The sequence below is a fragment of the Salmo salar genome, chromosome ssa28 (assembly GCF_905237065.1).
Source record: "Salmo salar chromosome ssa28, Ssal_v3.1, whole genome shotgun sequence".
NCBI lineage: Eukaryota > Metazoa > Chordata > Actinopteri > Salmoniformes > Salmonidae > Salmo > Salmo salar.
Window position 1 is genome coordinate 16,205,491 of NC_059469.1, and position 133,457 is coordinate 16,338,947.

The 133,457-nt window shown below is 44.9% G+C and overlaps 2 protein-coding genes across 2 annotated transcripts; one reads left to right on the forward strand and one right to left on the reverse strand.

Moving 5' to 3' along the window:
- Nucleotides 1-25,476: 25,476 nt before the first annotated feature.
- Nucleotides 25,477-102,400, reverse strand: bahcc1b (BAH domain and coiled-coil containing 1b). Its single transcript, XM_014179744.2, is given in 24 exon segments — nucleotides 25,477-28,194; nucleotides 28,353-28,589; nucleotides 30,964-32,381; nucleotides 34,294-34,428; nucleotides 35,171-35,472; nucleotides 35,682-35,799; nucleotides 36,010-36,145; nucleotides 39,370-39,444; nucleotides 39,643-40,043; nucleotides 41,917-42,099; nucleotides 42,239-42,474; nucleotides 47,509-47,750; nucleotides 48,297-48,463; nucleotides 52,494-53,408; nucleotides 54,499-54,838; nucleotides 58,188-58,381; nucleotides 59,402-59,551; nucleotides 59,717-60,013; nucleotides 60,246-60,288; nucleotides 60,290-62,448; nucleotides 62,654-62,770; nucleotides 67,061-67,210; nucleotides 86,966-87,294; nucleotides 101,644-102,400. Coding segments are annotated over 23 exon segments (8,505 nt in total). The 5' UTR covers nucleotides 87,246-87,294; nucleotides 101,644-102,400; the 3' UTR covers nucleotides 25,477-27,984.
- Nucleotides 102,401-105,521: 3,121 nt separating this feature from the next.
- LOC123731416 (extensin-like) lies at nucleotides 105,522-108,460 on the forward strand. Its single transcript, XM_045709983.1, has 2 exons — nucleotides 105,522-105,597; nucleotides 107,649-108,460. Exons 1-2 carry the CDS (start codon nucleotides 105,522-105,524, stop codon nucleotides 108,458-108,460), a joined length of 888 nt encoding a protein of 295 aa, XP_045565939.1.
- Nucleotides 108,461-133,457: the final 24,997 nt, after the last annotated feature.

The window sequence follows — 133,457 nt, forward strand, 5'->3', positions numbered from 1 at the left end:
ATGTTGTTTGCCGTGCTTTCCTGTCAGCAGAGTGAATTAGAGCTAGCTTGTCTGTGTCTGCATGTGTGTCCCTGTGTGTGTGAGTGTGCGTGTCTCTTTGTATGTATGTGTGTGTGTGTGCATGTGTGTCTCTGTGTGTCAGTGTGCGTGTCTCTTTGTATGTATGTGTGTGTGTGTGCATGTGTGTCTCTGTGTGTCAGTGTGCGTGTCTCTTTGTATGTGTGCGTGCGTGCGCTTGTCACTGCGTGCACGTGTGTGTGAGAGTGATCATCTTATCGGCTCTTAGTACAGTAATGAAACACTGTTATAAATGGCTGCAATCCTGTTAACAAAACAGAACCTAAGTGCTGGCCGATAGATAAATCAAAATCAGGAGATTCCGACCCGGCGACAGTTGCTAAGGCGGGGAATCAGAAGTCACGCGAGACAGATTAATCACTTGCCCCATTGAAAACCCAGGTCTTAACCGATACACACACACATGCTCATGCACGCACAGACATGCACATATGCATACACACACACACACACACACACACACACACACACACACACACACACACACACACACACACACACACACACACACACACACACACACACACACAGACAGTGTGTATGTAAGTGCGTGGTGCCTGAAAGATGAAACAAGCATGCATAGCTAGTTTAAGCAGGACTGAGTTAGGATTATTCATAGTCACGCTTCCATTGAGAGATTGTTGAGAGATTGTTGAGAGATTGCATGTTTTTCTACTGGTGTGTGTGTGTTTTCTAGGTTGAGAGAGGAGTGTTTTGCAAGTAAAAAAAGCCATCTGTGGACTCTCATTTTGAAACAAGTTTGCAACACCGTGGCTCCTATCTCAGATTGGATCACATCGCAGTATTTTACTGTCGCTCTGAAATGGTGAACTCTGTAAATGTTTCGTAACTCTTCTCCCCACACTCTCACCAGGCCCCAGAGCATGAGACAACGTTACAGGAGTAAGAAAATAGAAATGTGCTGAACATAACTCACTCAACCAGATCAGAGTAACGTCCCTGACTGTCTCCTGTCTGTCCTCACCTCATAGATGGAGCCAATAGTCACACACACACACACTTTTTTCACACACTAGCTTGACTGTGTACAACATTCTTGCAGCAAGCCATACAATTTCACTATCAATTGCGAAGGCCAATAAAATTATACTGAATAAAAATATAAACTTGTCATGTAAAGTGCTGGTCCCATGTTTCATGAACTGAAAACACATTTGTGCACAAATTTGTTTACATCCCTGTTAGTGAGCATTTCTTCTTTGCCAAGATAATCCATCCACCTGACAGGTGTGGCATATCAAGAAGCTTATTAAACAGCATTATCATTATACAGGTGCACCTTGTGCTGGGGACAATAAAAGGCCACTCTAAAATGTGCAGTTTTGTCACAGAGCACAATGCCACAGATTTGAGGGAGCGTGCAATTGGCAATCTGACTGCAGGAATGTCCACCGAAGCTGTTGCCAGAGAATTTAATGTTAATTTCTCTACCATAAGCCGCCTCCAAGGTCGTTTTAGAGAAGTCCAACGGCCTCACAACCGCAGACCACGTGTAACCACTCCAGCCCAGGACCTCCTCCTCCAGCTTCTTCACCTGCGGGATCGTCTGAGACCAGCCACCCGGACAGCTGATTGAACTGTAGGATTGCACAACCAAAGAATTTCTACACAAACTGTCAGAAACCGTCTCAGGGAAGCTCATCTACTTGCTCGTTGTCCTCACCGGGGTCTTGACCTGACTGCAGTTCGGTGTCGTATCAACTTCAGTGGGCAAATACTCACCTTCGATGGCCACTGGCATGTTGGAGAAGTGTGCTCTTCACGGATGAATCCCGGTTACAACTGTACCGGGCAGTTGGCGTCGTGTGGGCCGAGTGGTTTGCTGATGTCAACATTGTGAACAGAGTGCCCCATGGTGGCGGTGGGGTTATGGTATGGGCAGATATAAGCTACGACAACGAACACAATTGCATTTTATTGGAAAGAGAAACCGTGACAAGATCCTGAGGCCCATTGTCGTGCCATTCATCTGCCACCATCACCTCATGTTTCAGCATGATAATGCACAGCCCCATGTCACAAGGATCTATACACAATTCCTGGAAGCTGAAAATGTCCCAGTTCTTCCATGGCCTACATACTCACCAGACATGTCATCCATTGAGCATGTTTGGGATGCTCTGGATTGATGTGTATGACAGTGTTTTCCAGTTCTCGCCAATATCCAGCAACTTCACATAGCCATTTGAAGAGGAGTGGGACAACATTCCACAGGCCACAATCAACAGCCTGATCAACTCTATGCAATAGAGATGAGTCACACCGCATGAGGCAAATGGTGGTCACACCAGATACTGATTGATTTTGTGATCCTACATTTTTTTAAGTATCTGTGACCAACAGATGCATATCTGTATTCCCAGTCATGTGAAATCCATAGATTAGGGCCTAATACATTTATTTCAATTGATTGATGTAACCTTTATTTAACTAGGCAAGTCAGTTAAGAACAAATTCTTATTTACAATGACGGCCTACTCCAGCCAAACCCGGACGACGCTGGGCCAATTGTGCACCGCCCTATAGGACTCCCAATCACAGCCGGATGTGATACAGCCTGGATTTGAACCAGGGACTGTAGTGACACATCTTGCACTGAGATGCAGTGCCTTAGGCCGCTGCGCAACTCACGAGCCATATATGATTTCCATATATGAACTGTAACTCAGTAAAATCTTTGACATTTTTGCATGTTGCGTTTATATTTTTGTTCAGTGTAGTTAAACTATTTTACTATATGTTCCAATGACCATGGACACACACCAGGTGGACACAAAAAAAAGAGATCACTGTTTTCGCACAAACATGATCGGTTACTGAAGCAATATATCACAGGTCCATATTTCATAGGAACTATCACTGGTGTCATATTTGGAAGCAGCAAACACTGAGTGGATATTTACCCTCTTTCCAACTGCCATGGAAGTTCCATAACATGTTTGTTGGCATGGCTGTTTGAGCATCTGTTTAACTGAAGACTGAAGCATTTTGCATATTCTGGAGATTAGACAATTCAGCACTTATTTTACCATCTATTGCAACTGCCGAAACGCCTCAATTGTGAGTAAGTGTATGTATGTGTGTGTGTGTGTCTTTAACAAACAGTATCCACGTCAAAGGTCAGTAACTGACAATTACAGCTGAACGGAAAGGAAGAATAAGAGGAAAGAGAGAATAGTGTGTTCGCGCGGGTTTGCCTCTGAGGTAGGCTACAAGGACACCACTGGTATGTGATATCTCCAGACTTTTGGGTTGGGCTTTGTATATCGACTCTATAGAAAGAGACAGACAGAGAGAGAGAGAAATCAGACCACAAACCAGACCAGAAAGCAGAATTATCAAAATAGGATCCATTGATGTGTTTAATATGAGCAGCACCCAGATCAGAACATAGCCCTAAACAGACGTAATGAGCAGTGCTCTGTTGTGTCTACCTGGAAATATGTGCACTCCTTAATGTGTGTGTGTGTGCGTGCATGTGGTTGTGTGTATGTGTTTGTGTGTTTTCGTTCGTGTGTGTGTGTTCGTTCGTGTGTGTGTGTGTTCGTTCGCGTGTTCTTGGGTTAAACGTCAGTGCTGTGATGTTGCATTAATTGCCTGCCTGCGTCCTCCCTGACTTCCCGTTAATGAAGAAACAGCGGAGGGAAAGATCCAGAACGGTGCTTCAGTCACATGTCACACACACACAAACACACACACACACACACACACACACATACCTCCCACCAGCACTCCTCTGTGGCCTGCTCTGCATTTAAACACTTTAATTTGTCTTTTATAATGAAATAAACGTGTCTGCTGGATTATTGTTATGATTATTCCTCCCTCTCCAGACTCCATGCTGTGATTGGATAATGACTTTGTGCTGACTGGCAGCCGTCCTATCGTGTCGTCCGGAGAGAAGGGGGCCAATGGACAGTTTTTCTAATGTAACACAATTATAATACCGCTGTTATAGCTAACTTTCCGATGTGAGCTACATGTGACGCAAATCAATTAAATTCAATCTTTATTGTCCCAGTAGGGACATTCAATAGATTAAAATGATGAAGGTCAGTGTTTGAGGTTAGGCGACAGTTTGGCCACCCGATCTCATCTGAAGCCAAGCAGGGTCTGACCAGGTTAGTTCTAAGATTGGAAGGCATCAGTGATGTCCACTTGTTACTCCCATCCACTCTCTCCATCTCTCCATTCCCTTCCTCTATTCTTTACTCTCTACCTCCTCTCATTCTCTTTTACCATCCCCCTCCGTCTCTCTCCCTCAATTCTCTGATCGCCCCCCCCCCCCCTCTGCTCCCTTTCTCCTTCTCCCACATGACTCTGTTGTTGTTCATGACTCTTTTCACTCCTTCTCTCTCTCTCTCTCTCTCTCTCTCTTTCCTTCTCTATAAACGTCCCACTGTACTTATCCTTTTCTCTCCATCTCTGCCCCCCGTGCTACCTCTCTGCCTTTCAATGCTCCCCTTTGTCTCTCCTTTTATAGTTCTTTAAGTGTTCAGGGCTCCACCTCCCCAGATACAAACATACAAAACACGCACACACACTTACCACACGCACACACACCTGACTATAGGGTATATGACTTAGCCTCTCGCTCAGACCACAGGCAGTTAACATAAGATATGTTCTAATATACATAACATACGCTAAAACATTTGGGTTCCTCAAGGGTTCATTGGCAAGGGTGATGGTTCTATGTGGAACCATACTTACCCAAAGAACCCTTTGAGCCCTTCAATGGTTATTTGCAGTCCAAAAAAAGGGTTTTTTCCTCTTTTAGTGAAAATTCAAATACAGTGGCGGCAGTTCATTCAAATATTTAGGGGCGTGGTTTGCGCACAGCTCTTTTTGTGCAACCGTGAGTGAGAGTGTCATTCCAGTTGGTCTAATCTGTTGTGTTGTCATGTTATATATGACTGTGGTCAATGACGCTGTCTTGTGAAAGACTCACATATGGCCTTTCATCAATTGAGAAAGGTTGACTAAGTCTATAGTTTTCCTGTCTCTCCTCAGGGATCCCCAGCTGTTCCAGAGCTAATTCAACTTGTTAATAAATACAATAATAACACCTATGGAATTTTAACAATATAATATGGCTATTAAACCAGGATAAAAACAAACTGTATCCTTCTAGCCTAGTGGTTAGAGCATTAGACCAGTAACCGAAAGGTTGCTGGATCGAATCCCTGAGCTGACAAGGTAAAAATCTGAAATTCTGCCCTTGAGTAAGGCAGTTAACTCCCTGGGCGCTGAAGACGTGGATGTCGATTAAGGCAGCCCCCCGCACCTCTCTGATTCAGAGGGGTTGGGTTAAATGTGGAAGACATCTCAGTTCAATGTGTTCAACTGACTAGGTATCCCCCTTTCCATTCTATAAATAACCTTTGAGATTGAGAAAGGTTCTTTATAGAACCACTTTCCATTAAGGTTACATAAAGAACCATAAAAAAGGGTTCTATATAGCCCCAAAATGCGTTGTAACGCTGGCGTAACCCTTTTTTGGTGCTATGTAGAACCTTTTTTTAAGGGTTCTTTATAGCACCATACAGGTTCCATTTATCTTACCTTCAAAAAAAGGTTCCATATAACACCAAAAAGGGTTCCGCTATGGTTACAAGCCGAATAACCCTAATTTGGCGCTATATATAACCATTTGTTTTTAGTGTGTATATGTTAGTTAACTTCCCAGCAGGTGGACGGACGTTATGGGAGGTGGTCAGATACCGCAGTTCGTATGGTTGGATGTCATAGGCCTGTATCGAAGCAGAGGAGATATTTAGAGAGAGCGAAGGGTCATATAAAATATAGGTCATAAAGACAGGAGAGGTTGATTTCAACATGTTGAATAGCCTTGGCAAAGACAGTAGCCTTGGTTTCTGTGGTCGCTGCGGGATAGATGATTGTGTGTGTGTGTGTGGCATCCGAAAGACAACTTATTAAAAAATGTCCTTATAAAACCGAAGAACAACTTGTTCTACATGCCATACGCGGGAGGGGGTCGGTAGGACAGTATTTATTAGGAGTGGAACACTCGAGATTTTGGCAGTACTAACATGAAATGTTACTACATTCCTAACCTTTGACCAAATTGCATTGAATACTTTCTGGTTACACAGCATATGTCGAATAGTGTGTGGAAATGCCACAGTGGCCTTCACTTTAATTTTGCAATAGTCAGTTATTAAATTAGATTTCCTGTCATAAAGATTTCTCTTCATACCAGGTGTGGGTTGGGTTTTTCCCCATTGTGTGCGTGTGTGTGTGCATGCGTGTGTTAATCTCAGCAGAGCCCAACATGCAGAGAGGAAGTGAGTCACAGGAAGTCAAATCAAATCAAATTGTATTTGTCACACTTTGTAAACAACAGATGGTAGGCCAACAGTGAAATGCTTACTTACGGGTCCTTTCCAACAATGCAGAGTTAAAGATAAAGATTAAAACATAAAAATACATTTGAAATAGTGACACAGGGAATAAATACACAGTGAATAACGAACACATTGAGACGCAAACATGAGTCACTGAGACACTTTGTAACATGGACCAATGCAGTAGAGTTCTTGTGCAGCTTGTTGTTTGCTCTTTGCATGCACATATATCACTGAATCATCTACAGACATTTGAACTTCAGACCCAGTACAGACAGAGACAGAGGGCAGATCATTAATGTACAGGCTGAACAGGAGGGGCCCCAGTATTGACCCTTGGGGCATGCACACATCTTAGCTAAGAGTGGGAGACATCTCATTGCTCACTCTGACACACAGGGTTTTGCCTTCAAGGTATGATTTCATCCATCTCAAGGCATCGGGGGAAAAGTTGAACTTCGACAGTTTTGTAATGAGAATCTCATGGTTAACAGTATTAAAGGCTTTCCTTAGGTCTAGAACACAGCCCCAACAACGCCCCCTTTGTCCATTTCGGACCTCACATTTTCCAGAAGAAAGCAGTTGGCCGTTTCTGTGGAGCATTTTACGCTGAAGCCAAACTGCATGGAGTGTAATGTGAAGGGGCTGTTGTTGAGGTGGGCAATCATTCTCTGCCATACACTTTTCAGCAGCCTTCGACACCACAGGTAGTAAACCAATGGGTCTGTAGTTACTCACGTCAGCAAGGTCACTTGATTTAAAGATGGGCGTTATTATGGCGACTTCCAGATCCTTGGAAACACCCCCTGGCAAATAGATGTGTTGGTGACCTTAGTAATGGGGCCTGTGAGTGACTCTTTGTCGTTTTTAAGAAAGGTAGAGTCCAGCCCAAACACATCTTTGGCTTTAGAGTTCTTTAGTGAGCCAAAGAAACCAGTGGAGGGGTTCTATGTCAGTACCCTGACAGAGTCAACAAAGTAGAAATTGAAGGCTGTTGTTTCGACTGCATTCTGTGTTAGACTGTCATTCACATTGATTTATTTCTAGTCTTTTTGCAGTGTTGCTATGGTCTTTCCCTGTTAACTTTTTTCGATTCTCCCAGATCATTTTTGAATTTCCCTTGGCTTCACCAATTATGTTGATTAAAACGTTTTCCTTGGCCTGTCTGATTTATTTCATCACCTTATTTCTCAACATGGTAAACCTACATCTGTCATGCTCCAATTTGGGACTTCAGGGCTGTTTTTAGAGCATGATCTCGTTCTTTCATCAGTTTCCAGATTTCTCCATTTAGCCAAGGAAATGGCTCTTTTGGCCAGGTTTGGATTTCGTTTTCTTTAGGAAGCCATTTACTGTAGTCAGGATTGTGGATAGAAAAACATGACTGTCAGCTTCCACATTTGTATAGGACAGAAGATCATTCCAGTTAATTCCCTTAATTGCATTTTCAAAATCATTTAAATTCAGCCTTAGGTATTCTGAGCTTATCGGGCATTTTAACAGTGGAGAGGTTAAACCTGTTCTTAGAAAGCTTTCTGGCTATGAGTGTCAGATTATGGTCAGACAGCCCAGTAACCATACTGAATGATTTAGTCACTCTCTCTGGTTTATTACTGAACACCAAATCAATATGTGTTTTAGAAGAACAAGTCACCCTGGTTGGCCCTTTAACTAGCTGTGTAAGGCATTAGTGATACGTTTGAGGGTTTTCCTACAAGACTTGTCTTCATAATTAATGTTAAGATCTCCCATTAAGATGACCTCTTTCCCAAAACCACATTTCCTAAGTATATTATTAAACCGATTTTTTTTTTTTTTACTTTTGGTGTTAGGTGGTCTGTACATTTCAATGAGGGTAAAAGACATTTGGGGAGACAGTGCAACATTTAGGCCAATACATTCTAGTTCATTATCACATGACCACTCAATTTGTTTACATCGATATGTTCTTTAATGTAGACCCCCTCCTCTTCCTTCAATCCTGTCTCTCCTGAAAACTTTGTAGCTGGGTACAATCAAAGCAGCAGATGGAGAGTTTTTATGGAGCCATGTCTCTGAAAGGCAGAGGAAGTCAAGGTTGGAGTCTGTGAGAAGATGTTGAATTTGAACACTTGTTGGAATGACAATGCGAATGTTCAAGTTCCCCCTAGTAGTCCCTTGAGCTTAGCTCGTGGGTCCCAGATGACTCCAGCGTGATTGACACACTGGTGTTATCTGACTGCTGGGTTTAGACCGTTTTGTTTAGTTTTGATTAGGGGCAGTTCGTTAGTGCAATTAACTATCCCTTGCGCTTGCACTGGATGTGGGGAACTAATTAAAACAGCTTGCGTGCCAGAAGCAGAGTCGGGGATCGAGTATAGCGACTTTGATATGTTTGGAGAGTCAAATTTCATCTAGGAGTCGGGTGACTCAAGAGAAATCATGGGACCATAACGCTCACCCACCTCAGCGGCGGCGATGATTTGAGGACACAGCCCTCCACTGCTTTCCACTCTGGTGAGTATTTTGGGTTCAGTGGAGTTAGGCCCAGGGTTGAGGTGCATCTCCCCAGAGAGCAGGAGGGTAGTGAATAGGTAGCTTAGCAGTTTCCTGTAGGTGTTGGACTTGTGTTTGTTACTCCCAAGTGATTCAGTCGAATAGGGAGCGAGGTAGACTTGGCCATTATTCAGAACATTCTGGTATGATGTGTACTATCCGCTCGTGTGGAACGGTGAACCAAGGTGTTTGTCTGGGGAGTTTGCATTTCCCGACAGTAGATTGATTGTCATCCCAGCAAGGACGCACTGAGACTATCAGTAGAGCAGCTACATAGCTGACAATCGTGGCAATGTACTGGAGATAAAAACGTATAACTGCGCTTTAAATCTTTGCAAGAGTTACTTAGCTGGGGTCGGCATACACCTGATCTTTAGATAAAATAACAGCATCTGGAGGAGAAGCAGCACCTGCCGCACTGCCCTCTCTTCGATCCGCCATCTTTTTCTGTGTGAGGGAGAGAGGGATATCGAAAGACAAAGTTTTAGTGTATATTAGTGAATGCAAGTGTAGACTAACAGTGAAATGCTTACGAGCCCTTCCCAACAATGCAGAGACAAAAAAATAGAGAAATGATAGAAAAGTACAACTAATAATAAAGGTAATTATAAATAACAATGAGTAACGATAACTTGGCTATATACACAGGGTACCAGTACCGCGTCGATGTGCAGGGGTAAGAGGTCATTTAGGTTCATATTTACATATAACTTGTAATAAAGCGACAGATAATAAACAGTAGCAGCAGCGTATGTGATGAGTCAAAAAGGTTAGTGCAAAAAGGGTCAATGCAGATAGTCTGGGTAGCTATTTAGTTAACTAGCTAACTACTTAGCAGTCTTATGGCTTGGGGGATAGAAGCTGTTCAGGGTTCTGTTGGTTTCAGACTTGGTGCACTGGTACCGCTTGCCGTGCGGTAGCAGAGAGAACAGTCTACGGCTTGGGTGGCTGGATTCTTTGACTATTTTTTGGGCCTTCCTCTGACATCGTCTCTTATAGAGGTCCTGGATGGCAGGGAGCAAGGTCCCGGTGATGTACTGGGCTTTACTCACCACCCTCTGTAGCGCCTTGCGGTCGGGTGCCCTGCAGTTGCCGTACCAAGCGGTGAGGAAGCTAGTCAAGATGCTCTCAATGGTGCAGCTGTAGAACATTTTGAGGATCTGATGGCCCACGGCACATTTTTTCAGCCTCCTAAGTGCGAAGAGGTGCTGTCTTGCCATCTTCACAACTGTGTGGGTGTGTGTGGACAATGTTAATTCCTTAGTGATGTGGACACTGAGGAACTTGAAGATCTTGATCCGCTCCACCACAGCCCAATCGATGTGGATTGGGGGATGCTCGGCCATGCAGTCGTGGGTGAACAGTAATACAGGAAGGGACTAAGCACACACCCCTAAGGGGCCCTCGTGTTGATGGTCAGTGTGGCGGATGTGTTGTTGCCAATCCTCACCGCCTGGGGACGGCCCGTCTGGAAGTCCAGGATCCACTTGCAGAGGGCGGTGTTCAGTCTCAGGGTCCTGAGCTTGGAGGGGACTATGGTGTTAAATGCTGAGCTGTAGTCAATGAATGGCATTCTTACATAGGTATTCCTTTTGTCCAGGTGGGTGAGGGCAATGTGGAGTGCAAGAGATTGCGTTATCTGTGGATCTGTTGGGGTGGTATGAGAATTGGAATGGGTCCAGGGTGTCTGGGATTAAAGTGTTGATGTGAGCCATGACCAGCCTTTCAAAGCATTTCATAACAATACATGTGAGTGCTAAGGGACGTTAGACATTTAGGCAGGTTAGCTTGGCGTTCTTTGGCATGGGGGCTATGGTGGTCTGCTTGAAACTAACCTAACGTAGCAGGCGTAAAAGAAACACCTGAAACTAGATCCCCTACCTACTGGTCTTGATGAAAAAACTGTCTGGGGAGGTTCTCTTCTTCACTGTTCAACCACTCCAGTAAATGTGGAAGAGGAATTAAGATGGAGTGTCATCTCATTAACCTGTTGGGGCTAGAGGGCAGTATTTGCACGGCCGGATGAAAAAACGTACCCGATTTAAACTGGTTACTACTCTTGCCCAGAAACGAGAATATGCATATAATTAGTAGATTTGGATAGAAAACACTCTAAAGTTTCTAAAACTGTTTGAATGGTGTCTGTGAGTATAACAGAACTCATATGGCAGGCCAAAATCTGAGAAGATTCCATACAGGAAGTGCCCTGTCTGACAATTTGTTCTCCTTCATTGGCATCTCTATCAAAAATACAGCATCTCTGCTGTAATGTGACATTTTCTAAGGCTTCCATTGGCTCTCAGAAGGTGCAAGAAAGTGGAATGACGTCTCCCCAGTCTCTGGGCGAAAAACAGCAGGAGATTATGTGAGTGGTCAGGCTGAGAACAGTGACACTGGAGATGCGCGTTCAGGTGAATTCTCCATGTTTTTCTTTCTCTCTTTGAATGAATACAACGTCGCCCGGTTGGAATATTATAGCTATTTTACGAGAAAAATCGCATAAAAATTTATTTTAAACAGTGTTTGACATGCTTCGAAGTACGGTAATGGAATATTTTGAATTTTTTTGTCACGAAATGCGCTCGCGCATCACCCTTCGGATAGTTACCTGAACGCATGAACAAAACGGAGCTATTTCAATATAACTATGGATTATTTCGAACCAAAACAACATTTGTTGTTGAAATAGAAGTCCTGGGAGTGCATTCTGACGAAGAACAGCAAAGGTAATCCAATTTTTCTTATAGTAAATCTGAGTTTGGTGAGGGCCAAACTTGGTGGGTGTCAAATTAAAAGCTATTTTAAAATCTGGCACCGCGATTGCATAAAGGACTTTTGTATCTATAATTCTTAAAATAATTGTTATGTATTTTGTGAATGTTAATCGTGAGTAATGAAGTAAATTCACCGGAAGTTTGCGGTGAGTATGCTAGTTCTGAACATCACATGCTAATGTAAAAAGCTGGTTTTTGATATAAATATGAACTTGATTGAACAAAACATGCATGTATTGTATAACATAATGTCCTAGGAGTGTCATCTGATGAAGATCATCAAAGGTTAGTGCTGCATTTAGCTGTGGTTTTGGTTTTTGTGACATATAGGCTTGCTTTGAAAATGGCTGTGTGATTATTTTTGGCAGGGTACTCTCCTGACATAATCTAATATTTTGCTTTCGCTGTAAAACCTTTTTGAAATCGGAGAGTGTGGTTAGATTAATGAGAGTCTTGTCTTTAAAATGGTGTAAAATAGTCATATCATCAGATGACACTCCTAGGACATTATGTTATACAATACATGCATGTTTTGTTCAATCAAGTTCATATTTATATAAAAAAACATATTTTTACATTGGCATGTGCCATTCAGAACATGCATTCCCACCCAACACTTCCAGTGAATTTACTAAATAACTCATCATAAACGTTGACAAAATACATAACAATTATTTTAAGAATTATAGATACAGACCTCCTTTATGGAATCGCTATGTCAGAATTTAAAATAGCTTTTCGGCGAAAGCACATTTTGCAATATTCTGAATACATAGCTCAGCCATCATGGCTAGCTATTTTGACACCCGCCAAGTTCGGGGCTCACTAAACTCAGAATTACTATTAGAAAAATGGTATTACCTTTGCTGATCTTCGTCAGAATGCACTCCCAGGACTGCTACTTCCACAATATTTTTTTTTTTATTCCAAATAATCCATAGTTATGTCCAAATACCTCAGTTTTGTTCGTGCGTTCAGGTCACTATCCAAAGGGTAACGCGCGAGCGCATTTCGAGACAAAAAAAATCTAAATGTTCCTTTACCGTACTTAGAAGCATGTCAAACTCTGTTTAAAATCCATTTTTATGGTATTTTTCTCGTAAAATTACAACTGGACAATAGTGTATTCATTCAAAGAGAAAAAGAAAAAACAGCATGGTCGCGGGACTGCGCATATCCAATCTCTTTGTCACCAGGCAGACCACTGACAAACTGAGCTCCTCTACTCTGCCCAGAGACAGAAAATGCCTCAATCTGCTTTCTGAAGACTTTAGAGAGCCAATGGAAGCTTTAGAAAGTGCTACGTAACAGCACAGATACTGTTTCGAAAGGGACTAGAAAGAAGAACTACAAATTCTCAGACAGGCCACTTCCTGCTTGGAATCTTCTCAGGTTTTTGCCTGGCATATGAGTTCTGTTATACTCACAGACACCATTCAAACAGTTTTAGAAACTCCAGAGTGTTTTCTATCCAAATCTACTAATAATATGCATATTCTCGTTTCTGGGCAAGAGTAGTAACCAGTTTAATTTGGGTCCGTTTTTTTCATCCAGCCGTGAAAATACTGCCCCCTATCCCAAACAGGTTAAAGGTTCTTACTCACACCAGCTATGGAGAGCGAGACTCACACAGTCATCGGGAACAGCTGGTGTTCTCATGTATAGTTCAGTGTTGCTTGCCTCAAAGCAAGAATAGAAGGAATTAGCTCGCCTGGTGGGCTCGCGTCGCTGGGCAGCTCCCGGCTTGGTTTCCCTTTGTAATCCGTGATAGTTCGCAAGCCCTGGCACATCCGTCGCGCTTCAGAGCTGGCGTAGTAAAATTCCATTTTAGTCCTCTATTGACACTTTGCCTGTTTGATGGCTCGTCGGTGGTCGTAGTGGGATTACTTATAAACACCAGATTAGTGTCCTGCTCCTTGAAAGTGGCAGCTCTAGCCTTTAGCTCAGTGTGGATGTTGCCTGTAATCCATGGCTTCTGGTTGGGGTATGTATGCACGGTCACTGTGGGGATGACGTTGTTTCTGAACTTATTAATGAAGCCGGTGATTGATGTGGTAATCTCTTCCATGTTATTGTATGAATCCCGCCTATTCCAGTCTGGGCAAGGGAAACAATCCTGTAGCTTAGCATCCTCTTCATCGGACCACTTCTGTATTGAGCGCGTCACTGGTACTTCCTGTTTGAGTACCTCATTGTAAGCAGGAAGCAGGAGGATAGAGTTATGGTCTGATTTGCCAAAGGGGGGGTGAGGGAGGGCCTTGTATGCATTTCTATGTGTAGATTTTTAGTGATCTATTGTTTTGTTGCCTGTAGTTGCACATGCTGGTAAATATGAGGTAAAACGGATTTCAGTTTACCTGCATTACAATCACCGGCCACGAGAAATGCCACCTCTGGATTTGCATTTTCTTGTTTGCTTTTGGCCCTATACAGCTTGTTGAGTGCGGTCTAAGTGCCAGCATCGGTTTGTGGTGGTAAATAGAAGGCTATGAAAAATATAGATGAACTCTCTTGGTAAATAGTTTGGTCTGCAGCTTATAATGACGTAGTCTAACTCAGGCGATCAAAAAGTCAAGAATACCTTAAGATTAGAGATTGCACAACAGCTGTTGTTAACAAAGAGACACCCCTCCTCCCTTCGTCTTACCCGAGTCTGCCGTCCGGTCTTGACGATGCATAGAAAAACCAGCGAGATGTATATTATTCATGTCCTCGTTCAAATCAAATCAAATGATGAGAATATGTCCAGATAAGTATATAGATGAGCGATGGCCGAGCGGCATAGGCAAGATGCAATAGATGGTAAAAAATACAGTATATACATGTGATATGAGTAATGTAAGATATGTAAACATTATTTAAGTAGCATTATTTAAAGTGACATTGTTTAAAGTGACAAGTGATCCATTTATTAAAGTGTCCAGTGATTGGGCCTCATTGTAGGCAGCAGCCTCTCTGAGTTAGTGATTGATGTTTAGCAGTCTTGAGATAGAAGCTGTTTTTAAATCTCTTGGTCCCAGCTTTGATGCACATGTACTGACCTCGCCATCTGGATGATAGCGGTGTGAACGGGCAGTGGCTTGGGTGGTTGTTGTCCTTGATGATCTTTTTTGCCTTCCTGTGACATCGGGAGCTGTAGGTGTCATGGAGGGCAGATAATTTGCCCCCGGTGATGCGTTGTGCAGACCGCAGTTGTGGAGAGCCTTGCAGTTGAGGGCGGGGCTGTTGCCGTACCAGGCTGTGATACAGCCCGACAGGATGCTCTCGATTGTGCATCTGTAAAAGTTTATCAGGGTTTTGGGTGACAAGCCAAATTTCTTCAGCCTCCTGAGGTTGAAGAGGTGCTGTTGTGCCTTCTTCACCACATTGTCTGTGTGGGTGGACCATTTCAGTTTGTCTGTGATGTGTACGCCCACCAACTTAAAACGTTCCACCTTCTCCACTGCTGTCCCTTCGATGTGGATAGGGGGGTGCTCCCTCTGCTGTTTCCTGAAGTCCACGATCATCTTCTTTGTTTTCAGCCACGACTCTGCGAAACATAGAAATGAACAGTTTTTCAGGTCCTGTTGATAGGATAGTCTCAATGCTCCAAACGTAAAATGTTTTTTTTAAATGACACCCTGGATTGCTCCTCCTGCTCCACATCATTCCAAATGGTTAAGTTAAGGGTTCAAGATTTTGGATAGGGTTACAACATTTTTTTAAGTCAATCTTGAGCAATCTGGCTCAATCTCTGGATGAAAAACAAACAGAATGTGACAACTCCTCTTTTCACAATCACAAAAATACACCCCTTCTTCCCCATCCTTCCCTCCCTCCATCTGTCACGCCATCCATGTTTCCCGTAAGGCTACAGTCATGAAGGAGAGGCACCATTCAACCAGAACCAGCCTGACAAGTCAACCCAAACTGATGAATGTGTCATTTTCATACAGAATGCCAAACAATGTAACACTGTTGATCAAGGGCTGAATCTTAATGCAAATTCCCATTGACATTCAAGTTAAGCACGTTTTTGAAGGATTTACAGCATCTCCAAGTCAGTTAAAAGCCTAGGGCTGATAGTCTCGACCGCTTGTGTATTAGGGTTATGGTGGAGTTGGAGGTATGGTGGAGTTGGAGGTATGTCTGTGTGTGTGTGTGTGTGTGTGTGTGTGTGTGTGTGTGTGTGTGTGTGTGTGTGTGTGTGTGTGTGTGTGTGTGTGTGTGTGTGTGTGTGTGTGTGCGTGCGTGCGTGTGTGTGTGTGCATGCGTGCGTGTTCCTCCCTCTCTTGTCATCACTAAAGGAAAGAGATGGAGAGATGGACAAAGGAGATGCCGCAAGGGACTCTCTACTCATCCAGCATGGCTGCCTATCTGTCGCCATGGAAACTGTGTGTGTGTATGTCCATTGATTTCGAGTGTGATGGAGGGGGGAGTAATGGGACTGTGGTGGGTAAGGTATACGTATATACCCTCTACCGTGTCAGAATACCTCCACTATACACTATACCGCAATGATTACATTGTGCGTGTGTGTCTGTGTGTGTGTGTGTGCGCGTGGGGGTGTATGCGCTTGTGTGTTTTCTAGGGGTGGAGAGATCCTATCGTTTAAATACAGGCCCCCTCTGTTGATGATGGATCAACAGAACAGAATGATTGATGAGGGATGGAGTGATGGGACGCTTGACGGGATGAAAGACGAGAGCTATCGGGACGCAAATGCAAACACACACACACAAACGTGCACATGCACGAACGTCGAAAGTACGAGCACAGTCACACATACACAGTCTCAAGCGTGAAAGATGAAGAGATGATTACAGGTGAAAAGTTGAGGCGACAGAGACGTGAAGAGAATAACACAGTTTAGACTATAATACCACAAACACACACAGACACGCCACACACACACACACAGGAGGAGGAGTTAAAAGCAGACATAACATACAAGCTGGGTGACCAAACAAGATCTCACGGTCTCATGCATGATCATACATTTGTCCATAAATGTCAAATTTCGAAAGTTAAGTTTAGGCATTCATTCTTAATGTTTAAGTTAAGGGTTAAGGTTTGGTATAGGGTTAAGATTAGGCATTCATTCTGAGTGGTTAAGTTTAGACATTCATTCTGAGTGGTTAAGTTTAGGCGTTCATTCTGAGTGGTTAAGATTAGGCATTCATTCTGAGTGGTTAAGTTTAGGCATTCATTCTGAGTGGTTAAGATTAGGCATTCATTCTGAGTGGTTAAGTTTAGGCATTCATTCTGAGTGGTTAAGTTTAGGCATTAATTCTGAGTGGTTAAGATTAGGTATTCATTCTGAGTGGTTAAGTTTAGGCATTCATTCTGAGTGGTTAAGTTTAGGCATTAATTCTGAGTGGTTAAGTTACGGGTGCCTAGCGACTTACGCCCATCCACCATCCCCGTCCACAATGCCCTAGCAAAACCCAACTTGCTACTTGATAGTAATAGTCCCCACCACTGCCCCTAGTGGCCACTTTTGAAGTCTAATTTCGCAGTGGATCTTGAGCAAGCTGGCTGGGGTGACGCAGTGGTGATAAAGTCCACTTTGAACGAATTGTTTTCCTCTTTCGTTGTCCCGTTTGAAGATAGAGAGAGAAGGCTAGGGAGAAAGAAAGAGAGAGGGAGAGAGAGAGAGAGAGAGAGAGAGAGAGAGAGAAGGCGAGGGAGAAAGAGAAAGTGAGAGAGAGGAAAGAGTGAGAGTAGCGAGAGAGAGAGAGAGAAAAAGAGAGATTTTTCTGCCGTCTGGAGGCTATTTCAGAATGCAGTTCCCCTCCGCCCCCTCGCCTTGTTGAACAGGCCCACCCAGCCCCCTGGCGCACGCAAGGCACGCACACCCACGCACACCCACCAAGCACACACACACACGCACGCACACACGCACGCACGCACGCACGCACACACACACACACACCCTTGGCACCTGAGGAGTGTGTCCCGGTGCCAGGCTGTGCCAACATGTGGGAGCAGTTACAGCACTCACCCCCATGCCAAAACAACTCTGAGTAGGGCATATTGCTGCCAGACACACACACACACACACACACACACACACACACACACACACACACACACCGCATATGCATATTGCACACACACACACAAGTGAACACACTTGATCACAGGTACATCCACTTTGACATGGCAAAAATAAACACACACACGGGCACACAAACATCTGTTACATAGTCACTCCCTGGCAACACCTTTCTCTCGCTCTATCTTTTTCTGCTCATTCACTTTCTCTCACTTTTTCTCTCAGTCCCACACATACACACACAGAATATTAGAAAGTGCTGACTCATACTAAGAAACAGTGGGTGATAATATGATCGCAATAGTGGAGGCTCCTCAGAGGAGGAAGGGGAAGGACCATCCTCCTCAGTGAATTTCATAAACATTTAAATTGTAAAACAAAAAGAAGTTATCCTTTTAGATAAAACTATGCTAAATATATTCACGTTACCAAATAATTGAAAACACACTGTGTCTCTGATCAAAGGATCAGAGAATGAATCTAATACTGAAAGCATACATTACAGCTTGCTAGCACTGCAGTGCATAACATGTGGTGAGTAGTTGACTCAAAGAGAAAGACAATAGTTGAACAGTTTTGAACAAATTCATTTCTTATAAAATGAAGGAGAAGCAAGAAAGATAGAGAGATTGTCACTTTTTTCAGTTTCAGTTTCACTTAGTTAGCAAATGCAGCTAACTAGTTTAGCCTACTCAAACACCCTGCTCGAACGGAGAGATGCTATGTTAGCTAGCTGGCTATGACTATCCAACACTACACTGTCACTCTTCCAAGTCAAGGTAAGCTTTTGGTTTAACTAATTTATTGCCACCGTAGCCCACCGGTGTAAGTCCTAAACTGCTTACTTGACTGTACACTGTAACTTTACTGCATGATTGTATTGGGTTTACTAATGCGTTAGTTCTATTAGCTATGTTGACTATGACGTTATTTTAGCGAATATGGTGACAACTATGTAGGCTGTGTGTAGTGGTTATGATATGGTTTGGCTTGGATAGGTTTTTTCGTCTGGTCCCATACAGCTAGCTGATGGCTGCTATGGACGTGAACCATGTTTACGCGGGATCACGGGTGTATTCATTCCGCCGATTCTGTAGAAAAAAAAGTTTCTTAAACCGAAGCAAATGGAACAGAACAGAGATAAACATACCTGAATTTGTCCAATAGAAACTCACATTTGCAACTGTTGGACTAATGATTACACCCTAGATCAGCTAGATGCAGGCAAGAGTGTGCAAGGCGGTATTGAATGTGTCATTGTCTGTCCATGTGTCACTGTCTGTCACCTCAAATCTTTCTTGCGACCTGTGTGCACCTATGTTATAAACTTTCATTCACAGGCTAGGTTGTAGAAACCTCATGATGGGTATAGGGAACGTTTGAGTATCATGTAGTAGCCTAAACCAATCGCTGTTACATTGAACTGGGTGAATGGAATATGAATGACAGTCATCCAATATGCTGTAATAGAAATAAGCTATGCTCATGAAAAATAAAACAATTCCCCCCTCATCTCAAATGGCACCGATCCGCCACTGGATCCCAACAGCAAAATGTATTGAAATCTGAAAATATTTCATATTGACTGAAAGTGACATGCACAGATACAGCTACCTGCCAAAAGAATGGAAACACTGAGTAAATAGGGGAGACAAAGTACATTGAAAGCAGGTGCTTCCACACAGGAGTGATTCCTGAGTTAATTAAGCAATTAATATCCCATCATGCTAGTGTCATGTTAGTGGTCACTGAATGGTTTGATGAGCATGAAAACAATGTAAACCATATGCTATGGCCGTCTCAGTCACCAGATCTCAACCCAATTGAACACTTATGGGAGATTCTGAAGTGGCGCCTGAGACAGCGGTTTCCACCAGCATCAGCAGAACACAAAATTATGACATTTCTTGTGGAAGAATGGTGTCGCATCCCTCCAATAGAGTTACAGACACTTGTAGAAACTATGTAGAGGTGCGTTGAAGCTTTTTGGTTTGTGGTGGCCCAACACCCTATTAAGACACTTTATGTTGATGTTTCCTTTATTTTGGCTGTTTCTTTTAGGTTTCCATACAGGGTTAACTGTCCATGTATTTTTAGATCCTATGCCAGGGTACGTGGGTAACCGTGTGTTGGCATTTTAAGAAATCTGACAATCCCTTAGGTGGATCGGAGAAGTTTATGTTACATTCACACAGCGTGTGTGTGTGTTTATGAAATATTGATAAGCCATGAGGGAGCTGGGTCTCATCCTCATTAGTTGTTCCGTTGTCTTGTCAGCACTGGAAAGAGGAAGCTTGTCACTGGCCAGAGGGCAAACACACACACACACACACACATTCCTCATCTCACTGCCCAAGTCCTCCCGGATTCCCTACAGAGTGGATTTGGGTATCCCTGCATAACTCTGTGGTCTAGCATGGGACTGGTAGGCAGGTCATCATGCCCAATAAGATCTCACAGTTTGACCAATTTGACTTCAGATTCCAACTTTTGTTCACATTTCTCCAAACATCGAATGTTGAAGTTGCACCAAAAGTCACATTTCTAGGTGTTTTGGACACCCTGGGTTGCTCCCCTGCTGCAGTTGCACCCCGGGTTGCACTGCTGCTTTTGCCAGTGCCTCACGGCTTGTTAAGTTCAGGCATTCATTCCGAATGGTTAAGTTAAGGGTTTAGGTTTGAGATAGGGTTAAAACAACGAAATACAAAATTAGTGTCTTTCTTGGGATTGAATAAGCGACCCTCAGAGCCGGAGGTCACGTCTTACGCCCATCCCCCCGTTAACAATGCCCTAGCAAAACCCTACTTGATGGTAATAGCGTTTAACGTTGCCCGTGGTGGCTGGTCTTGAAGGCATCTCTCGATGTCCTGGGTACCTGGACGGACGTCGGATTTAGAAGTGGATCTTGAGCGACCTGGACGACCATGCCGCACATAGACCAGCCATGTTAGTTTGACATAGACCGAGAGCAGAATGTGACATAGATACTGTGGGGGCATTGATTACGATGAGATGCGCATTACCCTGAGATGGTCCGTGGCAAGGAGAGCAGGGGAGAGGGGGCCATGGAGGGGCTAGAGACAGAAATGGACACCGCCAGACAGGGAAGGGGATTTCTTAACTGTAGATATATGATGGCTAATATTTTATCTCTGCAATGTGGCTACAGACACGATCTTAGGAAAGAACACACTGAGCGTGGAGAGGAATGGCGGATGGGGCAGGATGAAGAGAGGTCAGGGGAGGAATGGGGTTCTCTAGTTTCTGATGGATACCATACATTTACAGTACATTAACATTTTTGTCATTTAGCAGACACTCTTATCCAGAGCGATTTACAGGAGCAATTACGTTTAAGTGCCTTGCTCAAGGGCATATCAACAGGTTTTTCACCTAGTCGGCTCGGGGATTCATCTCAGCGACCTTTCAGTTACTGGCCCAACATTCTTAACCGCTAGGCTAACTGCAGCCCATACAGGTGAAACGGAACGAGGGTCTCACAAATTAAAACAGTGTGTGTGTGTGTGTTGTGGGGGTGTTAGCTTGCCCTGTAACAGAGTTGCAATGCCTGGTTGGGTCTTATATAAATATATGTCCTGTCACCTACTGTCTCTAGGGCAGACTAGAACAGCTTGGCACTGTCTGCCGCCTTACGCAGTTACTGTACACACACACACACACACACACACACACACACACACACACACACACACACACACACACACACACACACACACACACACACACACACGCGCGCAAGCATTCCGCACTGACGCACACACACACACACTTCAACCACATCCAGATCATATCCCAAATATCACACACATTCCCAAACAACCTCAGATCGTATCACTCATATCAGCTGCATCCAGTAAAAATGAACACGATGTTTGACCTACACGATCCATTAAAACTCCAATGCCAGTTGGAGAAGTCCCCAGAGTTGGAACAGTCAACCACCGCCAGTATCCAAGGCCTTAAATCTTCTCAGGGGATCCAGTTCCATCTCAGTATGTAGTGCTACGCCAAATTTCAGCCGGGTGAATCAGCACTAACTGGGAGTATTACCCGGGCTCTGTGCATGATATCCCTTTCAACATTAACATTGGTCAATCGTGGGTACAGTTGGTACAGCTGGGGCACACGATGAAGTTATTTTGAGTGCTGTGTGCTATCCCATAACTGGAACCACTTACAAAGAAGTAGGAAGATTACTTGGACTTCTCTAGCATAACCTTCAAAAACTAATTGGTGGTACCACAGTATTTGTTACTCCCCCCCTTACCCTCCTCCGGAAATCACGCTTGTGACCCTGTGCAGAGTTCATAGCTCTCACTGCACAGCCATTGGCCAGTATCCAGGAAGAGGTTAGCAGGATCCACCAATCAATCACTCAGGCCTGAATGGGTATTCAGGAGACGAGACAAGAAGGGTTGGGGTTGAGCCGGGGATGTAAACATGAAGCTATGGTTAGGGATATGGTTAAGGTTGAGCCAGAGTGTGAACATGAAACTAGGGTTAGGGTTAAGCTTAGCCCGCTCTCAGGATAGGAAAATTAAGACTGCAACTCAGCTCCACCTGTTACTACTGCCAGCTATATTCACAGACACAGGTATGCACCCATGCACATGAACACACACACACACACACACACACACACACACACACACACACACACACACACACACACACACACACACACACACACACACTTATCCATAAGCAGACGGATCACACAGGATATCAAGTGGACGATGGATGAGGCGAGTCGGAGTAGTGGTGATCTCCTTATACTCTCTCCCAACCCATGTTCCCAAAATACCCCAACCACATACACGTAAGCACACACACACACACACGCACACACACAGACACACGCACGGGTTTTGAATACTGTGTTCTGTCTTTGTATCTGAAAGCCCTTGTCCCATTAACCCCAAGGTCATCCCTAGATCCGCCCCTGGCCTCCTATTGTACCTCTATCTCCCTCGGCATGCTGGGTAAAGTAGTTTAACAATGTCAACAAGATAAGCCCAATGCAAACGTGCAGATAAGCAGTCAAAGACTGCTCTTAATGTCTGTGTTTTTTCAAGGCGTTGGTTGGATGAGAGGGCGAGTGGGGGGATGTAGTAGGAGATATTAAAAGTAAGCAGTGTGTGTGTTCTCTGTGTGTACCTGTGTGAGTGTGTGTGTTTGTGTGTGTGAGAGTGGGTGCGTATGTGTATGTTCAGACTGGCAGGCACACAGCTTCATATCTCTGTGTTTCCGCCATAAAGAGGTAAACCGCCCACACATCCAGCTCTGAGAGCAAAAGAGGAAAAACACACACGTACCACAGGATAATGTATGGGTGCCAAACACACAGAAGTGGAACTAAACATACCGACCAGTGGAGGCTCATTAGCTCGGATGTTCATTAATCTGATCCTCCTCAGTGAATTTCATTAATGTAAAACTTTTAAAACATAAAAAAATTATCATTTTCAGATTAAACTATACTAAATACAGTGCATTTGAAAAGTATTCAGACCCCTTGACTTTTTACACATTGTGTTACGTTACAGCCTTATTCTAAAATGTATTTAATTGTTTTTTTTCCCTCATCAATCTACACACAATACCCTATTATGAAAAACTGAAACATCACGTTTACATACACTACCAGTCAAAACTTTGGACACACCTACTTATTCAAGGGGTTTTCTTTATTTGTACTATTTTCTACATTGTAGAATAATAGTGAAGACATCAAAACTATGAAATAACACATATTGACCTTCAACGATGCAGAAATGTTATGTTACCCTTCCCAGATCTGTGCCTCGACACAATCCTGTCTCGGGGCTCTACGGACAATTCCTTTGACTTTATGGTTTAGTTTTTGCTCTGATATGCACTGTATTGTGTGTAGATTGATGAGGATTTTAAAAAATGTAATCAATTTTAGAATAAGGCTGTAACGTAACAAAATGGGGAAAAAGTGAAGGGGTCTGAATACTTTCCAAATGCACTTTTTTTGCAATGAAGGTCTACAGTAGCCTCAACAGTACTCTGTAGGGTAGCACCATGGTGTAGCCGGAGGACAGCTAGCTTCCATCCTCCTCTGGGTACATTGACTTCAATAAAAAACCTAGGAGGCTCATGGTTCTCACCCCCTTCCGTAGACTTACACAGAAATGATGACATCTTCCGGAGGATGTCCTCCAACCTATCAGAGCTCTTGCAGCATGAACTGACATGTTGTCCACCCAATCAAAGGATCAGATAATGAATCTAGTACTGAAAGCAGAAGCTATAGCTAGCTAGCACTGCAGTGCATAAAATATGGTGAGTAGTTGACTCAAAGAGAGAGAAAGACAACAATTGAACAGTTTTGAACAAATTCATTTCTTCCAAAATGAAGGAGAAGCAAGAGTGAGATAGAGATTGTCATTTTTTTTCACTTTCAGTTTCACTTAGTTAGCAAGAAAATGCAGCTAACTAGTTTAGCCTACTGAAACACCCTGCTCAAACAGAGAAATGCTATGTTAGCTAGTTGGCTATGACTATCCAACACAATACTGTCACTCTTCCAAGTCAAGGTAAGCTTTTGGTTTAACTAATTTATTGCCACCGGGGCTAGCCGGTGTAGTGCTAAACTGCTTACTGACTGTACACTGTAACGTTACTGCATGATTGTAGCGGGTTTACTAACTCGTTAGTTCTATTAGCTATGTTGACTAAAAAAACTAAATCGTCCTCCGTCATCTGAAATGGCACCGACCGCCACTGGTACCGACAAGGATCATTAGGACAGTCACTCAGGAAAGGAATGATTCAACTTTTCCAGTTTTAACCAGTCAAAAACACACCATAGGGGGCAGCACAGAAGCCATTTTGAATTTAAGAGCAGATCAACTTACATTCCCCAAATTGTGACCTAAAACATTACAGAGGAAAACAAAAGTGACCTTAGATCAGTGTTGAGATCCTCTACTCGTCCTCTGTAAGTTGCCATGAACCGACTACAGTAACATGAGGCTTTAGGCAGGGTATGGCAGAAATCCATGTGACAAAGGATACTGTCATAATGTAATAAACGGTATGAATGTATCATGGGAAGTATCAAATAATATAATTCTCAAAGATATACACTTTGTCCTAGAAACTCTATACACTACAGGGGATTGTATAGGCTTTACACTCACACACACTGCGTGCTGCACCAACGCACACACACAACGCACACAGGTTTTAAATGAGTGTGCTCTTGCATGGGTAATGTGATATGGCTGCATTGTAGTCTTAATGGTTCTGTTCCGTTTGTATTATTCTAAATACCTGACCCACCTGTACTGCTTGGAAAGTCTACCAGTAAACCACACTGTACTGCGTGCACACACACACACACACACACACACACACACACACACACACACACACACACACACACACACACACACACACACACACACACACACACACACACCATAGCTCTATCACTCTCACTCTTTCACTCAAACATGGTATAAAGTTTCAGTTTACGGTTCCCCTGCTTATTTATCTTTCTGTTTCCTTCTTTCTGCACCTAACAGTGGATTGTGAAGGAATTGTAACTTCTAAACTAAATTCAGGAACTTGTATATGTACTATAAAAATACATTTAAAAACTTTGCTGATATCATTTTTAGTGTTTTTTTTAATGAAACGCAACACAAAGGCAATAAAATTAAGATAAATAACTTTTCTTTTTTGTTTGTTTTTTACACAGGGGAAATATTTGAGTCATGTTTCCAACATTGACTGAGACAAATGTTACAAAGTATATATCAACCCTACAAAGTAAATTGTTTCCAGTGGGCCTCAAAAACAGGTTGCGCAAGGAAGATGACACTTTACCCAATGTGATGTTTAGAACTGAATCCAGTGTTTCTTTAAGAAAATACAGCTTTTAAAAAATTGTTTAAAGACCTACAAAAAGTAACATAATATGGATGTTCACATTAGATTTCTTTTAAAGCTTTTGCTTCGCAGTGTAACAGCAACAATGTTTAAAAAAGTTGATGTATGTTGCAAACGAAAAGGCATTCATGTTCTCCTTGTAAAAACCTCGACACTGAAAACAGTCATCCCAGGCTTGCATAACAGTCAGGAAAAAGACAATGGCAAAATAAAAATATTAAAAACAGAAAGAGACATTTTTGGCAATGCAGGAACAAGATTAAGCACAATTTTGATTTGATCTTTTTTTTAAAATATATATTACCCTCTTTTGATTGGCTCTGATTGTCCTTTACTTTCATGTGATGTCATATACGGTTGTCATGGAGCCTTCAAGTGCAACAGCCGGGCAATGTGCAGAAAGAAAACATTGCTCCCATGGCAACATGGTGGTGAAGCGATGTTCTATGCCAACAGGTATGAGGGAACACAGGTATTTTACTTCAATATGATTGCAGGATCCCGGAATTTTGATTAGATTGAATATTTTCATATTTGTATATTTCTTCATATTGTATTCTAATGTGATCAAGCGTAAACATAGATGCGCTTTGGTTTTGTTTTTTTGAGGCCAGATAAATACCTACATAGATCTCCTCTAGGAATATAATATAGATATAGAACATCTAGAACTCTCCGGTCTAGATCTTTAAGGATCAGCAAATAGAAGAAACTCGGTTTCTGTCCAGTATTTCTATTCTGTTAAACCCCCTCAGGAGAATAAGCACATAACAATAGACACAATAAAAACCTATATGAAAAATATACAAAACAGACCAATGATGATGTCGACACAAAAAGCCTTTTCCACTTTTCTTATAAAAACATCCCCTTCCTTCCCAAGTCACCAAATCCCCCCAATCCCAAAAATGGGACTTGAACCCTTCCCTTGTAGCATATTTACAGCTTTACCCCTCATGGACCCCATACCATCCCATCCCCACCACATACTCAGTGCAGGAAGAGAGGACTAACCTCCTCCTCCCAAGCCAAAAGAACAACAAAGAAAAGTCTTTGAAAAATAACACAACCTAAAGAGCAACAAAGAGGGATATATTTCTCTCTTCATGTATATTATATATGTATACTATGTACAGTTTAATCATAACGTCTTTATACATAATGCTGTACAACACACAGAGATAGACAAATCATTAAGCTGTACATCTATGCACCTGAATAGGAGGTTATGAGAGGTATTGAAGTGTATGGCTTGACTGGAGAAATAATCATCCTTTTTGTCTTTTTTTTTGTCTAGAGAAGAAGCTGTTAGTAAATCGATCTATATATTAATTAATATTTATAGATTTACGTTTAGTAGGTTTACTTTCTGAGTGTTAAAGACATTGAGGGTTTTCCATGGTGAGGTCTAGACTAGAGACCAATGCACGCACAGACAAGCAAACACACACGCTAAAGCACTATTTACTCTGAGCTCTTCAAGTACCAAATGCATCCATTACAACCACTCAGCACACAAACACACTCATACTCTCACTCTCTCACACACACACACACACTTCAGAACTACAGTGTTTTTGGTCCTGTTGGGATTTCTCACCGTTGTTCATTTATCATCAGACCAGTGTGGCCACCAGTAAGACCATTAAACCCTGAAGGGGGAGAGAAAAGTCTCTGCTCTCCTCATCCCCTCCTTACGTTCTCTGTCTCTCCCAGTCTCTTTCATGTATTCTATATAACCAGATCTATAGGCTGAGAAGTGAAAACAACATATTCTCACTTACAGCAACAACCTGGTGAGAGTCTCTCTTTGTCAGATTGCCTGAGAGTCAGTCTATGACAGCCTTTGACTCTATGACAGACTGTAAAACAACTATTGGAGACAGAGTGTAGAGTGGGCACTGTTTGTCTTTGTTTTAGGTCAGTAGAGTACTGAAGTCCCTCTTCAGGTCAGATGACTCCAGTGCTGATAATAGAATCCACTGCGGTCCAAAGTGCTGTTATCCCTGTTGGGGTTTGGGATCGTCCACACCCAAATAAGACCAAGAACCAAGATCCAGAACCAGCAAGAACTAGAACCAGACCAAGGAAGATCCTCCTTTACGGACTCTTCTAGTTCTGGACAGAACCATGCTTCACTGACACCAGCGCCAGTAGCTCGGCCCAGCCCTATGAGATGAGGTAGCCATCTTGAAGGCTTTGTTTTGTTTACACTCCATAGTTGTTGCTAGGGGACGATGGCCACGCCTTCGGCGCTGACTAGCTGGCCTGTGGTTGGTTCGTAGGTACCGGCCAGGTAGAACAGGTCCTGAGCTCCGCCCCCTGACTTGCGTCTGCGAATCAGGTGCTCGTACTCGGCACGGTTGACCACCTGACAGCGGTGTGAGATGGTCTGGACGTCATTCTCATCCTCGTGGCTTGATTGGTACAAAGCATGCTGGGTAGAGGAGGGATAAATTGAAAATCAAAAGATAAATAAAGAGCCACTTCCTTAATCCCATGGAGAAATAGATTTAAGTTGATTATTTGTTGATCAAATAGTTGATACATTTGATCAAAAAGTTGATCAAGTTGTTGAATGATTATCCATCGTACCTTTCCATCGTGGTGCCTCTTCCCCAGGCGTGTTTCCTCGGGATGGTAGAACCACTTGACCCTGACCACCATACTGGAGGACCAGGACTCCCAGAGGCTCTCCACTCTCCCCACATAGGGTAGCTGGGGCCGACCGGGGGACAGGAATACAGCACAGTCCCCCACATGCACCGTCTCACCACCACGCACGATCGCCTTGTAGAACAACTTACGGGCCTTACCCTTCAGACCACGCCTCTGTAGGGGGAGAAAGAGGGAAGTTAGGAGGGAGTCCAGGTAAGAACATGGAACCAAACTTCTATGGTGGCATAATGGTTATGGCCAAAGCCTTTAAAGCAGTGGTACTAAAACCTTTTCAGCAGGAATCACGTTTTTTTACCAGAATTTCTGGGACCCCACCCCACCCCAAATCTAATGACAAAACCTTAAAATTGGTAAACTTTGATTTTCACATCAACAAATAACCTTTAATTCATTACATTTTCATCTCTCCTATCAAAATTAAGAAAACCAAAAAATACAAATAAAAAAATACAATAAATACAATAAAATTGAGATCATTTGTCACATAAAATTTTGTCACATAAAATTATATAAATCTGTACTCTTGATTTTGAGTTCCCCCTCAAAATTTAAATATTTTTACATTTGGCGAAACCACTGCAATTCCTCCCGACCCCGACTTTGAATAGCACTGCTTTAGAGTATTTAGAGGGCCCTGGCTTTTCTGTAGCTTGTATCTATAATGTGACCCATTTCAGGAAGCTAGGCGTATGTCACACATCACTACTTCACAGGAGAGGCATTTGAATGTTTTTTTAAATTCATTTTTATCAAAATGAGTTTTTGGCCAGGAATGCCTTCTGGAACACGTGAACGTTCATGTGCCTTAATAACAAACTTGTATGCCCTCTGTAAATATGAATACAATTGTTAAATTACGAGCCTAGTTGGTTTAGCCACAGAAAAAGACAGGAACCTTCCCGCTAGCCATGATTGTCTGAGATAATGGATGGGCTGGACATGCGTTCGGATTGGTCTGCCATGTAGCACGCTCCTGTATATAAAATGAGCTGCTCAGTATGTGTAGACAATCCTTGCTACCGCTGCTTTCTTGGAAGATATAACGTTAGCCATGGAGAGCTACAAAAGTGTTGCTACTGCTCTCAACAACATTGCTGCCCAGAATTTAGCAGGAGCTATCAACAAAGATCAGTGGGAAAATGTTGTGATGGAATACTTTCTGCACACGGTCAGTGTGAACCGGAGTGACTTGACACAACAATGGGCCAAACAAACTGTAGCTAGCTACAAGCCAAATGAAACAGACACTCTGCCATGAAGCATTCATCCATGTATACGGGTAAGAGTCTAGCTACATTTTCAGATATCATAAGTTTCTAATTTTGTCAGAAAGTAGTTAACATTGCAAGTTAAAGCATACTGTTAGCTAGCTAGCGGTCGTTAGCTTGCTGGTATGATCTATATAGTAATATTATTCACATCTCAGAAATCCATTTGCATTGCTAGTTACAGCCTAATGTTAGCTAGCTAGCTAATATTGAACCTAGTTGGTTAGCTTTAGCTACTTGCAGATTCATACTCCAGCATGTCATGCTTGGTGGCTAGCTATGACAATCCGTTTGTACTGTAGCTATGGGTTGGGATTATGGTTAATTGTTTAGCTAGCAAGCTACATGTCTAAACAAAAGACTCCACTTCGCAAAATAATAATTGCATGACCCATCAAGTTAGCCAGGTGTGTCTGGGGGTGATTACGGCCATCTATTGTATTTCCTGGACATCTAGACAATAGTGACCATCCACTTAGTTAGATGTGGTTATAGGATGACCCATCAATTGAGACAAGTGTCTGGGTAAGCATCATCTAATAATTATAAAATAATTTATAAAATATTTTTATCTGAAAGTCAGATTAGGATACAGGCCAAGGACTAGACAAGGTGTATTTTTACATGGAGTTTTTCCCTTATTGTAGGCGACTACTTAAACCACTTTTAGTCTTGAAATCTTTGGTTGTTTACTACGCTACCTTACTCACCCTGTTTAGCACATGACCTCACATGTGAATCCTTAAAAAGATGGGTGGGGCTAAGGCTTAAGAGGGTGTGAACGATCCTGAATGGGTGTAGACAAAGGAGAGCTCTCCAGTAGGTGTACCAAAACACCAAAGGCCATTTTCTCAAAAGTTGGGTTATAAGTTTATGAATCTTCAAAGCAGAATTACTTTCCCATTGTTCATCAACCACAGTGTATGATATACCATTTTGTAGCTCAGAGTCTGTACTTTTTTCCAATGTAAAAAACACCATTTAACAGGTAGGCCGTCATTGTAAATAAGAATTTGTTCTTAACTGACTTGCCTAGTTAAATAAAGGTTAAATTAAAAAAAGTTAAATGTAAAATGTTGCCACGTAAAACCGAATCGAGGCAGTCGGCCACAAATGTAGTGATCTTACTCAAAAAGTCAATTTAATAAGACCTTGCTCAATAAGTCTATTTCAGACTGTGTTAACCATCAAGCCTCCCACATACCAGCTTACAGGACAGGTTATAATGGCCTCTACTCTGACTCTGTGTGTCCTCTCACCTGCGTGGGGTTTCCAGACCACTTCCACAGCTGGCGACCCGGCAGGAGGGCGGACATATTGGGAAGGGGGTCCGGTGACAACATCCTCTGCCTCTTGGCTGCTGGGTGGTCCTTGGGAGGTTTGGGCTGGGAGGCTGGGGTGTTGGGGGTCGAAGTGTGTGTGTTGGGAATCGCAATGTGTGTATTGGAGCCGGGACCATCTCTCCTCTTGGTTTGGCTTTTGGCTGCGCTACTGCTACTATTAGTCCTTCCCTTTGATGTGTACTCTTTCCTGTCCTCTCCTCTGTCACTTCCTCTCACCTTTGAACCTCCAGTGATGGCCATGGCTGCCTTGGCAACATAGGCGTGTGGTTGGGCAGAGGCTGAGGAGGCGGCGTTAGGTTTGGGGTTAGTGGAGGGGTCAGGGGTTAAGCGGTTAGAGGTCAAGCTCTGCCTGTGTTTGTGTTTCTGCTGCTGGAGCAGCGCTCTGTGGAGAAGGAGGGATGAAGACCCTTCTTCATCTGAGGAGTATGAGGAGTCATTGTCGGAAGAACAGAGGGAGGAGGAAGAGAGGGAGCCGGAGGAGGAGGAAGAGGAGGAGGACGAGGAGCAGACGGAGAGACGGGAGAGGAAACGTCCCGCACCCGCTGCTGCTGCTCTCCTCCGAGCTACGTCTTCATCTCCATCATCATCATCATCCTCATCCAGCTCAGAGTAAGAGCTGGGGCAGTCGCTGGGGCAGTCCAGAGCTCCAAACTCTCCCCCCAGACCTCCTAAACCAGATGAGGGGAGCCCTTTTCTGAGGGCTGGAGCCCCCGTCAGGAGCAGCTCAGACCTGGACACTCCACTCTCTCCTCCTCCTTTCTTCCTGTCCTTCACTACCAGAGCAGGGTGGATGTACCTCAGGGGTGCACCCGCCACCCCTGGAGAGGGACCCTTGTGCCCCCTGCCACCCCCCAGACGCAGCAGAGCTTTCCCATTCTTGGTTTTGGGCGACGTCACTCCCTCGTGATCCAGCTTCACCAGGAACTGTTTTCTGTCCCTGTCACTCGACTTCCTGTTGGAGGGTCCTGTTGTCATGGTGACAGAGTCCCTCAGCCCCAGAGGCATAACTGTGGTTACAGGCCGTTGGGTTCCGGTTCCGAAGGCTCCAGCGTAACCGTTGGCGATGCTACTGAAGGAGTCGATCTCGAATGGGGAACGGAAGATGCCCTTGAGGGGCGCAGGAGGGGCGAAGGGGTGTGTGGCGGGGCGGTGGAACACCCCCAAGTCTCGCTGGTGACCCACTCGGTGGGTTTTACGGGACGTCCCGTTGAACAGGAAGAAATCCGCTGGAAGTCTCTTTGCTGGCCAGCTTAACGAGGAAGTGTTGCCACTGGTTACACTCTCTGATGTTGTGGAACTATTGGCCCCTGGCTTGACCTTTTTGGGTCGTCCTACTGGAAGAAGAAACAGAATAAAGAGAAAGGGTGGGAGTGAGAGTGAGAAAGAAAGGTAGACAGCGAGAGAGAGATTTATAAACAAGATTGATCAACCTAACCTTCCTTTAAAGCAGGTATGTCAATAAGAACAAATTCTTCATAACCATAAAACACAGCCCTTACTGTAGAGCTGGAGGCAACTTGTCACATTTAGTCTGTGTTGAGTTATGAGAATGCTGTTTGACTGGAGGGCATTCAGACCAGTGACAGTTGAAACAGTGATGACGTTAGACATGAGGGGAGTTCCATTGAGAAGGAAGAAGTGTTGAGGTAAAATCATATTATATATGTGTATTATACATGAGTAAAGCTGGTCTGAATAGTAAGTTGGCTAGGCGGGCCTATGAAGCAGTTTGTCGGTGGGCTACAGTGACTGATTGGGGCTGGGATGGTGAGTGATGAGATGACTGATGCCTGGTTGTTTATGCTATCTATCTCACTGGTGCTGTAAGCCACAATTTTAAACAAATGGGAGGAACTGGCACCATCTACACGGAAGAAAAATATAAACGCAACACCCAACAACTGAAAAGATTTTACTGAGTTACAGTTCATATAAGGAAATTAGTCATTTGAAATAAATTAATTAGGCCCTAATCTATGTATTTCACATGATTTGAAATACAGATCTACTGGTCACAGATACTTTTTAAAAAAAGGTAGGGGCGTGGATTAGAAAACCAGTCAGTAGCTGGTGTTACCACCATCTGCCTCATGCAGTGTGACACATCTCCTTCATGTAGAGTTGAACAGGCTGTTGATTGTGGCCTGTGGAATGTTGTCCCACTCCTCTTCAATGGCTGTGCGAAGTTGCTGGATATTGGCGGGAACTGGAACACGCTGTCGTACAAGTCGATCCAGAGCATCCCAAACATGCTCAATGGGTGACATATCTGGTGAGTATGCAGGCCATGGAAGAACTGGGACATTTTCAGCTTCCAGGAATTTGTTATCCGTAGCTTATACCTGCCCATACATACCGTAACCCCACCAACACCATGGGGCACTGTTCACAATGTTGACATTAGTAAACCACTCGCCCACACAACGCCATACATGCATGCTGTCTGTCATCTGCTTGGTACAGTTGAAACCGTGATTCATCGGTGAAGAGCACACCTCTCTGTCAGTGGCCATCAAAGGTGAGCATTTGTCCACTGAAGTTGGTTACGACGCCAAACTGCAGTCAGGTCAAGACCCTGGTGAGGACACAGATGAGCTTCCCTGAGATGGTTTCTGACAGTCTGTGCAGAAATTATTTTGTTGTGCAAATTCACAGTTTCATCAGCTGTCCAGGTGGCTGGTCTCAGATGTTCCCGCAGGTGAAGAAGCCGGATGTGGAGGTCCTGGGCTGGCGTGGTTACACGTGGTCTGCGATTGTAAGGCCCTTTGAACATACTGCCAAATTCTCTAAAAATGACTTCGGAGGCAGTTTATCGTAGAGAAATTAACATTCAATTGGGAACAGGTGGCAACAGGTGGACATTCCTGCATTCAGCATGCCAATTACACATTCCCTTAAAACTTGAGACATCTGTGGCATAGTGTTGTATGACAAAACTGCACATTTTAGAGTTGCCTGTTATTGTCCCCAGCACAAGGTGCACCTTTGTAATGATCATGCTGTTGAATCAGCTTCTTGACATGCCACACCTGTCAAGTGGATGGATTATCTTGGCAAAGGAGAAATGCTCACTAACAGGGATGTAGATACATTTGTGAACAAAATTTGAGAGAAAAATGTTTTTTGTGCGTATGGAAAATTTCTGGGATGTTTTATTTCAGCTCATGAAACATGGGACCAACACTACATGTAGCGTTTCTGTTTTTGTTCAGTGAAATACCATGGAATTATGCTCTGAGCCATTACCTGGTCTCCGCTCCTGGCTCCTCTCTCCTGCCTCCCCATTGGTTGGTCTCTCTGTGGGCTTGTCTCTACTGTCCTGGGTGGAGCTTCTGCGACCACGACGACCAGGTGAGAGCAGGGCTGGAGATGGCTCCGCACCTGAGAGAGAGAGAGAGAGAGAGAGAGAAAGGGAGAGATTATTTGTTAGCCATTCTTTCTTTTTCTTTTTTCAAATTTTCTTTTGATTTAATTAAATGTATCGACCAAAGATTACACAATACAACAGCAGTAGTGTTGTACCTGAATACATGATTATATGTACTATTACTACTGAATTTAACTGTATTTCATTATCCTCATTGCATTGTACTGTATTTACTGAAATGCTGTACCACTATACTGCTTTGGCAATATTTAGAAATTGTACTTCATGCAATCTACATTTGACTTTGTGAGAGAGAGAGAGAGAGAGAGAGAGAGAGAGAGAGAGAGATGGACAGAGCGAGAGAGAAAGAGATGGAGCAAAAGAGAGAGGGGGAGCGAGACGGGAGGGAGGTAGGACAAAAAATACTTATAGAGTGAAGCTGGATTGAATGTTGACAGACTCCAGTTTTCTCCATACCATGTATTTACCCTCCAGGAATGTGTATATATATGAATATATGAGAGAGAGAGAGAGAGAGAGAGAGAGAGAGAGAGAGAGAGAGAGAGAGAGAGAGAGAGAGAGAGAGAGAGAGAGAGAGAGAGAGAGAGAGAGAGAGAGAGAGAGAGAGAGAGAGAGAGAGAGAGAGAGAGAGACCAGTTTTCTCCAGACCATGTATTTACCCTCCAGGAATGTGTATATATATGAATATATGAGAGAGAGAGAGAGAGAGAGAGACAGAGAGCACAGTGTACTCACAGTGTATCTGGTAACCTGGGGGCAGCAGGCGTATGTTGGGCAGAGAGATTCTTCCTCTGTCTCCGTCATCAAACTCCACCATCACACTGCCCTCCTTCTCCTCCTCTCCTAGACCCCCTCTGTGGACGTATCCAGGGTAGAGGCAGCGGGAGCGTTCGCTCCAGTAGGCACAAACACGCATCCCGGCAGTCAAGATGGCTTCCGTCTGCGGCCGCACATCCAACACCGCTTCCTCTAATAGCTGTTCTAGAGAGTAGATCCTAGGTCTGTTCCCCCTCTCTCCCTCGATCACTACACGGAATCTAGGAGAGAGAGAGAGCGAGACGGAGAGAGAGAGAGAGACAGAGAAAGAGAGAGAGAGACAGAGACAGAGAGACAGAGAGAGAGTGAGACAGAGACAGAGATTGTATTAAATGTATTACAAGCCAGTCAGCCAGTCCTTTGCATCAACATGTCTATCTGTGATTAAGCAGGCCATATGAGTAGGTATCAGTAGGTGTCAGTGCCTTACATGTCAGGCAGGTCCAGAGTGTGTAGTCGAGCAGCATACAGCAGCTCATCCTCCTTAGATATCAACACCTTCAGACCATCCACCAGCATCTCCCTGCTCAACACACAGTTAAGCACTGCTGCGGAGAGAGAGGGAGGCAGAATAGAGAGCGAGAAAGAACGAGAGAGAAAAATATGAACATTTAGACTGATTTGTGACCCTGTGGTGTGTGTGTGTGTGTGTGTGTGTGTGTGTGTGTGTGTGTGTGTGTGTGTGTGTGTGTGTGTGTGTGTGTGTGTGTGTGTGTGTGTGTGTGTGTGTGTGTGTGTGTGTGTTTGTTTGTTCTCACCTGGTGCTCTGCGTGTGTGAGATATATGCTGCATGTCTTCCTCCTCCCCCTCGGAGAAGCTGCTCTCCTCATCCAATCGGAATCCTTCATCAGCCGCAAAGCTCTCCAGCAGCCGGCTCACTGCACGCCCTTTAGCCTGCGACAGGAAATTACATCATTAGACTATATACATCTTTAAACTCATAAACCAGTGGTCACCCTTCCACGTTCCTGGACAGCTACAGAGTGTGCAGGCTTTTGTTCCATCGCAGCACTAATTCAAATGATGTTTTATTTTTAGTTATTTTTATTTCACCTTTATTTAACCTGGTAGGCCAGTTGAGAACAAGTTCTCATTTACAACTGTGACCTGGCCAAGAAAAAGCAAAGCAGTGCGACACAAACAACAACACAGAGTTACACAAACAAACGTAATGTCAATAACACAATAGAAAAGTCTATATACAGTGTGTGCAAATGTAGTAAGGTTAGGGAGGTAAGGCAATAAATAGGCCATAGTGGTGAAGTAATTACAATTTTAGCATTAACACTGGAGTGATAGATGATGATGATGTGCAAGTAGAGATACTGGGGTACAAAAGAGCAAGAGGAAAAAAAACAATATGGGGATGAGGTAGTTGGGTGGGCTATTTACAGATGGCTGTGTACAGGTACAGTGATCGGTAAGATGCTCTGACAGCTGATGCTTAAAGTTAGTGAGGGAGATATAAGTCTCCAGCTTCAGTGATTTTTGCAATTCGTTCCAGTCATTGGCAGCAGAGAACTGAAAGGAAAGGCAGCCAAAGAGGTGTTGGCTTTGGGGGTGACCAGTGAAATATACCTACTGGAGCGCGTGCTACGGGTGGGTGTTGCCATGGTGACCAGTGACCTGAGATAAGGCGGGGCTTTACCTAGCAAAGACTTATAGATGACCTGGAGCCAGTGGGTTTGGCAACGAATATGTAGTGAGGGCCAGCCAACGAGAGCATACAGGTCGCAGTGGTGTGCAGTATATGGGGCTTTGGTGACAAAACGGATGGTACTGTGATAGACTACATCCAGTTTGCTGAGTAGAGTGTTGGAGGATATTTCTAAAATGACATCGCCGAAGTCAAGGATCGGTAGGATAGTCAGTTTTACGAGGGTATGTTTGGCAGCATGAGTGAAGGAGGCTTTGTTGTGAAATAGGAAGCCGATTCTAGATTTCATTTTGGATTGGAGATGTTTAATATGAGTCTGGAAGGAGAGTTTACGGTCTAGCCAGACACCTAGGTATTTGTAGTTGTCCACATATTCTAAGTCAGAACAGTCCAGAGTAGTGATGCTAGTCGGGTGGGCAGGTGCGGGCAACAATCGGTTGAAGAGCATGCATTCATTTTTACTAGCATTTAAAAGCAGTTGGAGACCACGGAAGGAGTGTTGTATGGCATTGAAGCTTGTTTGGAGGTTTGTTAACACAGTGTCCAAAGAAGGGCCAGATGTATACAGAATGGTGTTGTCTGCTTAGAGGTGGATCAGAGAATCACCAGCAGCAAGAGCGACATCATTGATATATACAGAGAAAAGAGTCGGCCCGAGAATTGAACCCTGTGGCACCCCCATAGAGACTGCCAGAGGTCTGGACAACAGGCCCTCCGATTTGACACACTGAACTCTATCTGAGAAGTAGTTGGTGAACAAGGCGAGGCAGTCATTTGAGAAACTAAGGCTATTGAGTATGCCGATAAGAATGTGCTGATTGACAGAGTCGAAAGCCTTGGCCAGGTCGATGAAGACGGCTGCACAGTACTGTCTTTTATCGATGGCGATTATGATATTGTTTAGGACCTTGAGCGTGGCTGAGGTGCACCCATGACCAGCTCAGAAACGAGATTGCATAGTGGAGAAGGTACGGTTGGATTCAAAATGGTCGGGGATCTGTTTGTTAACTTGGCTTTCGAAGATTTTAGAAAGGCAGGGCAAGATGGATATAGGTCTATAACAGTTTGGGTCTAGAGAGTCTCTCAGACCATACGAAAGAGAGGTTGAACAGGCTAGTAATAGGGGTTGCAACAATTTCGGCAAATAATTTTAGAAAGAGAGGGTCCAGATTGTATAGCCCAGCTGATTTGTAGGGATCCATATTTTGTAGGTCTTTCAGAACATCAGCTATCTGGATTTGGGTGAAGGAGAAGCGGGGGAAGGGGGGGGGGGAGGGGGGGCTTGGGCAAGTTGCTGCAGGGGGTGCTGAGCTGTTGGTCGGGGTTAGAGTAGCCAGGTGGAAAGCGTGGCCAGCCGTAGAACAATTCTTATTAAAATGATCGATTATCGTAAATTCATTGCTCATCGATTAATTTGGTATTTTAGTGCAGGCCTAGAACAAAAGCATGCACACCCTGTAACCTCTACCATACACTGCTGTCAGAACTACCCCTGTCCACCAACACACACACACACCTCTTCACCGACACATGCCCGCCCGCCCAAAACACACACACACACACACACACACACACACACACACACACCAGCCCCTGTCCTATTCCGGTTTAAGCTGGTTTCCTAATGATGACTGATGACTGATGATGGAGCTGTAAAATCAGCCTGTTCAACAGGTTTCTGCCTGTATCTGGGCTTTCCAAAGAAAGGACCATATATTACTGCCTGAAAGATGTGTGTGTGTGTGTGTGTGTGTGTGTGTGTGTGTGTGTGTGTGTGTGTGTGTGTGTGTGTGTGGGTGTTTTCCACATGAAGGGACAATATATTACAGTGACAGAGGTTTCATCACCAGAGGGTATGGAATATTACTCACCTCTCTGGGTTGGTGTGTGTGTATAGTGTGTATGCGCACATGAACGAGTGTAGGTATTTAGTACGCGTGCGCGCATGTGTGTGCGTTTAATAAGTATGTGTGTGTAGATTGGGGTTTTTGTTCTGTGCTGTTTGCTTAGAGTCATGTGTTTGTCACATTCCCTCCGTATGACTATGATAAAGATCAGTCAGAGGCACCCACCTCAGGGCTGTTCTCACCAAAACACACACACACACGACATCCCCCTTATTCATCAGTCATATATGTCACCAGCTGACAGATTCACGGTTGTTTAAAACTGATCAGCTCATGCAGTTTGGTAATAATAAGATATGTCATGCAATAGCTTCTGACTTAAATTCGCCAAAGCACATTTATATCACCTTTACAGTTACATTAAGTACATTTTCCCCATTCCTTCATGCCCACTCATCCTCTCTCTTCTACTCTACCTGTTGTTCTTGTTCAGGACTATCTCTCCACCAACTGCCATTTCCTGTTCCACACTGCCTTTTTTTGTTTGCCCCTATCCCTCCTTCTCTCATTGACCACCCTCCGTCCCCCTCCCCCATGTTGACCCTCATCCTCACCTGTTTCTTCCTGGTCTTCCTGCCCCGGGTGGTGTCCTCACTCTGGGTCTCAGTCTCCAGCCAGCAGCCTCTCCTCTGGAACAACCAAACCCGTCAGGACAGGTTAGCATTATAGACAATGATCATAATCACCATGTAGCTAGAGAGAAACCGTAACACGTGCATTTTAACATTCTCACGTAGTTGAGGGAGATTTTAACAGAGGAAGCTGTTTTTGATGAACTTAGAGACCCACAGTCACTCCCCCCAGGTCCTCTCATTCCCCCTCCTCACCTGTCCCAGAATGCTTTGGGGTCCTGAGCTCTTCATCTCGGCCTCCGCCAGAGGTCCCTGGATCCCCCTGCTGTCCTGGAGGCTGTTGCCCACTGATGAGGCCCTCCAGCTAGGTACAGGTCCTCTCCTAGCCCCCTGTGGCTCCTGGAGCTCTGGGCGTCTCCGGTCTGCAGTAGCAGGACGCGGCGTGCAGGGGGCTCCTCTCATCCTCAGCTCCGCACTGGGCATGCTTACATCATCACCTTGCCTCTCCTTCTTGCTCCTGGCTTTCTGATTGGCTTGAAGCTTAGCGGCTGGACCAATCGCAGCAGTGTTTATTGGCGTGTCTTTGGAGGATGGTGGCGTCGTCTTGACGTCATTGGTTCCTTTGTCGCTGTCATAGCTCCCCTCATCTTCCTCCTCTGTGGAAGTAAGGGATCAATAATATCGATTAGAAACTGTCTGGAGATCAGTTGTGACACAACCATCTCAAGCTCAGGCTCTAGTGAAAGACCGTGTAGAGAAGCTACAGTGGAGTCCAAAATTATTGACACCCTTGATAAAGATGAGCAAAAATGACTGTATAAAATAAATAATGCAAATACTGAGGTATATTGTATGTTCCATTTTTGGGGGGTACATTATTGTCTTTTATACTAATACAATTGCTCAGAGAAAGAGATTTTGTTTAACAAGTAATAAATGTTTCTCTCAAAAAGGTAGGGGTAAAAATGATTGACCTCACCTTCCGAGGATAACGGCACTGAGCCTTTTTCTAGAAGGTTTTATGAGTTGGAGAACACATTGGGAGGGATCTTAGACCATTCCTCCATACAGAATCCTTTCAGATCCTCGATATCCTTAGTCTGCCCTTATGAACAGCCCTCTTCAATTCAAACCACAGGTTTTCAATGGGTTTCAAGTCCGAAGACAGATGGCCATTGCAAAATGTTGATTTTTGTGGTCAATTAATCATTTCTTTGTGGATTTTGATGTGTGTTTGGGGTTATTGTCTTGCTGGAAGATCCACTTGCGGCCAAGTTTCAGCCTCCTGGCAGAGCCAACCAGGTTTTTGGCTAAAATATCCTGGTACTGAGTAAAGTTCATGATGCCGGTGACCTTTAAAAGGGCCCATCAAAGCTCCACCACCATGTTGTACTGTATGTATGGGGTTATTTTCTTCTCATGCATTCTCACCTGGACACCCAAACCCACCACTGGTGTCCATGGCCAAATACCTCTATTTTCATGTCATCCAACAAATGTAAACACCTGGAGTTTGCTCAACAGTATTGGCACTTGGATTGGAATCAGTGCTTTGGTCAGATGATATGAAAATAGAGATCTTTGGCCACGCACACCAGTGTGGGTTTGGTGTCAAAATGAGAATGCATGAGCAGAAAAGAACCCCTAGGTATTGAAAGGTATTGAAAGATATTGAAAACAGTGGTGCCAATAAACAAAAAAAGTATTACTTGTTAAACAAAATCTCTTTCTCTTAGCAATTATATTAGTATAAAATAATATAACTTCCCAATTTTTTTTACCATATATCGCGGTATTTGAACTATTTATTTTATACAGTAATTTTTGCGGTCAAGGAAACCCAATAGCTATCTCTCTTTCTCATGCACAGACAAGCATAAGCACACACACACACGTACTGTGCACACAAATAATCACGCACGCACCCATGCAAACACGCAATCCCACATGCACATATACACACACAGATCAGATCTTTATTGGCAGCTGTGGGTGGCTTACTGGGGGTCGTGTCGGGTGTCGACACGCTGCTGACACACTTGTCACTTACTCAGTGTTCTCGTCAACACTCTCTCACACACACACACATCACAAACACTTCGCTGCCTGCGAGGGGACAGGCAGATAGTGGCAAAAACACACACACACACACACACACACACATACACACACACAGGACCTAATCAAATGACAGACATTGGGACACTTCCCTTTATTTCTATGAAATGTTCATTTGAGATTATTGAGGAAAGGGGGACATTGTGTCTCTACTGGTTGGATTGAGGGGGGGGGTGTGACATTCTAAAAGAGGCGATAGCGAGGGTCACGTTACAGCGCGGGTTTGGGGCCCGCATGCCAGTGGGCAGCCGTTAACGGTTTTAATGGTGTGACAGACGAGCCGGGAAGTGAGAGGAGGCCACCGTGATGGGAGACATCTCACTCACTTACACACACTCTCACACACACTCACACATTCACACACACTCACACACACACAGCTGGGAGACATCTCACTGAGACGTAACTCACCCTGGCCGGAGGTCTCGCTGTTGCTCTTCCCCTCGTTCACTTCCTGGTTCACAGAGGCCTCGCCCACTCTGCGGAGGACTCTGGTCGATGGTCCGCCCAGTTTGACCTTTGGCCGACCTCTCCTCCTCCTCCTCACCCCCTGATTGGGCACCCAGTCCTGCTTGGCACTGGATGTATTGGCTGCTGGGTGGACATGGAGACATGGGTGTGTTAGTGTCAGGGAGAGTATGAGGTACAAGGTACAAGGTTTACCTGTGTGTGTGTGCCTGTGTGTATGTGTACATACATGTGTGCATGTGTGGAGTGCATGTGTGTGTTTTACCTGTGTCACTCTCTCTGCAGTTTGCGTGGGCTCCAGGTCTGGGGTCCACTCTGTGGCGGTGCATGCCCCCTGATGGTGCACCTCTCTGGGCCACAGCCTTCTGCTTCAGCTGGGTCACCCTCCGTGCTAGTCTGGAGCTCAGGCTGGGACGACCTCTCCTCCTCTTGAGGAAGCCATGATTGGTCATCCTCTTCCTCCGTTTCTCTCCACCCCCTTCTGCTTCCTCATCCGCCGCCCTAAAACAAATGAAGAAGAGAGAGAGATGGATTCTATAAAAGGGGGAAAGATGGAGAGGTGCAAACAGAAAGGCTAAAGAAGATCAAAGAAAAGGTAACAGGTCATGTCTTCCTGCCCTCTCTCTCACGCTCTCTCTCTCTCTTTTTCCCTTCTGCTTTCTCTTTCTTTCACCCTTTTTTCCCTTCTCTCTCCTTTGATGAGTAGAGAGAGGGGGAGGGGGGGTTATTTTCCCGTACGGAGGCTGTTTGGAAGAGAAAGCATTCTGTCGGTAAACTCTGAAATATCCAAGAGGAGTGTGAATATGAGACCCTGCTGAATCACACCAAGAAAGTGGGAGAAATAGCTGGCGAGACAGCTACTGAAGAAAAACAGAGCGAGAGAGAGAGGGGGGATGGGGAGAGTTGGAGGGAGCAAAAGAGAGAGAGCTAACAAAAGAGAGCACACAGAGCGAGAGTATGAGAAAGCGAGAGAGAGAGAGAGAGAGAGAGAGAGAGAGAGAGAGAGGGAGAGGGAGAGGCGAGGCAGTCTCAGGGGAGTCTGTCCATTGACCTGCGCTCCAGGGCTGGATCGATAAACACTAACCTCTATTGAACACCACTCTTCTCTCTACCTCTTTTCTCTCTCTCTCTCTTCATCTCCTCTCTCTCTCTCTCCCCAGTCTCTCTCTTTCTCTTTCTGTCTCCGTTTCTCTCTCTTTATCTCTCAAAGTGCACACACACACACGCACACGCACACACACACACAACACACACACACACACACACACAACACACACATACACACACACACACACACACACATACACATACACACACACACAACACACACATACACACACACACACACACACACACCGCTGTGAGCAGCTGGTGTCTGAGGCAGGTGAATCCTATATTCCCACAGAGTGCTCAGCATCTCCCTTCACGAAAAGGAGAGGGAGGGAGGAGGGAGATAGATTTGGGGAAGGAGCGGAGTAAAGAGAGAAGGGAGGGAGAGGAGAGGAAAAGAGAGGGAGGGAGGAGGGAGATAGATTTGGTGAAGGAGCGAAGTAAAGGGAGAAGGGAGGGAGAGGAGAGGAAAAGAGAGGGAGATTTTAGAAGATAAAGCAGGGAATGAGTGGAGGAAAGGAGGAGCATGAAAAAGAGGAGGGGAAGATAGGATTTGTAATGTGAAACCTGAGAGAAATACGAGGTGGTCTAGTTGGTCATTTCAGACAAATACAAAACTTTTCTGCTGAAGTTAAGATCTACAGAGAAGCCATCCACTGGGCTCAGTCATCAATTTAACACCTATTCCAAGTTGGTTTAACGTAATTTCATTATAATTACTTGGAAACAATGTTGATTCAACCAGTGTGTGCCCAGTGGGCAGCTTCCTGAAAACCCCTAAACTGCCCCTAACAAACTCCCACGTCCCCCATACCCATCTCCCACATCAACCCTCCATGGCCCAGCCTTAACCTGTCTGTCACCATCACCCCTTACCACTCCTTTCAACCTTTGACCTTTTGACCTCCAGTCAGCTCTAAGCCCCAGCGTTAGCCCCCCTGTCAGTGTGTAACGGCAGTCAGTTGATGTAGAATAACGTAAATCCACAGAGAATAGTAATTGGAGAAAAAAATCATTACAGTTACATATCGGGATATTCTTTTTGACGATATATCGCATCATATCGTTTTGACAATATTGCAATATTATTTTTGTTCTGGTTGGCTGTACCTGCACCAAAACTCCAGTATTTTTCCTTCATAGCTTGTTCTCCATTTTCTTTTTAAATATAGCTTGCCAGCTTGTAGTCCTAAAAATCTGAAATGAGTTACATCTTGTTCGTTCAGCTATTCCTATGGGAAAATGAATGGGAAAAGAATATGGTTTTGGGGTAAACGCCGAAAATAAGGTCTGAGGTTAACACAGGCTTAAGATATCTTCTACGTTTTATTCTGTGGGATATTATCAGTCAGTTAACATGACCTTTATGAATTAGGAAGCCTTTATGTCCTCGTTTTGATTACATAAATCCTTCAAAATTAACTTAAAGTGACGTAGCTGGTGAAGATTATCTCATAGAACAAAACGTATAAGATCTCCTAAACCTGTGTTAACCACAGACCTTTTTTTTCAGCGTTTATCCAAAAACCCAATAGAAACTCCATTCATTTTCCCATAGGCTTTGTTCAACGAACCATGGCGGAGTTAGTGCCTTCAAAAAGACGCCATTACTATTGCTCTCTATAGGGAGACAATTTGTTTTCAGCACTTTTATTTCCATGACTGATCAAAACTAGTTTTCTCCTGCTCTCTCTCGTCCCTCTGCAGCAGACATACGGTGAGCAATATGTTTGGAACATCAAATCGCAATAAAATCACATATAGAATCACAATGCATATCGTAATAGCACCAAAGCATGGAGATGATATCATAACGTGAGGTCCCAGCCCTAACAGAGTATTAAATGACAATAACAGCACCCTTCCCCCCTTTCCTCTCTCCAACACCTCTGTCAACAGGTACTGCCCCCAACAGACCAGTCGCTAGAGACATTTCTACCTCTTGCAGCTCTCCCTCACTCCCCCCCTGTCTCTCTGAGATGAAGGAATACACTATTGATACCACGTTCATTAATTAAGACAGAAAAAACACCCTGTCACATACCAGCCAGCTCCAGTAATTAAACGAATATGTCTGTGTGTGTGTCGTCTATGCATTTATCTGTGCAGCATGTAAAATCATGCAATGTGTGGATGTGTTTTTGTGAGTGTGTGTGTGTGTGTGTGTTTTGTCATTTTTCATTAGTTCGTTGTAATCAGTGTGGTAACCGTGATAAACCTTGAGTTTGTTTAATCAGTTTATCAGAGCGAGGGGAACTCGCACTATCAGAGGTGGAGCACAGCCAGAAAACACATTCATCAATATGATGACTTAACACTGGAATGTAACACTGTGTGTGTGTGTGTGTGTGTGTGTGTGTGTGTGTGTGTGTGTGTGTGTGTGTGTGTGTGTGTGTGTGTGTGTGTGTGTGTGTGTGTGTGTGTGTGTGTGTGTGTGTGTGTGTGTTTGAGAGAGAGCATGTGTAGGGCATTAGGGGGTTTGCTTTGTAATCGTGTGTGTGTGTGTGTGTGTGTGTGTGTGTGTGTGTGTGTGTGTGTGTGTGTGTGTGTGTGTGTGTGTGTGTGTGTGTGTGTGTGTGTGTGTGTGTGTGTGTGTGTGTGTGTGTGTGTGCGTGCATGCCTTTGTGAATGCCTGCCTGCCTGCGTGCTCAAGTGTATGTGTTAGAAGAAGAGGTTGGTGAGTCATTCATCACTGTGATAAGTTTACATGGGGACTTTGTCCAGCCATATTAATATGTGCTGAGGGTGAGAGGGAGTCAGGACATAATCAATGGTGGTGATAAATATGATTAAATGTGATTAATGATGATTAATGAGTCTCTCCTCTGAGCTGATTAATCTATTAACTCCTCTCATTTAGAAACCACACCGGGTTTACTACCAGGTTCACACACACACACACACACACACACACACACACACACACACACACACACACACACACACACACACACACACACACACACACACACACACACACACACGTACTGAGCATGTGTGTGTGTGTGTGTGTGTGTGTGTGTGTGTGTGTGTGTGTGTGTGTGTGTGTGTGTGTGTGTGTGTGTGCGAGCGAGAGAGAGATAGCAGTTCCTCCACTCAGCAGTAGCAGTTCCTCTCATAAAGATTCTCAACAAGGTTCATCTCAGGGAACAATACTTTATTGAAAACCATATAAGTACAGTAAATATACACTATATATGCAAAGGTTTGTGGACACCCCTTCAAATTAGTGGATTCGGCTTTTCCAGCCACACCCGTTGCTGACAGGCATATAAAATCGAGCACACTGCCATGCAATCTCCCTAGACAAACATTGGCAGTATAATGGTCTTACTGAAGAGCTCAGTGACTTTCAACGTGGCACCGTCATAGGATGACACCTTTCCAAGTCAGTTCATCAAATTTCTGCCATGCTAGAGCTGCCACGGTCAACTGTACGTGCTGTTATTGTGAAGTGGAAACGTCTAGGGGCAACAACGGCTCAGCCATGAAGTGGTAGACCACACAAACTCACAGAACGGGACTGCTGAATGCTGAAACGTGTAGCACATAAAAATAATCTGTCCTCGGTTGCAACACTCACTACTGAATTTCAAACTGCCTCTGGAAGCAACGTCAGAACAAGAACTGTTTGTCTGGAGCTTCATGAAATGGGTTTCCATGGCCGAGCAGCCGCACACAAGCCTAAGATCACCATGCGCAATGCCAAGCGTCGGCTGGAGCAGTGTAAAGCTCACCACCATTGAACTGGAGCAGTGGAAACACGTTCTCTGGAGTGGTGAATCACGCTTCACCATCTGGCAGTCCGATGGACGAATCTGGGTTTGGCAGATGCCAGGAGAACGCTACCTGCCCGAATGCATTGTGCCAACTTAAAAGTTTGGTGGAGGAGGAATAATGGTCTAGGGCTGTTTTTCATGGTTCCAGTGAAGGGATAGCTTAATGCTGCAGCATACAATGACATTTTAGACGATTCTGTGCTTGCAACTTTGTGGCAACAGTTTGGGGAAGGCCGTTTCCTGTTTCAGCATGACAATGCTCCAGTGCACAAAGCGAGGTCCACACAGAAATGGTTTGTCGAGAAAGGTGTGGACGAACTTGACTGGCCTGCACAGAGCCCTGACTTCAACCCCATAGAACACCGTTGGGATGAATTGGAACGCCGACTGCGAGCCAGGCCTAATCGCCCAACATCAGTGCCCGACCTCACTAATGCTCGTGGCTGAATGGAAGCAAGTCCACGCAGCAATATTCTAATGTCTAGTGGAAAGCCTTCCCAGAAGAGTGGAGGCTGTTATGGCAGCAAAAGGGAGACCAACTGAATGTTAATGCCCATGATTTTGGAATGAGATGTTCGACGAGGTGTCCACATACTTTTGGTCATGTAGTGTATCTGGATAGAAGAACCCCTGCGGAGACACTCACCTGAGTCTCTTGGGACCATCTGAGGCGCTGGGACCGGGGGTAGACTTGCGTTTCCGGGGGCGACCAGGTCGTCTGCGAACAGGGCTGTGAGAGGTGTCTGCTTTCTGGTGGTCATGTTTTCTCTGCAGCTTGGCTAACTCTCTCTGTTTCTCTTTGTAACGTCTCTGGATCTCCGCTAGCTGCACTCGCATCGCTAGCTCCGCCTCATCCATCGTCTCCATGGCAGCCTTCACTGGACACACCTGCAATACAGACAGACATTAAATATATAGTAGACTGTAAATGGACTGTACCGTGTGTCGTTCAGAGAGATCACTTCAGATTCAAGTTGAAATATTACGTTTTTGCAGGTCCCTAGGACGTCGGGAGACGCCGTCAAAACCATCCACTAAGGGCAAAAATATAGCTCATGTGCCTAAATACAGGACGTCGCCACTAGGGGCAACGGTGAGTGCTATTACAATCAAGTAGGCATGGGTTTTGCTGGGGTTTGTGGACATGGGTGGTGGATGGGTGTAATCTGCGAGCTCCGGCGGTTGCGTGTTCAATCCCAGTGATAAGCACTCATGTTTGCAACTTCGAAATTTGACGTTTGGAGCAACTTTGAAATTTGACGTTTGGAGAAACGTGGAAAAACGTCTCATTCTGCAGTGAAACTGTGCGAGCTTGTTGGTGTTGTGTATCTGTGTGTATGTATATACCGTTCATACTGTGCATTATAAGTATAAGTGTGTTCAGTTCTATGTGAATGTATACAGTTCTATGTATGTTTTGGCATACACACATACCGGCTCGTGGCGAGGCATCCAGCTGCATTTCCGTCGCAGGTTGAGGGTCCTTCTGACGCTACACTGCTGCCCCTCCCCCGTCCCTGTAGCTCCTCCCCCCAGCTCCAGACTGCGGGCCGCAGCCAGGGTCGCCAGGCTATGCAGGTCAAAGGTCAAAACATCCTCACCTAAAAAAGAGAGAGGAAAAACATTACTTCTTTCTGGTGTGAAAATAAAAAATAAAAAAAAGTGGTGTGAAAATAATATGACATGATTTGTCCTATTGCTGCCCCCTAAACAAGTGATTTACAAGCTAACTTATAGCCTTCACACCCACACCCACACCCACACCCATGCACGCAGGACCACACACTCACTCATCGGCTGAGTGAGAGGGAAAGAGGTAGACGGACAGAGAAAAAGAAGGAGGGAGAGTGCTAAAGGAGTGCTGTCTCTCCATCTATCACTGTCATTAACTCTGTCATTGTCACCGCCTGCAGATCAACTAGAATATTCATGAGGGACGAGCCACCCCAGACACACACACACACACACACACACACACACACACACACACACACACACACACACACACACACACACACACACACACACAGGCTGAGCTGCACAGACACAGTCATATTGCTGCGTGCAAGAGAAAAGAAGAGAGAGAAGAAGGAGAGAGACGATGATAAAGACAAAGGGAGGGAGGTAAGGAGGGGGTGAAGGGAGGATGAGGCAGAGGAGGGAGGGAGGTAAGGAGGGGGTGAAGGGAGGATGAGGCAGAGGAGGGAGGGAGGTAAGGAGGGGGTGAAGGGAGGACGAGGTAGAGGAGGGAGGGAGGTAAGGAGGGGGTGAAGGGAGGACGAGGTAGAGGAGGGAGGGAGGTAAGGAGGGGGTGAAGGGAGGACGAGGTAGAGGAGGAAGGGAGGTAAGGAGGGGGTGAAGGGAGGATGAGGCAGAGGAGGGAGGGAGGTAAGGAGGGGGTGAAGGGAGGACGAGGTAGAGGAGGGAGGGAGGTAAGGAGGGGGTGAAGGGAGGACGAGGTAGAGGAGGGAGGGAGGTAAGGAGGGGGTGAAGGGAGGACGAGGTAGAGGAGGGAGGGAGGTAAGGAGGGGGTGAAGGGAGGATGAGGCAGAGGAGGGAGGGAGGTAAGGAGGGGGTGAAGGGAGGACGAGGCAGAGGAGGGAGGGAGGTAAGGAGGGGGGTGAAGGGAGGACGAGGCAGAGGAGGGAGGGAGGTAAGGAGGGGGTGAAGGGAGGACGAGGCAGAGGAGGGAGGGAGGGAGGTAAGGAGGGGGTGAAGGGAGGACGAGGCAGAGGAGGGAGGGAGGTAAGGAGGGGGTGAAGGGAGGGAGGTAAGGAGGGGGTGAAGGGAGGACGAGGTAGAGGAGGGAGGGAGGTAAGGAGGGGGTGAAGGGAGGACGAGGTAGAGGAGGGAGGGAGGTAAGGAGGGGGTGAAGGGAGGACGAGGTAGAGGAGGAAGGGAGGTAAGGAGGGGGTGAAGGGAGGATGAGGCAGAGGAGGGAGGGGAGGTAAGGAGGGGGTGAAGGGAGGACGAGGTAGAGGAGGGAGGGAGGTAAGGAGGGGGTGAAGGGAGGACGAGGTAGAGGAGGGAGGGAGGTAAGGAGGGGGTGAAGGGAGGACGAGGTAGAGGAGGGAGGGAGGTAAGGAGGGGGTGAAGGGAGGATGAGGCAGAGGAGGGAGGGAGGTAAGGAGGGGGGGTGAAGGGAGGACGAGGCAGAGGAGGGAGGGAGGTAAGGAGGGGGTGAAGGGAGGACGAGGCAGAGGAGGGAGGGAGGTAAGGAGGGGGTGAAGGGAGGACGAGGCAGAGGAGGGAGGGAGGGAGGTAAGGAGGGGGTGAAGGGAGGACGAGGCAGAGGAGGGAGGGAGGTAAGGAGGGGGGTGAAGGGAGGGAGGTAAGGAGGGGGTGAAGGGAGGACGAGGCAGAGGAGGGAGGGAGGGAGGTAAGGAGGGGGTGAAGGGAGGACGAGGCAGAGGAGGGAGGGAGGTAAGGAGGGGGTGAAGGGAGGGAGGTAAGGAGGGGGTGAAGGGAGGACGAGGCAGAGGAGGGAGGGAGGTAAGGAGGGGGTGAAGGGAGGACGAGGCAGAGGAGGGAGGGAGGTAAGGAGGGGGTGAAGGGAGGACGAGGCAGAGGAGAAGCAATAAGAGGCAAGGTGTTTATTGAGATATCTATTTATTCTCCTACATCTCCTCATTACCGACATGGACACAATCCAATTTACCCTACAGGAGGAGAGAGGAGGAGGGCGAGAAAGGGGACTGAAGTCTTCTGAGAAGGAGAACGAGAGAGAAGGGGAAGACGGAGAGGGAGCGAGAGATCGAGAGAGAGAGTAAGAGGGGAAGAGAGGGTGGCATTGCAAGAGAAAGAAGGAGAAGATAGAGGGAGGGAAGGCGAGTGAGGCTAGACGACAGAGCAGAAGAGAAGAGAGATGGGCAATAGAGGAGAAAGAGAGAGAAAGGGATCGGTCTGCTAGGCCAAAAGGAAGCAGTGTCTGGTTTTACTACAGACCCACTCAGAGCTGGACCACTGGAGCTGAACGGCTATTCACTGACAATATTAAAAACCTGTGTGTGTGTACCTGAGCTCAAACCATAGAACAGGCAGGGTACACAGAATATATTAAAAGAGAGGAAGGCAGGGAGAAATAATAGAAAGGAAGGGATGGATGGATGGATGGAGAGAAAGAGTGTGAATGAAAGAATGAGCAAATGCATAAATATATAAATGAATGAACCATTCCCAGAGAGAGAGAGAGAGACAGAGAGAGAGAGAGAGAGAGAGAGAGAGAGAGAGAGAGAGAGAGAGAGAGAGAGAGGAAGGGTGTAAGAGGCAGAGAACGAAAGGGAGTGAGGGATAGGAGAGAGGAGTAGAGGGATGTATCTCTCCTGTCCTGGAGTGGAGTCTCGTCTGTCAGACCTCTGGGCCAATGAGAGGCTCTGGTTACCCCTGACTGGATGACATCACAGGCCTAGTTTAGCCTCCCCAAGGGCGGCAGCCACAGATAGATGCCTTGCGCCTGCCCGCCACACACACACACACACACACACACACACACACACACACACACACACACACACACACACACACACACACACACACACACACACACACACACACACACACACAAGCAGGTGTAAACACACACAGACACGCACATGAAATCACACATACACACAGCTGTGCTGCGCGTTATAATTTTTTGCACTTATTAATTCTGTCATCAGGGCTTGCTAAGGAAGGATTTACACAGAAGATTACATCGCTTTTTATAAATGAAAAAAAAGGGGGGGGCGGCAAATGGAGAAAAGCGCAGCCAGTGTGGTGAAGAGAAACACAGATGCTGATGGAGTGTAACAGGGATTCATCTGGGATTACTTAACAGCTTACACACACACACACACACACAAACACGCACGCACACGTAAATAAAAACACGTTCTCTCAGAGGGAAAAGAGGAATGGTTTAAAGAAGAAGTGTTTTAAACAAGAGCTTCTAATTAGCCAAGCCACACTCCAGAGCCTGAGGGAGGGAGGGAGGGAGGGAGGGAGGGAGGGAGGGAGGGAGGGAGGGAGGGAGGGAGGGAGGGAGGGAGGGAGGGAGGAGGGAGGGAGGAGGGAGGGAGGGAGGGAGGGAGGGATGAGACACTTATACTTTTGTATTGTGTTTCTTTCTTTCTCCTATCTATCCCTTTCCCCTCTCCTCCTCCCTCCTTTTGCCCCCTACCACTCCAAACTCCTCTCCCTCACCACCACATCTCCTCCCCCAGGGAAACATTTGATCTTTGGACTTGAACAGAGGCTCTAAGAGAACAGAGGAAGGAAGCTGGACAGTCAGTGGGGACGTTTTGTGTGTGTGTGTGTGTGTGTGTGTGTGTGTGTGTGTGTGTGTGTGTGTGTGTGTGTGTGTGTGTGTGTGTGTGTGGCATGCACATCTGGGTTCCACACTCAGTTCTCCCATCTCTGTTTCTCTCTTTGCTCCTCTGTATTTCTGTCTCTGCATGTCTGTGTGTGTGTGTGTGTGTGTGTGTGTGTGTGTGTGTGTGTGTGTGTGTGTGTGTGTGTGTGTGTGTGTGTGTGTGTGTGTGTGTGTGTGTGTGTGTGTGTGTGTGTGTGTGTGTGTGTGTGTGTGTGTGTGTGTGTGGTGTGTGTGTGTGTGTGAATGTGTGTGCTCTCACACATTCTCTATCCACTCACTTCCTGTCTCTCTCTCCTTCTCCCTGTTCCTCTGCAGTATCCCCAGCTCAGCCAACTCTCCCAGGATCTCCATGCCTCGGTGTGGGAGTGGGCACGGGGCGGGCAGGAGTGTATTGGAGGGGGGCACAGGGGGGTAGCAGGCATCCCGGGTGGCACACAACGCTGCGGCAATAAGAAGCTCCAGACTCCAGATGCAGGGATCATCACTGAGGGTGAGGGTGGAGGCTGGGGTTGGGGCTGGAGAGGTCCGTGGGCTGCTTAGTATCTCCACAGAGGCTTCACTCGTACTCATCCTACCTTCCTCCTTCTCTTCCACATCCTTACCCTTCTCTCTCTCCTCCTTCTCCCCATGTCCAGTTAGCTCAAGAGGCAGGGAAACAGTACAATCTGGTAGGTGGTTATTTTTCAACTCTGCTGAACTTTCCTCCTTCTCATCTTTCTTCGCCTGTGCTGGTTGTGGGTCCTTCAAGCCAGCTGGCTGGACCAGGCCGCCCACAGAGACCTCTCCTTTCTGGGCATCCTCAGAAGCAGAGACTGGGGCTAGAGATGGAGCTGGAAGTGTGTCTGGGGATGTGGCTGAGGTTGAAACTTGGGCAGGACACGGCGCCATTTCAGGAGTCTTCACTCCACTGCCAAATAGTGGGGGCTCAGATACTGATTGCCCCTCCACCTCTGCTCCTTCTCGTTCCCTTTCTACAACTCCACTAGATTCTACAACTTTACACCCGTTCTCCTTCTTCTCTGTTTTCGCCTCCTCATCCTCCACAATCCTCACGGTGTGTGGACGGGGCTTAGGGCAGGGCTCAGCTGGCTCCACCTCCAGATCAGCATGTTCAGTCAATCGGGCCTCCTCTGGGGAAGGACCAGCCTTGTAACCCATGGTGATTTCTGGATAGGTGTAACTTGGCGGTAGATCTGAGAGACAGAAAGAAAAGAAACTCCTTTAGTCAAGAGTGACTAATAATCAATCAATCATTCAATCAATAAGGCAACAGAGCTTTAGTTGAGGAAGCATTGATACAGCAAGTGGAGTCTATAGGCAGTAAGAAATAGGGCATCCCAGCAGCAGCAGTGTGCGCATCTAGGCTATATGTCCGTGTGTATGTGTAGAGGATATTGATGACACCCTGCTGCCTGGCTGGGATTGCAGTGCCGACCCTGTCACCCCACAACTCTGTTATTGATGGTATCCCTCCGCCCCCTGACAACGCCGCCAGATGAATGCATATCCTTCCGCCTGCTGTCTTTCAAGGACCTCTGAAGGATAAGGAGGGACTATCAGAAATGTTTCTGACCTCGCTCATATATAGTACACACACACACGCACCACACACATTCAACACACACATGCACAAACACGCACACACACACACTCAAAGACACAGACTAGGGTCCATCCTTGCTTCAAACGTTCTTTGCAGAATCAAAGAATAACAGGCTTCACAGACCAAGTATTCTTATCTTTCCTGCAGCATCTTCATCTCTCAACGTCTCTGGTACTATCTGTTCTTCTTCTTTTCCATATCCTTCTTTCACCAATTCTATATAAATGTTTCTTTCTCCCTCTACTCCTCTCGCTCTCTTGCTTTCTCTCTCACACACATTCTCGCTCTATCTCCTCCTATTTCCCTCTCCCTCCCTCCTCCTCCTCAATCTCAGTAGTAAATGGAGGCTGGTACAGACTCTAACCTTGGGAACTGATGAAATGTTCCAGTGCTTCTCCTCTCTCCACCACAGAGCAGAGGGAATCAGGGATAAGGCCGCTATGTGTCTCTCGGTTTATTAGTTGGTGTTGATGAATACTATATCAGAAATAAAGACACAGTGCAAGAGAACGTGCCAGAGACTAAAGCTCAAGTGTTTGTCACAGTGTGGTGCATATTTGTGAGTAGAATGAAGAATGGGAGAGAGTGGGGATAAAGTTCGTAGGCTACTTGCGTGTGACAGGGTCAGAGTGCACCAGGAAACATACAGCTCAGACATCAGTCCATCAATCCAAACTCACCTGGCTCTAAGGATTGTGGGTAATCCTGAGGCGGCTGCCCCTCTCCTCTTTCCCCTCTTTCCGCTCCTTTCAACAGGTGTGAGGGGGCGGGGCTTAGAGCTGGGGATCTCGGGGCTGCAGCCGCAGGGCTGGGGGCGGGATTTAAACGGTTCTGGGGGTGTGTTCTCCTGGAAGGGGAGTTGCAGCAGGGTGCTTGGCGACTGCTGGGACACACCCCCTGGGAGGGAGGGGTGGTCTTGGAGGGAGGGGTATGGGAGAAGGGCTTAGCAGCACGGGAGGTTCTCGAAGTGTCGTGGAGAGGAGGGTCGTCGATGGTGATAGTGGTGTCCTCTGCCTTCCTCTGTAGGGGCGGGGGGACGAAAGGGGGGGGGACAGAGAGGGGAAAGAAGTTCAATCTATTTTGAGCCTTAAAGAATAGCCACATACTGTATTCCTTAAAAACCCTGACCATTTGTGATGTGTGTGTCAGCTGTTTATTCACCCACACGCAATTGCTAATAATCCACGATTTTGCCCTAGAACAGGGCCGTTGTCCTAGAACAGGGTCGTTGCCCTAGAACAGGGTCGTTGTCCTAGAACAGGGTCGTTGCCCTAGAACAGGGTTGTTGCCCTAGAACAGTATTTTTTTGCCCTAGTACTACACAGCTGACTCAAATAATCAACTCATTATCAAGTTTTGATTATATGTATCAGCTGTGTAGTGCTAGGGCAAAAACCAAAACGTGCACCCAGGGGGAACCCCAGGACCCAGTTTGGGAAACACTGCCCTAAAAGACAAAATAATGTAATAAATCGATAGAATAAATGATTCAATCTAATTGACATCGGTAAAGTATGTTTTGTCTTTCCTCTTTCCTCTCTGCTTCCCTCGTGCAGCAAAGACGTTTAGGGACCAGGGAGAAAATGCAATAACCCTCCAGAAAGCTCCTGTTCCAGAGTAAAAATTCACATTCGTTGTATAATTATTCTGCAAGAGTTAATATTATATTAGGTTATGTGAAAGGTTATAGACCTACAGTCAGTGTCCAGATTTCAGTTAGGCTATTATTCCATCCATTTAACCCATCTGAACAGTAGCCTACAGTTCCCTTGATGTGCCATTTTAAAGTCCTGTCTTATGACTTTGAATTTGTATTGTGCCTCACAATCATCCCACATAACATAGCCGGCACTGTTTTCATCCTCTTTTGCCACTCCACCAAATCTTTCCCAAGCATTAGAATACTGTTCTGGCCCTCCTTCTATTTATTTTCAACTCTCCATTTCGCAGCTTTCCTCTTATTGAATTAAACTCCAACATTGTACTTTTTACCTTAGTGGATCGACGTTAACATTTTCTGCCCACGTTCCCAAAAGCATTTTGGCAATTGCCGTGTATTTGGAGCACTACAGCTAGGCTCTATAGTTTAGGCTTGGGCTACGTACTAACACCAGATACAAATAATGAAAGAAGAACCTCAATGCACAAGAATTATATACAATACCAGTCAAAAGTTTGGACACACCTACTCATTCAAGGATTTTTCTTTATTTTTGCTATTTTCTATATTGTATAATAATTGTGAAGACATCAACACTATGAAATAACACATATGGAATCATGTAGTAACCAACAATTTTTTTAACCAATTCCAATATATTTTTGATTTTAGATTCTTCAAAGTAGCCTCCCTTTGCCTTGATGACTGCTTTGCACACTCTTGGCATTCTCTCAACCAGCTTCACCTGGAATAGTTTACCAACAGTCTTGAAGGAGTTCCCACATATGCTGAGCACTTGTTGGCTGCTTTTCCTTCACTCTGCAGTTCAACTCATCCCAAACCATCTCAATTGGTTTGATGTCGGGTGATTGCGGAGGCCAGGTCATCTGAATCAGCACTCCATCACTCTCCTTCTTGGTCAAATAGCCCTTACACAGCCTGGAGGTGTGTTGGGCCATTGAAAAACAGATGGGATAGCATATCGCTGCAGAATGCTGTGGTAGCCATGCTGATTACGTGTGCCTTAAATTTTAAATAAATCACTGACAGTGTCACCAGCAAAGCACCCCCACACCATCAAATCTCCTCCTCCATGCTTCACGGTGGGAACCACACATGCAGAGATCATCCCTTTACCTACTCTGCATCTCCCAAAGACATGTCGGTTGGAACCAAAAATCTCTAATTTGGACTCATCAGATCAAAGGACAGATTTCCACCGGTCTAATGTCCATTGCTCATGTTTCTTGACCCAAGCAAGTCTTCTTCTTATTGGTGTCCTTTAGTAGTGGTTTCTTTGCAGCAATTCAACCATGAAGGCCTGATTCAGGAAGTCTCCTCTGAACAGTTGATGTTGAGATATGTCTGTTACTTGAACACTGTGAAGCATTTATTTGAGCTGCAATTTCTGAGGCTGGTAACTCTAATAAACTTATCCTCTGCAGCAGAGGTAACTCTGGGTCTTCCTTTCCTGTGGCGGTCCTCATGAGAGCCAGTTTCACTATAGTGCTTGATGTTTTTGCGATGGCACATGAAATTCTTGAAACTTTCTACATTGTCTGACCTTCATGTCTTATAGTAATGATGGACTGTCGTTTCTCTTTGCCTATTTGAGCTGTTCTTGGGTCTTTTACCAAATAGGGCTATCTTCTGTATACCACCCCTACCTTGTCACAACACAACTGATTGGCTCAAACACATTAAGAAGGAAATAATTTACACAAAGGACCTGTTACCAAGACACAGCTGTTAATTGAAATGTATTCCAGGAACAGTGGGTTAACTGCCTGTTCAGGGGCAGAACAACAGATTTGTACCTTGTCAGCTCAGGGATTTGAACTTGCAACTTTTTGGTTACTAGCCCAATGCTCTAACCACTAGGCTACCCTGCCACCCCTGCTGCTCATGAAGCTGGTTGAGAGAATGCCAAGAGTTTACAAAGCTGTCATCAAGGCAAAGGGTGGCTACTTTGAAGAATCTCAAATATAAAATATATTTTGATTTGTTGAACACTTTTTTGGTTACTACATGATTCCCTGTGTGTTATTTCATAGTTTTGATGTCTTCCCTTTTATTCTACAATGTAGAAAATAGTAAAAATGAAGAAAAACCCTGGAATGAGACTGGTAATGTATTTATGCATTTTTCATGTTTTTTCCCGCTCTTTATTCAACCCGCACACCACCCACCCGACCTTTATCCACACAATATCTCATGACCCACGTGGACTGCGGGTTATGAGTCAGCCCGTGCATCACTACAGACCATCATGTTAGGAACACAATGGGGTTTATTGGGTGAATGCCACAAGCTAGTACAGACATTTCCAGCCAACCAAAGGTCACTGGCAGTCTGCTAGGATCCTTTGTCTCTTGACAAAACGCTTTCTCTTTAAAAATGGCCTGGTTTCCCCCTTTCTCTGTGTTGAAACATCTCTGGCTCTTGTGGTTGAGAATCAACAGTCTACAACTGAATATGCTGAAAATGGTGAAAGCATGAACTCTGGGTTTGTTTCAGCATGTTGTTTCCTAACATCCTGATCTATGTGGGCGTACTGTTAAACAATACGAGTGTTGATCATGGTCAAGGGGGAAACTGCAGTGTAAAAAGCTCATTTGGGCTACTGTAAATGGGAGCAAAAGTCACTGTGTTAAAGAGTATTCTCTCCATTAAAAGTTACACACGAGTGCTGAGAGCGTGTGTGTTTACCTGTGAGAGTGTGTGTTGCCGGTGCATGTGCTCCATGGCCCTGTGTTGTTGCTGGTGGTGCTGATGCTGCAGGGCGTAGAGCTCCTGTTGCCGTAGGAACGGCGAACGGGAGTAAACAGCGTGATGCTGCATGTGGGGGGAGGGACCTCGTGCTGCGTAGACCGAGGGCCACAGAGCTGACTGGTCCATCACATCTAAAGAGAGAGAAAGAGAGAGAGATAGTGGTATTGATGGTGGTATTTTCGGTCTGTTCTGTTCAAATCGATAAAGCGTGATTGAATTTTACTTTCAGAAAGGGACTGAGGGTGTGAGAGAAAGAGAGCGCAAGTAAGAGAGTGTGTGAGTGAGAGCAAGAGAGAGAGAGTAAGGGTGTGTGGAAGCAGCTGTGTTATTTCTGTCAGTGTGGCCTCAGACATCACTCTCTCCCTCTCTCTTTCTCTTTATCTCTCAATTTCTCATGGTGGTGTCTTTATGTGCATGGCAAGACATACATTCCCATATGCCCCACCCCTTCGTGGCTGCCACTGCCGTCGCTGGGAACCTTTGTTCTGTGAGATTAGCCTGAGTGGGCTTATGTTTCCCTGGGGAAGGGTTCAGTGGATGCACTTCCCCTCTCTGTAGGAACTCCTAAGGAGCGAGGCAAGGGAGCAGGCAGATAATTACATTTCACAGCCTGTTTGCAAAAGAGCAGTAACACACACACACACACACACACACACACACACACACACACACACACACACACACACACACAACACAAACATCTGACTCCACCACACCACACACACACACCGCCAAGCTCCACCACATAGGAACACACCAACACACACTCATCCCACACACTGCATCTTTCTCTCTGTGGCTGAACCATGAGAAGCGGTGCCATCTCTCTCCCTGAATTTTAGTATCATTAGCTAATCATAGTAAAATGGTTGGCTAAGTCCCTCTGTCAGAGACTCTGTGTTTTATGGCTCTGTTAATGGGAGAAGATATTCTAATGCCTCCTCTCTGAGTGTAAAGCATTATGCAAGCCATTCTAATGGAGGTTCATCTTTAGCGCTGGCTAACTGGCTGAGTGTGTGTGTGTGTGTGTGTGTGTGTGTGTGTGTGTGTGTGTGTGTGTGTGTGTGTGTGTGTGTGTGTGTGTGTGTGTGTGTGTGTGTGTGTGTGTGTGTGTGTGTGTCGTGGCCTGCATGTGTGTTTGTGTGTCTTACCCAGGTGGTGGTGTGCTCCAGGCTCTGAGGGTAGGACCACCAGGGAGCCAGAGGGGTCCTGGGACAGAGGCAGCACAGGCTGCAGGGGGCTGGGCAGGCCAGGGCCAAACCCTGGGCCCATACTCTGGTGCAGGGCAGCATGGCTCAGACCTGAGAGAGAGAAAACAGAAGATTAGAACATGAACTTTGAGTTTGTTTCAACATGTTATTTCCACACTTCCTGATCCATGTGTAAAAACAGTTTTACAACAATACAAGTGTTTGTCATGGTCTGTGGGGATACTGTATTGAGGAAAACAAGAATGCTCAGCTCACCATATGAATGGCCCATCCAAAGGGAGGGACTTCCAGTCCGCTGCATCCAATGGTGGTGGGCATGAGCAGAAGGGTCTCCACCTAATTGGCTGGCCCCGCCGGGCACCAGAAGGTGAGAGGTCAGGTCACCATGGCAACTGCTGGATGGGTGGATCCTGGCAAACTCCCCTCTCTCCTTGTTTTCCCTGATGAGGAGTTCTCTGTCTCGGTCGAGGTGATGAAGGCTCAGCTGCTCCTCTGTCATCCTCTTTCTCTCTTCTGCCTCCCGGCCCAGCGGGTACACAGAGCGAGACATACCTGGCAACACACACAGTGGGAGAGAGAGGGTTTAGAAAGCAGATCTGGTAACCCTTAAACAAAGCTAGCCTAGCAATGCCATAATTCTTAATAAGTCATGCCAGATTTCTAAACACAACGCAGCTGTTGAAAGAGTTGAAAAAACATTAAAAAAAACATTCCAATACTGAAGCTAAGACTAACATGCGTGCATAAATACAGAGATATACAGATACATAGATCCAGCTCTCACCTTTGATGCTGGGCAGCACCCTGCCCTGTCGGCTGTGTCCTGGGGGGGGTATCAGACGGGCATTGGGGGGGCTCTCTCTGCCGGGCAACCGCCACAGCTATACCCACAGGGGGCTGTCGCACCTCCCCCTCCCCGTGTGTCTCCCCCGCCTCCCTCCCGCCTCTTCCCCCTCCGTCCGTCCTTTCCCCCTCGCTGGTGGACCCTCTCCTAGGGGGTAGGGGCTGTTTGGGGGGATCCTGAGGGGCGCTGGGTCTACCCCCCTTCACTCCCCTCTCGCCCCCTTGCTTCAGGCAGCCCAGCCCCCCGAAGGGACTCCTCTGGGAGAGCAGCAAAGGCTGCTGCGAACTGTAGTTCATTAGGTTCTTCATGGCGCTGCTCTCTCCCTCTGGGTTGGGGGAGGAGTGGGGGTGAGAGGGGTGAGGCGCTGTCATAGACTGCTGTTGGTCATGGGGGTTTTGAGTCCTCTTATCGGGGTAGGACTCTGTGTGGGGGGACATCCTCCTCTCGTCCTCTTGAGGACCTCTCAGTACCCCCCAAGGGTGCAGTGTCGGGGGCGTTTGAACCCCGTACCCCATGACAACACCACCCTCACCATTCTGATTCTGACTCTGCCTACCCCCCTCTCTCCCCCTCTCAGTCCCTGATCCATCAGAACCCGACCCGCTGCCATGACTACTGTGCTGCTGGTGCTTTATCCTAGCAACCTTCTGCCCCACTCTTTGGGCTCTCCCCCCTGACCCACCCTTTCCCTCAGGAGGAGCTGAGTGGGAACAGTCCTGGAAGGGCGGGGTGCTGGCGTAGGGCCCAGTCTTGGTGGCATGGTGCCCAACCCCGGGGTAAGCGCTCTGGGCTTCAAGAGGCAGGGAGGGCCGGTAGACCTCTAGGACCTCCAAGTCTCCCCTGGAAGAAGAGGCCTCTAGGCTGCAGGTGCGAGGCCCGGGCTTGGGGTTAGGGTGGTGGGACTGGGGGTTAGAGGTATGGGGCTGAGGCTGGGATTTGGGCTGGTTGTTCTGGCTGTGGTGGTGTTGGTTGTATTTGTGGTTCTGGTTCCAGTCTGGGGGCTTGTCTGCCTTTCCGTAGCCCAGCTGCTGTTGATGGGGCTGGGGCTGCTGCGTCTGGGACGACGGCTTCCTCTGGCAGTTAGTAGACTGAGGATGATGAGGATTAAGAAGAGAATGAAGACTTTCACTAGACCCTCCTCCTCTTCCTCCTCCTCCGCTCTTCTCTGCCCCTTTTACATCCTTAGCTCCGCTTCCACCCACTCCTCCTCCAGCCCCACGGCAGTCAGGGGACCCCATGTCCCCAAAAGGCCCGACCGAGGGGACGTACGTTGGACCAGAGCCTTTCGCCTCCCTCCCTGATCCTCTGTCTTTAGGGGGGGGGTGAGGGTAAGGGGGGCAGGGGGGAGGGGGGCAGTAGAACTCAGGGTGGGGGTGATGGGGGTGGTGAGGATGGTGGAGCCAGCCCCCTCCCACAGCAGGCCCCATATGTAGTGGTGGAGGAGGGGGCGGGGGCATGGAGTAGGAAGCCATGGCATGGGGGTTGTGGGGTCCCATCATGGCTGCTCGACGCAGGCAGTCTGACGAGGAGGAGGGGACAGTTTCACTTATCCTCATTTCCCCGCTCACGCCCCCTTCCTTGGAGCATCGTCTCGCCCCCCCACTACCACTCCCTTGGGGTCTGTTACCCCCTTCACCTCCACCCCCACAGCTGTTCAGGGACCCGCCCTTGGACCCAGACCCAGAGTCTCCATTGGATAGTTTACTTAGTTGCGCACAGTTAGTCATGTGTTTGGCGCCCTGGTTTAAGGGGTCGTTTCCATGCTTTGCGGGGTCGTCCCTGTATTCTGTGGGCAGGTTGGGGGTTTTGTGTCGGTGGTCCTCCTCACCAATGTGAGTGGGGAGGAAGTGGGGGTGAGAAAGCGCATGAGGCTGATGTTGATGGTGGTGATGATGATGTCGCTCTTTGCTCTCCTGGTGTCTCTCTTTGCTGCTGGATCTCTCTCTCGACACACTCTTTTCCACCATCCCCGGTTCCTTGGAGCTCTTTTGGGATCCCCCTCCCCCTCCTCCTTCCCCAGAGTCTGTTTCTCTGCTGCAGGACCCCAGAGGATGTCCAGGGGCGGTCCTAGACAGTGGCGGAAGGCTGTGATTGGTTGAGAGAAGAGGGGGCTGGGACGGCAGACTTCTCAGATAGAAATGATCTGAAAAGAGAGAAAAATGAATAAAAAATATGTATAAGGTTGCAAAATGTTGAAAATAAAAATAGGAAAATAAAAATGGATTTAAATTTGGCTGATGTCATTTCACTACAAAATTACAAAATAGCAAAACACAGAAAGTGGTTCTGTGGCAACAAAAACACACACGCACGCACGCATACACAAACACACACACACACACACACACCTTTCTGAGTGTCGTAGAATCGGTGCTGTCCGTAGAGAACGCTGCTGTTGCTATGGTGATCCAAGTGGCTCATGGGAAGAAAGGGGGAGGTCAGACCTCCTGAATAACGGGGATACCCTGAGAGAGAAAGAGAGAGAAAGAGGAGTGGAGAGAGCGAGAGCAAGGACATAGAGAACAAGAGATAAAGAGAGAGAGAGATCGAGGAAGAGAGAGAGACAGGATGGAAGAGAGACAGGGGAGGGAGAGGGGAGAGAGAAGTTCAATGAAATTCAATGTCATTTTGACCACAAGACCTCTATTAAATGCCCCCAACATGATTATCCCCATCATTTACAGTGGACACAGCGGTGACAACAACCATAACAGAGTGTAACTGCCAAGAACTGAGTATTTTTCAGGATGAACTTTGCTTATACAAAACAAGCCTGTGTTTTTCTCTTCAGTACGCTCATCCAAGACAAATAGTGGTGCCCATAACCCATTTCAACCCGCCTTTACACACACGCACACGCACGCACGCAAACACGCACACACGCACACACGCACACACACACACACACACACACACACACACACACACACACACACACACACACACACACACACACACACACACAGTTCTTCCCAGGGGGTCAGCGGGAGGTAAATAGTCGTTCTGCTCAACTCCACGCCTCCAAGAACATTGAACTGCATCCTGGGATAGCGGAGGCCTCAACGGGGGGTGAGAGGATATTTATGTGAAAACTAAATATTTCTGTCACCATGAAGCAGACAAAACACACAAACCAGACACACACACACACACACACACACACACACACATACACACACACACACACACACACACATACACACACACACACACACACACACACACACACACACACACACACACACACACACACACACACACACACACACACACACACACACACACACACACACACACACACACACACACACACACACACACACACACACACACACACACACACACATCAAACACATACAAACATGTAGTGCTGCACACGCACAAACACACATTGCACACACCGGGCCTACTACACACACCGGGCCTACCACACACACCGGGCCTACTACACACAGTGAGAGTTACCAAAAGGCTTGATGTGTGTGTGTGTGTGTGTGTGTGTGTGTGTGTGTGTGTGTGTGTGTGTGTGTGTGTGTGTGTGTGTGCGTGTGTGCGTGTGTGCGTGTGTGCGTGTGTGTGTGTGTGTGTGCGTGTGTGTGCGTGTGTGTTTGTGCCCTTTCCCAAACTGGTTTCCCAGCTGGTTTCAAGCCCCACAGTGTCCTTGCCGGCGGTTAATTGACAGCAGTTAGCAGTTTAACGGTGGTGGCCAAAGTAAACAGCACTCCATAAAACTCATCCTCCACATTCCTCAGACGCACACAACCACCAACACCCCTGACATGCTGGTCCCTCAGTGTGTCTGTGTGAGTGTGTCTGTGTGAGTGTGTCTGTGTGTGTGTGTGTGTGCATATCTGTGTTTTTTAACAACCAGTTCATCTAAATTTCAACAATTAACCAAAAGGCTCCATCGGCCATCTAGAGGCAGTCAAAGGCTAATGGTGAGGGAAAAACCTCACAGAGAGAGGGGGGAGAGAGAGAGAGAGAGAGAGAGAGAGAGAGAGAGAGAGAGAGAGAGAAAGGAAGGGGGAGGAGAGAAGGGGATCAGAGAGAGATGGAGGAGAAGGAGAGAGAGAGAGAGAGAGCGAGAGGGAGAGAGAGAGAGGGAAAGGAAGGGGAGGAGAGAAGGGGATCAGAGAGAGATGGAGGAGAAGGAGACAGGGGACAAGAATGGGGGGATACGGAGTGAGAACATTCACACACCAAAACAGTTTGAGAACTCTGTCAATAAAAAATCTAATCTGTAGGGTAGGGAGTTGGAGTAGAGGAGTGAGAGAATAAGGAAAGAGGGAATAGAGATGTAGAGAGGATGGAAGATGAAGGACAAAATGAACGGGAGTGGAGAGCTTTAAGATAAGAAAAGAAGAAAGGGAGCAAAAGCAAGAACACATGGGAAACAGGGAAGACAAGAACAGGTGTTTCACAGAGTGTGTGTGTGTGTGTGTGTGTCCAGGCTCTCCTCTCTGTACTGGCTGTGCTTCACTCTCTGGACTGAGGCCAGCTGGCAGTCTGCCTACTGGTGCTCCCTGGCTTGGATTCTTCAAAACAATCATTTGTAGTGTGTGTGTGCATGCGTGCGTGCGAGCGTGCGTGTTCATACACACACATCAAAGGTGAGCCACACAGAGAGGAATCCGTCTGATACTCACAAACGTTTTCGCTCGCTCTCTTTTTCTCCTCTCTCTCGCCCCCTCGCTCTCTCCCCCTATCTTTTTCTCCTCTCTCTCCCTCTCGCGCTCTCCCCCTCTCTTTTTCTCCTCTCTCTCTCCCCTCGCTCTCTCCCCTCTCTCTCTCCCCCCCTCTCTCTCCCCCCTCTCTTTTTCTCCTCTCTCTCCCCCCTCGCTCTCTCCCCCTATCTTTTTCTCCTCTCTCTCCCTCTCGCTCTCCCCCTCTCTTTTCTCCTCTCTCTTTCTCCTCTCTCTCTCCCCTCGCTCTCTCCCCTCTCTCTCTCCCCCCTCTCTCTCCCCCCTCTCTTTTTCTCCTCTCTCTCCCCCCTCGCTCTCTCCCCCTATCTTTTTCTCCTCTCTCCCTCTCACGCTCTCCCCCTCTCTTTTTCTCCTTTCTCTCTCCCCTCGCTCTCTCCCCCCTCTCTTTTTCTCCTCTCTCTCCCCCTCTCTCTCTCTCCCCCTCTTTTCTCCTCTCTCTCATCCCCTTGCTCTCTCTCTCCCCCTCTCTGTTTCTCCCACCCTCTCTTTTCTCCTCTCTCTCACCCCTCGCTCTCTCCCCCTCTGTTTTTCTCCACTCTCCCCCTCACTCTCTTGTCCCCTCTCTTGTTCTCCCCACTCCCTCTCCCTGTATATCTCCTGCTCTCACTGTCTTGCTCTCACAATTCAACACTTCTGCTCTCTTTTACTCTTTCTATGAATTAAATTCAATCCAAATAAGCTCCAGGCAGTCTTACATTGACAACAAGGAAACATTAGCAACTCTCCCTCTCTCTGACTAGTATGCTGCCTTCACTGTATATATCTGCACCTACCTACACTAACATGCATAAACAGATACACAAACATACCTTTACACACATATACACGCATGCAGTGAGTATTCCAAACCGTCGTTGATTAGTTGAGAAATGCTGAAAACAGCATTCTGCTTTGTGTTATCTGTTTTAGCTCATCTCCCCTTGAAACTGCACACACACACACACACACACACACACACACACACACACACACACACACACACACACACACACACACACACACACACACACACACATACACACACACACACACACACACACACACACACACATAGACACACACACACACCTGACTGGGGTAGATAACTGAGACAACCTCTCTTTCTGACCGCAAACAGTTAACAGCCAAAAGAAGACATGGTGCACCCTTCCAAAAGACACAGAACACGTGTATGTAGCAGGAAGGGGCCGTTGGAGGTCGGTTAGCCCAGAGGGGCCCTGAGGGCGGGGCTGCGGTCTGAGAGAGGGGGGCGACGGGGTATAGGGGCTCCCGAAACCTGAAGCTACACTCCTGATACCCACAAGAAGGGCGGGGGGTAAGTGAGGAGAGACGGGGCTGAGAGAAGAGATGAGAGGGGAGGGGAAAGACTATGAGAGAGCGGGAGAGAGAAGAGATGAGAGGGGAGGGGAAAGACTATGAGAGAGTGGGAGAGAGAAGAGATGAGAGGGGAAAGACTATGAGAGAGGGGGAGAGAGAAGAGATGAGAGGGGAGGGGAAAGACTATGAGAGAGGGGGAGAGAGAAGAGATGAGAGGGGAAAGACTATGTGAGAGGGGGAGAGAGAAGAGATGAGAGGGGAGGGGAAAGACTATGAGGGGGGGAGATGAGAGGGGAGGGGAAAGACTATGAGAGAGGGGGAGAGAGAAGAGATGAGAGGGGAGGGGAAAGACTATGAGAGAGGGGGAGAGAGAAGAGATGAGAGGGGAGGGGAAAGACTATGTGAGAGGGGGAGAGAGAAGAGATGAGAGGGGAGGGGAAAGACTATGAGGGGGGGAAGAGATGAGAGGGGAGGGGAAAGACTATGAGAGAGAGGGAGAGAGAAAGGAGTGGGGCAACAGAGAGAGTGAGCAAGCATGCGCACACACATCCACACACACGGCCTCCCATTCCCTGTTCCCAGAGAGTGTAATCCCAGGTCTGATAGATAGAGACAGAGTCATTATGTGCCTTAAAGAAGCTCTGAGCTGAAACAGGGACCAGTCACGTTTCTGTTTACACAGCAACACTCCAAGGCTTACATAGCCTGGTGTGTGTGTGTTTGTTCCTGTCTTACCTTCATGTGAGTGGGGGAACCAGATGGGAGAGGCACTGGAGTGAGGTACTCCCCTGTAGGAGGGCGAGGAAGGGGAGGCAGGGGGGCCGGATGGGTGAGACTGGGGAGAGCCCAAACTGCTGGCCAGGAATGAGCCCATGAACGATGCACCTGAGAGAAAGAGGGAGAAAGAGGGAGAAAGAGAGAGAGAGAGAGAGAGAGAGAGAGAGAGAGAGAGAGAGAGAGAGAGAGAGAAATGTAAGTTATTTCACTTGTAAAGCTTCTTGTGTTGAGAGAGAGAGAGACAGATAAAGACTGTTTAACCTTGCTCAAAACCGTCGACAGACAAAATAGCCACAACAGTCTGTGGCACACAATGCCTTCAAACACACACGCGCACAGGCACGCACGCACGCACGGGCGCGCTCACATACACACACAGTCACACACAGTCACACCCTTGACAGTCAGACCACTACAAAACACCCAAACAACCACACGAACTCTCAACTGCTTTTAATCTGAGCTGCTGTCTGTACACACACACACACACACACACACACACACACACACACACACACACACACACACACACACACACACACACACACACACACACACACACACACACACACACACACACACACACACACACACACACACACACACACACACACACACACACACACACACACACACACACACACACACACACACACACACACACACACACACAGAGTGTTTGAACAGAATAGGGTCAATAATCATGTGATAGGATGGATGTGAGGAGGGGGTAAGAGACTGAAGGGGACAGGAAAGGGGCGATGGTCTGTGGACAAGGAGGCGGGTCGGGGGCGTTCTATTATTACAGCTGGGGCACACACACACACGCACGCACGCACACACACGCACGCACACACACGCACACACACCCTCTCAATCTAAAAGGAGAAACCATATTATTTACCGTCTATAGTTTCTCTCGGCTCAGCGTAGTCATAATAAACCTGATTTCTGGGTAAAACCCAGACATGACTTCCCATACCAGACTGTTGTTTTCTCTGTCTCTCTCTCAACTCTCTCTCCCGCGGAAGACAATTGTCTGTCTGCCCTGACGGTTGTACTAACTGTGAACTAGTGCCCATCCTAGAAAACACTCCAGACGTGTGCGAGGTTAGGTTCCCACGCTGCATCACAGGGGTTCAGATAAAGGACGGACACACACACACACACGCACAAACACACACACACACACACACAACACATCGATGTCCTGGAAACCAGTTCTCAAACAAAACAGGGTAAATTCACGCCAGAGTCTATCACACGACTTCCATCTCTCGTGTTCCTCTGTCTTTCACTCCTCTCCTCTCGTTCTGCTCTGTTTTTCCGTCTGTGTGTTGAGGAGAAAATCATATTTGTTCTCCCTGTGGGCCGCTGATATGGAAAATCCTCTCAGAAGCCAACTGCCACCATATTTCTCTCCTCCTTTTCCTCTCTCTCCACTTCCCTTTGTTGTTTACATCCTTCTCTCTCCCTCTCTCTGTGTCTCGATCCGCACCTCTCTCTTCTACTCCTGCTCCTCTCTGTGGCTCTGTCGCTCTCTCCTCTTTTTCTCCATTGTAAAATGTCTCCCAAGCCTTGTAAAAACACACAGCTGGGCCCCCAGGGGGATCGTTCAAGATTGACATCAAAATGTGACATTTATCCATCTCCTGAGAACGTCGGGTAAATGCCTCCACAACCGGCCACTAGGGGCAACATTGAGCGCTATTACCATCATGTAGGCTTGGGTTTTGCTAGAGTGCTGTGGACAGGGGTGGTGGATGGGCATAACTCTGGATCAGAAGGTTGAGTGTTTGGTCCCAGTCGTGGAGACATTGGATTTTTATTCCAACCCTATCCCAAACCTTAACCATTCGGGAATAAGTGCCTAAACGTAACCCTTAACTTCACGTTTGGAGAACGTGAATGAACGTCTAATTGTTCGGTGAGACTGGGAGGGATAACCCCTATCTCAGATCTTAACCATAGCTCTGGTACCTGTTTGTACCTGTTTGTTTCTGCATTCAACATTGTAGCCATGTTTGGTAAGACAACCCCATGTTAACATCCACAAGTTAAAGTAGATAGACAGACAGATGGGCATACAGGCTAAGAGGTAGGAGAAAAGGAGCGTCTTGATATAGGATAGTGGCTCATAGAGAATGTCAAGGACACCAAGCACAATATCTCTGATTGGCCTAGCAGATGCTGTCTTCCCAGCCCTCCTTCCATGACCTCGCATCAATGACCTTTGACACTGAAGACATCACCTGGGAGACACCATAGATGGTTCTGGAGACCACATTACTGATGAGTATCAACAATACTTCCATATTCCAAGATTCCCAGATCTGGTTGTCTTCTGCCAATGTGAGCCCAGTTCTGTTAAAAGCCACAAGTACACGAACACACACACACACACACACACGCACACACACACACACACTACTATTATGGAAAAAAAGCAAGAGTGAGGGAAGTTATGAGGAACTTTCAAACACATAGAGAGAGAAGGGAGGGATGAAGAGAAGTTTCCTTCAGTTTAGCTCACTGTGAATAACCTTCCTCCTAGTAGCCTATTCTTGCTTGAATGGACTGCCCCTGGTCAATGGACACACACACGCGCACGCACACTCCCTGGCACACACTCCTGGGAGACGGGAAGTTGGTAGATTCAATCGATCAGCAGCCAATCGGAGATCAATATCCCCTTGTGTTCTATTGTCACTTTAGCCAATTAACAGTGCCTCTATCCACCCGCTGACCACTGAACACAACACACACTACCTCCACTTGACACAAATATACTGCAAAATAATGAATACAATTTTCCCAATTGACAGAATAGGAGTGGAAAAAGAGAGAAAACAAGTGTGTATGTGTGTCTCCCTGTGTGTACCAGAGGTTCTGACTCTTGTTAGCTGAGCTGTTCCGCTCACTGCTGCACAGTTGGCACCTTCCTCTCCGTCCGACCCTTTCAACAGACTCCAGCCACCCACAGTCCTGGCACACCGCCCTCAGCGAGTGTGTGGCAGGTCCTTCTCATATGTTTTGATGGGAAGGAATTGCAAAAGTGACAGGAGTACTCAAATAAGGTGGCAGTGGTGCACACGGACACACACACACACCCTACAAATGTGAGCAGGCGCCAAGCGGTGTTTACAGAAAAACTCACACACAGCCAGAAAAAGAGAGGCTTTTTGTTAAACAAGATCTAGATTGCTTTTCCCTTCAGTTCTGCCTCTTTTGTCCCTCTACAGTTCTTTTCCTGACTCATTCATGTTACTTCATCAAAGAGAGAGAGAGAGAGAGAGAGAGAAAGAGAGAGAAAGAGAGAGAGAGAGAAATGGTGAGAGAATGAATGAATGTGTGTGTGTGTAGGAGAGAGTGCTAGTGAGGCAGAGCGAGAGAGAGAGCATGTCGCCTGGGACAACCAGCAGTACTGAATTACATTACGGGAGCTGGAGAGAGAGAAAGAAAAAAAAGAAAGAAAGAAATGAAAAAAATAGATGAAAAGCTACAAATGAGAGATTTCCCTCTGAGGCGCATAAATCAGCAGAATATGTACAGGAGAGGAAGAGAGGGGGAACCTTCCTTTATTTTTCTCTCTTTCTCTCGCCCTCTATTTCTCTCTGTACTGAAGGGTTAAAGAAGGGGGAACCTTTAACAGCCCTCACACATTCAGGTCCCCACTACCCCGTTATCCCTAGTATACCACTACCCCGTTATACCTAGTACACCACTACCCCGTTATCCCTAGTATACCACTACCCCGTTATCCCTAGTATACCACTACCCCGTTATCCCTAGTATACCACTACCCCGTTATCCCTAGTATACCACTACTCCGTTATACCTAGTATACCACTACCCCGTTATCCCTAGTATACCACTACCCCGTTATCCCTAGTATACCACTACCCCGTTATCCCTAGTATACCACTACCCCGTTATCCCTAGTATACCACTACCCCGTTATCCCTAGTATACCACTACCCCGTTATACCTAGTACACCACTACCCCGTTATCCCTAGTATACCACTACCCCGTTACCCCTAGTATACCACTACCCCGTTATACCTAGTACACCACTACCCCGTTATCCCTAGTATACCACTACCCCGTTATCCCTAGTATTCCCCTACCCCGTTACCCCTAGTATACCACTACCCCGTTATCCCTAGTATACCACTACCCCGTTATCCCTAGTATACCACTACCCCGTTATACCTAGTATACCACTACCCCGTTATCCCTAGTATACCACTACCCCGTTATCCCTAGTATACCACTACCCCGTTATCCCTAGTATACCACTACCCCGTTATCCCTAGTATACCACTACCCCGTTATACCTAGTACACCACTACCCCGTTATCCCTAGTATACCACTACCCCGTTACCCCTAGTATACCACTACCCCGTTATACCTAGTACACCACTACCCCGTTATCCCTAGTATACCACTACCCCGTTATCCCTAGTATACCACTACCCCGTTATACCTAGTACACCACTACCCCGTTATCCCTAGTATATCACTATCCCGTTATCCCTAGTATCCCCCTACCCCGTTACCCCTAGTATACCACTACCCCGTTATCCCTAGTATACCACTACCCCGTTATCCCTAGTATACCACTACCCCGTTATACCTAGCACACCACTACCCCGTTATCCCTAGTATACCACTACCCCATTATCCCTAGTATACCACTACCCCGTTATACCTAGTATACCACTACCCCGTTATCCCTAGTATACCACTACCCCGTTATACCTAGTACACCACTACCCCGTTATACCTAGTATACCACTACCCCGTTATCCCTAGTATACCAGTACCCCGTTATACCTAGTACACCACTACCCCGTTACCCCTAGTATACCACTACCCCGTTATCCCTAGTATACCACTACCCCGTTACCCCTAGTATACCACTACCCCGTTATCCCTAGTATACCACTACCCCGTTATCCCTAGTATACCACTACCCCGTTATACCTAGTACACCACTACCCCGTTATACCTAGTATACCACTACCCCGTTATACCTAGTATACCACTACCCCGTTATCCCTAGTATACCACTACCCCGTTATACCTAGTACACCACTACCCCGTTATCCCTAGTACACCACTACCCCGTTATCCCTAGTATACCACTACCCCGTTATCCCTAGTACACCACTACCCCGTTACCCCTAGTATACCACTACCCCGTTATCCCTAGTATTCCCCTACCCCGTTATCCCTAGTATACCACTACCCCGTTATCCCTAGTATACCACTACCCCGTTATACCTAGTATACCACTACCCCGTTATCCCTAGTACACCACTACCCCGTTACCCCTAGTATACCACTACCCCGTTACCCCTAGTATACCACTACCCCGTTATCCCTAGTATTCCCCTACCCCGTTATCCCTAGTATACCACTACCCCGTTATCCCTAGTATACCACTACCCCGTTATACCTAGTACACCACTACCCCGTTATCCCTAGTATACCACTACCCCGTTATCCCTAGTACACCACTACCCCGTTACCCCTAGTATACCACTACCCCGTTATCCCTAGTATACCCCTACCCCGTTATCCCTAGTATACCACTACCCCGTTATCCCTAGTATACCACTACCCCGTTATACCTAGTATACCACTACCCCGTTATCCCTAGTATACCACTACCCCGTTATACCTAGTACACCACTACCCCGTTACCCCTAGTATACCACTACCCCGTTATCCCTAGTATACCAGTACCCCGTTATCCCTAGTATACCACTACCCCGTTATCCCTAGTACACCACTACCCCGTTACCCCTAGTATATCACTACCCCGTTATCCCTAGTATACCACTACCCCGTTATCCCTAGTACACCACTACCCCGTTACCCCTAGTATATCACTACCCCGTTATCCCTAGTATACCCCTACCCCGTTACCCCTAGTATATCACTACCCCGTTACCCCTAGTATACCACCACCCCGTTATCCCTAGTATACCCCTACCCCGTTATCCCTAGTATACCACTACCCCGTTATCCCTAGTATACCACTACCCCGTTATACCTAGTATACCCCTACCCCGTTATCCCTAGTATACCACTACCCCGTTATACCTAGTATACCACTACCCCGTTATCCCTAGTATACCACTACCCCGTTATCCCTAGTACACCACTACCCCGTTACCCCTAGTATACCACTACACTGTTACCCGTAGTACACCACTACCCCGTTACCCCTAGTATTCCCCTACCCCGTTACCCCTAGTATACCACTACCCCGTTACCCCTAATACACCACTACCCCGTTATCCCTAGTATACCACTACCCCGTTATCCCTAGTACACCACTACCCCGTTACACCTAGTATACCACTACCCCGTTATCCCTAGTATACCACTACCCCGTTATCCCTAGTTTACCACTACCCCGTTATCCCTAGTATACCACTACCCTGTTGTCCCTTGTATACCACTACCCTGTTACCCCTAGTATACCACTACCCCGTTACCCCTAGTACACCCCTACCCCGTTATCCCTAGTATACCACTACCCCGTTATCCCTAGTATACCACTACCCCGTTATCCCTAGTATACCACTACCCCGTTACCCCTAGTATACCACTACCCCGTTATACCTAGTATACCACTACCCTGTTACCCCTAGTATACCACTACCCCGTTATCCCTAGTATACCACTACCCCGTTACCCCTAGTATACCACTACCCCGTTACCCCTAGTATACCACTACCCCGTTATCCCTAGTATACCACTACCCCGTTACCCCTAGTAAACCACTACCCCGTTATCCCTAGTATACCACTACCCCGTTACCCCTAGTAAACCACTACCCCGTTACCCCTAGTATTCCACTACCCCGTTATCCCTAGTATACCACTACCCCGTTATCCCTAGTATACCACTACCCCGTTATCCCTAGTATACCACTTCCCCGTTATCCCTAGTACACCCCTACCCTGTTATCCCTAGTATACCACTACCCCGTTATCCCTAGTATACCACTACCCCGTTACCCCTAGTATACCACTTCCCCGTTATCCCTAGTATTCCCCTACCCTGTTACCCCTAGTATACCCCTTCCCCGTTATCCCTAGTACACCACTACCCTGTTACCCCTAGTATATCCCCCCTACCCCGTTATCCCTAGTATACCACTACCCTGTTATCCCTAGTATACCACTACCCCGTTATCCCTAGTATACCCCTTCCCCGTTATCCCTAGTACACCACTACCCTGTTACCCCTAGTATATCCCCCCTACCCCGTTATCCCTAGTTTTCCCCTACCCTGTTACCCCTAGTATTCCCCTACCCCGTTACCCCTAGTATACCGCTACCCCGCGTTATCCCTAGTATACCACTACCCCGTTACCCCTAGTATACCCCTACCCCGTTATCCCTAGTATTCCCCTTCCCCGTTATCCCTAGTATACCCCTACCCTGTTACCCCTAGTATACCCCTTCCCCGTTATCCCTAGTATACCACTACCCTGTTACCCCTAGTATACCCCTTCCCCGTTATCCCTAGTATATCACTACCCCGTTATCCCTAGTATACCACTACCCCGTTATCCCTAGTATACCCCTACCCCGTTTTCCTTGTATACCCCTACCCTGTTACCCCTAGTATACCCCTACCCTGTTACCCCTAGTATACCACTACCCCGTTATCCCTAGTATACCACTACCCCGTTATACCTAGTATACCACTACCCCGTTATCCCTAGTATACCACTACCCCGTTATACCTAGTATACCACTACCCCGTTATCCCTAGTATACCACTACCCCGTTATACCTAGTATACCACTACCCCGTTATCCCTAGTATACCACTACCCCGTTACCCCTAGTATACCACTACCCCGTTATCCCTAGTATACCACTACCCCGTTATCCCTAGTATACCCCTACCCCGTTTTCCTTGTATACCCCTACCCTGTTACCCCTAGTATACCCCTACCCTGTTACCCCTAGTATACCACTACCCCGTTATCCCTAGTATACCACTACCCCGTTATACCTAGTATACCACTACCCCGTTATCCCTAGTATACCACTACCCCGTTATACCTAGTATACCACTACCCCGTTATCCCTAGTATACCACTACCCCGTTATCCCTAGTATACCACTACCCCGTTATCCCTAGTATACCACTACCCCGTTATACCTAGTATACCACTACCCCGTTATCCCTAGTACACCCCTACCCCGTTATACCTAGTATACCACTACCCCGTTATCCCTAGTATACCACTACCCCGTTATCCCTAGTATACCACTACCCCGTTATCCCTAGTATACCACTACCCCGTTATACCTAGTATACCACTACCCCGTTATCCCTAGTATACCACTACCCCGTTATACCTAGTATACCACTACCCCGTTATCCCTAGTATACCACTACCCCGTTATACCTAGTATACCACTACCCCGTTATACCTAGTATACCACTACCCCGTTATACCTAGTAATTCACTACCCCGTTATCCCTAGTATACCACTACCCCGTTATACCTAGTATACCACTACCCCGTTATCCCTAGTATACCACTACCCCGTTATACCTAGTATACCCCTACCCTGTTACCCCTAGTATATTTCCCTACCCTGTTACCCCTAGTATACCACTACCCCGTTACCCCTAGTATACCACTACCCTGTTACCCCTAGTATACCACTACCCCGTTACCCCTAGTATACCCCTACCCCGTTACCCCTAGTATACCCCTACCCTGTTACCCCTAGTATACCACTACCCCGTTTTCCCTAGTATACCACTACCCCGTTACCCCTAGTATCCCCCTACCCTGTTACCCTAGTATCCCCCTACCCTGTTACCCCTAGTATACCCCTACCCTGTTACCCCTAGTATACCCCTACCCTGTTACCCCTAGTATACCCCTGCCCTGTTACCCCTAGTATACCACTACCCCGTTACCCCTAGTATCCCCCTACCCTGTTACCCCTAGTATCCCCCTACCCTGTTACCCCTAGTATATAAACCCCCACCCAGTTACCCCTAGTATACCCCTACCCTGTTACCCCTAGTGCCCTACCCTGTTACCCCAAGATGAGAGTCTGCTGGTTCTCGGCATTTGATTGCTTACAGACGGCAAACAGCTGTTTCCACATCTGAGTCAGATGCTGATTTGAAAGAAGAACGGAAGTTGTGCGAATGACTCAAGTGTTAAACAGTGGATTGCAGAACACCATCTGCCCTGAGACATTAGAACCACCTTTTCCCAACCCCTGGTCCATGGACCGGCATCCCCAGTCTCTGCTGACATCACTGTAGTCCGTTTTCAAGTTAAAGAATCAGGCTCTGATTAACCCATTAGGAGAGGAAGAAATGTCTCCAGAATCGTAACAGCCGAGTTCTTCTGGCTAGACCTCACCCAGCCCACAGTGGAAGGAACAACCATATATGGGCTTTAAGGAAGTAAAGGGATGAGTGAACTTTCCATGTTCACCATAGTAACAGGATGTGGGGATATGGGCCATCCGAGTCCACACTAATGAAAAGCACAAGGGTGGATGATATTTCTGGAGAGCCTGTGGTGATCTGCCTTTACTGCAGGAGACTGATGGGAGTCAATAGTGCAAGAGTGTGTGTCTAGTCTTCACTCCTTGGCCCAGATTTGTCTCTGCCACACCTCTTGTCCATTCAGCCTCTAGCACTGGCTGATTCAAAACACACATGAACCATGCATTGAGAGGAGACAGACAGAGAAAGAGAGGAGATAGACAGACAGACAGACAGACAGACAGACAGACAGACAGACAGACAGACAGACAGACAGACAGACAGACAGACAGACAGACAGACAGACAGACAGACAGACAGACAGACAGACAGACAGACAGACAGACAGAGAGAGAGAGAGAGAGAGAGAGAGGAGAGAGACAGACCGAGAGAGAGGGGAGAGAGACAGACAGAGAGAGAGAGCGAAAGAGACAGACAGAGAGAGGAGAGAGGAGAGAGACAGAGAGAGAGAGCGAGAGAGACAGAGAGAGAGAGTGAGAGGAGAGACAGACAGACAGAGAGAGAGAGCGCCCCTTTTTAAGAATCTGAAATGAACCCCTTTTGGGATTGGTCAAAACAGTCAGTAAATCCAGTATTGCCAATGCTCTGTTCTGAGTGGAGGTAGGAGTTGTGCATGCTTATCTAAATGTAGAACAAACCCTGTACCCACCTACTCAACACAAGCACCCTCAGAGCACTACATCTATAACAAGCATCACTGTGTGTGTGTGTGTGTGTGTGTGTGTGTGTGTGTGTGTGTGCGTGCGTGCGTGCGTGTGTGTGTGTGTGTGTGTGTGTTGTGGTTTATGCATGCAGCACTTTGCTTTACCTAAATAGAATATTAACGGCGCTCTGCACAGGTGTCAGTGTGCGTGCACTATATCTACATCAAGCATTAGCGCGTGTGTGTCTTCAGTCATGTGCCAGTGCATGCAGCATACGAGAGGGGGATGGGGGAACGGTGGACGGAGGTTTGTAGGCTAAGATCATGAGAGATAAAGCAAATAGTAGAGGGAGAGCATGTGAGTGAAAGAGACTGAGTGAGAGAGTTGAGTGAGAGCGAGAGAGCAGTAGAGATGAGGGAATGAGAGAGAGGAGAGAGAGAGAGAGCAGTAGAGATGAGGGAATGAGAGAGAGGAGAGAGTGAGAGAGAGCAGTAGAGATGAGGGAATGAGAGAGAGGAGAGAGAGAGCAGTAGAGATGAGGGAATGAGAGAGAGGAGAGAGAGAGAGAGAGAGAGCAGTAGAGATGAGGGAATGAGAGAGAGGAGAGAGAGAGAGAGCAGTAGAGATGAGGGAATGAGAGAGAGGAGAGAGAGAGAGCAGTAGAGATGAGGGAATGAGAGAGAGGAGAGAGAGAGAGAGAGAGAGAGAGAGAGAGAGAGAGCAGTAGAAATGAGGGAATGAGAGAGAGGAGAGAGTGAGAGCCTAACCTAACCTCATCTATATATAAGCTATTAAGCAATCTAGTCCCATTTCATATTCCCTGACTTCGGCAATATTTACATGGGAATTTCCTGCCAATAAAGGCATTATTGAAGGGGGGGGTGGGGGGGGGGGGCATTGAATCCAAAGAGGTTTGGGTACAACTCACAGACAGACACACACATAGACGTTTCTCACATATGCACAGAAAAACACTAACTGATAGGCACACATTCGACTCCAGCATGCATAAGTAAGCACAAAAACACACACGTAATGCATGCATGCAGGCTTCCAACATAAAACACATATTCTTATGAAAATGATCGAAAAGGACAACAGATGATGATCAAAGTGACAAGAAACTAAAGACAAAAAGGAGGAGAAATACTAAACTTGCAATCAAAGATAGAGAGAACGAAGCAAAAAACGAGAGTTTGGTTTTAATCAGTGAACAGCCAAAATGTAGATAGGCATACACACAGGCACAATGAGTCCCCAAAGGATTAGGACCCTGGCGGCAGGGTGTGTGTGTGTGTGTGTGTGTGTGTGTGTGTGTGTGTGTGTGTGTGTGTGTGTGTGTGTGTGTGTGTGAGTGTGTGTGTGTGTGTGTGTGTGTGTGTGTGTGTGTGTGTGTGTGTGTGTGTGTGTGTGTGTGTGTGTGTGTGTGTCCCATGAGACTGATTATCCATGAATGACTGATGACAGATCTTTGTTGTTTTTTTCTCTCTGTCTCTCTCTTTTCTTGTTTCCTCACCCTCTTTCTCTATCTCTGCACTTGGGTGAGAGCTTCCAGGAGACAGGAACACACTCACAGATCTGCATGTATATTCAACAGAGGATCCTGAATATACTTAACGCTTTCATGTGTTACGGTGTACCGTTCCACACTGTTCCACACAGTCACTTCCTTGTATGCACACAAAACATACACACTCGCTCACACACACATCTACACACACACACACACTGGCCATTGCTGGACCAGATAAACAACAGTTTATACTCAAACTTTATGGATTTATGTAACCCTCATGGCCAAGAAATATGTTCCAATATAGAGTTGGTCAGACTGAACAGTTTCCAGTCCATACAGGAAAAAGGGCTTGAGAGATAGAGTACATTTGATAAAGAGTTAGTCATGGAGAACAGGGGGGAAAGAAAGGAGAGAAGAGAAAACAACAGAATAGAATCAAATAAAAGGATCATGCGCCCTCAACTTCAGGCAGATCCTCCATGCCCTTTATCCTCACTGTCCCTCTATCCTCCATGCCCTTTATCCTCACTGTCCCTCTATCCTCCATGCCCTTTATCCTCACTGTCCCTCTATCCTCCATGCCCTTTATCCTCACAGTCCCTCTATCCTCCATGCCCTTTATCCTCACTGTCCCTCTATCCTCCATGCCCTTTATCCTCACTGTCCCTCTATCCTCCATGCCCTTTATCCTCACTGTCCCTCTATCCTCCATGCCCTTTATCCTCACTGTCCCTCTATCCTCCATGCCCCTTTATCCTCACTGTCCCTCTATCCTCCATGCCCTTTATCCTCACTGTCCCTCTATCCTCCATGCCCTTTATCCTCACTGTCCCTCTATCCTCCATGCCCCTTTATCCTCACTGTCCCTCTATCCTCCATGCCCTTTATCCTCACTGTCCCTCTATCCTCCATGCCCTTTATCCTCACTGTCCCTCTATCCTCCATGCCCTTTATCCTCACTGTCCCTCTATCCTCCATGCCCTTTATCCTCACTGTCCCTCTATCCTCCATGCCCTTTATCCTCACTGTCCCTCTATCCTCCATGCCCTTTATCCTCACTGTCCCTCTATCCTCCATGCCCTTTATCCTCACTGTCCCTCTATCCTCCATGCCCTTTATCCTCACTGTCCCTCTATCCTCCACGCCCTTTATCCTCACTGTCCCTCTATCCTCCATGCCCTTTATCCTCACTGTCCCTCTATCCTCCATGCCCTTTATCCTCACTGTCCCTCTATCCTCCATGCCCTTTATCCTCACTGTCCCTCTATCCTCCATGCCCTTTATCCTCACTGTCCCTCTATCCTCCATGCCCTTTATCCTCACTGTCCCTCTATCCTCCATGCCCTTTATCCTCACTGTCCCTCTATCCTCCATGCCCCTTTATCCTCACTGTCCCTCTATCCTCCATGCCCTTTATCCTCACTGTCCCTCTATCCTCCATGCCCTTTATCCTCACTGTCCCTCTATCCTCCATGCCCTTTATCCTCACTGTCCCTCTATCCTCCATGCCCCTTTATCCTCACTGTCCCTCTATCCTCCATGCCCCTTTATCCTCACTGTCCCTCTATCCTCCATGCCCTTTATCCTCACTGTCCCTCTATCCTCCATGCCCTTTATCCTCACTGTCCCTCTATCCTCCATGCCCTTTATCCTCACTGTCCCTCTATCCTCCATGCCCCTTTATCCTCACTGTCCCTCTATCCTCCATGCCCCTTTATCCTCACTGTCCCTCTATCCTCCATGCCCTTTATCCTCACTGTCCCTCTATCCTCCATGCCCTTTATCCTCACTGTCCCTCTATATTCCCTCACCTCTTTGTGAACCCAGGACCTCTCCATCCATCTAAGACCCTGACATTAACACACAAACACTGCTCAATGGACTGCATTACAATATGAATGAGCCAAATTAATCAAATAGAGCTGAGATGCAGTAAACAAAGCTGACATTAACCTAATAAGAAGCACACACATTTCAGCTGTACATTTCAGGGCCATTTCAGGTGGCTATCTCCAGGTATTGATGGTTGCTGTAGTGAGGGTTGCCGTGGCTGCATCTCTGGACACTAGTGTGTTTTTCAGGTGCCAGACCAGCCGCCCAAGGAGGAATCCCGTCGTGGATGACATCATGTCTGTCCCTGTTAAATGATGTCATCGCTCTGGCTCATGTAAACAGTGGCAAGAGGTAGCAATCCACAATAACACCATTAACACCAGGCACTGTCCGCCTGCACACACACACACACATACACACACACACACACACACACACATACCGGTACACACACACCTCCCCTTCATCCTAAAGAACAAGAAGCACTTTTAGCGTTGTGTTTTGCGGGCTGTTTAAAATGCAATTTTTCTCTCATTCTCTGACTTCAAAGGCGCTGCGCTGAGCTCTTACTCCCTCTGCCAAATCCTCCAATCGTTTCTGATTTAGTGAGCTGGCTACGAGCCGAGAGAGACCGGGATGGGCTATTAACAACATCGGGGGGGAGCGATCTAGAAAGAGATTGAGTGAAAGAGAGAAGTACAGACAAGAGAGAGAGGGGATGAGAAGTAGAGGGAATTCCTGCTGGTCTTTTCATTCATATAGATCTTCAGTCATCGTCCATCAGTACACATCCCAGAATTTTACAACCAAAAACTGACTGGTTACATTACGTTAATACGTGCTACAGCAGCGCTACTGACAAACACCCTGCAGAACAGATGCAGTGTAGAATTAGTCACCCCATACAACAACATACCTGTGTGTGTGTGTGTGTGTGTGTGTGTGTGTGTGTGTGTGTGTGTGTGTGTGTGTGTGTGTGTGTGTGTGTGTGTGTGTGTGTGTGTGTTTGTAGTAGTAGAAGAGGAGAAGAGCTCTTGTACACCGTCTCCAAGCGTAGGCTAAACCACATGATCCCCACCACCAACCCAACCCAACCACCCGCTAACGCTACCACCACCATCTCCAGCGCCGTAGAGGGGGTTGCCTCAGCTGCCATGCCCCATATGAAGTCTTCTTCCCTGGGGAGGACGGTGAAGGGGGGTTGGGGTCTGTCTCTGTCTCTGCCTATGGCTGAGCAGATCTGCTGACTCATCACTGACACACACACACACACACACACACCACTTATGAGCCAGCGTGTTCCCGCGGAGACGCTCGGATGAGTTGCCGGGGACGACGGTCCGTTCTGTCAGGCGGCGGTAATCTGACTGGATTATCAACCAGGTGGAAACGCTCAGCCACTCTCGCTCTCTCTCTCTCTTCCCCCTCTCCACTCCTCCTTTCCCTCTCTCCTCCTAGCCTCCCCGCTCCACTCTCTCTCCATCGTCACCCTCCTGCTGTTTTCTACCCTCCTATCCTGCTGTTTTATTCCCCCTCTCCTCTCCTCCTTTCTCTCCCTCCCTCCCTCTCGCTTCTCCCTCCAACTGCTCTCTCTCTCTTCGTCCAGTTAACTCCTCTCTTCCTTATTTCCTCCTCCTCTCTTACTCTTCCCTTCTCACTCATCCCTTTATCCTTTCTTCATATGCTCATTCCTCTTCTCCTCCTTCCCTCCTCCTCCTTCTCCTCCACGTATTACAACAATGTGAGTAGAAATCTCCAATAGTGAGACCTGTGGTGGGTGATAAGGGCCGGTGTGTCGGGCTATAAAGAGACACATTCTCCCTGCTCACGTAGAGGCTTTTAAAACTGTTCTAGAAAAGATCCACGGCTATCCTTTTAACTATGATCAGAGGCCCACTCCACTGTTCTCCTCCACTTTCTAAAGACAGACACACAGACACACACACAGACAGACACACAGACACACAGACAGAAGGCACTAGCTTGTCTGCCATTGGATTGGGGCGGGGGGGTAGAGGGGAGGGAGAGAGAACAGGGTGTCTCGTTTCTGCAACCGTGGCGATCAAAGTCATGGCACCCCAAGGCTAGAGCACCTGAAACACCTTAGCCAATCAGCTTGCTCGCTGGCTCTGAGTCGCAACGAGAGCTGTTACAAGAGCATCAGGATGACTGGACAGGGCTGCGGAGTGTGAGACAGCGTCTGATACACGCACACACACACACGCGCACACAGCGCACACAAACACACACACACACACAGCGCACACAAACACACGACACACAGCACACACAAACACACGACACACAGCACAAACACACGACACAGTGTAGGAGCCAGCGCTGACATAACTAGACACAGCATTTGAGGAGAAAGGAAGAGAGACGAGAGGGAGAAAAAAGGGGGAAGAATAGAGCGAGAGGAAAAGAGATAGATTAAAGAACGAGAGAGCCAACGAGAGTCTGACAGCCAGGTCTGCAGGTCTCTGAAACATGATTATTACAGCACTAAGCCTGAGCTGCTGTGTGTGTGTTTGTGTATGTGTGTGTGTGTGTGTGTGTGTGTGTGTGTGTGTGTGTGTGTGTGTGTGTGTGTGTGTGTGTGTGTGTGTGTGTGTGTGTGTGTGTGTGTGTGTGTGTGTGTGTGTGTGTGTGTGTGTGTGTGTGTGTGCTTGTGTGTGCATGTAGTGCAGCTTCAAGGGCACAATGACTACATCAGAGTTGGCCTCTTTCCCTCTCAAAAGCGTGCACCCCCCCCCCTCTGACTGAGAAGAGAAGTGACACACCTGTGCATGGACAGGCTCAGCCACACCCATAGCACACCTGTACAACTATACACCTCCAGACTAGACAACTGTGTCTGTCTACACACACACACACACACACATACACACACACACCTGCACTGAAACAACTACTGCCTAGAGGCTAACATCACAGAGAGGGGGGAGAGAGGGAGAGAGAGAAAGAAAGAAAGAAAGAAAGAAAGAAAGAAAGAAAGAAAGAAAGAAAGAAAGAAAGAAAGAAAGAAAGAAAGAAAGAAAGAAAGAAAGAAAGAATGAAAGAAAGAAAGAAAGAAAGAGAGAGAGAGAGAGAGAGAGAAATGCATACGAGAGAAAATGGATATGAGGAGTAGAAAGACAAAGAGTCCTAGTTCAGATATCAAACTCTCACTGCCAACGCTATATCACTGGTGTTCATCGGAGGGGCTGAGGTTTATAGTTATGCTATATAACAGTTATAACTCAGTCACCTCGTCAACAGACACCATGCTGATCCTTATAAGGACATGGACGTTATAGATGGATCATGTTACAGATTTAGAACAAACAACAATGACAAAAGAAGGAAATTGTCATTTTTCCTCTCCATATCTAAAAATGAGATTCTGGAATTACCCTGCTGCAGAAGCAAAACATTGGTGAATCTCTTTGTGTGTGTGTGTGTGTGTGTGTGTGTGTGTGTGTGTGTGTGTGTGTGTGTGTGTGTGTGTGTGTGTGTGTGTGTGTGTGTGTGTGTGTGTGTGTGTGTGTGTGTGTGTGTGTGTGTGTGTGTGTGTGCGTGTGTGTTTTGGCAAGGGAGTAGTCCCAGGGAGAGGAGATCTAACTAACCCCCAAACCCTGAAACCCTTTCCTCCTCCCCCTGCCTCCCCCCTGCCCTGCCTGCACCTCACATCACATCAACCCCCTGCCCAGAGGCCTAGGCCAGGCAGACAGCTATCTGAATCTCAAGGGGGGGGGGGGGCAACACAAAGTTCCCCCTCCCCAGCCCCATTACACCAGAAGCCCATCCAAAAAACAATCCCCATCAGAATGTCAGTAGGCCATCAGGAATAATGAAGGAATACCGAAGCTCTGGTATTCTAAATATAATAAAATACAATGTCAAGCACTTTGAAAACTATATAAATGTTAACAGACTATATAAATGCTATATAATAGCATTTAATATCGTTATTATTATTACAATAATATTCTGTGGTAAGATAATAGCCTCACCACCAAAATGACTGTACAAGTTAAGAGAGCAGCCAATTCCTAACACTCTCCAAATACACATATGCTGTAAGATGATCATAAAGGCAACAGGACAGATGTGCACATGAGCAGGATATTGTATGTGACCAGTGTCGTCTAGATATGGCCTCAGTAACCTCAAAACTTTAGAACTATGGTTAGAACACCAATCACCTTCAAACTTCAGTATTTTAGGGTAAGAAGGGGCCCAAGATAACCCAGGCAGGCATATACACCACTCATTTACTACGATATTAGTCTTTTCTCTATTGAGGGATTAAATTATATACAAACAATATAATAAAATGTCCCTTAGACCTAAAAAAAAGTCATAATTATAAAATATTCACAAACAAATTATTAAATAACGTTATGGAAATATTTTACACTAAATTGACTTGGCATAACTACTGAATTCTTCTGTGCCAAATAGCAAAGTCCTAAAACTTCTAAAGATTATTATTTTTTAAGCCCCAATTAACCTATTGAATAAGACACCTGCAAATAATTGTAACGCAAATTGTTCTGATAAACATGAGTGGTGAGAATAAATACAGTCTCTATTTCATTTGTCAATTTAACCATAATTCTCATCTTCTTTTATTTTGTTATTTTTACTTCATTCAATCTTCATTCAAAAGGTATAGTCACGACATTTTTATTTACAAAGACGGCCTGGCATATCTTCTTTGAAAGTGATGAAAAAAAGAAACGCATATGCCTATATGACTTCCTTGGATGTTCTTTCTAGTATGCCATCAGTCTCGTAGATTTAAGGCATATATGCTGTCTACGATGTCGTTCACTGTGAACCTCGCCTATTACAGGAGAGACAAAACGATTCAAATGCATCATTTAATTGATAGGCGTAATATATTTAGACCAACATCTATGGCTGGAAAAGTCATTTTCAGAAATATTAGGACAACAACACAGGTTCTTAATCTCAACATAATAAGTCATTCATGTGATTTCACTCAAGACACATTTATTTTAGATTTCTACACACATCCGCTAGGTTATATGATTCAATACATGATTAGGTGCAGCAGACACCCCTCCCCCAACCTACACACACAGACACACACCTAACCAGTTCCCTCCCCGCTTCTCCTCCTCCTTCGGGGCAGGATACCAAAGCTACTTTTAAAATCTAATGCATGCACTGTCAAACCATTCTCGCCCCGTCACGTCCGTGCTGAATAACAGAAACTGGATTTTCTGGTATTACGTGCACCTCTATTAGCGCGAGCTCCGCTCCCACCGGACTGATCCCCGGTCCCAGACACAGGACAGTCCCGGGGCCTCACGGACAACCGAATGGAACGCACCAGCTCGCGCTTAACCCCTTCCACCTCACACGCACCACACTCACCCAAATAGGCCTGCAGTACAGAGCCTGCGCACATACACAAATCATTTTAGCAAATAACAAATGATTGATGGTAAATAAGGCAATATTAAGTTACAAATGGATTAAAACCCAATTATAATAGTATGATTAATCCATTTAATTAAACTGACATTTTTGAGTGAAACTATCAAACCATATAAAATAAGATTCCATGTCACTTGAAAGCAAATCAATTATAATAATAATAATCCCATAGATTTCTGAATAATCACATCATATTTCTGAATTATGCAATACTCTAGGTTATAATAGGCTGTAATCTAAAAATAGGCCTAACGTTGTATATTGTGTTCTTAATAGAAATCGTCTCGTCTAGAATAGGCCTAATCTCACTAAATTTGCAATTCAACAAAATAATCTTATTTTGTGCTTAGTTTGACAAGATGCACGATTCTTTTTCATATTAAAGTACACTCCCACTGGGCACAGACATCAATTCATCGTCTATTCCACGTTGGTTAAAAGTAATTGAATTGAAATTACGTGTAAACAACGTTATTTCAACCAGTGTTTACCCAGTGGATCGGTTCTGACCAGGTAAGTAAGAAACAACACTAAACAGTTCAATAAAACGTCATTTTGACTAAAACTGGAACATTAAATATCTAAAGAGTCCACAGCAAGTGCTAATTTCCTGAATGACCACATCGACTAACTAATTTCCTTTTCCAATAAATTCTCGTTCTTCACTGAAAAACGTCAAGAGTTAAGTTTTTAAGGGGGTGGGGGGGGTGGGGGGGGGCGGTAAATAGGACAATATAAACTGTCTGTAGGTTAGCACTTTCCAGCAGCCAAAAAACACCTTAGAGGATTTAATACAATTGTATAATTCATCTTATTTTGCATAACAAATTCGTATTCACACCAACCTGAATGTGGGGCCATGGAGATGTGAGAGGGATAGTATTTTCCGGGCTGGAAATGAGCGGGGTGCTGCACGGTGCTGTGGCCGCCAGGAGCTATCCGAGAGGCGGCATGGTGAACCAACGCGCCCCGCTCTGTCAAGAGGTGGTGTGGAGGAGCGAAATCCCGGCTTTCCATTCTGTCGAGAAGAAATAAATCCCCCAATCCAGAGGAAAAGCCAGAAGCATCGAACGCTTCCCAGATGCAATAATCCCTTTTATGAACTTCGGATAGGTCGTCTTGCATTCAGTCGAGTTTCTGCCTTGCCGACCAAAAAGTATGTCCCGGTCATGTTCTACAATGAGAAAAAACAAGACCACGTCAATGCACTGAAAACAATGGGACAAAAACTCTGAAATAATTATTTAGGCATGTAATTCTCACACGCATGCTGTGTAATGTTGCCAACAAAACTATTACCTTGCATAACAAAAGTATACCTTTTAAGTGTTTTTAGATATCAGTAAAATATCAGACTTGCCTAGTTAAATAAAGGTTAAATAAAACAATAAAAAATAATGATAAAGGTTTGACTAAATTAAACCCCAAAACAAATAGTCTACAGTAAAGTATAGGCTACAAGTCTGGTCGTTTGCCGAGACCCAAACCGCCTACTTTGGTGTCCATTGCAGACAAGAGACGGGTAGGCTACAAACTGAACAACAAAAGAAGTGGTCATCCTAAACTACGGGTTGTTTTATTGTTGGGGACCATAAAGCTATACTGCATCAGTGTATTCTGAAACCTAGATGTGAGTCAGTCTGTGTGTGTGTGTGGGGGGGGGGGGCGACGCTATATCTCACCCTCTCTGATAGAAGGAACCAGATAAAGCCTGAAACAAATGTTTGATCTTTCAGTCAGCCCATTAAAGACCAAATGTTCCCCTTCTCAAACTTCAAGCATCAAAATAGTTTCCTCGACCATAGCCTACTGCGAATCATTAAAATGAGCATACATTATACATATGTCGAGGTAAACAAAATACTATGAAGACTTAAATGTCGACATAGATATATGAAATGGATCAGCTACAGTATTTTGTTAGACTTGGGACAATCCTGACATGTCAGTGAAGTTTGACGGGCTCATAAATTGACTGTCTGTACATTTGTTTTTCTTTACTGACATGCCAGTGAATGTGCTTGAGAAGAAGCATTGAAATCGCTTGTTTAAAGCAAATGTAACTGAATAGCTAAGTCAGCATTGCATCTCACCCTTTTACAATGGCAATCACTTATTATGCATGTAGGCATGGGTGGGTGCAACCAAGAATAATAAGACAACTAACTAAATGACGTTACCGCCAGGGAGAGACGTAAGAATAAATATAGGAATAATAAGACAACTAACTAAATGACGTTTACCGCCAGGGAGAGACGTAAGAATAAATATAGGAACAATAAGACAACTAACTAAATGACGTTTACCGCCAGGGAGAGACGTAAGAATAAATATAGGAATAATAAGACAACTAACTAAATGACGTTTACCGCCAGGGAGAGACGTAAGAATAAATATAGGAACAATAAGACAACTAACTAAATGACGTTACCGCCAGGGAGAGACGTAAGAATAAATATAGGAATAATAAGACAACTAACTAAATGACGTTACCGCCAGGGAGAGACGTAAGAATAAATATAGGAATAATAAGACAACTAACTAAATGACGTTTACCGCCAGGGAGAGACGTAAGAATAAATATAGGAATAATAAGACAACTAACTAAATGACGTTTACCGCCAGGGAGAGACGTAAGAATAAATATAGGAACAATAAGACAACTAACTAAATGACGTTTACCGCCAGGGAGAGACGTAAGAATAAATATAGGAATAATAAGACAACTAACTAAATGACGTTTACGCCAGGGAGAGACGTAAGAATAAATATAGGAACAATAAGACAACTAACTAAATGACGTTACCGCCAGGGAGAGACGTAAGAATAAATATAGGAATAATAAGACAACTAACTAAATGACGTTTACCGCCAGGGAGAGACGTAAGAATAAATATAGGAATAATAAGACAACTAACTAAATGACGTTTACCGCCAGGGAGAGACGTAAGAATAAATATAGGAATAATAAGACAACTAACTAAATGACGTTACCGCCAGGGAGAGACACGTAATAATACATATAGGAATGGGAATCAACATGCCCATGTGTGCCTTATAGCCCTAGTCATTCAGTTCAATGGAACACCCCATGGCGCTCAAATATGGATAGGTGGGCCTATGTTCACCAAACACACCTCATTGGGCAATGTATTATGCCCCTTCCATAGCACGTCCATTCAGGGCACATAGAGGCTGATACGGTGATTGGTGAACATCAATGATATCAATAAAATCTAAGATAAGAGAACAAAGAAAATATCAAATGGCGAGCTAAACCAACTGGTCCCCTTGCTGTTTCAAGGAGAAAAGTATACAGCGAACATTCTACTAGAACAGTATGTCTTCTAGTCAAACTTTCAGGAATTCTATCCTGAGCAAAACAAGGCTCTCTCAAAACGACAGAACAGAGGCCTATAAGTTCACGCAGCATAGGCTACTGACGTGTGTGTGTGTTTGTGTGTGCGCGTGCGTGTGTACCAGTGGCGGTTCTAGACCATTTCAACTGGGGGGGCCAAGCTGGGGCCAGTTGTACTGTTAGAGGTGCCAGTTACATTAGACGTTATTGTTGTCATATCGTTTTCTTCACTGCATTGCAGGAATTAGCAGGCAAAATACCATGTTCATAATCATCATCGTTGCCACTGTCTAATAACGAAAAAAAAAAAAAGAGCTATAGCAAAAATGTGTTATGTAAAAATTATTTCATACTGCACATTTAGGGGGGCCACAAGGAGGTCCAAAATTGTTGTCACAGGGGCACTGCCCCCCCCCCCCCGACACGCTAGTGGTGTGTATACGGTGCTCAGTGAGAGATTTGCACGTATCCAAATCCTTGAACATGACAATGTGTATGGTAGAGAGAGTATTTGCATTCAAAATGTTGACAATCGTTTAAAAATGGTCTTGGTTAGGAAGGGCCTACACGCCTCACACTGTGATCTAAAATGTTATGTTTCATTCAATTACATAAAACTATAATTACTAAATACAATTAAAAAATGCCATTTCAATTCAAATAGTCACATAAAAAATTGATAAACATTCCTGGTGACGCGGTTAACGTTTTTTATTTTCGTTATAAATAAGTAGGCTAATGGGACTATATGGAAAACAATTATGTTATTTCATGTTGCAACAATCAAAGGTACATGGCTTCCTCTCATTTGACACTGATACATTTTTACATTATTCGTCGTCAACAAACGTCTAAAATGTTCACATTCTACGTTAACACGAAGCCACTCAAACTATGGAATTCGACCCAAACAACATTTACATTCAATGTAGAGCCAAGGCCTACCGTCCTTCAAGAGCGTCACAGAGCTGACGAGAGCCCATCACATTAAAAATCACTTATTAAAATCTGATTAAAAACAAGGTAGCCTGGGCCTATTTAAATCTGGGATCAACGTGGGAGTAGGCTACTCTGGGTTAGGAGACGCTGAGACTTCCTTTCCTTCCACTCCTCTGTGACAGACACTCTCTCTCTTTCACCCCCTCAATCGCTGCCCCAAAGGGTCAAACTATCAGGAGACAAAAAAAATCCCCCTTCGAAAACTACCAGTCGAATGGCAATAGGCTACATGAAAAGCCTGCATAAGCACCGAGGTGGAACAAGCACTGATTTCTCCTCTTTTCCCAGTCCCCCGCATGAGATTGGAATACAAGTACGGCATTTTGGGCATAGAAAGCCCAAACATCTTCTGAAAAAGAATAGACTCTCGTAAGGACATAACTGCTATCATTGTCATGTGTTCTCTACACGGCTTTACGTTGGGCCCAAGAGCGTACTCAGCGCAATTCACTATTTTGCAGTAAAGCAAAGTCACAAGCCATAACTGGCATACTAAATCAAGATATTCAAATGCCAGTTAAGCGAGAGAGACACTCCAAGCACAGCGAAAACGGCCGGGTGGGACTCGTCAAGATCTCTCTACTGGCAAAGCCCCCTCGATAACAACTGTGAAAAACTGTAGTAGGCCAAGCCTATGTAATCAACTACTGATATTAAAACAACAAAACTACAATAGAATTAATCCATTATTTAGCACCAAATGGTGGTATCTGAACCGCGAAAAAGAATAGAACGGATACAACCAAATAACTGTAAACTATATTAAAATACAATACATTTCAAACGTGGCATCTCATCTCATCATGAGAGAGTAATTGGAGATGATTGTTTAACTGTACAATAATAATTGTCTATACAACAACCAACGTTTAGGTTGTCAACAGCATGAGCAACTTGGCTCAAGTACAATTATTAAAATCGCTACATTGTCATGAATTGTTGTAGTATAATATAACACTATGCTCACTATTGTATTTGTCATTATACTATTTATAATTATTATTATTTTGTTAGCAATATTATTACTGTTATTACTTTCATTATTATTACTATAGGCTTACTGGACTACTACAAAACAATAAAATGTATATGCAGTGTGAATTAAATTCATGCATATTCTTTACGTATAATTGCTCCAGGCCCTCTCAGTCTAAAATAACACACATTTCTACTAGAAAGACTCTTAAAAGCAGCACTTGAAAGTATAAATGTTTATTATCACACACATTCAAAATGGATACAATAAAGAAATTACTTACTGGTAAGTTATTCCTTGCATAACAATGATTTAAAAAATAGTACGAAAACATACAAATGAAAAAAAGCGGCGTACAACAAAGAAAAACGTGTAAATAGTTACATCCTAGTCTGCAGATTGTATTGTGCAGTTGAGGTATAGAGATGCATCGTAGAAGTACAGGCTTCTAGTGAATCGAAGATCGCACATCCACACAGAAACTCTCCCACTGTATCCGCTAGTGCCACAACTACGCGCGAAGGAGGGACAGTAGGGGAACGCGCTCGCCCATTGGTTTGGTAAACACAATGAGAAGCGTGCCCGTGAGACGCGCCCCGTGATAAACAGAGTCTCCGATTGGATGATGCCGTAAACCAATGGCGAAGTTGCTGGATTCGCAAAACAAAACGGCGGGCGTTTGATTCAAGCCCTTTCCAGAGAACAGCATGCCCTGCACGCAAATGCAAGGAGACAGGCAGCACAGCACTGAGAGTGAAAAGCAGAAAATATACACTTTTTGATCACTAGAAAGTCAACTGAATATTTTGTGATCACATTAACTAGGCCTACACGTCAATCACCAAACTAGGTTAAAACAATAAAACATGTTTGGATAACATTGGCATTTTTTGTTTTTATTGTTTTACAATAACATTTTTTTTTATAGCTTCACACTTAGGCCTTACTTGTGTCACCAGAAATAGGCAAAAGGTTTTGATGATCAGTTTAATTTATTTATAACTTGCTTGATAACACATGTATTAAAAGGTCTTAAACCTGACTATCATATTTATAAAATATGCCTACAAATATATGTTTGTAACATTTGGTAAATATAATAGAAAACAAGTAGATTAAAAGGTCATTAAAGAACAACAGAAATGCAGGAGCAATTCAAATTTGATTCTAATAGACTAAATAACTCTGGATGTAAAAACTTTGGGGTCTGTTTATGTTTACTGTCATGACACACGCACGCACACACACACACACACACACACACACACACACACACACACACACACACACACACACACACACACACACACACACACACACACACACACACACACACACACACACACACACACACACACACAGGTTTAGGGAAATCGAATCACAATGTAATTTGATAGCATTACTGTCCTCGGGGTTAGTTTTGCTCACGGTTCCCTAATTTAGTCAATTAAAAAAGGAAGGATATGGCCTTGTGTGTTTCCATGTTAAAAATCTATGAGCTATAGGCTAATATTCCCAGTCCATTCCCAGTTTGTTTTTAATGGAAGTAAAGGGTTAAAACTCGAGCGTTCGGTCTGTGTAAAGTGTCTGATTGGTTGGCATGTTGCCAGAGTGCTGTCAATCACAGAGTGTAAACAAGGTTCTGATTGGCTGCTGGCCAGTCCGCACTGGGCTGCCTGAAAAAAGCAATTACTGGCCCTGCGGTTTCAAGGCGGCCCCGGGTTGAACGATGAAAGGAGATAAGGAGAGGCTGTTTCAAGGCGCCCCCACGGCGAACCCCGTTGGCCCCAGCGCAAAAGGAGAGTCAAGAGTGACTAAATCAAAGGGAATACGTTAAAAAGGGGGAAATTACATGTTGTATTAAACGTAGAGGCTAGATTTGCGGATTAATGCGATGGAATAACAACGTTGCATAAAGAAAATGGAAGGTAAAACGGCTACAATGACAGGAAACAACTATTTAGCTCTTATTTGAAATGGGAATGCTGTTTTTCCAAGATACGAACCACAAAAACGATTAGTTTGCAAAAGAGATAAAGAGCGAGGTCGATTCGGATTCGGTGGTAGAAAACCTTGGACTCATGTCATTTCATCCGTGTTTCTAAAACGTTAGCGGACGTTTTTATTGCCAGCTATTCAATAACCATGCTTAAGTAAGTGGATATTTCCGACTTTACGCAGTAAGTAGGATACGTTACAATCGCAAATTGGAGTATTACCATAACTGTTCAAGGATACCTCACATGGGTGTGGGTTTACTTGTTACCATGAATTGGGATTAGCTACATACATTGCTTGCTACAAGAAAACAACAATATCTCAAGAAGGGCTGAAAATATGGAGAGAATAAATTGTTTTAAATGTTCTCTCTCTAAAGAATAGGCTAAATCCAATCTCGCATGATTCAGAATGAACCAGCATGGTCCCATTGCTTTAATGGTGGAGGATTTCATAATTAATTCACTAACCGAACAGAGCTAATAATAATAGCCTAATGATAATAATAATGAAAATGAATATAACATATTAGTTTATTACGCAATGCTACAACAATGCTGACATACAGTGCCTTCAGAAAGTATTCACATCCCTTGACTTTTTCCAAATGATGTTGTGTTACAGCTTGAATTTCAAATGGATGAAATTGAGATTTGGTTGTCACTGGCCTACACACAATACCACATCATGTCAAAGTGGAGTTATGTTTTTCGAAATTTGCACAAATTTGCACAAATTAATAATAAATGAAAAAATAAAATGTTTAACATGATTTTTCATAACTACCTAATCTCTGTACCCCACTGTAAGGTCTCTCCGTCTAGAAGTGAATTTCAAACACAGAGACCAGGGAGGTTTCCAATGCCTCCAAAGAAGGGCACCTATTGGTAGATGGGTAAAAAAAAAGCAGACATTGAATATCCCTCTGAGCATGGTGAAGTTATTAATTTCACTTTGGATGGTGTATCAACACACCCATTCACTACAAAGATACGGGCGTCCTTCCTAACTCAGTTGCCTGAGAAGAAGGAAACCGCTCAGGGATTTCACCATGAGGCAAATGGTGACTTTAAAACAGTTACGGTTTTATGGCTGTGATAGGAGAAAACCGAGGATGGATCAACAACATTGTAGTTGCTCCACAATACTAACCTAATTGACAGAGTGAAAAGAAGGAAGCCCGTACCAAATACAAATATTCCAAAACATGTTTGCAACAAGGCAATAAAGTAATAAGCATAAAGTGTGGCAAAGCAATTAACATTTTGTCCTGAATATAAAGTATTTGGGAAAAATCCAACACAACACATTACTGAGTAGCACTCTCTATATTTTCAAGCGTAGTGGTGGCTGTATCATGTTATGGGTTTTCTTGTAGCCGTTTTAAGGACTGGAGACTTTTTCAGAATGAAAAATAAATGGAATGGAACTATGCACAGACAAAATCCTAGAAGAGATGAATTCACCTTTCAGCATGACAATAACCTAAAACACAAAGCCAAATCTACACTGGAGTTGTTTACCAAGAAGACAGTGAATGTTCCTGAGTGGCCGAGTTGCAGTTTTGACTTAAAATCTACTTGAAAATCTATGGCAAGATCTGAAAATGGTTGTCTATCAATGATCAACAATCAATTTGACAGAGCTTGAATCATTTTGAAAAGAATAGGCCTAATGGGCAAATATTGCACAATCTGGGTGTGGAAAGCTCTTAGAGACTTATCCGGAAAGACAGAGCTGTAATTGTTGCCAAAGGTGATTCTTACTTATTGACTCAGGGGGTTGAATACTTATCTAATCAAGATGTTAGTGTTTTAGTTTTCATACATTTTTTACAAATGTTAGAATTTCTAATTGAATGCAAAAACATAATTTAGGCAACATTAAAAAATCCCAGACTACAAAAATGATCACTCTGCATCTCTGGGGTAGATCTAATGAGCAGTCAAACATCAGAGAAAATATTAGATATGCACTCTTTATATCGGCATTATTCAATTAATCTCCTTTTGGTAGAACTACAACAAACACCAAAATCCCAACATCTGACCAGCGGCATCAAACATGATCCAACATCATCTCCCGTGGACAATGGCAATGTCATTAACTAATAAATATAATTAAAATCAAATCATGTAAAAACGAGGAGCCTAGACTTGTACGTATTAATTCAATAATGTAATCGCGTCGCGCATTCCATGGGTCCTGACCCCATAGGCCTGTCGATGGGTTGGAGCCCCCACTTGTCCACACACACAACATCTGATCATCGATACTGTGAGCACCGACTTGCTCCATTCCTCAAAATTGAGGATTCACTGTCCAGCCCCAAATGTGCCAAATATAAATTTCAGCATTGTAATTTATGCATTAGTGTCCATTAGGCTGATACACGCAGACCTATAGTCTAAGTGTGAAATACTACATTAGTAAAATCACTCTAATGTAAGACAGGCCGTTTTCTATTCAACCTACATTTCACATGCTTTCATCGAGTTAGGTGGTGCATGCATACTCAGTGATAAACAGAATCGCCTTCCTCTAGATAAAAAATATATAATTTTCATTCATTTCGTTGTGATTTTTTTTATATAGAAGAAATCACCTTCCAACCTCCCTCTCCCATTCCATTCTCCAGCACTGTTGTCTTTAAAACTAATGACATCGGGACAATAAAGAAGCATGTTCCTCGCCTGCACAAAAGGGGTCCCGCACTTAAAACAGAAATCTGCATTTAATTTATTTAGTGACAAGAAAAAGCCCTTTACTGCCTGATTTTTATTGGTTCTTTTTCACTTAAAAGGTGGGGGGTTGGGTGGGTGCTCTTCTGCTCGGTGTGTGTAGAAAGCATAACACACACACTTTTCTCTTCTCTCTTGTCTGTGTGCCAGCGCGAGCTACACTATAAGGAGGGGACGCGCGGATAATTAATGCGGATTGACTGATTACTCTTGAAACAGACCGGTCCTGCGCGAGGGATTGTCATCGAGCAATAAAGCGTTCTTGACTGACACTTTCCCCCCTTCCCTTCCCCGTCCCCTCTGACACCCAAACTACTAGAGCGGGGCGGTTTTTTTTGCCAGCAAAGGCCCACTTCCAAAAAGCCAGGCTGGAGTTTTCATTTCCGCTGGAGAGACGAGCGTCTTTCTGTTTGACCTGTGTTTTCACCGTGACCATTCTAGAACCAAAGGACGTCCGCACAGCACTGTTCACTCGCCTCCGCGCTCGAGGCAATGTCTGTAGGCAAAGGGAGCCTGCTGCTTCTAGCGTGTGCGCAAGTGTGTAGGTAAAACGACTGGGTATTCTAAATAAATAAGGTATGTCACGTATAGATGCAATGGTCCTAAGGTAAAGCTGAATTAACTTAAGAAGGGTATAGCTACATATTCCCAGTGCAATTCGCAGTCAACGGGAAACACTGACAGACAGGGCGAGGTAAATGAGGGCCAACTGAAGATCTCTACGGGAGGGCCTCTACAGCGGGCAACAATTCTATTCTTACGAAAATATTTCTGATGTCCACTAATGATGACGAATTCCAAACAGGGCTTTTCACCAGGGAAACGCCTTAACAAGTCGAAGGTATAGGCTGATCCCTCCGAGACATTGATGAAATTACTGACCGACTGAAATATGGCAAAATAGGTTAATTGAAATTTCTCTGCGGTTATTACTAAAATAACATTTACTGAAAACAAGTTCTTAAATGTAGGTGTAGTATATGTCTGTGGCTCTAGGAGTAACATATAAACGTTAAGCTCTATATTCTGATGGCTGATTGGTCAACAAGGGTGTGTGGAGACTGCAACTCAGCAACTCTTCAGTTTGTGTGTTTTTAGGCCTATACATCTATATCAATAAATTCAACTTTGGTATAACCACATGCACCCAGACAGAATGTGCAGGTCCCAAGACCCTGGTGAGGACACCGTCCCCAAAACACGACATGATGGACTAGAACTTCAGCCTAAAAGCAACGTGACCTTTGAAGCTCAGTGTGTGCATGAGAAGCTGCTATTTCTGGTCACCGTGATAGATAGCTACTTCACCACAGGCCATCGCCGATATGTTCTAAAACACTACAAGCTACAGCAGGCATGGTTCTAAACCAAATATCTCCAATGTTAGCCGCATTGAGCACATATTTGTATAAACATAGGTTTTTTTTAAAAGACAAATAAGATCTTTTTCTTCAACTTCATTTTTAGGTCTATAATTTCAGAATGGCTGAATGCTTCTCTCACATCAACATATTTTGGTGACCACGCAAAATAGCCAAAGTCTACAAAATAGCCAAAGTCTACATTTATAACAGTGAGTGAATTATATTACAAATCGACAAAAGTAAAATTAACCACAAAAGAGTATAAATAAATTGGTCATGTCAAGGACAACAGCCTAATTTTCCTCACAAACCTACAGAATGCCAGCATGTTTCAGCTTTTGAACAGCTTGCCAAACAACAAGGAGGTTACAATGGGCTTGGGCAATACACTGGGACAGAATGCCATCCATTACCGAGGTCGCCATCATGTAGGCTAACATGTCCTCATTATCAGCATTTGAACATACATAAAGCAGCTTTCTAAAGCCTCAATATAGAGCCTATTACCTGGACGTTCCATCAAGTCCCCCAAAAGAGTTGCCAGCTTAGGCCTGACTCTACCTTAAGCCTTTGGACCGCAACACAGATAGTGGAAACGCAGTTTAGGCCAGAACAAAACTGTAGCACCGTCAGTAGATATGGACACAGAATGGGATTAAATATACAGGAGATATGCGTGTGGCTGAGTAGTGACGAGGGTTCCAACCTGGACTAAAGACCTATATGTCCAAGTTAACGTGCCTTCATCTGTACACCTCGGAGACTCGCAGCAAAGCTATCATTTTCGCTAATTAGGGTTCGAGCAGTTTTACTGGCATCCTTCGACCGGGGGAAGCAAATTGGCGTTCCCTTCTCAACAGAGAACAAGCCGGGGAATGGTCATGGGGTATATGAAGACTTGCTTCATACAAAATATGACCGAGTGAAAAGTATGACACCCCTGGCTTCACACCTACACACTCTCAACACACTCTCAACACAGACAACATGACTGGACACGATTTGCTTAGGCCTGCGTTCAGAGATGTGAGATAGGATATACCCTGATTTTCGGTTGCAGGAGGAGGAGGAAGAGGCTAAAGAAGAGGCTCGTTCTTGTGTGGACAGGTGACTAAAGTGTAGGCCTATGTTGAACGCGAAGTCAATAGTCAAGGCCTTTTTAGATTGAGGTTTTCGCTGTCTTTAGGTCGTCGATTGCAATTAAGGAATACACTGAATATTTCCCACCTCAACGTTCTATGTGCAATTGAAATAGTGCAAAATAATACAAGAAGTGCATGACTGGATAGGAAGTACGAGTTATTAAATTGTAAGTTATTATTACTAAGCATACGTCTACAGGTTACATAGACCAGAGCATCAACATTGGTTAGGCGTATCAGATAAACATCGTTGAGCAGGAAGCTGCCAAGCTGCCAAGACCATCATTTGTAATTTTAAGTCCCTGGTCCCGGGTTATCGATAGAAGCAAACCTGCACCTCATTAGTGGAAGTATATGCCCAGCTCCTATAAATGGCACATGCCTCCTTCATTACGACCTGTTTTATAGAAGAGGCTAAACGTCAAACTACGCAAAATAAAAAACTACTATAGCAACCTGAACATGCTAAAAGCTTTGGGTTGGCGCAAACTATTATTTAATCGATTTAAGGAGAAGGTATAAGCCAGTGGAGACTACTGGATCATTTGTGGGTCATTATAAAATTACATCATTTAGATAATGAAACATGTTAATCGTTGAAGCATGCTGTTGGTTTATTTCAAAATGCAATCATTATTAAATGTCATAATTAATTAATTGGTAATAATTGGCGTAATTAATGTAGGCCCTAATCGAAGAAGTTATTGTTTATGGATAATTTTATATTGAAATCATACTTTACAATTTCAACTTTACAATACGTTTCAGTTGTTCTGGAAGTGAAACTACAAAACATAGGCTACTATAAAACAATTTGGGGAAAAGTGACCTCATGCCACAAATGTATTGCTTGTTGTATTAGCTAATCAATAATTGTCAAATTACGTAGTCTACTCCAAATCCTCTGACAGAGAACATAAATAAAACAGTGACTGCACGAAACCTCAATGTGCTAAGACAAGAGAGTCACAAAATGGTCACAACATGTCGACATGTTGTTGTTTACCATCTCCGGGTTAAATCTCTCCCAACTTCAGGAAATAAACAACAATAACAACTGAACATTGCTTCAACCATTGATATTTGAAATAATCATGTGACGTTTGTTCCCTCAAGTGTGTGTGTTGTTCCCTCAAGTGTGTGTGTGAGTGTGTACGTTTCGGCTCGTGCGTGTGGGCGTGTGTGGTGGGGATTCAGGAACCAGCGAAGTGTTCTTTTCTCACATGACGCACTGTGATCAATCAGATACGCATCAACTTATCGCATTACCATATAAAACTATTTTAAGTAGTCTACCCAATTGCACGAAGAAAGCGACAAACTGTCTTTACATAGTTCGATGGTCAGGCATCAAAATCTCTATAGGCCTCATCCTGTCCTTCCTCAAATAGGAGTGTGTGCGTGTGTGTGACCAATACCTTAATAATAAGCAATCCATATGAAATGTTTTATGGATTTAAAAAAGTCCATTGTTTATAACCATACATTACATTAGAGCGATGTGCTACCCGCCAAAACCATGCCAAATCAGTAAAGATTGTCATTATTCTACTTTTTAAATGTGGCCGACGTAAGAGGCTCACTCAGTCATATCCAAGCCTAAAAGTTGGCTACAAATGAACAACACAGGCTACATGATCGGTGTATGTAGGTCTACTTATATCCTACTCTAAAGTCACCCTAAGTAATTTAGGTAGTCTATAACAAAGGTGGTCAGAGTGTCAAACGTTTCAATGTGCAAATAGGCTACAGGAAAACTGGTGTTGTCTCGAGAAAGGGCAGTGCTACGCAGTCAAAATTAGCCATAAAGGTTGTGCTATAAGAGGTGAATAAATAGCAACTCCGAAACAACTGACACAAGGTTATTACTACGAATGTTATATTTCAGCTGCTAGAGACTGTGGGAAAATAAATGCGTGCTAAAATCATTATTACAGTGTTAGAATCTCCAAAAGTGCATATTTGAATCGGATACAAAGAGCAGTAATTTATTTGATAAATGGAAAACATACAAAATACTTCCGTGTTGACTAAATAAATAATGCGTTGTGATTTAAATTCATGTGTGTGTCCTTGCAGCGTTTGCAATCCATCTAAACAAGACACAATTAGAAACGCAAAGCCTATGACAAAATAAAACCATCTAAACCAGTTTATAACACTCCAGTCTATTCAAGCCGTTATGTCAGAGTTTATCAACGTTTTAAAACGTCATCCGTGCAAAATACAGCAGTTTGTTTTTATTCTGTATTTCACAGTGACAATGATAAATAAAAATGTGGAAAGTAGAAAACACCTACCTATAAAAACGACAGTTGGTCCCGAACAAAACTGTAGCCTATTTATAACACACGGTATCGCTATTGATTTACGCAGAAGGGAGAATAAAACAAAAATATAGATAAGGTGTAAAACCTTACCCTCTTTAAAATGTACATCTTCAAACAGTCTTAATCCCTGCAAGTGTAATCTAACTAGTCTATCTAATCAAATCAGTGATTTATTAAAGGTCATCCGCATTAATATGCATAATGTTCTAATACCTCTCCACTTCCTTTCCTAGTACTGTTTATTCCAAAGAAATAACTTCAGAAATCATCTTTTGGGGGTTTTCCGTTCGCTAGAACTCTGCACATAGTGTTTTAGAAACACCGGATCCTGTGCCTGTGAGCGCGCGAGACGGAATCCGTCCGAACAGTCTCCTCGAGACTGTATAATCGCAAATTTATGGCTGGATGACGCGTCTCTCTTCCCACAATGGAGCTCGAGCGTTGACATTAAACAGAAAATTGATGGAAAGACGAACGTAACGCAATCCCCATCTCTCCCTCTCCTTGTCCAGGACAAAGCTTTCTTGCCGTTTTTAATTAGGGGTGGGGGCACATGCCCCCCTCCCTCCCTCCCAACACATACACACATAGCCTACCGAAAACACAAACACACACCTTCCCCGTGCCATTATTGTTTTGTTTGCATTTCTGATTGTAGTTGTGGACCGGATCTATGGAGGAGTCTGAGACAGAGAGATTGAGAGCGAAGACTTCCCCATCTTGGAGAGATATAACGTTAGCTGGTTAACATCGAGTCCCATCGGAGCCTCCAGTCAGAATTTTCACCTTTTCTTGCCTCTAAAAAAAGACCCTAGATCTATCAAACTAGGCTACTGGCAGCAGAAAAACAAGTTTCGGCACACCCCCTCTCCCAGCTCGCGTCCTACCACAAGAATTTCACGGTTCTCAGACTTTCAGAAGCACACTGTTGTGCCATTTCAAAGATGACGGACACAAACACACGGTCTGAGTTATAAGGAACCCCTAACTATTTAGCACACGCGTAAAAGTCCATGGCGTTTACTTGCGCCCGTCGAAGACCTTTGATCAGGTTTAAACGGTTTCGACGAGCTTGTGCATAAAAGGTGCGATTTGCCGCTCTAAAGTGAAAAAATACTGATTATCAACTATTCGCCATGGAGAGAATACACCCCACATATTACCCATCTGGATTCACCACGCAAATAAATGTAAAAGCAAAGAGGACACAAACACACAGTCCTGAGCCGTTTACTAATAAGTTTACTTTTGCATAAAAAAGCAATTCAGTACTAAATAGAAAATAAAATATACAAAAAACTTTGAAAATGTGCGTCTCGAAAATAAATGAGAAACGTGTAGTCTAAAGTAGGACGTGAGACTTGATAGTCAGAGTTTCTTTCCCTGTCCTTCCTCCAGCCTGAACTGCCCCTACATAGGTCACCGCCCCAGGAATCATGACGTCACGAGGTTAACCTCTACACTACCGGTTGGAGGGAAAGAGCTTGCTCTGTCTCGGGACCATGTGTGTGTGAGTGTGTTAGAAAGAGAGAGAGAGAGATAAAGATAATATCTCCATATCTCTAATGTGGTGCCATCTGGCAATAAACTGAAGCTCATATGAAAGAAATCTCAAAACATACATACAATAGGCTTAAATAATTTCAGGTAATCAATTACATCTAAACACACACACACACACACACACACACAAAGGAAAGCCCGGAAAATCTAAAAACACACATGCACACATACACCAAGGAAGGCACAGAAAATCGTTAAAGATTCCAGCCACCCAAGCCATAGACTGTTCTTTCTGCTTCCGCATAGCAGTACCGGTGCATCAAGTCTGACACCAACAAGCTCCTGAAAAGCTTCTATCCCCAAGCCATAAGACCGCTAATACAATGGTTACACGGACAATCTGACCCTTGTATTTCATTTACATTTTTGCACTGTCTCTACGCACACTCACAGGACTCTACACTCACAAACGCTGACACTTCAACACATAACCTACACACACATTCATAATGACTCTACACACACACACACACACACACACACACACACACACACACACACACACACACACACACACACACACACACACACACACACACACACACACACACACACAATCCTAATTTACACTGCTGCTACTCTGTGTTATCATATATCCTGATGCCTAGTCACATTACCCTTAGACATATCTACCTCTATCTCTCCAGTATCCCTCCACATTGTAAATATGGTATTGGAACTGACCCTGGAACTGACCTTGTCTATAGCTTCTTACTTTCTTGTGCTCTTATTTCTTATTTTTATTTATTGAGGTGTTTTTGTTCTACCTTATGTTATTTTTGGTGTAACATTGATATTGATTACTGCATTGTTGGGTTTTTAACTTGCAAGAAAGGCATTTCACTGTACTTGAAACACACACACACTAGGGTTTTGTCATGCTTTTGGAATACAAATGTTTGGTAGGATTTATGGGGAAGGGAAGTGGGATGGTCAGGTTGACCAGGACCTGACTCAGGAAGTTGACCTCTAGCCCGCTCTAGCGACTAAACCCTGATGCACTGTGTGTTCTGTAATACAAAATAAAACCCTAATAAATAGTGTCCTATACCACACAGGGAATATTAGCATGCAATCCAACAACAATTACAAATGCAAACTAAATAAATTAACAAAACTGTGTTATCACATTAATAAACTATTTGCATTGACCCCTCCCACCTTTGTTTTTACATTGCTGCTATCGCTGTTTATTATCTATCCATAGTCACTTTACTCCTACCTACATGTACAAATTACCTCGACTAACCTGTACCCCCACACATTGTCTCGGTACCGGTACCCCCTGTATATAGCCTCATTATTGTTATTTTATTGTGTTATTCTTTTAACTTTAGTTAATTTTGTAAATATTTTCTTAACTCTATTTTCTTAAAACTGCATTGTTGGTTAAGGGCTCGTAAGAAAACATTTTATGGTAAGGTCTACACCTGTTGTATTCGGCGCATGTGACAAATAACATTTGATTTGATTTAGTGGGCAGTTTGTCCACAGATAAAACCAAACTTGGTTCACATTTGCTGGTGATGTGTGAATGCTCCTGGTATTGCTGAACGTGTGTGTGTGTGTGTGTGTGTGTGTGTGTGTGTGTGTGTGTGTGTGTGTGTGTGTGTGTGTGTGTGTGTGTGTGTGTGTGTGTGTGTGTGTGTGTGTGTGTGTGTGTATGGGGTGTATAATTCAGTTGCAGGTTCCTAACAGGGCCATGAAAGCCTGACTGCGAGCGTGGGTGGAGCGGTGCGGGGGCGGTGCGGCAGGCAGGACCACAGCTGGAGCGGGTTAAGAATCAGGCGCTCAACCTGTTTCTGCTTCCAATTTGGGCCAACAGACTGCTCTCTGGTAAACAGAAAACACTTCAAGGTGCCATGGACACTCTGGGTACAAGTTACCCTCAGGCACAAATCTCAGATCAGCTTAACCCTGCCTGAATCTTAACCTTAACCATTAGGGGTGAAATGGAAAAACGGACTCCAGATCAGTGTCTATGGGTAACTTAAGATGGTTCCTTGGCATCGGCCTTGTAAAATAAATACATGGTCACGTGAGCTCTCTAGAACTGGAGTTGAAGAGAGCCTGCTCCGGAAAAGGCCATATGCAAACACACACACACTCAGTTCAGTTCAACCACAAACTTCACTCCCCTTTGTTTTTGGAGTCCTCGTGATTCATCAGGTGGGTATAGAACACACGCAGAAACGGTTTAACCACAGCAAGGAATGGACTAAGAAAAACACTGGGCCGCCCGCGATCAGAACATGTGAGTCCATGATGTGTGGCTGCCTGGGTGGGTAGTCAGACAGACAGAGGGCATAGGAGAGAGTCTTATAGTGCCACAGTTAAGAAGCAGGCCACGGCAAAGGCCCAAATTACAGAACCCCCTTTTATAGGTCTTTGACATGCTAATATGCATGTACTCTATGTTACATAAAATTCCAGTACAGCACAGTAGTCGAGGATGGTCAAGCTGCAAGCTTCCCATTATTGAGGATATAGGTATTTTTCCCTTTGACGTTCTCACATTATGCATGTACCTCATAAAAGAGTCTCACAGTACAGGATGCCGAGGCTGCGAACAGGGCCGTCTCTTAAATGCCAGGCTAGGCATTCTGCCCTCTCTGCCCTCTTTACCATTCCCTCCATCCCTCCATCCATCCATCATTCCTCTCCAGGGTTTCAGTCTAAACTCTTTTTATCGCAGCTGCTGGTGCAGCCTCCGGGACAGAGACAACGGCTCCCTTGTCACCCTCCCTCTCTCTGCTGACGCAGTTGGTTGTTGCCTATACCCTTCCTCTGTCCCTCTCGCTCTCTCTCTCTCTCTCTCTTTATCTTCCTCTCTGTTCCATCATTAAAAAACATACGTTTTATTTCCATCTCTCCTCATATCTTCAACAGCTTCACAAGGAGTGGCGTGGTAAGTAATGTGATCGATAGCGATGGTCACCCCACAGCAGCTGCCCGCCGAGAGAAGAAAAATAAAGTTTGTGTCCGAAATCTTTTTCAGACCCAGCTGTGGGTTAAGAGGTCAATGCAAACGCTGACCCAAAATGTTCGTCCCGACCAAGAGCCAACTCTCTCCCTCTTGCTTCTTTGCCAACGATCCTTTCCTATTTCATTTCTTCCCCGTCTGATCCATCTCCATCTCTCCAGGCCCGAGGCAGATCTCAAGATAACGCCAGCTGACCCGGGCATCACTGCCACAACATGGTCCCGAGACTCGGCAATTTAGTGTTCTTAGAACATCATATAAAACAGTTTGCAAAAGGAACAATTCAGGGCAGTTCGAAGAAGGGAGAAGGAAATGATACAATACTAATCATTCTCTCTTTTATCCCCCTGCTCTGGTAAAAGGGTTACCTACCCACCACCAGTTTCTACTACATATAGGTGCCTCCTAACCTTTTGATGACCCTGAACATCAGCATAGGCTTTCCATAAAGCTGTACCTACACACGTTTATATGACATGTATTTTGATTTTACATGAGCTGTTGCATTAAAAACATTCATTCCATAATTCCATCCCACTGCTCCCTTCCTCCTCTCCTACTTCGCTATTTCTCTGTCGTCCCTGGCAACAGGTGGCCTCTTCCTCAGATGAATTTTTACATTGGTGGTGTCGTAGGGGGAGTGTGTCCCTGACGTGAAACAGAGGGGTGATATTTCATAGATTGGGCTTATGGACCTCCAGGAACATTGAGTTATATGGGACAGCGAGCAAGTGCACTAGAAGAGGAGGGGGTAGGAGGAATAAGCAGAAACACACACACACACACACACACACACACACGCACACGCACACGCACACGCACACGCACACGCACACGCACACGCACACACACACACACACACACACACACACACACACACACACACACACACACACACAGATGAACGGTCAGAATACACAACCTCTGAACAACCTTACTTGAGTTACATTTTTGTGTTGCAGTTATGCCTTGTCCTAGGGTAATGCTACTGAGCCCCTCCTACTACTACTACCCCCACCCAACCCCCATATGGTCCCCTACTGGCTACCTACCCCCTACGCTCCCCCACAGGTTCCCCTTACCCCCTTAACCCCTAGTGCTCTGTACCCCTGACCCCATCCTTTCACTGTTCCTGCTGCCTTTCCATTCTACAAGAGACTGAATATGCAGCAGTGTGTGTGTGTTTTGTGAGAATGTGCCCCAAATTAAAGACTTGGTTCATTCCACAATACCCACTGAGGTTTAAGAGTAAGGAGAAGCATTTTATCATAGAACATTGCACATTTATAGATCTGCCTCTACTTTCCACAACAGCAACAACTGTTTATGAAAATGTTAATCCTGCTGCTATCTTCCTGTGACATTTATAGGGTGGCAGGTAGTCTAATGGTTAAGAGCGTACGGCAAGTAACTGAAAGGTCTCTGGATCAAATCCCTGAACAGACTAGGTTAAACATCTGTTGGTGTGCCCTTGAGCAAGGCACTTAGCCCCAATCGCTCTGGATAAGAGTGTCTGCTAAATTACTCAAATGTAAACATACACCGAAATGCCATCTAAATCCTCAGCAGTGATGTGACTGTCAGTGAGTTTACTCTATATTATACATGTGAGTGGATTAGTGGCAGGCTAGCATCACATTGTTACCTCCTTCTAGAGAGTTATCCATTAATTCAGGGTTAAAGTCAATTTGCATCCAGACAAAAGGGACATGGGGAAAAGGGGAGGGGGGAGTGTGTGTGAATGGGGATGATGTGTGTGTGTTTGTGGGGGGAGGGGGTGTCACAGTGTGTGTGAGCGTATGTGTGTGTGTGTGTGTGTGTGTGAGTGATATGGGGAGGGGGAAATGTGTTGTATGTGTGAGTGTGTATGGGGGCGGTGTGTGGGCTGGTGAGGTTGAATAGTCCTCTTGCAGATGAATCTGTTGCCCTCAGGGGTGCGTTTACATAGGTGAGGACTGACTGTTCAGCAACCCTAGAGTGATTTATCTAAAATACCACCACCTACCCCCAACCACCTACCCCCGTCCCCCAACCACCTACCCCCGTCCCCCAACCACCTTCCCGCAACCACCAGCCCCCGTCCCCCAACCACCAGCCCCCAACCACCTACCCCTGTCCCCCAACCACCTACCCCCGTCCCCCAACCACCAGCCCCCGTCCCCCAACCACCAGCCCCCGTCCCCAACCACCTACCACCAGCACCCGTCCCCAACCACCTACCCCCGTCCCCCAACCACCTACCACCTACCCCCGTCCCCCAACCACCAGCCCCCGTCCCCCAACCACCTACCCCCGTCCCCCAACCACCAGCCCCCGTCCCCAACCACCTACCCCGTCCCCCGTCCCCCAACCACCTACCCCCATCCCCCAACCACCTACCCCCGTCCCCCAACCACCTACCCCCATCCCCCGAACATCTACCCCCGTCCCCCAACCACCTACCCCCGTCCCCCAACCACGTACCCCCAACCACCTACCACCGTCCCCCCAACCACCTACCCCCGTCCCCCAACCACCTACCCCCAACCACCTACCCCCGTCCCCCAACCACCAGCCCACGTCCCCCAACCACCTACCCCCATCCCCCAACCACCTACCCCATCCCCCAACCACCTACCCCCATCCCCCGAACACCTACCCCCGTCCCCCAACCACCTACCCCCGTCCCCCAACCACCTACCCCGACCCCCAACCACCTACCACCGTCCCCTAACCACCTACCCCCGACCCCCAACCTCCTACCCCCAACCCCCAACCACCTACCACCGTCCCCTAACCACCTACCCCCGATCCCCGAACACCTACCCCCGTCCCCCAACCACCTACCCCCGGCCTCCAGCCCCGTCCCCCAACCACCTACCCGACGACCCTATAGCACTACACTGAATAAATTGGTTTTCTATGGGTGGAGTAGCCTATTTCACTACGGTGCTACATGTGCCGTGTGTGTGTGAGAGAAAGTGAGAGAGTAAGAGAGTGTGTGTGTGAGTGTGTGTGTGTGTGTGTGTGTGTGTGTGTGTGTGAGAGAGAGAGAGACAGAGAGAGTAAGAGAGAGAGAGAGTGTGTGTGTGTGTGTGTGTGTGTGTGAGAGAGAGAGACAGAGAGAGAGACAGAGGGAGTAAGAGTGTGTGTGTGAGAGAGAGAGAGAGAGAGAGAGAGAGAGAGAGAGAAAGAGAGAGAGAGAGAGAATGTGTGTATAAACTCTCACCCAGGTAGGCACATTCCATATAAGTGAGCACACACACACAGCAAATTCCCCAGTGTTATATTGGCACTGAAAGTGTTGGCCCATGTAGAAACTGAACAGCGTTGAATTAACACTGTTTAGTGTAAAGCTTTATTTGCATATTTCACAGAATGCTTTGCCTTTTGAGTTACCACCCATGAATAAAAATGTTCTTGACAGAGACATGCTTGTTGCATACATCCATTTTCAGTCCCATGGACTTCACCATGTGAGATCCTAGGTGAATATTTTATCATTAAAACTGAATTAGTTAACACAATACAATATGTATTTCATAAGGACTTATTTTGAGGGTTTACACTAAGAAATACTGGGTTGTTTGGATTGGGTCACTTAGTTGGGTTGTTTTAAAAAGAGCAAGGTTGGTTTGTTGATGCTGGGTTATTGAGATATGACCCAGCAGATCAACTAGTCTGGGTGTGCATTTGAATAATTGTTCAGAAGTCTTAATATTTTAATGTGACCTTTATTTAACTAGGCAAGTCAGTTAAGAACAAATTCTTATTTACAATGATGGACTACCTCAGCCAAACCTGGACGACATCCTATAGGACTCCCAATCACAGCTGGATGTGATACAGCCTGGATTTGAACCAGCCTTTTGGACCTAGACTTGGTACTCCGGTACCGCTTGCAGTGCGGTAACAGAGAGAACAGTCTATGATTTGGGTAACTGAAGTCTTCAACAATTTTTGTTAATAGAAACACAATTGATGGTCAATTGAACCCATGTTTGGGTAATCTGAACAACATAACATGGTGGGTGATTAACGCAACCTGTCACATTACCCAGGCCAGCTTGGGGATATCCAACTTTCTGAATTCTTTATCACCCGCATCCTGCATTCAGAACAACTGCCAGGTTTGGGAAGACTGAAATATGAGACTACCAAAAGAATCTAAACTGGAACAGCCATTTCAGTAACGGGTGCAATAAATCCAAGTAACATATTGGATTATACTGAAAAAATATATAAACGCAACATGCAACAATTTCATTTTTTTTTTACTGAGTTACAGTTCATATAAGAAAATCAGTCCATTTAAATAAATGTATTAGGCCCTAATCTACTGATTTCACATGACTGGGCAGGGGTGCACCCACTGGAGAGCCAGGCCCAGCCAATCAGAATGAGTTTTCCCCCACAAAATGGCTTTATTACAGACAGAAATACTCCTCAGCACCCCCCCCCCCCATGCCCTCAAGTAAAGAAGCCGGATGTGGAGGTCCTACACGTGGTCTGCGGTTGTGAGGCCGGTTGCATGCCAATTGCATGCTCCCACAAAACTTGAGACATCTGTGGCATGGTATTGTGTGACAAAACTGCACATTTGACCTTTATTGTCCCCAGCACAAGGTGCACCTGTGTAATGATACTGCCGTTTCATCAGCTTCTTGATATGCCACACCTGTCAGGTGGATGGACTATATTGGCAAAGGAGAAATGCTCACTAACAGGGATGTAAACACGTGTGCACCAAATTTGAGTGAAATAAGCTTTTTGTGCATATGGAAAATTTCAGCTCATGAAACATTGGACCAACACATTACATGTTGAGTTTATATTTTTGTTCAGTGTAGTTTCTAAATATTTGAGAAGCATAACGTTCATTAATAAATCAATGTACATGCTAAAACATAGATATTGAAACAAACAATTCTTAAAATTAACCTGCAATAGAGCATGCTGGGAAATAAGATAATAATAGCCATTGTTTTGGTTCAACTCTGGTTATTAACAACAACATTGGGGTTATTTTACACCCATGAGTGTTAATTCAACACTTACAGAGTTAAATGTGTTTAGAGTGTAGGCCCTCAAAATAAGGTCTTATGAAATATATATTGTATTGTGTTTAATAATACAAATTACATTTGTACATTCACTCAATATCTCACTTGGTGTTGTCCTAAGGACTGAAAATGTATGAATGCAACTACCATGTCTTTTAAACAAACAAAAAAAGAGTCATGGGTGGTAACTCTACAATTCACTTGAAAAGGCAAGGAACTCTGGGAAATAAGGCTTTACACCAAGCAGTGTGGTAATTTAACACTTTCCAGTGTCTACACGGGTCCACACTTTCAGATTTAACACTGGAGAATGTGCTGTGCACACAGACGAGACACACAGATGTCAACTAATCACCTACACACTGAGTGTACAAAACAATAGGAACACCTTCCTAATATTGAGTTGCAACCCCTTTCGCCCTCAGAACAGTCTCAATTTGTCGGGCATGGACTACAAAGTGTCAAAAGCGTTCCACATGGATGCTGGCCCATGTTGACTCCAATGCTTCCCACAGTTGTGTCAAGTTGGCTGGATGTCCTTTGGGTGGTGGACCATTCTTGATACACACGGGAAACTGTTGAGCGTGAAAAACCCAGCAGCGTAGCAGTTCTTGACACACTCAAACCGGTGCGACTGGCACCTACTACCATACACCGTTCAAAGGCACTTCCATCTTTTGTCTTGCCCATTCACCCTCTGAATGGCACACATACACACACAATCCATGTCTCAATTGTCTCAAGGCTTAAAAACTATTATTTAACCTGCCTCCTCCCCTGTATTTACACTGATTGAAGTGGATTTAACAGGTGACATCAATAAGAGATCATAGCTTTCACCTGGATTCACCTGGTCCGTGTACGTCATGGGAAGAGCAGGTGTTCCTAATGTCTTGTCCACCCAGCGTATATCCACTACTTCAAGAGAGCAAGACTTAGCTGGTGATACGATTATAGCTCCAGTCATGTTGTAAAGCATTGCACAATAAATGTCAAAGATTCTGTTCACGTCCACAACAACTCTGTCTAACTGAGAGCTGCAGCAGAACACAGAACAGCCGCTAATGCTCTGGCACCACGGGAGTGTGAAGAGGGGGGAGCTATACTTTGACGGAGGATAAATGTTGTAAATTTGGTGACTCCATACATTTGTATGGGTATGTATTAGCTATGGTAATGTGTGATTTTTGACTGATCCACTTCACCCAATAATAGCTAGAGGGATTGTCTGACCTAAAGGCAAATGCTGAATCATGATGAAAACCTCTGAATTCATAATGGTTAATGGATTTTCAATTAGATGTAATATTTATACTATAATCTATAGATGGATAATAACAACAACACAGTAGAATTTCCCCCATCAAACCAGCTGCCAATCCAACTCTTCATCTCCTCTCCTCGCGTGAATATGCAGATCCCCCTTTAACCCACGTGCCCTCATGCGGGATTTCGAAGCAACGATTACCCAGAACGCTACACAGCTCAGCGCACCGGGGCTCCCTCCAACTACCCCCCCCGCTCGGCTGAGAGAAGAGAAGGGGAGGGGGAGATCGCTTCTTCGCGTCTCTCCCCTGGCAGCCCAGCTGCCGTGCAGTCTGCAAGAACACTTGAACAGAGGTAATGGCGTTGTTTGGATATGGATAGGGCTACACGGCAATGTGAGAGGTAACGCACACGGCTGGTCCAGGACTGGATGGACCAGGGCAACGCGGGAGGATATTTATCTGAAGAGGGCATCTAGGTCTTCGATATGGGAGAATTTTGGGCAAAGGAAAGTCGTCTTGCGGAAAAACTGTTCGCTTTTCAGAGAGGGGGGATGGGGACATTGGACAAGGCACCATCGATACCCCGAATCAACCCCTTTTCACTAAGAAAAACGCAAGCACGCCAAAACATTTAGTCTGGTAACGTGTGTTTTCGTAAGGAACATGCTCGGCTACCGGCAAATACCAGGGATTGGTTTCATATTCGAATTCTACAACAACATAGGAACGCAGCCTATGCGCGCGACACAACGCCGTTTGGAACGTCCCCCATGACAAGGAGGTGTCAGCTCCAGGGCGCGAGATTCAAATTTTTGCATAATGTGGTATATTTGTATTCTTCAGCTAAACTGCATCCGTGCTCACTTCTCATGTTACATGCAATCTGCCAGCTCTGAATGAGTTTAAATCCTGGAAAATCGAACAATTGCGTTTTTATCCACTTTGCGTTAACATATATAGATGAGTTCCAAATCAATTGCAACGCTTTATGGAAAATATTTAGTAAAATAATAATCGGAGCTGCAAAGGATTTATTTTTAACATGAAAAGGTGGGCAATGTACTAAATGTGTTCCCCCCCCCCCCCCCTCCCCCCTATTATATTATTCATTCATAGTTGTGATGCAGATTACAGAGCTAATTCATTAATCATAATTTATTTTGGATTCGCTCATTTGGATAGTCTTTACAGAACATAAAATGCATGAAATTATCTGCAACAATTTAATGTAGCATTATGAAAAAGATAATATAACTTCTATAGTTAGTTTTAAAATGTAGGCTATAGTAATTAATATCTTATTGACTATAATATGGACAATTTGAGAAAGATTATTATCCAGCATTTGTAAATTGTGTGCATGTCAGTAATAAAATTATTTACCATACACATAACAAAGTATGTTGTTTAGGACGCGTTTCTATTCAATTTGAAATAATTCGATTTATTTCACTATGTACATTTAATTCTCCTTTGTTTTAAATATCAAACTGAGTAGAATACTAACCAGATATACTAATAAGATATATACATATCTACAGCACTGTTGTGAAAGTGCCCTTTCACTCCTGTAGGAGCCATTGGTACATTGAAGGCATAAAATCCACAGCAATAAAACCTTAAAATCGATCAAACGGGCGGGGTGAGCGCGCCTCTTTCTCCATGTTGAAATCCTTTGTGTAGCCTATATAGATAAAGACTATATAGCCTGTTGTTAACCATAAACGTTTTTTTTTTTTACTTCAATACAATCAACTATATCTGGTTAAACATTAAGCATGGTGTGACCCTGAATTGTTTTTGAGGATAAAAGGTTTAGAAGATTTTATTTCAAAATCAACACATTTGACTTGATTTTACAATTTGTTTATAGATAAGACTACTTTAATGTGTGAGTGTGATACAGTATAATTAAAAACCATGACTAAGTTTGCCAATTTTGTGTGCACATTAGTATGTTAATTGATTAGTATCTAGTCGTTGACACTGCATTATTTGATAATGCTACAATTTATTTTTCATTACCATTAAGCCTATATATGATCTAAGAATAAAAAAATTTAGCAATATTATTTATTCATTATTAAATGTGTTTAAAAATAAGTCACTGTTGTCAAGGCCACAGTAGAGTCTAAAGTAGAGTCTGCAAAATAAAAAGTTAAAGCTACAAAAGGTTAGTGTTGAATGATATTTTGTTTTTAAATAAAATCCTAAATGACCAAGTTAGTGTTTATAAACATGACTTAAAGTGAACACATATTGCAAAAACAAAGAAACCTTAATGAGTCAGAGTTTAAAGAGACTTCTCAAAATGTATACACATCCTTATTATACATGTATTATAATTATAATGATTATAATAATAAGGCTATAACAAAAAACGTTATTTTGGAACGTCTTGCTTCACTATCTTCTCTCATATCTTGTTCCCACATACAGGCCTTTAACACAGTTTGACTGCTTGGTTTAATCTTGGCCTAAACAAAATTCCACCATGCACACTACCATTCACATAGAATAAAAGACGTGTTTATTTATTGTCGATTATGAACGACATATAGGGCCTACACACACAAGTCTGCATTATGTGGTGTGCTTTTGATTAACAACAAGTGGGCATTGAGACAAATTAGAAATAGCTCTAGCTCTTTTTTTTTGTCAGAACGTTTGAACGTAACGTTTTTGAGGAATGGAATGGAGCCTATGGAGGCTCAAGCAGGGACCTGTGCACGGCTGTAGTGAAGTTAATTCGAAGTGACTGCGGCGGGAGGGGGAGCTTTTGACTATGAACATGATGACGGCGATAATAGCAATAATAATAACACCGCCAGTCTGAACACAGGGCCTAACCTTAAATATATTAGGAAGAGAATATCAACATTTTCACGACATTGATCTCGTTTGAGTTAACATTGTCCCGTGTGGCTCAGTTGGTAGAGCATGGTGTTTGCAACGCTATGGATGTGGGTTCGATTCCCACAGGGGACCAGCACAAAAATGTATCCACTTACTACTGTAAATCGCTCTGGATAACAGCGTCTGCTACATTACGTAAATGAAGAAAACAAACTACAAGACAATGTCTTCAGAATTTCAATGTAGGCTATAGGACAAACCCTGAGTATCTTAAGAGTTGAGCTAGAGCTGGTTCTAATTTGTCTCTTTCCTGTGGCTCAGTTGGTAGAGCATGGTGTTTGCAACGCCAGGGTTGTGGGTTCGGTTCCCACGGGGGACAGTACAACAACAAAAAATGCATGAAATGTATGCATTCACTACTAAGTCGCCCTGGATAAGAGCGTCTGCTAAATGACTAAAATGTGAATGTTAAGACATATATTGTAGTTAGATGGTTATTGCATGACTCTTTAGGAGCATAAATGGTGCTTCGATGCTGTATGTTTTACTTTTGGATGGGGGCACTTTCCGTAGCGTTTAGCTAGCCAAACAAACTATTCAGTCCCCTTAGATAAGATTGTCAGTAACCATGGCTTATTTGTTGAAAGAAAAAAATATTATGAAAATTCCAGTAGGCCCAAATTCAGTGTAATATTAATAATAATATATAAATACAAAAATAAGTATAAATATTCATATTTATATAAAACGTAGGCCTACAGTAAATATAGTATATCACACATTTAGGTATGGCTGCAAGAACACCTTCCTGTTTAGAGAAATGTAGCCTACAATGTCCTTGATATAGACCAAGCTTTGAGAATTTTATTTGTATTTCGAGTATTCAAATACTTCCAAAATGTTACATTAGGAACATATTTTGTTGTGCGTAAAGATAAAACATTATCTCGAATTCGTTGTAGAATTCAAAACATACCTACATCTAATATGTGAGGGGAAGGGGCAATTATAGCGTTGAGTCCTGCAGAATCATGTAATGAGGTAGGGCTACTGATCAACAACTTGGACATGGGCAGGAAGCTATATCCTATAAGCCCCTGCATTTAACTTGCACTAATTTACTACAAAGGCTAATAGAATATGTTTCTAAACAACTACATTTGTTTCACGAGAAGCACCGGTGTGATGAAAACACTTCAAATCAGAAAGCAAGGACTATTCAGACTCCGTAGATGTAGGCTGTCCTTAAGGCTTGCGTTCCAAACCCCCATTTTGTACTCTGGCCCTTTACGCACGATGTTTTGTAAGCTGAACGCGTCTTAAATATTGAAGAAACCCACCAGCCTCCTGAAACATTATTTGTTCATCAGGGGATAGGCCAAGAGAGCCTTATTTTACACAGCTTGGGGATTTCTCCACAAATAGGCCTATGAGCTGCTTATATGGGCGTTATACCAGCTGGCTACCATCTCGCCTCATACAACTGCACCATGTTTTGTATCACGCACAAACTTTTGACTAGAGGTTATGTGATTTTAAAAAAATAGTGGAGATAGTGTGGTCCATAGTAGAGGATAGCAGCAGCCACGTCGAAGTAGTCAACCGATTTCAGTTCAGATCATTAAGTTGCCTTATTTGCATAGATAAATCATTAGGCTACCGTCTCTGATAATCTACAATACTTCCAGTAGGCCTACTTTGCCTTGGGGACTTGGCTGCATCAGAATGTATTTCTTATTTTTCTCGACGTAGATGATAGGCCTGTACAGTTTTCTTAGGCAAGACAGGCCAGAACTACCCGTGGTCAAAGATACAAGATGCCTTCCTTCGCTACCAGTTGATTGTTTGGTGGCCAGCAAGGCAGAGTAGCTGCCTGCCTGCAGCGGGGGAAGGGGCCTCCATCGCGGCGGGGGCTTCTCTCGCCACCCCGCTGAGTTGGGACGGGCAGAGAGCGAATCCTCACCCTAGGCATACTGCGCCCAGCTAAGAAATACAATACAACGTCAATTAAATGCAGTCTCCGCTGCGATTTACTGCAATGAATTATAAATTGGTAGTCTTTCTCACATACTAGGATCTTTCAAATTGCAATAATAGGCAAAATCGTTATGTAAAATATGCATACATTTACCACATTTAGTCTCGCTGGTAAACCATCTCTCGCTTTTGTTGCAAATTCCAGTCTAAATAACCAGGTTTGTTTCAAGGCGTCAGTGTTTAAGGTCAAATTGTTTTATTGCTAGATTGCTAGTTATCCTTTTTACCAGACGTTGGAAAATAAAAATGTACACATTTGCGAATAACAAAATAATTTCGTTGCTGTCGACCGTGAAATGAGAACAGGGAAAATATGGTTTAGCGGTAAACAGTGTAAACAATAATTACAAACAGAAGGGGGGGACGTGGCCTGACAGACAGACACGCAGAGCTTCTATCCCAGGTCTGCAGGCCATAGTGCTGAAAGAGAAGCAGGGGTCTGTCTACCTTCTAGACCTCAGGTATTTTAGAAGTAGACCTACATACGATATAAACTCGTACTTATTTAATGAAATAACTTCGATAATGGAACAGAATGACATGGTTTCATCATTCTGGTTTCAATCTTGTAAACTATGGATTTCACAAGCTGTTGTTGCAAGTAGGCTTCCATGGATCCAACCATGCACATTCAATAGCCGTTTCTTCTATGTGCGTATACATACTAGGCAACTATAAAGCATTCATTTGCAGATGTACCATGATATGTTCACGTACAAGCCTTACCCAATTACCTCGTCGGTGTAGAAAAATGTGATAAAACAACAACATCGATTCAATGTTTCCCTCCTTCAGCCTTTCATTTCGCAGACACATTCATGTTAACAGGGCGAGACGAGGCGTGTTGGGAACTGTGAAGAGAAATATTATTAAGGTACATTTATTGAGGTAGCTAGAATATAGGACAATTGCGCACGTGCGTCAGAAGCATATCTCCATCGTGGATCTTGGCACGTGAAGTCCATGCCTGGTCAAGTGATTTTACCTTCTATTTTAAAAGTAGGACTGTTTTATGATTCAATTTCAATGGGTCAAATGTCTGTTTTAATCGTGTATTTAGAGATAAAAATGTCGATTTATAGTTAAAGAAAAAAAAATCTGATTAAACAATCTAAAGTCACAGCAATAGCCTGCCACCTTTTCTATAATTTACATTCCTTAAATGAACAATGTTGATGTTGGTATGTACAAATTGATGCCCCTGTCAGTTTCAATGCCTTTTATGTTTTATTTTTTTTTGTACGATTTTTTAATCTGTATTTGAGCCAAATATGAATTCTTGATTTTATGATGTTTTCAATTTACATAATACAATTCATCAAATCTTTTACTAAAGTATGATGGGGACAGAAAGTAATTTAATGATAGTCTGGACATTTATATAGTAGCTAAGTCATTTCAGGATTTCCTATATAAACTGTAAATGGAATTGAATTTATTGAGGCTATGACAAATGTTTTGTCAGACTTGTACCTATGGACATGCCTCTTCTTCCCGATCTCTTTCTTTGCATTCCCTCTTTCTTTCTTTCTTTCTTTCTTTCTTTCTTTCTTTCTTTCTTTCTTTCTTTCTTTCTTTCTTTCTTTCTTTCTTTCTTTCTTTCTTTCTTTCTTTCTTTCTTTCTTTCTTTCTTTCTTTCTTTCTTTCTTTCTTTCTTTCTTTCTTTCTCTCAATCTCCCCCTCAGCGGTATGGGCCATGGATGAGAGGCGTTTTATACCTCTCCTCTCCTCCACCCTCCATCCTGTATTAAATCCCACTACAAATGTTTTGACAGCAATAAAAATCATTTTAAAAAGATCAGCACACGCAAATCCTCTGTTGCTGAACCTTTAGCTCTCTGTCTCTATCCTGCTCTCCCGTCTCTCTCTCTCTCCCTCCTCCCTCCCTCTCTCTTTCTCCAGGGTGTAGGAGAGTCGGGTGTGGGGTTGTAGGGAGAAGAGCAGTGGTGCTTATTTAATTAGTTGTGGACCTCCCAGAGTTTCAGTATTTCCAGTGAATGGTTAGAACCCCCTCTGATAACTATTCTATGCTGATCTATTATAATGTACGGTTTGAATTGAAATGTGCCAACTTCTCATGTCATTTTGTGCTGTTGTGTTACAATGTAATGTACAATGTTATCATAATATCCAATAATAAAGAGATGAACTCACATTTGGCATTGTACTCATTGCCTTTCTTTGCACTGACACATATGTAGGCCTACACACACCAACAGACAGAAGCAGACATAAACGTTTTCTATCCTAGTGGGGACCTACAATCTTCCCTAACCTTAATCCTAAACCTAACCATAACCCTAAACCAAAACCTAATTTTAGCCCTAACCCCTAAACTTAAAATAGTCTTTGTCCTCGTGGGGATGTGGGAAATGTCCCCACAAGCGAGAATTTTCCTTGTTTTACTGTCCTTGTGGGGACTTCTGCAGATTTCAGGTCCACAGGAGGATAGAAGAACAAGACCACACACACACACACACACACACACACACACACACACACACACACACACACACACACACACACACACACACACACACACACACACACACACACACACACACACACACACACACACACACACACACCACCAGGGGGCAGTGTCAGATGTTAAGGTCATGGGGGACCTTAACACACCTACCTATCACACACCTACCTATCCCAGGCACCAGACCCCAGGCAGGGATAACCAGACCCCAGCCAGCAGCAATGCAAGCCAGGGCCCATGGCTGAGACTGACAGGCCAGAGGACCACTGGGGTAGACGAAGGGGGCAGGTGTTCTGCTTTCAGAGGAAGGAAGGAGACAGGGGAGGTCAGCAGGGCCAGCAGAGGAAGAGAGGAGGGAGATGGCTGGGGAAGAATAAACGAGGGGAGAGAGAAGAGGTGAAGACAAAAGGGAGAGAGAGGGAGAGAAAATAAGAAAAAGATAGGAGAGAGTGAGGGAATGGTAGGGGGTCTTCCCTAATGTGTGTATCCGGTGTGGGATAGTCCATTTATTACCCTCACGTGCTGGGGGTTTACTTTGCCAATGATCGAGAGTGGAGAGACCAGAACACTACGGGGAGAATTAATGTGTGTGTGTATGTAGAGGGGGGAGGGGAATGGTCTGGGCCCCCTCGAACAGAGACACAGACATTCAAGTTCGAGTTGCGTCTTCTTTTGTACAGGGGTGCAGTCAGTGTGGCTAGCTCTGTTGGACCACATCCCTCCCTCCCTACCAAAACTAACCCCCCCCCCCTTGCCTGCCTAACGGCTAGGCGCACAACTGCATTACCGTGGTGGAAACAGGGCGCTTGTTGCTAGCCTTCTGTCTCAGTATGCTGAGTGCTTGACCATGGGATGTTTTTTTAATACGCAGACAATGAAAATAAATACAAATTCCTCCCTCCTGTCTGTTGTCACTTTTTAAAAGCTCTGCCCTTCTACATTTCCCTCTTTTTTTCTTCACACTTTCTTCAGCTTTATTCAACCCGCTTGAATCTTATGGCACAGCTGAAAACATTTCATGGCATTTGGCATTGAAAAAGTTAGCACTGAAAAGTTTAGTGTTGAAATTTGAGTATTTTTCCCTAGTTTGACATCAACCAAAATGATTGTGCAAAGGTTAAGGTTGTCATTATACTTGAATGTTTTTTTTCTGATGACTAGCTTGAAAAGCTGATGCAACAGTGTATGTATCATTCATGGCTTCATTATAACCTATACAGCAAGACTTCTAATTCTCTAATAGAAACAGTGCTGCCAATCTGCTTTTAATTGTTTAACAGTGTTCTTTTACCTCCAACAATGTGTGTAGGTTGCGGTCGTGGGGGGTTTAAGATGGATCTTCCCTATGAAACCGGACACTTAATAAGTCCTATTTAGTATTAATATTTGTAACTTCACAGTTAGTGTTTGCGAGGGGTGAGGAGAAAGCGATTAGGAGAAAGGGGGAGGGGGTACATCAGTAGAGAGGGAACGATGGCCAAACCAGATGTTTAAGAGGGGGTTGTGTGTCTTTCCCCCTCCCCTTCCCTACCTGCCGATGAAATGGATGACAATAAACACTGTCACACACGTAGTTGTTTATGGAACCTATGTACAGAAACCTTAACCTAACCATTACTTCTCTCTCTCTCTCTCTCTCTCTCTCTCTCTCTCTCTCTCTCTCTCAACACACACACACACACACACACACACACACACACACACACACACACACACACACACACACACACACACACACACACACACACACACACACACACACACACACACACACACACACACACACACACACACACACACACATCAATATGACATCATGGCAGAAGATCACACTGTTGCAGCCACAGCCCTCTCCAGGAACTGACTCTGTGTTTGCAATGACATCAGCCTGAAAGAGTGTGTATGTGTATGTGTCTGTGTGTCAGAGAGAGTTCAGGGTGAGATCAGGTGACATAACAGATGACTTGGTTGGAATCTCAAACAATCCAGCGTTGCCATGACAAACAGAAGATTATGCAACAGGCTGGAATGGGATGAGAAACAGAAATGGAGGGAGGAGTAGGGAGATGAAGGTGCCTCTAGATACTGATCTTAGGTCAGTTTCCCCCACAGCTTCCCCTCCCCCAATCCTAAACTTAAACATTAATTAACGTGAAAGCACAAAACTGACCTTAGAACAGGATCTATGAGCAACCTCACTCTGTACTTCAATGATATCACTCTCTGGATGAGACTGAAAGGATGCTTTGGGGCCCCCCCTACTGGTAAATACACAACACTACATGTTGATGCAGGAAGAAGGCAGCAGAGGAGTATGGATAGTGTGTGAACAATATAATGTTCTAACGGTGGCAAACAGATATTTGTAAAATATTTAATGATTATCATTGGTCTACCAGCTGATCAACATACAGATCTACTACAATTACTACCGAAACTGTTGATCAATCTGCATGGTGGTCTGTGAGTCTGCATTGGGATGTCTGGCAGCCAGCTGTAGAATAAGAGGACGGTTTCTCTTCAGTTTGTGGAGGAGGGAAAGAGGTTCATATCAGTAAACTGTAACACCTGTAGGATATACAGCATATGATTGGTCATAACATAGACATGTGCACACACTCAGAAAGAGGCACGTACGCACACACGCGCGCAAAGAGGCAAACGTGCAAGCACACACACACACACAAACACACACAGACACAGGGACACACACACACACACACACACACATACACACAGGCATGCACACACACAGGCATGCACAGGAGGCAAACATCTGTAAGGGATTTGTACAGTGAGATGACACCCAATAATAAATAATGCCAACATTTGAAACTAATTTTGGTCCCCCTCTGTGTGACCTCAAACAGGGTCAGAGGTGTGTGTGTGTATGTGTGCGTGTGCGTGTGTGTGAGTGACTTCAAGAGAAATGAAGGATGATCTTTATGTGGTAGTTTACTTGCTTTTGAATGCAGGTTACTCTGAACCCCAGGGGAGAGGGCTCCAAATACAGCATGTACTTACCAGAGGGAAGGGCAGCCAGGCATACAGAAACTAAATAGGGCTACATAACGTTACAGAGAGTTGAATAGAATAACCCATAGCTACATAGTATTTTGTATTGGATAGACACACACACACACACAGACACACACACACACACACACACACACACACACACACACACACACACACACACACACACACACACACACACACACACACACACACACACACACACACACACACACACACACACACACACACACACACACACACACACACACACACACAGCAGGATTGGCCAAAAAACCCTCCATGGCCTAACTACTAACTATGTGGCGTCTGGACAGGAGGGGACACTGATCAGCGGCTGGATAGCAGCTAAGGATTTAGGGAGAGGGGTCAAATCAAATCAAATTGTATTTGTCACATGCTTCGAAAACAACAGTGAAATGCTTACAATACAGGCCCTTCCCAACAACGCAGAGAGAAAAATATAGAAACAAATAATAACACGCTGAATAAATACACGAGTAGCAATAACTTGGCTATATGCACATGGTACCAGTACTGAGTTCATGTGCAGGGGCACGAAGTAATTGAGGTAGACATGTATATATAGGTAGGGTTAAAGTGACTAGGCAACAGGATAGTCACTTGTGGCTCAGTCGGTAGAGCTTGGTGTTTGCAACATCAGCATGGTGTGTGCAACGCCAGGGTTGTGGGTTCAATTCCCATGGGGGGCCAGTACAAAAAGGAAAAAAGAAAATGCATGAAATGTATGTATTCAATACTGTAAGTTGCTCTGGATAAGAGCATCTGCCAAATGACTAAAATGTAAAAATATAATAAACAGTAGCAGCAGTATGTGATGAGTCAAAAGAGTTTGTTCAAAGAGGGTCAATGGAGATAGTTTGGGTAGCTATTTGGTTAACTATTTAGTAGCCTTATTGCTTAGCGGTAGAAGCTGTTCAGGGTCCTGTTAAATCCAGACTTGGTGCATCAGGACCGCTTGCTGTGCGGTAGCAGAGAGAACAGTCTGTGACTTGGCTGGCAGGAGTCTCTATAGGCGGTCTCATCATCGTTGGTGCTTAGGCCTACCACCGTCCTGTCGTCAGCAAATTTAATGATGGTGTTGGAGTCGTGCACGGCCACACAGTCATGGCTAAACAGAGAATACAATAGGGGACTAAGAATGCACCCATGAGGGACCCCCGTGTTGAGGCTTAGTGTGGCGGATGTGTGGTTGCTTACCCTCACCACCTGGGGGCGGCTCGTCAGGAAGTCCAGGATCCAGTTGCAGAGGGAGGTGTTCAGTTTCAGAGTACTTAGCTTAGTGATGAGATTGGAGGGCACTATGGTGTTGAACGCTGAGCTGTAGTCAATGAACCGCATTCTCACATAGGTGTTCCTCTTGTCCAGGTGGAAGGGCAGTGTGGAGTGCAATAGAGATTGTGTAATATGTGGATCTGTTGGGGTGGTATGCGAATTGGAGTGGGTCCAGGGTGTCTGGGATGATGGTGTTGATGTGAGCCATGACCAGCCTGTCAAAGCATTTAATGGCTACAGATGTGAGCGCTACGGGGCAAAAGTCAATTAGACAGGTTCCCTTCACGGTCTTGGACACAAGGACTATGGTGGTCTGCTTGAAACATTTAGGCATTACAGACTGGTTCAGGGAGAGGTTGAAAATGTCAGTGAAGACACCCGCCAGCTGGTCAGCGCATGCTCAGAGTACGCATCCTGGTAATCCGTCTGTCCCCACGGCCTTGTGAATGTTAACCTGTTTAAAGGTTTTACTCACATCAGCTACGGAGAGCGTGATCACACAGTTGTCCAGAACAGCTGGTTCTCTCATGCATGGTTCAGAGTTGCTTGCCTCGAAGCGAGCATAGAAGGTATTTAGCTTGTTTGATAGGCTGTCACTGGGCAGCTCGCAGCTGGTTTTCCCTTTGTAATCTGTGATAGTTTGTAAGCCCTGCCACATCCGACGAGCGCCAAACCCGGCGTAGTAGGATTTGATCTTAGTCCTGTATTGCCGTTTTTTCTGTTTTCTCCTGTTTGATGTCTCGTCGGAGGTCGTAACAGGATTTCTTATAAGCATCCAGATTAGTGTCCCGCTCCTTGGAAGCGGCAGCTCTAGCCTTTAGCTCAGTGTGAATGTTGCCTATAATCCATGGCTTTTGGTTGGGATATGTATTTACGGTCACTGTTGGGACGATGTCGTCAATGCACTTTATTAATGAAGGTCGTGACTGATGTGGTAAACTCCTCAATGTTATTGGATGAGTACCGGAACATATTCCAGTCTGTGCTAGCGAAGGACTCCTGTAGCGTAGCATCCGCTTCATCGGACCATTTCCGTGTTGAGCGCATCACTAGTACTTCCTGTTTGAATTTTTGCTTGTAAGCAGGAATGAGGAGGATAGAGTTATGGTCAGATTTGCCAAAGGCAGGGCGAGGGAGAGCCTTGTATGCATTTCTGTGTGGAGTAAAGGTGATCTAGGTGTGTGTGTTTGTTTCCCGGGCGAAGGGGGACAGAGGAGGTACAGGTCATATATAAATGCACCCACATGTTGCAGGAGGATACACATCTCTCTCCCCTTTGGGGTTTTTCCTTGTGGGTGGGTGATTGGGGGGTTGGATATCAGAGGCATGCATGTACGCATGACTCCGTACTCCAACACAGAGGGATCCGACAAAGAGACTGTGAAAGAGAGAGAGAAAGAGAGAGACGGACATAGAGATAGAGACAGAGAGAGAGAGAGAGAGAGAGAGAGAGAGAGAGAGAGAGAGAGAGAGAGAGACAGGGAGACAAGAGTCCCTGGCAGAGGCTGCATTCAGGAAAGTAAATAAAAGTCCCCATTATGTGGGCCTACAATAGCTAGCTGCTCCCTTGTTTCTCTTCTATTCAAAAAGAGGGGCAGAACATGTAACCACAAAGGGAACCCGTGTCTTTTCTTCTTAAACCACAGCGGTACTGCTCTCCTCTTCTCCCCCTCTCGCTCCCTTTCTCCTCTATCTCATTTCTCTCTCTGATCTAAAATAACCCTTTAAGTTGATGTTTTTCAAATATGTAGGAAGCAGATCAATCAGGTCCACCGACAGTGAATTAAACAGCTGAATTTTGATGAGAGAAGAAGAAAGGAAGGAGACTAGAACTAAGTATGGGAGAAGAGGGGAGGGGGGATGTGTGTGGATCATCTGGACTGTAAAGTGTTTAGTGTGGTCAGGGTTGTAGGCGACAAATATTTATTGAGTGAGGAGTACACAGACAAAACACAAATAGGATCTGGGCAGGAACCAGGAACACACATTCAGTGTTAAGTGTACACATCTCAAGTTATGATTCAGACCTTAATGATTTAGACCTTATTGCACAATTTCTAATACTTTACACATTCCCTTATAATGAAGATCCACAGTCTCCATCATGATCTGTTTACATTGCTGAACATAATGTTCACTGCTGCTTCACATTTTTGTCATGAAGCAGGACAAGCAGCCATGTTATGAGGTCAGGGTTCGCCTGGGATAATGAATGGCTGCGTCTGTGTTCTATTTACTGGTATTAAAGAGATATTTCCTGTTTATGAGAACCTTAATGTTTTTTTCCCCAGAAGCAACTGCTTCTCAGCCACCAGCTGCTGTGGGGCCATCCACACGCATAGTTGAGTGACAGAGGAAAGGGGGCAGAGGAAGGAGAGAGTGAGAGAAGGAGAGTTTGGAGAATGAGAGAGCAAGGAGGAAGACATATAGAGGAGAGAGAGAGAGAAAGAAAGTATGAGGGGCTGTGGGATGATGCAGAATAGTGAGACAGAGGAGGAAAAAAAGGAGAGAAAGGAGGATAGGTGTGCAAGTTAAACTAACTAATGAATCCAGTTCATCTACCGGTAACTCATAGTTGATGAATATTGTCTATACAGTCAATGGGCTTAACTGGAAACCAGCAAAGATGAGGGGTCAACAACAGGACCAAGATGGCATCGACTTCTCTTAGCTCAGTAAGAGTTGAGGTCAACTTCACCTCAGAAAAGACAGTAAAGTCTAATCACAGAGTGTTGGTAGACTCAGTTATGAAAGAGAGAAATGGAAGGATGGAGTGAAGGATGGAAGAAGGGATGAAGGGAGTGAGTGGGGGTGGTGTCAAGTAAGGAGAAATATGGCAGGGTTCATTTCCGCCAATCACTGAGTGACTTCAGTTTTACCCCGGACAGTCAGTGTGAAAGTGAAAACCCTGTGTAAATGATCATCCCTAGATCCCTGATTTTCTACATTTCAAACTCCACCAAACAGAATTATATCTCCATTTAAATGTGAAGGAATTTCCTCCCTACACTGAACTACACTCATCACCACACACACACACTGACACACACGGGCTGTAGATCATAGGTGTGGGCAGGAGTGTCAGCACTCAAACACACACTGTACCTTATAGCCTGGTTTAATAGAGGAGACCCAGCATGAATCCACACAGACGCTCTGTTCCATTCACTCACACAGGTAACAGTCTCCGCCATTCACACTGCACGCTGTCCCCGGAGGGTAATATACCGTCTGTGCGTGTGTGTGTATATACATCGTTCTGTGTGTGTGACTGTGTGTATGTATCTGTACGTGTGTGCATCCCTATGTGTGTTCCCATAAGTGTGTATCTGTGTGTGTGTGTGTGTGTGTGTGTGTGTGTGTGTGTGTGTGTGTGTGTGTGTGTGTGTGTGTGGTATCTGTGTGTTTGAGCCGATGTAGACAGTGTAGAGGGGCCATCAGTGCAGCGTTTCCACCTCTCCTCTTTATGAGTCTGGCCTTTTAAAAACACACTGGATTTATGGTCAGTTTAGGCGGTATTTCATAGAAAGAGGGTGTGTGTGTGTGTGTGTGTGTCCAGGCCTAAAATAGGTGACGGTTAGAAAGAGGCACCATTCGTATAGGAGAAGAGTGTTAGAGGGAGGATTGAGCTGTCCTCCTTACCAAAAATGTTACACTGACACTTTTACTGTCCCAAGCTCCCGCTCCACACACAGAAAATAGATTTTATTTTGACAGGACCATAACGGAACTTTATTAAGACATTATAAGAGTGTATATATTTGATATAACAACTTCATCACAATGCATTAAACCTGCCAACATTAAGAAAAGGATTAAGGATTCCACGGTTACGGAATTACGCTTTCAGTCAGTTTTTTTTCACTTTAAAATGTATGCCAAACAAAAACCATTGATTTCAAAGTTTAACAAACAATACAACTCCGTGCACAATAACTATTTTTAACAATTTCCACTGAAAAATTTCCACACAAAAACGAATTTAGTGGAACTGTGCAATGCTAACTTTTTTTACAGTAAAATTCCCTTACTCTACTGTACCGTGCACTACCTTTCTTTACATTTGACATTTACGTCATTTAGCAGACGCTCTTATCCAGAGCGACTTACAAATTGGTGCATTCACCTTATGATATCCACACTACCTTTCTTTACTGTACTGTACACTACCTTTCTTTACTGTACTGTATTGTACTGCTGTATTGGACTGTACTTTACTGTGCTCTACTCACTGTACTGGTACTGTATTGTACTCTACTGTGCTTTACTCACTATACTATCCAAACTTGTGAAACATACATCTATGATTGATTTGATTTGACCAAATCTGAACCTATCAAATGAAATGAAAGTCTGTGGATGTTAACATCAAGGCCAGGGTGGACTGACCGAATGTCAACTACTTTCCAACGTCCATGGATGTCCGGTGTCGATAGGTGCTCAGTTGGTTTTGGTTACAGTAAATGGGAAAAGAGGGAGCCCATCGGTAGGTGTCAGTAAGAGCTGGGAGAGATTACATTAACTGGAGAGTGAGAGGCAGAGAGGGAGAGAGAGTATGGAGGGTTGTCCAGACTCACACTCTTGGTTTGACCACCAGAAAACAGAAAGACAAAGAAAACAGTTATGAGCTGAACATAACAGTATTCCAGTAGAAGGGAGGACAGTAGCAGGTGACCAAACTGTGATTTGTGAATATTATGATTTCCCATTGTAGCCAATTCAGTTGCAGTAACTCCATTATTGATTTTGGGGTAATTCTGTTGATTTGGTAACGGAGTTACGCGTCTGAATAAGTTAACAATTCTTAACCAAAATAGATATAAAAAATAATCACTGTAACTAATTGGTAGGTCTACCATTACTTGTTACTTCTGTGAACTTACATTATCCTCCCTCCTCATGAGGGAGAGAAATTAGAAAATATCCTAAAGATATGTGGGGTTTGGTAACGGAATTACAAGGCAATATTTCTTAAACTTACAGAAGGTAAAACATTTCTCCAAAACTAAATATAAGTGTTGCTATTACACTGAAAAAATATATAAAAGTGACATGTAAAGTGTTGGTCCCATGTTTCATTTATCTGAAATAAAAGTTTCCAGAAATGTTCAATACGCACAAAAAGCTTATTTCTCTCAAATCTTGTGCACAAATGTGTTTACATCTCTGTTAGTGAGCATTTCTCCTTTGCCAAGATAATCCATCCACCTGACTGGTGTGGCATATCAAGAAGCTGATTCAACAGCATGATCATTACACAGGACAATGAAAGGCCACACTAAAATGTGCAGTTTTGTCACACAACAATGCCACAGATGTCTCAAGTTTTGAGGGAGCGCGCAATTGGCATGCTGACTGCAGGAATGTCCACCAGAGCTGTTGCCAGAGAATTGAATGTTCATAATGCACAGCCTCATGTCATAAAGATCTGTACACAATTCCTGGATGCTGAAAATGTCCCAGTTCTTCCATGGCCTGCATACTCACCAGACATGTCACCAATTGAGAATGTTTGGGATGCTCTGTATCGACGTGTATGACAGTGTGTTCCAGTTTCTGCCAATATCCAGAAACTTCGCACAGCCATTGAAGAGGAGTGGGACAACATTCCACAGGCCACAATCAACAGCCTGATCAACTCTATGCGAAGGAGATGTGTTGCACTGCATGAAGCAAATGGTGGTCACACCAGATACTGACTGGTTTTCATATCCACACCCCTACCTTATTTTAAAGGTATCTGTGACCAACAGATGCATATCTGTATTCCCAGTCGTGTGAAATCCATAGATTAGGGCCTAATGAATGAATTTCTATTGACTGATTTCCTTATATGAACTGTAGCTCTGTAAAATCTTTGAAATTGTTGCATGTCGCGTTTATATATGTGTTCAGTATAGTTGGCAGGGGTCTTCACGTCAACATTATTGTATTTTGCTGTATTTCTGATGTATTACCTTTTAAGACTTTTTCTGCTATATGTTTTCCCTGCCAACATCTGTTTATCCAGAAATCAAAGCACTTACAGTACTACCTAATTTTTAAGCTGAAAAATGGTTGAAAATGTATTCTATGCCTTAATTTAAAAACAAATATGGACTCTTATTTGACACCCAATTTGATATGTTCCTCTAAACTTCACATGTTGGTGCTCATGGGTCCTTTTACATGGAAATGCCCATAACTAGCTTTTTCATGACCCAAATACTTAGAACATAACCCTCCATTTTTCAAAGACAGAATCAACTAAAATGAACTGAAGTTGCATTTTAAAGCTTCATTCCGATTTTACATGGCCTCCCCATTTAACAACAACAACACCAGACCTAACCATCCAGCCCAGAAGACATCTTTTGTCCATTCCTTCATTCTATCTGTAGTCTAGTAGCCTATTAGCAGAGTGGTCATTAGAGCCTCTAGCCCCCAGTGTATTACTGATGGTCAAATGACAGGGGGTTAATAGAATGTTGAGGGGCCAGAGGCACAAAGGTAGGCAATGTTCAGTTGGATAGGCAGGGCCATGCAGTCTCTCTCTCTGTATAGGAGGCTGGTTGAAAACCCCATTCATGGCCAGGGCTAATGCTGCGTTGTAATTAACTGTGATTACTGGAGCAGAGGGCTCTCTCTCCCTCCCTCCCTCCCTCCCTCCCTCCCTCCCTCCCTCCCTCCACTGGTTTCCTGGGCAGACTTAGGACCTCAAGCCCCGGTGCTCATGGGAAATCGTGTGCATGCCTGGCCCCAGAAAGGCCTCCATTCAGCCGTCCGCATGCTTGACCTCTCAGGGGTCAGCGCTCTGCTTTGTGTCCCGCGACCCCACCACGACCTGGGGTCACCTACAGAGGTCAGTAGGTCAAATCCAGATGCCTGTTTCTAATTTCACCCCGACTGGATTATCCTCCCAAATCTGCCCTGAAATGTGTCCCCAGAAAAATGCCCCTAACTACAACTGTACCTGGTCCTGCCTCCGCCAGTCTTAGCAAGGCAACTGCCTTCCATACCTTCATGCACCCATCTCCTGCCGGCCTCATTGCACGCAAGCACACACACACACTCCCTCAGACCCCAGCCATATCCCAACCGAGGCCATGGGCCTACCTTGAGGGATTAGGTGTGGACAGCCAGGACCCTCCAGCCAATCAACCAGTCTGTCACATTGATTTTGAGGGGTCACTGGAGCACAATGGCCAGGCTTTTCGTGTCTTAACCTCCCCATACCTCCGTGACGCGCACACACACTTGCGCATGCACCCACACACACACACTCTTTCCCCTTCCCTCTCCCACCATCGAAAGCTCCATCGAATCCCTGCCTGTCAAATCCCCCTTCCCCAGAGCCCTTACTGGGGTAAAGTGCTCGGGCCATCCCCCTCCTCTGGTCCCACACCTTCCTGGTCGTCAGATGACACAATAACCACTAGGGCTCAGGGAAGTTACCCTAACCACAGATCTAGCCTAGCATCATCTTCCTTTCCCCCAGTCATAACTGTAACATTTGGAAGAAATACACAAAACTGAAGCAAAGAACATCTATTCTTCTTTAAAGTTTTATGGCATACTAGACCTATTGGTGTATTGCCGCCACCTACTGTATGGGTTCTTCTTCTTTGATATTACTGTGGTCTGCAAACAAATGTTATAGGTGCATGCCTCCACCTACTGTTTTGGCTGTATATCAGCAAAAAATAATTAACATAAAAGTAAATTAAATAAACTAAACTAAACTCAATGTACTCCTTTATTCAGATTTAACTGCCAATGCCCATCCCTACAGGCTCTGGTGCCTGAGAAGGAAGAGCATCTTCAAATCAAATCAAATCAAATTGTCTTTGTCACATGCGCCAATTTTTTTAATTTATTTTTATTTCACCTTTATTTAACCAGGTAGGCAAGTTGAGAACAAGTTCTCATTTACAATTGCGACCTGGCCAAGATAAAGCAAAGCAGTTTGACACATACAACAACACAGAGTTACACATGGAGTAAAACAAACATACAGTCAATAATACAGTAGAAAAATAAGTCTATATACAATGTGAGCAAATGAGGTGAGATAAGGGAGGTAAAGGCAAAAAAAGGCCCTGGTGGCGAAGTACATACAATATAACAAGTAAAACACTGGAATGGTAGATTTGCAGTGGAAGAAAGTGCAAAGTAGAAATATAAATAATGGGGTGCAAAGGAGCAAAATAAATAAATAAATAAATACAGTAGGGGAAGTGGTAGTTGTTTGGGCTAAATTATAGATGGGCTATGTACAGGTGCAGTAATCTGTGAGCTGCTCTGACAGCTGGTGCTTAAAGCTAGTGAGGGAGATAAGTGTTTCCAGTTTCAGAGATTTTTGTAGTTTGTTCCAGTCATTGGCAGCAGAGAACTGGAAGGAGAGGCGGCCGAAGGAGGAATTGGCTTTGGGGGTGACCAGAGAGATATACCTGCTGGAGCGCGTGCTACAGGTGGGTGCTGCTACGGTGACCAGCGAGCTGAGATAAGGGTGGACTTCACCTAGCAGGGTCTTGTAGATGACCTGGAGCAAGTGGGTTTGGTGATGAGTATGAAGCGAGGGCCAGCCAACGAGAGCGTACAGGTCGCAGTGGTGGGTAGTATATGGGGCTTTGGTGACAAAACGGATGGCACTGTGATAGACTGCATCCAATTTATTGAGTAGGGTATTGGAGGCTATTTTGAAAATGACATCGCCGAAGTCGAGGATTGGTAGGATGGTCAGTTTTACGAGGATATGTTTGGCAGCATGAGTGAAGGATGCATAGTTGCGAAATAGGAAGCCAATTCTAGATTTAACTTTGGATTGGAGATGTTTGATGTGAGTCTGGAAGGAGAGTTTACAGTCTAACCAGACACCTAGGTATTTGTAGTAGTCCACATATTCTAAGTCAGAACCGTCCAGAGTAGTGATGCTGGACGGGCAGGCAGGTGCAGGCAGCGATCGGTTGAAGAGCATGCATTTAGGTTTACTTGTATTTAAGCGCAGTTGGAGGCCACAGAAGGAGAGTTGTATGGCATTGAAGCTCGTCTGGAGGGTTGTTAACACAGTGTTCAAAGAAGGGCCAGAAGTATACAGAATGGTGTCGTATGCGTAGAGGTGGATCAGAGACTCAACAGCAGCAAGAGCGACATCATTGATGTATACAGAGAAGAGAGTCGGCCCAAGAATTGAGCCCTGTGGCACCCCCATAGAGACTGCCAGAGGTCCGGACAATATATAATACAACAGGTGTAGACCTTACAGTGAAATGCTTACTTACAAGCCCTTAACCAACAATGCAGTTTAAAAAAATGTACTTGGCTCTAGATCTTCGGACAGTAATGTTGCAATGTTTCGGTAGTGAAGTCCTGGAAACCCAAAAACCTTTCAGCCACAGATACTATTATGTCTAGTTTGTTGGACTTTTTGATCGTGTGTGCAGGACAATTAATCACATGCACAATAAACACCAGAAAATAAGATTGTCTATTCTCTGCCTGAAGGTTTTTCATATGGTCGCGGCTGTGCAAACACAGTTCATTGGTTGGATCTAGGGACGCTACTTTTCCGGAATGCTGCAACACGCCTGGTCGCTAGAGGACGGCCAAGCGCATCATGAACAGTCTTGTCACGATGCAATGACAAAAGAGATAAGAATCCCAATTGGCAATGAACAAGACCGCATAACACCCCACCCAGCAGACTATCGACCAATTGTGTTCACGTTGTCATGCTGCGTCACGCAATCCCTTCTCAAAGTCAGGAGTCGAGAAACTTCACTATTTTTCACGAAAGTACGTAATGCCACGATTCCAAAGCTATACGTTATTATAGAGAATGGGTTAGTTATCTTACATCTCGGAAAAAAATTGTAATGTTG

Bases quoted from the DNA above. Each gene is read 5' to 3' on its own strand.
- LOC123731416 (XM_045709983.1), top strand. From the start codon at position 105,522: ATGGTCACCCCACAGCAGCTGCCCGCCGAGAGAAGAAAAATAAAGTTT. The intron at 105,598-107,648 runs GTGGGTTAAGAG...CGCAACCACCAG, and splicing joins AATCTTTTTCAGACCCAGCT to CCCCCGTCCCCCAACCACCA.